Genomic DNA, 117623 nt, shown 5'->3' on the forward strand with positions numbered 1-117623 from the left:
TTAGATATTAACCCCTATCAGATATATGATTTGCAAATATCTTCTCCCAATTGTTGGGTTGCCTTTTCGTTTTGTTGATGGTTTCCTTTGCTGTGCAGAAGCTTTTTACTTTGATGTAGTCAAACTGGGTGGTTTAAAGCAAGTTGGTTATATTATATTAATGAAGTTATAAAGCAGTTCTAGTCAAAAACTATTTTCAAAAAAATTATGTATTTAACTATGTATATATATATACACACAACAACAAATTGTTATATAGATGGAGTTATAAAGTAGTTCTAGTCAAAAATATATTTTAAAAAATATGTCTTTAAATATGTATATACACCTACATATATTAAAGCAAAATAAAACACATTCTTTGTGTTAACTGAACTTTGAAAAGTAACATAAGCAAAATAATTATTCTTGGTACACATCCATGTGCTACAATCAGTTTCTTAGGCTTATACCTGACTCTAATATGTCATTGACATTTTCCTAAGAGTGTATTTTTCTTTCATTGTGGTCTTACTATTTTTCATTATTCCATACAATTGCCTGAAATCTTTTTCTTCAAATTTTACAGTTAAAAAATTTAAATTAGCACCTTCAATTGACTCTTCTCTTAGACGAGAATATATTAAATTAAGAAAATGTTTCCTGTGCAAGTGCTGAGGGACCTGATATGTTCTGAGCAAATTCTGCCAAGCAGAGGCTATTCTCAAATCCCATTCTTTGCATATGGAATTATGTAAATATCTCAGCCCAGATATTTTCACAGGTGCTGTTTTTATGTCTTAGTTCTAGTTCCTTTCTTAAACGAATATTTTTACCAGATTAAACTCTTCATATAAGTTGTCGCTATTTATAATTTTTGAACCCTTTGTCAAAGTTAGATGCTGCGAATCATAGGCTTTCTCAATTTCATCTCATTTCTGCACAGAATATGAATTTATCCAATTGAAAAGATTCTTCCTACAAATTGAGATATTCCAAAGTTCATTATAGAATTTTAAAATTAAAATTAAATTGCCGTTTAAGCTCTCATCTCTTTATTTGATCATTTCTTCCCTTGCTCTTTAGCCATACATTTCAGTTATTTCCTGCATAAAAGCTTTGTTTTCAATAATTATAATCTGCTAAAAGCTTTAAAAGCTGATGTTTTGGCGCTCCGTGTACTGAATACCTTGATTAAAGATTTTCAATTGATTTGGAACAAAATTCAACAAAAATGTAGAGCTCTGCTTTAACAAACAGTTTAATAACATTTTAAGGCACTTGGATTCAATGTCTTCTAAAATTGATTTAACAATGGGTAGCCAAGAAAGACAACACATCTAAAGTTGTTTTTTTTCAATTTATCATCAATTTCATCACAGTTTGTAGTTCAATAACTATGTTTCAAAATTTTGTAAATTTTTTCAACTATAACTTCCATTTCAATTGGTAGAATATTGAAACTTATTTATATGCAATTACAAATTGTGTGTGCACCGTGACCTAAAGTACATTTCTGTTTCAACAGTCTCTTAATTTAGTAAGAACATTGTTGTTACCATGACACCGTGCCCACCAAAATATGTAAGTGTGTTATCATCACAAAAATTCAACAACTGTATTCCCGATGTGAACAATTTAAACTGAACTTAGAATAGCATTCACAAAAAAGTCTATTGTTTCGCTTCTCCAGAATGAACTTCTGAAAGCTTTGCTTTGATTCCGTGACCTGGATGAAAGAATTGAATCATGATCAGAATTGACTGATTTTTCTATTTGAAGAATCTGAGGATACTGATATTAAGCGGCACCATCTCACTGCCTGTGGAGTTTGTGTGGAGCTGACACACAACCAGCCAGCACTTCCGTTGCTGTACACGCACAAGATAAGTTAGAACTAAAAATGAGCTGAATTAACTTAAAGAATAGTTGCTTGATCTAAGTAAAAAATCACGCCTCCCGGAGTGATCTGTAACAGCATCTTCCGCAGCTATAGGGGTGAAGTCGAGGTCTTAGGGCACGAACTTTTAAAATTACTAACTTCTGAAGTGGCAGCTTTGTGTCTTAGGTTTTCTTGTGGTCAGTGAAATCACTAAGGCCCCCACAGTGATGTAAACATCAACAAACGTTTTGCGCAACTTACGCGTTCCTCATCAACTTTCTTGAGAAACAGAAGTTCAAGACTTAAATTTTCATTAAGCATTCATTTTTTGGCTCATCAATGCCAGAAGGGCTTATTGCAAAATTTAAAAGTATTGCCAAATAACAAAATAAAGAGTGAGTTGTGGATTTATACCCTGCAATAAATGACAAAAGTATTCTAACTCCTCCACATGCTCTAGGTTAGAACTCTATATGCCACAGATATTTCACAGCCACCTAACCCATATTTTCCCATGTTTCCCACTGATCTGTGAACTGGCAGCCCAGCAGCGTATTCTCTTCTCTGTCTACACTCTCCCTTGGTTATTTCATCCAGTCTTGCGGCTTTAAATACCATCTATGTGATTACAACCCCCAATTATGTATCATTATCTCAGACCTGGTCTCTGAATACCAGACTTGAACATGTAATTGCCCACTGGACATCCCCACTTGATGTCCAATAGACCTCTCAACCTTCACATGTCCAAAAGTGAACTCCTGATCTCCTCCCCCCAAAAAACCCTCCTCCGTCTTCACTCTGTCATCTCCACTCATTTGATCGCAGCTTTGTATTTCCAGGTGCTCAGGCCAAAAATCTTAGCATCATCCAACTCCTCCTTTCTCACAACCTATATCTATTTGAAAATCATGGTGGTACTACCTTCAGAATAAATCTAGAACCTGACCACATCTCACCATCTCCACTGCTGCTCCTTCCCTGCTAATGTATTTATTCAGTGTGTTTATTGTTATTGACTCTCTCCTCCCGCTAGGCTAGAAGCACCCTGAGGGCAGGGGGTTTGCCTGTTTGATTCACTGCTGTGTCCCAAACACCTAGAACACCTGTGCCTGGCACAGAGTCGGTGCCCAGTAAATACTTGTTCAGTGGATAAATGCCCGGAGGAACTGGTGAATTGCTCCCTGGCGTGAATGGCACAGTGAGTGAGTTACAGACAGTGTCACAGCCAGGAGGTCATCATGTCCTCCTCAGATGAGGAAAGTGGGGCTTGGAGACACGAAGTGACTGCCCAAGGTCGCAGAGCCAAACAGACTCTTCCAAGATTGGTTCTCTCTTACACAGGATCTTGTGCTGGATCCTACGTGGCTTTGCCCAGTTGGCAGAGTCTGGAGCGTCACCGAGTGATAGCAGCAATGATCCTCAGAGCTGACATTCAGCAAGTGCTTGTGAGGAGCCAGGACTCATTTTAAGCACTTTGCACACACGAACTCATCCTGGTCGGGGCAGGAGTTTTAGACGTGAAGCCCCAGAAACCCCACAGTGCAGGCAGCTGCTCACTCTGTGTACGGGACTGCATGGGTCCCCTGAGTTGGCTGTGGCCAGATTTGCTGGCAGGCACCCACAAATCCATGAGTTCAGGACGCGATCCCACCTCTCCGTGGGATTACAGAGGGCTGGGAGACGCTGCCTGCCTCTTTCCCGCCATATCCCTCTCCAGCTGAAACTCAGTGTGGGCACCTGGGGCGCGGGCCAGCCCCGTGGCTGTGAGTGTGGACTTTGGGGTCAGTGCAGACTGAGGTCCACAGTCTGGTGCTGTCGCTCACCAGCTATGTCTCCTCGGACAAGTCGCTCACTTCTGAGCCTGGCTTACCCATCTACCAAGTGGGGCAAAACGTGCAGCAGAATAGAATAGACAGAAGCACAGGCTCTTAAATGGGACTGCCTGGGTTTGCATCCAGGCTCTGCTACCCACCTGCTGTGTGACCGTGGACAAGTGACTCAGCCTCTCAGTGCTCCATTTTCTCATCAGTCAAATGGAGATGACAATGGCCCCTACCTCACAGGGCTGTTGAGAAGATTAAATGAAAAAATACTTAAATGTAAAACTCTTAGAATGATGCCTAGAACATAGAGACCATTTAATAAACGTTGGTTCTTATTATTACTCGTATTTTTCAAGCCCAGCTCGAGAACCTTCTCGGTCTGGACACCTTCCACCATTGCCCTCACCCCATCCACCCTACTGGTCCCAGCCCCAATGGATCAGCAACCCCGCTGGCCGGGCCAACTCCTAGCTCCTGCTTGATCCCATGTTAGGTCATGGACCACTGTCTCCGCGTCTGCATCCCTCTAGACAGTGAGCACCTGCAGGTCGGGGACTGCTCTGTCCTGTTCCCTGTATCTCCAGTGGCTGGCAAAGTACCAGCACAAAGTAGGTGCTCATTAAATGTTTGTTAAGCTGTTAATAATAATATGGTTGTTAATAAGACTAGTCACACCTTACATTGAGCGCTTCCTCTGTGCCAGGTAACCATGCCAAGCTCTCCATAGATACTATCGCCAGTCCTCACCACAATCCCACAAGAGGGATACGATTAGCTCAGATTTTTAGAAAGAAAAATAGAAGTCAGTGGGTCTAAGTGGCCCACACCAAGTGGCTGTGCCAGGATGTGAACTCAGGTTTCAAAGCCCTGGTCTTTTCCTCTCCTTTCCTTTTGAAAGCCCAGGGGTCGGTAAACTTCTCCTCTAAGGGAACAGATGGTAAATATTTTCAGCTTTGCAGGCCATGCAGTCTCTGTCACAACTACTCAACTCTGCCACTGTAACACAAAAGCAGCCATGGACAATATGTAAATGAATGGCTGTGGCCGTGTGCCAATAAAACTTTGTTTTTCAAAACCAGCGGCAGGCTGGATCTGGCCCTCCGGCTGTAGGTGGCGGCCTCTCGTGTTATGCTACGTGCTGTTCATTGCAGGTCACCGTGGATGGCATCCCAGACCCTCCTGGAGTTCCAGCCCTCCAACCAGAGCCAGCTCTCGCCTCCAAATGCCACGTCCTGTGACAATGCTCAGGAAGCCTGGGACCAGCTGCACAAAGTGTTACCGACATTTATCGTCACCATCTGCTTCTGCGGCCTGCTGGGAAACCTCTTCGTGCTGTCCGTCTTCCTCCTGCCCCGGCGCCGTCTGAACGTGGCGGAAATCTACCTGGCTAACCTGGCGGCCTCCGATCTGGTGTTTGTCTTGGGCTTGCCCTTCTGGGCCGAGAACATCCGGAACCAATTCAACTGGCCCTTCGGAGCCCTCCTCTGCCGCTTCGTCAACGGAGTCATCAAGGCCAATTTATTCATCAGCATCTTCCTGGTGGTGGCCATCAGCCAGGACCGCTACAGTGTGCTGGTGAACCCCATGGCCAGCCGGAGGTGGCGGCGGCGGCGGCGGGCCCAGGCCACGTGCGTGCTCATCTGGGTGGTGGGGGGCCTCCTGAGTGTCCCCACATTCCTGCTCCGCTCTGTCAAAACTGTTCCGGAACTGAACATCTCCGCTTGTGTTCTGCTGCTCCCCCACGAGGCCTGGAACTTCGCAAGGATGGTGGAGTTAAACGTGCTGGCTTTCCTCCTGCCGCTGGCCGCCATCGTCTTCTTCAACTACCACATCCTGGCCTCCCTGCGAGGGCGGGCGGAGGTCAGCAGGACGAGGTGCGGGGGTCCCCCGGACGGCAAGACCACAGTGCTGATCCTCCTGCTCGTGGCTACCTTCCTGGTCTGCTGGGCCCCTTACCACTTCTTTGCCTTCCTGGAATTCCTGTTCCAGGTGCAGGCTATCCGAGGCTGCTCCTGGGAGAACTTCACTGACCTGGGCCTGCAGTATGCCAACTTCTTTGCTTTCACCAACAGCTGCCTGAATCCAGTGATTTACGTCTTTGTGGGCCGGCTTTTCAGGACCAAGGTGTGGGAGCTTTATAAACGATGCACCCCTAGGAGTCTTACGCCGATGTCCTTGTGCCATAGGAAAGAAATCCTCCAACTTTTCTGGCGGAATTAAAACAACAGTGAGCCAAGAAGCTTGGCTTCCTCGTCAGTTATTTCTGATGTAATAAATACTACTGTGGTAGGCTGAACAACAGCCCTGAGATAAGGAGGACCTAGTCCCTGGAAACTGTGAATTTATTTATGGTAATGGGGACTTTGCAGACGCAATTAAGCTAAGAATCTTGCAATGGGGATATTATCCTCGATTATCTGGGTGGGCCCAATGTAATCACAAAGACTTTTTTTTTTTTTGTGAGGAGATCAGCGCTGAGCTAACATCAGCCAATCCTCCTCTTTTTTTTGCTGAGGAAGACGGCCCTGGGCTAACATCTGTGCCTATCTTCCTCCACTTTATATGGGACGCCGCCACAGCATGGCTTACCAAGCAGTGCGTCGGTGCGCGCCCGGGATCCGAACCAGCGAACCCCGGGCCGCCGCAGCGGAGCGCGCGCACTTAACCGCTTGCGCCACCGGGCCGGCCCCTAATCACAAAGACTTTTATAAAACGGAAGCAGAAATGTCAGAGTCAGAGAAGGCGATGTGACAACAGAAGCAAGAGGTCAGAGTGACGCCAGGAAGGGGCCAGGAGCCAAGGATGGCAGACGTCCCCTGGAGGCTGGATAAGGCAAGGACATGGATTCTCCCCAGGAGCCTCCAGAAGGAACCAGCCCTGCTGACATCTAGACTTTAGCCCATTGGGACTGATTTTGGATGTCTGGCCTCCAGAACCATAAAATAATAAATTTGTGTTGTTTTATGTCACCAAGTTTGTGGTCATTTGTTATAGCAGCCACAGAAAATTAATACACATTTCCAGTAAGGGTCTCATCACATTTCTACTTGCCCATCCAAAATTTTCTAAGTGAACTGCTAGGAATACAGAGATGATAAAGCTCGAGATCCTACCCACAAGGAACTCACATAGATCTAAATAATTACAGTATAGAAAAAGTAAGTGATAAATCCCACGAACACGCCATAGATCCAGTACCTTGAGCATTCAGAGGGAAAGGGGATGGGTTCCTTCTGGGGTTATCAGAAAAGACGTTGTGAAGGGAGTAAACTGTGAGCTGAGTGTTACAGGAGTGGAATCTGGATACATGGAGAGGGAGGAAGGGCTGGGGGAGGCATAACCGAGACATAAATGTAGAAAAGCGTGGGTACTCGTGGACAAATATTCCTTAAACACTTACTGCATCAGCACTCTTCTTGATACTAGGGACCCAATGGTGAACCTGAAAACGTCTGCCTTCAAGGAGCTCGCAGCAACATAATTAGGAGATTGTCATAGGGCAGGACAACTGCCCCCATCAGGGTGGGGGAAGGTGCTCTGAGAGCACAGAGAACGGGCGTCCAGCCTGGTGTCTGGGAGGCGATGGTTAGAGAGGGTGTCCAGGGGGAAGAGACATATGAACCAAGCAAAATAGGCAAAGGAGCGTTCCAGATAGAGGAAACAAGCCAGACCCAGAGGCAGGTGGGTTCATAGGTTAGGAGGGAGAAGGATGAAGGAAGGTGTACGAGGCAGTCATGGAGGGATCTGAGGTCTGAGGAGAATGGAGATGTTGGGAGGATCTACGATGGTCCAGGGCAGAGAGGAAAGCGTGGAGGTGTCCAGGGGGCTTAGAGGGCCCACTGAAGCTAGAAAGCGTGAATTTCTTGTGTGAATTGCTCTAGAATGCTCAGCAGGCCCCCCAAAAGCAGGCAGTTGGATTGCTCCAGAGTTGGGATTTTGCCGGATGGACGGCCGCAGTTCAAGGGTGTTGGGAATATCGGTCAGACCACAGGGAATGCTGAGTTAGGGAAGGAAGTGAACACAGGAGGGCGAAGCAGAGTGCCGTTGACGTGGTTAAAGAACAGGTGCAGTGAGAACACCCACGTGATGGAGCAAGAAGAATCGGAGGCCGTGGCCGCAGAGTAAGAATGTCTGCCTGGAACATTCCAGAGGTGGAGCCATCCCAGGAAATGACAAGGACAAGTGTGGCCATGGCAGTGGGTGGTTGCACAGAGGGAAGGGGAAGGTCATTGGAGACAAGACAGTCAAGGAATGGAGAGGTGGGGGACGGGCTGTCCCTGCAGGCAGGCAGGACGCTGGAAGGACTGGGGAGGGGAGAGCCGGTGGGCCAGGTGCAAAGGTCAGTCTCTACGGAATGGTGGGGGAGGAGATGTGCAGCCTCCACAGCTGCATGGGAAGGGCCAGTCCTCATGGGACAGCCAGTGTTCCATGAGCCTCTGAGAGGCTGGCAGAGGCTGAGCCACCAGGACCTCACAGGCCATTGGGGAGAACCCTTTGATCAGCACTGCAGCCCCTGTAGATTTCGTGGAGAGCAGATTGTGGTTCAGATGGCCTGGATTTAGGGCAACAAGCAAGATCCAGCCTGCACACGTGGTTCGTTTGGACCACAGGGTGTTTAAAAATGTTTTTGCATTGGTTATCAATATTCAATCCACATTAGAATCCAGATTTTGGGCTCCCTTGAACATCTGGAAGCTCTAGCAACACTGAGTCTGCATTCGTTCGTTCAGCTGACATCTACCCATCATCTGCTTTGCGCGGGGCACTATTGCAGGCAGGGGAACACGGAGGGGAAGCAACACAGAGGAACATCCTGGTCCTTGGGGTTGACCTGCTGCTGTGCCCCAGGGCACTAAATCCCCTGTGGCCAGGACAGCCCCTCCCCAGGGCAGAGTCTGCAGTCACCTGGCTTGCGTGCCTCCAATGCCAATGCAATTTCTGAGCCCCCGGGCAGAGTCTGGTGAGCAGAGGGCCTGCAGTGAAGTGGCAAGAACAGGCAGGGATCTCAGGCAGGAACAGAGTTGGAAAAAGAAAGTAATGCCCAGTCCCTCCTCTGCTGCGAGGGAACTGACCCGAATATGCCCTCTCTCCTTTCTCAGCCCTTGCATTAAACTTATGGCTTATAAAAATCCTTTCTATAGGTTGCAAAAAAAAACTCCCACATTCTAGAAGAGTGCGCTGGCCTGAGAAATCAGAACATTGCTCAGAGCCTGCAGTTCAACGGTAGACTGTCAACAAGATCTCTGATAAGCCAGACGCCTGATTGATGGAATGCACGTGACATTCACCAAAGCCCAGCGCACAGCCCCACAGCTGGACAGAAATCGGCAAACCCCACAGTAAGGACTCTGTTGCCCTTCTATTGGGAAGGTCAATTATTCATTTGCAGAGGAAGGAATTCCCGCCTTGGTTAAAAGGATCAGTGCTGTGGGAGAAATTCATGTCTTTGAGTTCCCATGGATCTGGTTGAGGTGCTCACCTGGAGTATTTCACTCCTGGGTCCAGGCCCAGGCCTCACCTTGTAGGGTTAATGCCTGGGGTGGAGGGATGGCTTAGCAAACGGTCTTCCAACATCCCTGGCTCCAGCACCCACGTGAGCTCCCACCTTCTCTCTGGGAAGGGCCAAGTAGAGACACGGAGCTTCTTCTCCAATCCACTTCCAGCTTCGGGCCTTTCGTGCGAGTCCACGGCTGCCCACCTCCCTCCCCCGCCTCATCCATCACCCATCCATCACAAGCACTGAGCAGGGCTAAGCCCCCCAGATCCCAGCCTGGGAGACTCCTGGGTGTTGCAACGGACACAGGCAGTTTCTCGTTCTCCGGAGATGAGTCACAAGCTTGATGAGGAGCAGGTGAGAAGTTTTCTCCCATGAGCTAGAAGAGGCTTTAAATATCAAAATGAGTGCATGTCAAACTGGTGAAATCTGAATCAAATCTGGAAAACTCTATCAATGTCAATTTCCTGGTTGTGATTTTGTACCATAGCTAGGCAAGATGCTACCATTGGGGGAAACCGAGTAAAGAGTACAAGAGATCTTTCTGTAAATCAAACAAAAAGTTTCAAAAAGAAAATATCATCAAGTCCAACCCTTCCATTTTACAGTTTCTATCAGAAACTGAGGCCCAGAGATGGGCAGAGACTTGTCCAAGGTCACCTGGTGAGCTGGACTCCTGGGAGAGGGCTCTGTCCAGACCCAGGGATGCCCACGAGGCTGCGAGGTCAGAGAAGAGGCCTGAGTGCCAGGGATCCCACCATTTGAGTCACCTTGATGGTGGCAGGGACTCCCGGTGCCTGGGGTTGGATTTAAGGCAGTGAGCAGGAAGCCAGGCCTTCTTTCTCTGAGCTTCAGGGAACTAAAAAGTATCAGAAGGGTCAGTAGGGGCTCAGCGAGTATAAGGGGAAGACACTTCAGTGTTTTAGTGGACAGGGAGCTCAGTGTGCTGTGGCTGCCAACATAGCTGCTGGGCTCTTGGGATACATTAATAGGAGTATTGCATCTACAATGAGGGCGGTGATATCCCATTTAGCTTAACAATCGGCAGGGTACATGAGGAGTATTGTGTCCAGCTCTTGGGTGATTCAGAAGAAAGGGATCCGACTGGTGTAGGGTCTCCATATCATACCCTCTGTGACACAGTGAGGGCCTGAGAGGGCTTCCCTGAAGAAGATAAGACTTGTGGGGAGAGGGGAACAAATAAAACAAATAGTGTGACCCCAGTAGGACCAAAGAGAAAAACTTTGGGCTTAGTCTGAGGAAGAGCTTTCTGATATGCAGAGCTGTCCTATGATAGAACGCTGCCCCATGATAGTTGTTCCATGAATAACAGTGGTTTCCCTGTCCCCAGAAGTGTCCCAGCAAAGCTGCAGGGGACAGGATGTTGCAACAAGGATCTTAGAAGCATCTTCAGCACACTCACTGTTGAGGAGCCCACCGTGTGCTGGGGACAGACAAGAAAAGAGATCACTTCTTGGAATGAGACGTGTGATCACGGGGTCACAGGCTGCCTGGGAGGAGTCTGAGAAGGAAGGGTGTACAGAGGAGGTAACCCCGAGCAGGGTCTTGAAGGTGAGGACGACAACTAGGGTGTTGACCCCCTGCAGCCTCTGTCACCCAAGTTCTCAGCCAATAACATCAAGGCTGGAAGAACTATGCCAAGGCTAAGAGGTCAATGTTCCCTCGAGGCCCTGAGTGTCAACGGAGACTCTGAGCAGGGGAGTCAGTTTAGAGTGATCACTCCACTGGAATACAGATGACGGCTTGCAGAGCAGATCAGTTATCTACTGCTGCCTAACAAATGATTTGAAACAACCACCTTAGCTCACAGTTCTGTAGTCCAGGGCTGGGTTCAGCTGGGTGGTTCTCCAGCTGGTCTGGGCTGAGTTACTTATGCATCTGTGATCAGCAGCCAGTGAGCCAGGGGCTCTGTTTCTGAGGGTTGAGCAGGAGGCTGCAGCGATGCAGAGCCAACCTCAGATGGAGTTAAAAACACTGATGGGTGAGGCATAATGACAGCATGCTGGGAGCACCCCAGCCCTGACTTTCCCAAACCGAGAGAGAATCAGAGCAGCTGAATCATCCGCTGCTTTGACTACACTTACTGAGCGTCCAACACGTGCCAGGGATTGTGCGAGGCACGGGGGTGCAGAGTAAGATGAGACAGTTCCCTGGACGTGGGAGAGATCATCTAGTGCAGCCTGCTCATGTTATGCACGGAAAACCTGGGGCCCAGAATGCTTTGCCCTGTCACACGGTGACACCATCAGTGTGAGGTCTGGACCCAGCACCAGCTCTTCTCCTGCTCTGTCTAGTCCTCAGCCCTGTACAGAGGATCCTGGAAAATGCTTCCTGAGGACATCTTGTCTTCTGATGGGGGGTGGTGGGAGGCGCAGGAAATTCTTCCTCATCCTGTGAGAGACATATTGCTGCTCAGTGATAATTCCAGTTCTCCTGTCCTTCTGGGAAAAGGGAGGATTGAACTGCCTCACACCGTGGAGGCTAAGAGTGCCCTTCTCATTCCTTTGGCCGATGTGAGGGGACTTGTCTGTCACTTCCAGGCAGAAGCATCTAAAAGCATGGTCCCCCATGTTCTCTCTTCCTCTGCTGCAGCAAACCCTAAAACCTTGTGTTAAGATGGTGGTGTCGTCAAGATGTAGGGACCCCATCAGCCTGGACCCTGAGTGAGGAGAAGAGCAGAGCCCCCTACCCACCTGCATCAAACATGCAGTGTGAGGGAAAAACCAACCTTTGTTGGTTAAAGCCACAGAGAGTTTGTTACAGCAGCAGAACGCAGCCCACCCTGGCAGATGCACCAGGGCTCAATGGGGAGGGATTGCTCCCTGAACTCTGGGACTCTTGCTCACCCCTGACTCCTCTCCGTGGAAGAAAAGGACTTATCTGATTGACCAGTTTCACGAAAAGAAGCTACAGAGCTCAGTTCCTTCCTCCATTCTCACCCCTGGAGAAGGGCCTGTGTGCAGACTCTGGTCTTCTCTCGGCCGTGGGGTAAGCTTAGTGTTTGAGGCTCTGCCCCAGAGGGGGAAACTGTCACCATTGCCTGGGCCCGGGTGGGTAGGTCGGCCTGACTTCCAGATTCAGAGTTAAGAGGCTCATTGTTGCCACATGCTTAAGTGATGTTGTCTCACTGAGCCCTTCTCAGTAATCAAGATGAAATAAAGATGCTAAATAAAGATGAAACTGTGGCCCCCATCTGCTGACCCTGTCTGCCTCATTTAGTTAATAACTGAGGCAGGAAAACAGGAGTGTTCTCTAACCCCAGCTCGGGTCATCTTGCCCGCCTTCTACTCCAAAGGACTCAAATTCCAAACATCTTTCACTCTGGGCAAAACCACGAAGGTCTGAAGGTGAAATGCAAATCTGATTCCCAAGAGAGTTTTCACAAAATCCTCAGTCATATCTTAGCAAGTTTTGATTCAGCGTTTCTTGGCACCTTGGACATTTTGGGCCAGATAGTTCTTTGCTGTGGGGCTGTCCCGGGCATTGTAGGATGCTGTGCAGCCTCCTTGGTCTCTCCACTGGACACCGGGAGCAACCGCCCTCCCTCAGTTGTGACGATGAAAAAGGTCTCCCGATATTACCAAATGTCCCCTGGGAGCAACATCACCCCCACCCCCAGCTGAGAACCACATTTTAGCTGATCTGATCCAGTTGTTCAACAACGGCCTCGAGGAAAGGCTGGGGGTCTGGGGAGACTTCTTGGAGGCGGTGGGACTTCAGCCTTTGAAGGACTGAACTAAACAGAGGGAAGGGGGAAGCCATGGTCCTAGGAAAGCATGAGCGAGGGCGGGGCTTGGCGGCTGCGCCCTGGGAGATGGCCGCAGAGCCAGAGGACCACACAAACATCAGTTGGAACAATTAAATAGCCAGACACATAAAGTCACTGAGAACATCTCCGGCATGCGTGGCACATACAATAAACGTCTGCTAACATCGCTACAGCAGAATCTCTCCTCGAGTCCAAATAGTGACATCAGTTTATAGCAACTCGCCATTATTGATTTTTGGCATCGTTTCTGGTGTTTAACAATAATTTCCTCCAGCCAATGCCTGTGGCTTCCCCCAATGTTATCTTGCCTTCCTTGTCCTACTGTCAACCTTGTGACGGGGCGGGGGAGGGTCAGATTGGGAAAGAGTCAGCAAAGGAAGGAAAGAATGAGATTCCTCCACGGTGAACAAAATATCAACATTTTGAGTAAAGACAGGACCCAAGAGGCCCTGGCTGAGAACGAGGCAGTCAAGGTGGGTGTGGAGGAGCAGGGTCCCAGCCCAGCTTTATTTGAAATGTTGATGTTTTGTTCACCATGGATGTTTTTAGATTAATTTTGATTTTTTAAAAACACAGCAGTAAATTATTGTTTCTCTTGGTTATTGACGTGCCCTTAAACTTTGTGCCCAAGGCAAACGCCGCACTCGCCTCACACCAGTCCCAGCCCTGAGTGGCAGGATCAGGGGGCTGGGGGCTTCATTTCCAGTGAGGAATGAATCTAGCAGGGAAGCTTCAACAGGCTTCCTTCAGACTCACCTTCAGATACCCCTGCAGGGAGAACACAACAAAAGATCTTTCTCTGAATATAAAGCACACTTCTATTATCTCATGCTTCAAATATGCCCTTATCAACCTGCTGTGAAATCTCCCCCAGGGACAACTTTCACAGAAGGGCCTGGTATGCCGTTACCACCCAGCTCAGTATTTATTTACAGGGAGAAATTAATCGTGAAACAAACTGACATTTTTATTTCTCACTTAAGCAGCGTTCTCGACAAAGAGGAAGCTAACACAGCCAAGGCTCGTGAAAGAGTTGGGAGAGTTAGGACCTTTCTCACATGCAGGGATCAGAAGCTGCACGGGCTCAGACGTGCTGTCCAGCTCTGCAGGCGGCGAGCGCTGAACCAACGTTCCTCAGGAAGAGAGCGGGCGACCCCTGCTGGCCTCGAAGAGGGTTGCTCTTCCCCAGAAAGGATGCTGTGCCAATTTTCAAAGCAAGCCCTTTAAGTGGGTTACAGCAGATCTGCTGCAAAGCGTGACAGAACATGGAAATGTGAAAAGGCAAGGATTTCTCTTGAACATGTTTTTAAAAGATCTCTTCGAAAGAAATTTTTTTTCATGATGAACCTTGTTGTTGGGTATGTCAGTAGGTACAAATTCTACAAGAGGGCACTGGCAGTGGCCACCCAAATTGTAAATGGGTGTCACATACCATTGACTTCGTGTTTCCCCTTGAGGTAACCTGTCCAACTGAGAAACCAAGGTGCAGCAAAGCTCCATGCCTCACTCTGGATGAATCTTTGGGGTGGAGACTCGGCTAAAACTTCAGTTCAGCAACTGGCCATAAAGGCTAAGAAGATGGCTTTCAAAATGAAATCTGGGGGCCGGCCCTGTGGCTTAGCAGTTAAGTGCGTGTGCTCCGCTGCTGGCGGCCCAGGTTCGGATCCCGGGCGCGCACCGACACACCGCTTGTCCAGCCATGCTGAGGCCGCGTCCCACACACAGCAACTAGAAGGATGTGCAGCTATGACATACAACTATCTACTGGGGCTTTGGGGGAAAAATAAATTTAAAAAAAAAAATGAAATCTGGTACGAAGGATGAAAAAGGGTTTTGATGACAATAGTATGTTCTGAGAGGGGAAAAATGAAAGTAAAACGTTAAACTGAAATGGAGACGAGCGGGAGGTGTTTATTTGACCTTAGAAGAGTTTATTATAAATGAAAGGAGGATTTCTGACTATGGAGCCATGACATTGATACTGATTTTAAAATAACATCATTTGGGGGAAGGGGGTGCACTTAACTTTAACAACTGTTAAACGTATTTTGGAGTTATAGCCTTGAGGTCTCCAGCACTGAAAATAATTAGGCCAAATCTGGGCTGACAAAATGCCCACATTAGGGTTTTGGAAGCAAAGTTAGTATTTTGCACTGAACAGTGATGTTTTCCTTTATATCTCAGTGGTATCTAAATTTAAAAGAATGTTTTGCCCTCTTCTGAAAGCCTTAGAAATTCTTACTGTGAGGATGTGCTAGTGTTCATTTTTCTCAGCTTTTCCAAAACCCAGAAGACTTTGCCTCTCGCACCCTCCTTGACTTTTATTTCCAAATACTACCCAAGATGTACCCTTCAAGTCAAATTTCCCTGTAACCAGGCAATCCTTAACATCAGGCTAAAAAGGGAGCTGGCTCCCCCAGCTAACCCAAGGCTGCCCCCCATCTGTGTTTAATGCCGGGGAAGCAGATGTCCGGATGGCCGTGGGCGAGGAGACCAGGCGGTGTCTTCCAAAGCAGGAATTCCAATTCTAAAACTGCTCTGAGTGGTTTCTGCTCCTTTTCTCAGCTCCGTGAAACACGAGTGGATTTCTTGGGAGCTAACCAAATTGATTTACCTTTATAAAGAACAAATGGGGGAGTGATTAACCTGTCTTATTTAGAGTTTGATGTCTTTCGACTGGGTTCTGAGCTCCCCAAGAGCAAGGACTGTATCTTTCATCTCTAGCCCGGGGCATTGCACACAGTAGGCATTCAGAAAACAGTAACAATAATATCTAACACTTACATGGTACTTACTATGTGTCAGACACTGTTCTAAGTACTTTGCATATATTAACTCATGTAATCCTCATAACAATCCTATTAGCAGCTCTATAAAGGAAACTGAAGCACAGAGAAGTTAAGCAACTTCCCCATGGCCACACAGCTAATAAGTACTGGAGCCTGGGTTCATACCCAGGCAGCCTGACTCTAAAAGTCTATTTTCTTAGCCACTAGTCCAGTGGTTCCCAAACTTGTCTGCACAATGGAGTCACCTGGGGAGCTTCAAAAATACACCCCAGGGATCGTGATTAATTGGTCTTGGGTGTGGCCTGGGTTTTGGAATTTTTAAAAGATCCTCCTGTGATTCCAATATGCAGGCGAGTTTTGAGAACCACTACATTAGACCACCCTGCCTCATTACCCAGCAAATGTTTGCTGCATTTAATTTGTTTGTTCCACGTGGAACTGCTTTCAGGAATATAAACAAACAAGCCCAGGAGAAAAAAAAGAAAACCTACCTCTGTTAGTAGCCAATTATCTCAGAGTGCAACTAACTGTAATTCCAATGGAGTACGTGCTAAGAGCATGGGTCTGGAGTCAGACATTCCTGGATTCAAATTCTAAATTATGAGCTGCGTGTGGCAGAGTCTGGCTAGGTGCTCACCAGCCCCAATTTCCTTCCTTCCTAGGCACACAGCAAGACTACAGTACCCAGGGTCCCTGGAAGGATCACATGACAGAATTCTGACCAAGAGACTGTGGGCAAAAGTGATGCCTCCTAGGCCTGGCCATAAAAGCGGTCCTCTTCTCTCCCCAAGTGCCATGATCCCAGTGGAGGATTCCGAAGTTCTGGGGCAGGAAGAGACACAAGATGGAAGGAGCCTGGGTTCCTCCATCACACTTGGAGGAGAGCGGCCCGATATTCAGGAGCACCAACTGGACTTTATGTGAATGAGAAATATACTTGTTTTTGTTAAGCTGCTGCGATTTAAGGATTTATCTGTCCTAAGTGACTAGTGTTCCTTAACTAGTACATTGTGTGGCTTTGGATAGATCACTTAACCTAAGCCTCAGTTTTGTGAATGCTGGATAATTTCCATTTGCCCCTCCAGATCCACTCCCCACCGTGCTCTCTACCAGGAGGCTGAGCTGCAGACACTGTATGTCCGTTGGGTTCTACCTAGGGGAGGCTCCAGCAGGAGATGGCAGGGTAGAGGACCAAGGATGGGAATTTCTCTGGCCCCCTCTGGCTACTTTGCTCTACCTAAGGCGACAGCTGCTGTCAGGCCCTCTCCTTCAGCTACAGGTTCTGTGCATCACTCTCTGTCCCTCCAGGCCTGCGATGAGGCTTAGCGTTGCTTCGGTCTCACAGTAGACGGGATGGAGAAGGAGGAGCGGCACTGTGTTCCTGTCACCAAGGAGAGCAGTAAAAGAGGAGCAATCACCACTCACTCACGTCTGAGGCCCAGAACAGGCCCAGAGCTGACAGTGCAAGAGGCACCAAGTCTTTCCGTGGCCCAGAGTCAGCCCCGAGGTACCTGTGGGTCTCCCTCGCCCCTGCCCATCTGTGCTAAGTAGTCCCCTCCTTACACCCTCCGCAGTCGCCCGAGTGGCCGTGTGCTTCCTACCAGGACCCCGGCTGATGCCGAGTGTGAATGCCACATTGATGATTGTGGAACAGAGGAGCAGTCACGTAGTGAATACTCAACAAATGTTGAATTTTCATTTCATTTTTTATATATTTATGTATTTTATTGTATTATTACTAAAACCAAGAAAAAGTGAAATTACATTGAATAAAGGACATCTTTAAGCACTAATCATGTGATCTTGGGCAAATAACTTCCCCTCTCTGGGCTTCATTTTCCTCAACTGCTAAGTGACTATGTAGGACTAGATACCACTACGTTCATTCGTTCATTCATTCACTCACCAGTCCCTGATTCTTAATTCTGGGCAAGGCCCTGTGCTTGCCCAGGTACCAGGTATACATGCACCCCGCCAGACAATAGATAGGGAAACAAATTAATATGGATTTATAAAATGAGAGAAGGGCCACAAAGGTTTGTTTTAAGGAGTGTGTGTTATAAAGGAGAAGAAAGAGGTAGGTAGGGTGGCTGGGCCTGTCTGAAAATGGTGACCTTCGAGCTGAGCTAAGGAGGAACCAGGCAGAGCATTCCGGACGAAGAGGAAGCTATGTGGGAGGACTTCTAGGCACAGCTCTGGCTCCAGGCTGCACATTATTCTCACCATGGGAGCTTTTGGCCCAGTGTTTGCACCAGACAGACTTTGCCGCCCAGGGGACATCTGGCCATACCTGGAGACATTTTTGGTTTTTACGGCTGGGGAAGAGGTTGCTAACTTGCATCTACCGGGTAAGGCCAAGGATGCTGCTAAACATCCTACAAGGCACAGGACAGCCCCCACAACAGAGAGTTATCTAGCCCCACATGTCAGAGTGCTAAGGTGGAGAGACCCTGATTTAGCCCCATCCTCAGATTTTGATTTAATTGGTGTTGAGTGGGGCCAGAGCTTCAGCATTAAAAAAAAAAAAATTCTCCAGGTGGCTCTAACCCCTGCTTAGGGGATGTGGCAGAACTGAACCACTCGAGTGGCTGGCACCCAGCCGGGAGAGGGGAGAAGGGCTGGAGATGCAGGCGAAGAGATAGATAAGCAAGTTCATTCTGGCTCATGTATTCTAAGAGCCTTTAATCTCAATCTGTTAGCAAAATCCCTTTCTTAGTTTCCTAATTTGTGAAGAGTTTTTACTAATTTAGACTCTGCTCAAGTTCCTCTTATATAAAAGTCCTAGAATGAGTATGGGGTTTGGGAGTCAAACCATGTGACCTTGGGCAAGTTTCTTGACCTCTCTGAACCTCAGTCTCCTCCTCTGGAAAAGAAAGACTATACTAACTGCCTTTCAGAGGGGCCACAAGGTTATATAAAGAACATACCACAATACCTAGCCCACAATCAGTATCTCACAAAGTTCCCTTACCTCTCTCACAACAGCCATGTGTGAAGTATGACTTGTGATTTTTCCCTGATTGCCCAAGGTGGATGGTTACATAGTGACACCTGTCACATCAAAACCTCTTTTAAAGTATTGTCTTTAAAAATAAGTGTTTCTTGGGGCTGGCCCAGTGGCATAGCAGTTAAGTTCACACACTTGGCTTTGGCGGCCTGGGGTTTGCAGGTTTGGATCCTGGGCGTGGACCTATGTACCACTTATCAAGCCACGTTGTGGCAGCGTCCCATATAAAGTGGAGGAAGATGGGTACGATGTTAGCCCATGGCCAATCTTCCTCAAGCAAAAAGAGGAGGATTGGCAACAGACGTTAGCTCAGGGCTAATCTTCCTCACAAAAAATAAATAAATAAATAAAACTCCCGCTGAGGGTCTGTGGCCACATTAAAAAAAAAAAAAATTCTTTTAAATATCCCTTTTATAAGTAAAAATACTCCTCCAAAGAGAACAGATTTATCAAGTATTTACCTAGGTCCCTAAGCCCAAAACTATAAGATGTGTTTGCCACAAGTCTACGTCGTAGGGATAAGATAACTAATCTAGCGATTAATATCCAAAACAGGGGAGGAGAGGCAAATTTTAACATTATATGCCCTAAATATCTCAGAAACCAGTAGCAGGTAGATACAAGACTTCCCATCAGCAGTACCAGGATCGTAGAACACCATTTTCCAATAACAGCAGCTGACGCAGACCCATGCACCCCCCACCCCAGTACCCCAAAAAGTACTTGATACGGGTTTTGGGAACAGTTCTCGGCGAAAGACAACAGTGTTTAAAACAAACTCCAAAGAGTAAATATTTTAATTTTCTTCAAGAGTATTCTGTATTCTTAATTTCATAATGTTTTAAATAGTCACACTGACAAGTTACAGTTTCACAAAAATACTCATACAGCATCAGTATTCTTCAAGTATTCACATACATCCATAATGACCCTAACTAGGAAAATTAGGAAACTTAGCAACGAGAGTCAACGTACACAACGTATGTTCTTTGACTTGTGGTGAGATCAGTTCAATGTCCAAAATCAGTCAGGATGGACTAACATCAGAGCCGAACTCAGTGCCCCTACCAAACTTTGCAATGAAAAAGCAAATAGTCCTGTGTGACCGACAAGCTATACAAAACATGTAAGACAAACCAACTAGAAATTGGAAGCTGCCATTTCATATACATGAAACACATGTGATACAGCAAAGTAAACATATTTTTTAAAGGAGGGGCTGCTACTCCAACCACCCAGAGCATTAGAGACGTCATTGAGCCCACATCACATTGACAACCTCTTGGAATAGGCAGACAGCACTCTGGTGCTTACTATGAAGCAAGATGCTTGAAACCAAGGGGCCAACAGTTGTTACAGGAGGTGAAACTGTATCTCTAATGCCTGTTTTAAAAAACTGCTGACATCTCAAAATATGAATTGTTGAAACTCACTTAAATTTCTTGTCTCAAAAGAAGCCATTATGGTGGTTAGAACGCCTTTTTTAGCTCTGATTTGCAGGCGCTACGGTGAAAAGAAAATACTTCTGATTTAAACTGGCTGACTTGCAACTGTGCATATAAAGTCTATAAAGGGAGTGTGCCTAGCATGATCCTAAAAAATAAATTGGCGTTAAAGCGCTTGACTATTCTTGTATGAAAAGACTAGCTGTATCTTCCAGTAAACAGAAATAAGATTTCTTGGTAATGAAAGAAATCTTTTTTTTTCTTTCATTATCAATACACTATACCAATAACCTTCCTTTTTAACCTAAGACTCACAAATTTATATTTGACTTATTCTATTTGATACCAACTGGTATGTCCAGTTGATGCATTTGCAGATACGAAAGAATATCTTTGCATTTGCATAGTCCCTTACTTTCAAGGACCTTAAAGAAGTTGATAGACATTCTTTCATGTCTTTAGGTCAAGAGGACGTGAAGGGAAACAGAGAAGACTGCTCACTATAGAACACTAGCCCCGCCACACTCCTCACAATCCTGAGGAATTATACCCAGTGCAGGTGTAAGAAAACTGATGCAATGTTAAATGATTTCTCTTAAGTCACGTAGCTTTTTACAATATACAAAATTTGAATTAATGTTAAGACAATTAATTGTTAATCCTGAAACCATTTAGTGCAAATGTGGATTCCTCATTTTAAATTGCTGAACTTCGGCTCTGCCTGCCATTTGTGCACTCTGCTGAGACTGCACATGGTCAGAGAAGCTGAAACAGAAGACACTCGCGGAGACACGCCGCCTTTGGACGAGCAGCCCCCCGCAGGCGCAGACAGGTGTTTGGGCTGTTTGGAGACTGCACAAAGGCACTAAACCTACCGAACACAGTTTTTAAAGGAGATGGTTAAAAAGTAATTCCCTTAAAAGCTGGAAATATTCTAATAGCATTTAAGAGTGACACATGGCAGGAGGCAGGAAACACTGGTTTTTAGTATTTTTGCCATTCTAGGAGCACTGCTACTTGGGAAGATTTTTTTTCTTAAAGTGAGTTTTGCATTATAAAAATATTGATGTTAAATATATGTGCTTAGGTGGGAATCCAAATTGTATCCAAACTTTATTAAAATGAACGTCTACTGCTACCATGTCTAGAAGAAACATTGTATTACATCAATCCTGAAAGACGAATGTTGAGTGGACGTTTCACTTGTAAGGGCAACATTGGGACAGACAGAAAGGGAAACTGAGGGATCCAAATCAGCCCCCTTCAAGAGAAGACATTGCTAGGGTCTTCACTGCCTTCACATCTGGGATGTAAGGTGGACTTAAAATGCTCCTATAACACTGTGGGGTTCTGAGACTCACTGACGGATCTGGATCAAGCCTGCTCACCTGACTCCTTGGGGTGATACCTATCTCAGGCAACAACTGGACACATGCAGTCTACTCCACTCAGAGGTATCACATCAAAAGTCAACCACACAGGCACTGTGGCCGTTCAGAAATGCATTACTCTAAGAGATCCAAGATCTAAAGGAGCCCGGCTACTCTGTGTGATGTGACCAGAGTGCTCTCATTCAACAGTGCCACCAGTCTGAAGTGTCACAGGTCTGAAGCGCTCTAGTGAGCATTACATCCCATATCATCATTCTCACGCACACACGCATGCATGCACGCCCTAATCATCTGAAAATCTCTGTTGGGACTTGTCGTAAGAAACCCCTTCATTTATAAAGAGGGACACTGAGGCTTAGAGAAATTAAATGTCTTGGCCAAGTCATCTGCTTGATAAGTTACAGATCTAGCAACCCAAGGATCCTGCCTAACACTCTTTTTAGTGTGTTGTCGCAATACAAAAGACTTTAAAAAAGAAAAAATTAGGGATACTTAATAGTGCAGAAGTATTCAAATATATATAGGTCCTCTACATAAACATCTCAAGTAAAGAGCATATTGGTTAAACCTACACTGAATAGAGGTTCAACACTGAACCTTTCTGACACACGAGGTTTCCATTCCCAAACATGGGTTCTAACGATAGCAGGTGCAGGAGGCAGAACACAGAGAGAACCATGGAGATTACATTATAAAGACATATGTTTAGATGGGATTTACAAACCTGATTTATCAAAAGACGGGTCCATTTGCAACTCAGAGTGTAAAGAAGAGGATGATTATCTCTCCCTATATCCAATTGAACTTTAAGTATAACTATGGAAAATATATTTGAAAGTTAAAGAGATTTAAAAATTTTAAGTTTGATTGAGTGTTTTCCAGTTTGATGAACCATCACAGATAACACACATAGCATGTTCCATTGTAAAAGAAAACGGAGAAACCTGGGGCGGAGGAGCGGCGTGGTCGGAACATGCCCCAGAAGCAGGCTTGACCCTTCACGATAATAAACAGCAATAGCTAGTGTTTACTCAGGACCATGGTCTCCATGGCCTCCACTGAATTGGGACCGAGTCACAAATGGTTCTGTGATGTTTAAACAGGTAGTTACTCTGAGCACTTCCCTTTTAAGTTTTTCATCAGTAAAAAGGAAACAAAATAAAATTAGATGCTACTTAACACAATTTTTATAAATTCCAAATGTTCAGATTTTTGGTTTACATTGCTTTCTTGTTGAGAACATTTAAAGAATGAAATCGACTCAACGTCATTTTCCAAACCCCAAACTGAAGTGTAGCTCATTTTCCAAATTCACCTCGACAATATTCCCCCCGCTTTAGAAAATGAGAAGTCATATCACGCAGCTTTAAACAGTGGATGAATACAAAGTTCTACATTCTCTTTCTGCCAGATTAATCTACAGTCAGGGACTGGGTTCTTGAGAACAATCTCCCACTCACTCCTAGGTAATGATTTACTTGATATTAACCAAAATCAATTTTGAGAAAGTGTTCCCAAGCATCTTGGGATAAATCATAGTATTGCATCTATGAATATGCTCTAAGAAAAGCAAAATATTCATGGAATCATAAAACAATTTTACCTTTAAATAAAAATACTTTATTCATTCCTGACAGGTTATCAAAATGTACACTGTTAACCAAGTAAAAACAGTAACTCGAAATAGTTAACTAGGGCATATTCAGACGATTTTTGGTTAATTTTAAAAGAGTGAAAACCACTTCCAATCTCCCTTTCCATACATTCCTAACAAGTTGCACTATACCTGCTTAAAATTGAACATATAAATAATCATATGGGCCCCTGTTCATTACAGAATGCACATTTTCATTTACACTTAAAATAAATGAAAACTATTACATTTGAGTTACCTTCCTTTGCCAAAAACTTCCAGACTTACTCCTTACATAAAGAATATAGCACGAATTGTATTAAACTAAAAACACATACACACACACAGGATAAAGTGCAACACAACAGAACATGTCTGCGACGTCCACCTTCTCAAAGTCCCACAGAAGGATTTTCTGAGTTAATGGAAATAATGTTCTCAAGTGCATGGACACTAAATCCAACAGACTAGGTTATTTTTTCCTCACTGATATTTATATTGAAAACCCTATTTGCTTTGCTTTCCCTGTGGCTTCTCTCTCTCATTCTCAATGAAAGTTTCGAAGCAGTGATTCTTTTTAAACTTGAGAAAAATCAACTCCTCAGAGCAACATATTTAGTGCTTTCAAAGTGTTCAAATGTTTTTGAGCACTCTGTACTGTAAAAGGAGGTTTCCAATGATATCTCATCTGTAACAAGGAGAATTATAGTCATTTTAATAAAAGCAAGCATTCCACTAACTTGGCAGCAAATGCTTTAAGGACTTTTGACACCAGCCACCAAACATTTCTATAGGCAAGTACCAAACTAGCCCTAATATGTCAGAAGTTTTTGGTTGCATGTTGTTTTTGATATTAAATTATTTAACTAAGAAATGCTTTTGTTCCTGAGATGAGCAAAATAAAATTAAGTGAGTTCCCTCTACAGCGGCCAATGGGCCACTATGCTCCTTACTTCTACCCTCATCTTCATCAAGAATCGCGTCTGAAATATCAGTCCTCCCCATGGCGCCATTTCTGTGACTCGTCTTGCCGAACATCTGGTCTAATTTGGTTTCTCATGCCACCTAACACGTTTGACGTTGCTTCTGTGGCAACAATCAGAGGTTTCACCACCGCTGGAGGAATCTGGCGCAGGACTTCGCCCACTGCACCAGTGACCCCTCTGCTCTCGTGTTCTCGAGCTGCTGTTTCATAAATGGTCTGAGCCGTGTCCGTAATTCCCTGAAAGGGGGAAGGGGAGAAGAGGAGTAAATCACTGGTCAGAAAACTCTCTAAATTATCCTATAATACACACTTTAGTACAGTCAATCAACACTATGTTTATAACTAGACCAAAAAAACCTGCTTTTGAGATAACCCAGGATAGTTATTTTTATGACAAAATTCTAATTGTAAGGGAAAGTAAGAGGCAATTATTATGATTTAGTATTTTGTTGTGACATTTGTGTGTGGAAAATGTACCTAAACTACAATTTCACATAGGGAAGCTTACAGAAATATTTAATGATCCAAGAATAGCTTTTCTGGCACTATTAATCACTCTGGTTAAATCAAACATAGCAAACAAAGTTTCTGGAATAAATATAATCACTAAAAATATATGGTGATAGTTCCTTTGATTCAACTGTAACAAGAAAACCTAATTCTACTAAGCTCCAGAAAATTATTTAATTTGTTTTAAATTACTGGCTATGTATAAGAAAAGATAACTGTGGAACATTCAATTAAGATAAAAGGCTAAGTAGAACATTTTATTGGATTAAACAGAGAAAATTCTGAGACCATAAGGCAGGAACATGTTTAATAATCAGAAACAAAGCTTCTGCAGCATTTTTAAACCTTTCTCATAACTGTATGACATTAAAATAATCATGACTGCTAGCTTTAAAGCTGAATATACAAACGTGGAGGTCGAGCCAAAGTAGTAAAACTTTACACATGACTTTTGAATGTCTACCATTTGTCTAACTCAGAAATCCCTTAGGGCACACGAGGGCCGTTCCACTGTGACCGTTTCAGTGAAGGGCACAGCACAAGGAAGTTCGGGCTCCCCAGGGAAATCAAGGAACCTTGTCCTAACCCAGAATCTAGCCATCACTTTGACAAACTAACAAGAGTATCATTTCTACCCAGCACAGAGGTCAAAAACATGTAACACCATAGGGCAAAAAAAAAAAAAGAAATCCAAAAGAACTAAAAAAGAAAAAAGGAAGTGCTATTTTTAAAACTATTTCCAAGATAAAAGCCAATAAGTAAAACCGTGAATACAGTGAAGAAAATGCTTATAATTTATACAGTTGCCCACGTCATCTTCCTGCACCCTCCCCCAGCTCCCCTCTCTAACCCATAAACAATAATCAGGTATTAGTTTATTACAATACAATGATTAACACCACCACGTCTGGAGACAACAGAAGTAAATTTAAATCTCAACTCCATCACTTAGCTGCGTGACCTTACACATCCTTTAAATGGGGAATTAAAATACTGTGGTGATTGTTAGAATTAAATGAAATAACGCATCCAAAGAGCTGGCACAGCTTAGCAGGTACTAGGTGTCTGTTAAATGATTCCTAGTTAACTCCTACTACCCTCACCACAATTCCCTGACTACCACGTAACAGAATTATGTAAAGCAGGGGTGGGCAAACTCTCATGGTAAAGAGCCAGATGGTAAATATTTGTGGGCCACACAATCTCTGTTATATGCGTTTTTTTTCTTTTTACAATCCTTTACAATTGTAAAAATCATTCTTAGCTAGAAGGTCCATACAAAAACAGGCCTGGGCCAGATCTGACCCACAAGCCATAGTTTGCAGACCCCTGATTTAAAGGAGGAGCCTATCTGTGAAACACATGGGATGTTTTCTCCTGATCTTTGAGTTATTAACATCTAAAAGGAAAAAGAAACTTATCACCACTTAGCAACTTCTATTTTAAAAGTTCTTTAATATAGAATTCAGATTGAGTCTAATAAAGCACACCGTACCGCCCAATCCCTGCCTGCTGCTCTCCCCCTCCCTTCCTTCATTCTTCCTGTTGATGGAGTTAGAGAGAGAACTCAAGGGTAGACCCAGATACCCGGCTCCAACCCTGGGTCCACCACTGACGCCATGTACACTGGGGAGGCCATTCCTGGCCCTTTTCCTCATCTGTAAGGCAGGAAGACCACCTATCTTTAAGGATTACTATACACTTGCACACAGTAAGCACACAAATATTTATTTTAAAACGAATATAGATTAAATTAGGCAAGCATTTTGCAAATTGCAAAGTGCTACATATCCAGTGCTATTACATCCTGCTGCCCCTGCTACACCCTGAACCCAGGATCATTTTTACAAATCTGATTTCTAACATGTCTACTGATAACTAGTGCAATCCTGACATCTGCAGGAATAGGTCTGACTGGTAATTCTCTCTCTTTATTCTCCCAACTAAATCTCTTTTTAAGAAAGGCGACCAGCAGTCTTGCCTTTATTTATTCACCAATGCATTTCTTGGGGGCCCTACCTCAGTGGGCTTCCCACCATTTGGGACACAGAGGCTACTTTTGCCAGGTAAAGGCTATCCCAGGCACTTCTGCCTGTCAGAATATGAAGAAGAAAATGTCTTTAATGAAATCCTAATACATGAATCATAAGTAAAACGACCTCAATCTTCATGTCATATTAAAAAGTATGTCAAAAAGACAGGGAATGTCCCTGACAACACTCATAAAGAACCAGGGTTCACTGGCGCAACTAAACTGCAATTTGGCAATGCTTAATAAATGTCGAGATTCAAATAGTTACAAATCACCAAAACCACCCTTAACAGCTTCTTGCACGTATGAACAAAAGGACATTTATATGAAGATTCCTACAGCAGCGTTTTAGGGAAAAAAATGGAAACAGTCTACCACCAGGAAAATAAATAAATTATGCCATATTCACACAATGAAATATTATAAGTTTAAATGAGATCTACATATATCAACACTGATCTCTCTTGAAAGACATGTTACAGAGTGAAACAAATAACGATACCATTTATGTTAACTTTTAAAATATAAACAATAGTATGTTTCGCTTATGAATACATACTTATATAATAAAACTATAAAAACACATACAGAAAAAATATATACCATTTTGAGGATAGTGAAGGTATAGGAATGGGATCAAGGTGAGTGATTTACCTGAAGTTGTATTTCTAAACAAATTTGAGTTAAAAACAGCCAAGTATAAAATGTGTTAAATTCAGTTGGTGAGAACGTGGAGTTTGTTTCTACTCCTTGCTTGCTTCCGCATGTAAAGAGAGTCGGTCTTTCCACTCGATCACTACTCTTGTCGTAAGCCTATCAGTCACAATGTCGCCCTCTTCTCTTACCTCACACAGGTATTTGCACTCGCTATTGATAGCAGTTCCAAATCCACTCCCAGAGGTTTCTTGGGAACAAACTCCAACCACGGAAAGCTCTTTAGATGAAAGCCAGGAAAGCACACAAACTGGTTCTGGCTCGTCCACTCAAGTGTTCACTTACCTCCTTCACAACACTGTAGGCCTTGGCCACACCTTCCCTCAGGTCCACGGGCTGGTGGGCTAACCGGTGATGAGGAAACCTTTTGATCTTCTTGGGCTCAACAGAAAGGGTACCAGGAGACACCATGTCATAAGCAGTCTCTGCTGCTGCCTGGATTATCATAACAGAAAGTAAGCAATGAATCAGAAGGAAGTTAGGAGAGCTACGCTCTAACAGCGCACTTCCTACAGGGAGTGAGGAAACACAGAGGGACTCACACACCCTGATACAGGCACGTCTGCAGTGTCTGAATTCTTTACAAGCATTTATTACTTTTATAAAAAGAACATTAAAGGGTACATTAAAAACTAATATCTGGATTGAGCTTATTTTTTCAGCCCCTCCTCTGTCCTCTGAGAACACTCCCTGTTATCATGTTAGTCAAGAGTGCACAGTCTGTGAACAACTGGATAAGGTCAACCGGCACTTAATCCTTAATATAACAAATTTCCACAGGACTACTGTTTGATCTATAATTTACATTTAGCTATGATCTTTTCACATAAATGTGGTGAAATAAATCCTCAGCTAACTTAATGGTTATAATTTACCTGAAACAGGCAAACAAATTTGACACTGTATTCCACTGCTTTATTCTACTAATTATATAACACTGGACAGCTAAGCAATAAAACAAGCATGATATTAAATCACTACAAATAAACTACCTACTCTCAACATTTTGTATATTTTCACAGTATCATTTTAAAACAAAATAACCCAACCATTTTACAATGGCTCTTCCTCTTTGTATAGATTTAGAAAGTCCGTGGAAAGATACCTGTATGGTTTGAACCATTCTGTTTGTAAGTTCTAGAGCAGCCATCGCTGTTGAGGTGCCAAAGGAGGCCGCGCCTCTCTGAAATCCTCGGACAATGCGCCCATCCTTCCGGTATTGCTCTATTGGTAACCAGACCAAGTCCTTCAGGCCTTGCACTAGAACAACAGTCAACACATAGAAATCAACGGGAGTGTGGAGCTCAGATCTCCGCTGTCATTCTAACCCCTGAAATGCGAGGCAAAGCTTTGTATGTATGACTACACATGTAGATTTTCTGCAAAGATGGTCCTCATGTAGACTCTCAAAGGCATCCATAACCCCAGAAGGGTTAAGAAACACTGATCAGGCAAAATAAATTATCTTTTGATTAAAAAAGAAAACTCACCTAATTGTACTAGTGAATGCATAGGCCCCACACCTCCCAGGATTCCTGGTAGTTGGTTCTTCTTAATGTCAGTAAGCCATTCAGTGATTGCATATGAGAATAATTTGTCAACACCTAGCAAACTAGAGGAAATGACTATTAGTATATGGAAAGGAGAAAGAAATTTACAGGTTTAGACAAGTTTGGGGGATTTTTTTTACTTAAGACAAAAAAAAATTTACAAATTACAAGGACAAAACATTACAATCAATCTGAATATATACATATATATGTGTACACACATATACATAATCCATATGTAATGTTAATTTCTATAATGCTTAGGTAATATGTATAAGTGTGTTTCTCCACTCTTCTTATTTCTTGAACATCTAAAGCTCTGACATAGGATTAACTCAACATCTGTAAATTGCCACATGGTTCTTAGCTATCAAGAATTACTACTTTGTGAATTTCCGGTCTTTTCACTAAATAAGCTAATTTACAACTTTTGGAAATTTAAAAAAATATAACTATGGCTGTTTTTGAAAAATACTACTCTGTTCAAACTACTTCTACTCTTTCAGAATAAAAATAGCCCCTAATCAATAAGAATCCTCTAAACATGAGCTCTCTACAGACAATACTGTAAAATAATTAAACTATATATGCTTGCTAAGAAAACTCAATATTTAATTTGTTGTACACTTTAGTAAGCACACCGTACAGCCTCACAGAATAACCCAACTTACCCATGTCGATAGAAGAGCCTCTTCAGCTTTAGTTCAGAGCAGTTTAACTGCGCCAGACCAATCAAAATCCCAGCTAACGTACCCTTTAAAATTAAAAAAAGGCCAGATTAATCTGTAAATTGAGAGATTCAACATTTAAAATAGTTTTTATCTGGGAAAGTCAAAGCAATATTCACTAAGGAGGCTAAAACACTTAAATTTTTACAGCAAAAAAAATACTTATAATATGTATGACCCAATTTATATCAAATTTTACTCACGGGACCTTAAGTAAATGATATTTAATTTACTTAAAACAGAATTAAATTTTAACATCTTGCACTTCATTTCAAACATATATATAAACTATGGCAGAAAAAAGTTTGAAAAAAATTTAGTCCCTTAGAAAAACAAATGAGAAAATTTTGTAGAGTATATTTGTGCAAAGTTTCCGAACCTGATCCATCGATACATGTTTGCCATGATAATCAAGTCGAATAGGAACTTCTGATGTGAACCTAAATTCTCTGAAGATAAAGAAAGGAGGGAAGTTATTTATATTCAAAATTACTAATAGTTGAAATTAGATATAAATTAATTTGTTCAACTGCAGAATAAAAACAAAACCACAAAATAAATAATGTGAACATCTTAAGGCCTAAATAAAAGAGAATGTCTTTTAGTTCTACCTTTTCTTAAGGTAATATAACAAAAACTGATGTTAGTCATGTTATAAATTGTATTTATTTTATTATGTTTAAATTTTCTCACAAAAACTTTTTACTAGTTTACTAAATAATGTTTATCTTAGAAAAATTTATTCTGGCAGATATTCTCAATTCATAAAGAAAACAAATTAATAAAAGCAACCTTTAAGATTAAACCAAATAATATACTCATTACCAAGAAGTAAAAAAGAGAAGAGGTAAGGTAATTATTTTAGCTCCATGACGAAGCAGAAGGAGCCCGGGAACCCGGACGTGAGTCCCGGTTTTACCAGTTACATGGGATGCAATCATGGGCAAGTAACTTCCACTCTCTGAGGATAAGTGTCTTCAGCGGTAAATTTAGAAAGTACCACCTACATTGGTGAATTTTAGTGAACATTCTTGAAAGTAAAGCTTGTGAATAGGATATGGACACACAAATACTGGGAGTTCTGCAAGAATGGAATTATAACTACACCCTGATGGTACACACCAAACAAACGGAGCTGGTCTCCACAGCTGGACTGTAAAGCGGAACTTGGAACACATTGTTTCTACAGAACTGACGTCACTGGTTACACCCTACACCATCCCAAAAAAGCCCACTCAACTACAGTGACACGGAAATGCTGTATTTACAGCAGTCACTACAAGAAGCCTGGAATCCCAGGTCATCCCTCATCTTCCGAATACTCATCTCCGTTCAGTTCTCTGGGCAACAGCGCCTCGATACCTGCCTATCTGCCTCTTCCTTTCTTGCTCTTTTTTTCTTTATGGCATATACTAGGGCAAATCATATATTTTAATTGTTTGTAAGCTCCATTCAATAGGGATTTTTCTCTACTTTGCTCAGTGTGCCTCAAACAAAACCTGGCATACAAATAGTAAGTACTCAATAAATATCTGTGGAATGAAAACTGCTTGGCGGGTGAAAGGGGAAGGACTATTACGCCGCCTTTCGGAAAATATACTGAATTTGGGATTTAAGACTGTGTTCTAGCCCTGGCTCGGCCACTAACTAACTGTGTGGTCTTGAGCAAGTCAACTCACCTCTCTAGGCACTAACTTCCTCATCTGTAAAGTGAGTAATCTGGACTATATCACTGATCACCACCCCAGGGTCCTGGACCCTCGAGGAGCTTTTGAGAGTAGAAACAGAAATCTATAGGCTATTCTAAATAGTCTAATGAGAAAAATAAACATTAACCTAAGTAAGTTAAGGCTACATAAGCTGACTAAAAAGTGTCAAATTTCTTGGCTTTCAGGCCAGAATTGTAACAATTCAATTTCTTTTATACTTAACCAGTGTTTACAGAAAACAAACTGGTAGTTTATATGTGATGAATATAAAATGAGAATTTAAATTATTACATAGGATACACAATTTTTTGGTAGGAAAAATTTTTTAAAATAAAAATACCAATGTGGAAAATAATAAAAGAGGTTCTTTTGTGGTGAAAAGGTTTGGAAACATTAGAGATCATCTATCCCAGGATCTTTCCAATTCTCATATTCTATTATTTTTTTCTATCTATTTTCCTCAGTATACAAGGTATTTAAAACATGAAAACATTTTAAAATAGTTATACTGCCCACTTTAGGCTATACCTGAAGTCTAACCTCAGAACTTAGAGGGAAAGAGAATTTGGGGATCACTGATGTCAACGGGAGAAGAATACGGAAAACCAGGAAAGGCAGCTAATTGTTCTCACAACACAAGTGGCTTTGATCTTCATCCCTCCTCCTTCCAACAGAGCCAAGACTCCATCCCTACCAGCAAGGGTTGGGAAAGAAAGACGATGGGAAGAATAAATGGGTTTGGAAACGAGGGATAAACTCCAGTGGGTTTAGGAAGAGTCAGGAATGACACAGTGATGAGGAAGGGCAGACAGAGACAACTAGATAGACAATACCCATAGAGGAAAAGGCAGGAATGCCAAAGTTGAGGGGAGAGGGGGACAGAAGGAAGAAAAAGGGAAGAAGCTAAGAGGAAGAGGAAATTCCTACCACAGAATCAACAGAGAGATGAATCCTGAACCTGGGTTACTAAGTGTAAATGAGAGGTGCAAGTTAGGTGGTGATCACACAGAAATAAATACACCAGTTGATTATTTGGCGCTGCAAAGAAAAGCTGGCATGACCTCATGACTACCAGTACACAAATGCATTAAAGAACAATCCTCAAAACTCTAAAATCACTTCATTTGTTATCAAAATTAAATGATTTACCTAAAAAAGACAGGCTGATCACTAAATGACGTTTCTTCAGCTGAGAAGTCCTTCTCTTCCTCCCCATTAGCCACTTCCACGGAACTGGCACTACCATTTTGGGAAGGGTGCTTTGGCCCAGGGAAAGAAAGAACTAGATTTGGCTCCTTTGAGGAGCTTAAATGCCTTGGCAAACTGCAGGTGACATCAGCTCCAGGAGACTTTTTAACTGAAAACATAAGTGCACATTTGAAAAATCAGGTATGTTTCCTTAGAGTAACCATTTTAAATCAATCTAGATTTAACTTGTTTTGCTACATTTCACTTAATAAACACAATTACTACAGAGAAATTTGACTTTCACCTTTTAAATTATTACTTTTACATAAACTATATTTGCATAATTTAAAAATAAACACAGAATACATTTATATAAATGAGAATAAATATTGTAAGTATATTCTCAAAAAGGCCTCATAACAATCAAAATCAACCCAAATACTTGTTATAGACTTTTTCAAACTGTACATATTTAATACCTTCTGGATCTGGAGCCATTAGAAGCTCTACTTCTGTAGTAAGACTAGTGAAGAAATCCTTCAGGAAGAACAAGGCATCCTAAAATTAAGAGACATAATTATAACTAGAAGGGGGGGGGAAGGTACATCTATTTCTAAAATCATGAAACAAAGTACCTTAACGTCTCATATTTTACTCATTATTCACATACAGCTATAATATATTGAGTCCTTACTCTGTGTCAGGCATTGTTCGTATTCTCAATCTCTTCTCTCTCTCCCCCACCACACACACATACACACACACACACACTTCATTGTTAATTCTCACAACTCTATGAGAAAATTAATTTATAGATGTGAACATTAAGACACAGAGAAGTTAAAAATTACAAAGCTAGGAAGGATTTCTAAAAGTACATTTTAGTTTTCTTGGAAATACAGCATTCTTACTCAGCATTAGTTCTCATTCTAAATTGACAGTGGTAACATTACTAACAATAATAGTAGCAGCAATCATGTACTGAATATTCGCCATGTGCCTTAAAAGTTCTTAATGTCTTATTCCTGCTTTACCACTATGTTTTATTGCCTTAATACATTTTCTTCAGTAGACATGATATTCAAAACAAAAATTAACAAGAAAATCACCCATTCAGTGTGGTCTCTTCCGAAATTATATAATTACAAACAAAAATGTATGGATCTGTCTTGATGCTGTACATGCAAGCCATATTTGCCGGTCATTAGCAGCTTCATTTTGCCTACCTCACTCAAACTAACAAATCCATTTTGGAGAACATGAAAATTAAATGCCTGGGCCTGTTCTTTCTTATTCTTCCCTTCTATTTTAAAAATTCTACATTAATATGAAATATTAACATTATACTAAAAACAATGTGAAGGTGAATTACAGGGTCACAATATTTGGTAGCACACCAAGTTTGACCAACAATTCAAAAGCATCTGATCAACTACTGATCACATTTATCAGAAGTATAAATGATGTAAGTTAGAAAGGCATTTTTCTAAGTAACATAACATATGGGAGATTGAGGGATGGGCCTGAAGAGCAAGCAGGTAGTTTCAACAGTATTAGAAATATTCTAGTTCTACAGCAGGGTAGTAGGTTCATGAATTTTTCATTATATTATTATGCTTTACACATATATATTTATATATATTTTATATATTATTTACATGATACACATTTATTATATATTACTATATATGCATGTGTGTGTGTGTATATATATATATATCAAATATTACATGGTAACGAAGTTAACAGTATATAAAATGTTATTCTTTGGCCACTAGATGGTGATATTTTAATGCTATAAATGTTTGACTCCATGACTGACTTCAAAAAACACACAGAAAATTCCAGGTATAAAGTTGCTCTTTAAAAAAAAGGAAGACTCAAGAAACAGTAATTTTTACTACAAACGCACAAAACAGACAAAGGGATACTATTCATCAGCTTTTCAAAATGTTCTCAGAATTTTTAATTTTGGTATTTATGCTAAACTCTTTACAACTCAGTAAGACAAACAACCTAATTTTAAAACTAGCATCAAAAAGACTCTTCACAAAAGAAGATATACAAATAGCGAGTGAGCACATGAAAAGATGCTGAGCATCATTAGTCATCGGGGAAATCCAAATTAAAACCACAATGAACACCAAGTCAAACAGCTAAAATGAAGACGACAACACCAAGTTTGCTCAGAGTATGAGGCAGCTGCAGCTCTCATCTGTCACTGGTAGGAAAGTACAATGGCACAAAACTGTGAAAAACTGTTTGGCAGCTTCTCATGATGGTTAAACACACATCTACCCTATGACTCAGAAATTCTGTTTATATATATATATTTTGTTGTTGCTAGTGCCCAACAATTCCAACTCCTAGCAACCCTGTGGACAGCAGAGTGGAACCCTGCCTAGTGTTTTTGCGCCATCCTCTCACCTTCCGGCACTATATCAGACAATGCTCTGCTGCTATTCATAGTGTTTTTTTCATGGCCAATTTTTCCAGAAGTGGGTGGCCAGGTCCTTCTTCCTAATTTGTCTAGTCTGGAAGCTCCGCTGAAACCTGTCCACCATGGGTGACCCTGCTAGTTTATGAAATACTGGTGGCATAGCTTTCAGCATCACAGCAACACGCAGCCACCACAGTATGACCGACAGACAGGTGGTGTGGGTCCCTGACCAGGAAACAAACCCTGACTATGGGGGTGAGAGCGCTGAATCTTAACCACTAGACCACCAGGGCTGGCCATATATATATATATATATTTACCCAAGAAAAATAAAAACATATGTCCATAAAAAAAAAAGACTTGTATGCAAATTTCATAACAGCTTTATTCATAAGGGCCAAAAACAAGAAAAACACAAATGTAACTCAATAAATAAATGGATAAACAAATTGTGGTATATCCAATGAAGTAACACCCAACAATAAAAATGAATAGTTGATACATGCTACAACATAGATGAACCTCACAAACATAATGTTGAGTACAGGACGCAAGATACAATTTCATTTACATGAAGGTGTGGAACGGGAAGAGCTAATCTACGGTGATGGAAACGACGTAAATGGTTGCTTTGGGGTGGTGGAGACTGACTACAAAGGGACATGATGGGACTTTGCAGGTTACAGAAAATGTTCCACGTTTCAATTGGTGTAGTAGTTACTCAAGTGTATACATCTGTCAAGCTCAAACTGTATACCTAAATCTGTGCATTTTATTATATGCAAATTATACCTCAATACAATTTTTTAAAACTTAAAAAAATATGGTTTATTATTTATGCTATACTTTGACTACAAAATAGTTATTTCTAGCTTTAAAGTCCTATGATAGAGGATATTAATACTGCAATATGACAAAATGTTAAAAGAATTACTTTTAATGTCATTCTCAGGCAATTAAGCAACAATGCTGAAAAACCACAGATGTACAAACTGGTTCTGCTATACATTCATCATTTCCAACCTCAGCTGAGCACTTACTTATCTTACTAGAATGGTCTCACATCTCATCTCACAACCTGAATTAGGCCTTCAATGCCTTTACAAAAATCTTAACATAGCTAACTCCAGTGCATTCCTTAAGACCCAACTCAAGTGTTACTCCTTCCTGAAAGCCTTTCCTGATCACCTCACTCTTCCAAACTCCCAGCCCAGCTTAGGAACCCTCTTCTGTGGGTCATATCTTTACGCCTATCTTACCAGTTGTACTTATCAGAGTGTTAAAATGATCTGTTTTATGTCGGTCCCCCCAGTATTCAGAGCTCTTTGAGGATGGGAATGTTTATTCATCTTTGTATCCCCAGTATCCTAGTACAGAACCTGGGACAAAGCTGGCATTCAGCAAATGATTTGGAATTAATTAACATATCTTCCCTACACACATTTCTGGGCATACAATACTAAAATGAACACTAGACTAAGAGAGTCAGGAAATCTGGCCACTTCATATTTCAGATCTCACACTGCCTAGTTATATGACCCCCATCATCTACTTACCCCTCTACATGGAAGTCACTCCATCTGCCTAGTTTCCTGCCTATCCTACGTGCTGGGCACACTGGGCTTTGGAAGCAATTGCACCGAACTTCAAACAGTAATGCAGCTTTTTAAAAACATGAGAGGGCCGGCCCCGTGGCTTAGCGGTTAAGTGCGCGCGCTCCGCTACCGGCAGCCCGGGTTCGGATCCCGGGCGCGCACCGACACACCGCTTCTCCGGCCATGCTGAGGCCACGTCCCACATACAGCAACTAGAAGGATGTGCAACTATGACATACAACTATCTACTGGGGTTTTGGGGAAAAAATAGGGGAGGATTGGCAATAGATGTTAGGTCAGAGCCAGTCTTCCTCAGCAAAAAGAGGAGGATTGGCATGGATGTTAGCTCAGAGCTGATCTTCCTCACAAAACATAAATAAATAAATAAAATAAAATAAAAACATGAGAAAACAATGTGTTGCTTTCATACTTACTGTCTTTGATCTAGTTAAGATAAAGTCAGAGACATGCTTGGTAAGAAAAATATTACTCAAAGCATTATCATTCATCAACTGATTTGTTTTCAAGAGAAAAAAGGAAGAACACAAATATTTGGTTTTCTATTCAGATGACCATTTGCTATCTCAAAATATGTATGTCAATCTTACAAGAGCCAAACCAGGAAGGAATTTTTGGATGGTAATATATTTGTAGCATGGCTTTGTTTTCCTAGGTTTCATATCTTGGGGAATTATTTCCCATTCCTCCTCAGTTTAATCATAACATTTATTTCCCTGACTGTTTTCTCTAAGATTAATATTTCCCAATTTTAAAATCATAATGCTTTATAGTTCTAAAGAAATTAAGCTCAACATTTAAAAAAAAGGGTCTATTAAAGAAAATTGGGCCTGCTAAGTTGGTCAAGTCATGCCATAAAGATATATCTTGCTCATACTGGTGATTTCCACAGATCAAATTTCCCATAAATACTTCATCATATTCCTACTAGGTCAATGTATGGGTAAATTAAAAAAAAATATGGGTGTAAAAAGATGTTCTTCTCGTAATGAGAAAACAAAAATCTAAAGTACTCATTGGCAAGTCTGAACCAGCTCAGAAGCTACAGATATTAAAGTTTTCTGATATGCCTATATTTTGTCTACAGTATAAATATAATTTAAACTTATTCCTGAAAATATCTGTTACTTAAATAAAAAACCAACATTATTCAATCAATATTACTTAAGCAAACAAATAACCCCAACCACATATACTCTACTTCCAAACCTGAGCTCACGTCAATATAAGGTATAACTGGAGGGTTTTGTTATTTCAAAAGCAGATTATTTTAAAACCTCCATTTATTTTCTTCAGTTGTTATATGCTTCGTTAATAATAATAACAGTTAACATTTTTGATCTTTAACATTGTGTGCCAGGCACCAAGCTAAACGTTTTATATGCACTAGACTCATTTAATCCTCATTTTAAAAAACACGATGCTACGTGTATTACTATTTCTTCCATTTTGTCAATGAAGAAACTGAGGCTTGGAGAAGTTAAGTAACTTACCCGTAGCTACTCAGCTAGTAAAAGAGAACTGAGATTTAAACCCAGATCAGACTCCAAAACTATGTTCTCCACCATTATACTGTACTACTACAAAGCATCATATTTTCAGATACTTGGAATAAAGTTTGTAGAAGAAGCACTAACTATGTTTTAAACAGCTCTCTGGGTCAAAGAAAAACCCAGAATAATCTGACGGGATGCTTGCTAGAATATGGGAAAGTGGATTTCTTTATGCCTTTCCATAAATTTCTGTTGTTTGTGACCTGTTTAGGTGCCAATTTACTGATTTGTCATTCTGCTCAAAGCAGAAGGAATTCTCTGCCAGATGCTGCGATTAAGACACACTCCCTTCTATCTTTCAATTATAGATATCAGGGAGTCCTTTACTACTCTCTGAACATAACTGTATGTCTGCATTAGGAGGATGTGGGTAATGAGGAGAGAGAATAAGAAGCAGGTATTAAGGGCTATGTCACGTAGATAATGAGCAGGAGACTGGAGGTAACATCTAACAAGGTTTACTCACGCATTGCTCCGATTCCAAATGCCTAATGAATATGCCCTGTTCTTCACCAGCAGGAGTCTGCTTTAATTAAGCAACTTTCATACAAGTGAAACAATAATAAACATTATGATCCTACTAAGTTAAATCTCTCATTCTGAATGTGGGATACATATATGTTGAATCCTAACTCCAAGAATCACACCTGCAGTACAAACCTGGTCAATATTGAGGCGAAGTGGCATTAGTGACACTCCTAAGCAGCATTCCTGTGGGGACCTGCCAGACTCCGGGCGCACGTGCAATGCTTTAACTGTCAACTACAAGATAAGAAAGAGAACGGTGTTTTTCCCTCAATGATGTTATGCCCTTGTTTTCACTAAAAACAGGAAAAAAAAGAAAGGAAAAATCCCATTTCTATTCCCTATGTTAGAACAAAAAGTGGAATTGTTAACCCTCTTTCCTTAAAAACCTGAATCAAACTTTTTTGGGTACACATTCCCTCAAGAATCTGATGAAAGATATGGATTCTCTTCAGAGGAAAAAATGCAAACAATCATGCTGTACTAGCAGTCTCAAAGGAGTCTGCTGAGCCCCTGAAGCTAATCCATAGGCCCATATTCCAAAGAGTTTCTGTGAAGTTTTCTTCCAGAAGTCCTGAGCTAATCATTGATGCTCTACTAAAATGTAAAAAGTGTTAGAAATCTGGAACACTTCCAGCAATACTAAATATTTTGTGTAGATCACTATGGACTTCTGTTTTTCCTCAGGTATCAATATATTGGCAATTATAGTTAACAGACCCTAGAAGTGACGTGCAAAATAATTTTTAAAACATAAAACTTTACACAGCACATTTAAAAGGGATTTTCATAGGGGCCGGCCCGGTGGCGCAAGCGGTTAAGTGTGCGCGCTCCCCTGCGGCGGCCCGGGGTTCGCTGCTTCGGATCCCGGGCACGCACCGACGCACTGCTTGGTAAGCCATGCTGTGGCGGCGTCCCATATAAAGTGGAGGAAGATAGGCACAGATGTTAGCCCAGGGCCGTCTTCCTCAGCAAAAAAAAAGAGGAGGATTGGCGAATGTTAGCTCAGGGCTGATCTCCTCACCAAAAAAAAAAAAAAAAAAGGGGATTTTCATATTAAAATGAGAAAAAATATTCAGTAATCTTTCCCAGTCTAAATCTTCTGCAGTTAGATATAAAAACACTTTTCCAAAACAAATATAACAACAAAAAAACATGAAGTTTTAAAGCTTACCATGTTGGAATGAGCTTTTCGAGGCATTTCTTTACTGCAATACAGGTACAAAAACTTATTCATTTGTGACGTTGCCAGACGATCTCGAATCTCAAGATCCTGCACAATGAACACCTGCCGGGAGACTGGGTGTTCTAGGAGGCTGGAACTGCATTCCGGCTTGCATGGGGGGTAGACCTCATGCTGAAACTTCACCTGCACAGACAAGAAGAAGGAACCCGGAGCCATCTTCACATCTGATTTAAATTAGATTTTCTCTTTAAAATGCAAATATCACTCAGCATTTTCTTTGAATTCTCGGATTTCAATTCCACTTTCAGAGAACAACATAACATTCCTTCTTTTGTTCACTTATTTATTGATTGATCTGTGTGTACCCTATCATCCGAAGATAAGCTTGACTGACATTTTTTATTTAATCCTGGTAAAATCCCTATTCTTTTCAAGCAAAACCCTCAACAGGAAGAAGACATAAACTTATCACCTTGCATATCTATGAAATTGCTTGAAAATCAATCAATGGAGGCAGAGTTCAAGTCCCAAAAGAGGGCAAGGATACAATTAAATACAAGGAATTGTCATCACTACATTTCTATGTTAAGCACCCTACTACATGACACTTGCACAATCCCAGACAAGCTGACAGAACTGAATACATATGCTGTCATTGGCGGCCTGGCCCTACTGGTCTCTAGATGTTCACAAAGGACCTGACATGTGCTATTCAATGGCGGGCCTTCCCAGATAGATATTCCAAGGGCAGTGGTTCTCCAGGTGTGGTTCTGGGAAAAGCAGTATCAGAATCACCTGGGAACTCATTAAAAATGCAGATCCACAGGCCAACCTCAGACCTACTGAATCAGAAACTTTGGGGTCCAGCAACCTGTGTTTTAACAAGCTCTCAAGGGGATTCTGATGCCTGCTCAACTCTGAGAGACACTGTTCTAGGGGTAGCCTAGGAAAACAAAAACAAAAACAAAACCTCAGCCTTCTCAGAACGTCTGAGAAGGAAAAAGAGGTAAGAGTTTTATACAAGACCCCTGCACTTTTCCAACCCAAAGGGTTGGGACTGCCGGCTTAAGACCACAAGATGAGCACGAGGGGTAACCAAAGAACCCTACTAATGCCCCTACTTCAGTGGATTTTTGCTTTCAAAATGCCATCTTACCTTGCTTAACTGGATTTCCATTAAAAAGTCATGGTTTCTTCCTTTTCCCCCACATACCATATTACGTCCATGTCTTGTGGGTGTGTGAGAAGGGGAACTGTGGGGACTACTATAAATGGGAGAAAAAAACCTTTTGTGAAAGGAATATTCAAGGGAAGGCAATGAATGACATAAGGAAAAATAACAAGATGAAAAGGGAAAATAAGATCACAGAACTATCAGAACGTTGCCACAAATCCACATTTTTCATACTTTAGAGACTTTGAGAACATGAATTTTATTACTGCCATTAGGGCAATCATCTGCTTACTAAACATTTAAAACTACAGAAAAACCTAAGTATGCTATTGTTGTTCATACCACAGGATAGACTTAGAAATGCAACCTCCATATTAAGTTCCTTATCACTTCAGAAACCCTTCCAGTCAGAGTACAAGTCCTAGAAATCCCAATTAATACAGAAAAGAATTACAGTAAAGTCAGAAGTGTTTAAAAATTACTTCTTAGTTGAAAAAGTTAGTACATTGTTGTGCCAAAGGTTACTACTCCATGAAGCCCTTTCTGACCCTCCCCACCCCAATGAGAATGTTTGCCCCCACTATACCTAGTCCCTCTACCTAGTTCTCTTCTAGCACTAACCGAATAACACTCTTGTTTAACAAGTACTTCAGGAGCATCAAATCTTTGCTTAGTACACTGCTGGACGCTGGAGACTTAGGGGCATGCACGGTCCCTGCCTCCTGAGGCACACACTGCACTTCACTGCCCTCATTTGCTCACATAAATGTCTCTCCTTTTTGAATGGAGGGCAAGGTCTGGGTCTTATTCATTTTAGTGAATGTGCCTCTAACAAAAGCTCTGGTACATGGTAGGTACCTGAAAAATTTCTGAATGGAAATCACGTAAGTCATCATATTTTAGTAAAAACACAAACAATGCAAATAAGTTCACAAATGGAAAACTTTAAGAGTATCATTTAATTACAGTTTTTAATACTACTTTATAGATAATTCTTAAAATGATAAATTCTATGTATTTTTCTATAAAAAGAATATATTGGCCTGCCAAATAAACTTATGTAGAAATTAACTTACTTATAACTTTTAGCTGGAGAAGTAGGAGGGGCTGTTCCAAAATCTTTTCCTCCATAAAGATGCCAAACAAGAGAGACTTCTTTAACAACATACCGAATTACAGGAATAGGAAAGTGTAACGGGGCTTTGCTTGTATCTGTCTTCTTAACAGGCACACTAAAATAATTATCTCTTATCACAATTGCATCATCAACCATTACTTTTACAACCGGTTCTTCTTCCTTCTCCTAGGATCAAGAAACAGATAACACGTACTTTCTTATCTCAGTAGAAACCACTGATTATAGTGCATATCTCAATGGTATTTCTTGATTCTGCATTCTTTTTAATGATTTCAACATATAAAATGGAATAGTAAGTCCTGACATTAATGATCACACAAGATACTCTGCTTTATTAACCATAAAATGGACTCTCTGTTCTAGTTGAATCACTCCACAAGGACTCTTTATAGTCTACAATTTGGCTTTTCTACTTGTTTGACAATAAAAAGGCACAGATTTAGTGTGTGTTGATGTGTGTGCGTGTACGTGTGTAGTTATTTAATTCAAAGTCAATACTGCATTCCAAACATGACATACTTCAACATACTGCCAAATTACCATGTTCCTAAGAATGAGCTTACCCTAATAATGAGATTGCTTTTATTTTAATTTCCCAGAACTTAGTAAAATAAATACACTCACCTACTAAGTTACTACTAAGCAGTTTAATACATATATACTCCAAATGGTGATTCACTGGGTTCAATTTCAGCACCAATGCTTAACCATTTTGGTTAGTGAACTGTGGATTCACTAAATCCAGACCATGCTTTTTATTTTATTTTTTTTAATTTTTGTGAGGAAGACCAGCCCTGAGCTAACATCTGATGCCAATCCTCCTCTTTTTTGCTGAGGAAGACTGGCCCTGGGCTAACATCTGTGCCCATCTTCCTCTACTTTATATGGGATGCCGCCACAGCATGGCTTAACAAGCAGCGCGTCGGTGCACACCCGGGATCCGAACCTGCAAACCCCGGGCTGCCGCAGCAGAGTGCGCGCACTTAACTGCTTGCGCCACTGGGCCGGCCCCCAGGCCATGCTTTTTAAATGTGAGCATGATTCTAAAATGGAAATTATAAATATCAACCAACCATTAGCCTTCACACAAACCCCATCTCATCTCTCCCGATTCTTGGACTAGCAACTCTGTGCAGCACTCCTTCTGCCATTTAATTCCACTACCCTGAAGAGCTATCTTACTACATGCAACATCTGTAGTTCAATCATCTATGTAGGGAATTTTGCAAAGACAGAGCATTCTTCTCTGAGTCTCTGAGAGAGACATCATGGAAATAGTAAAGCATAACAAACATTTAAAAAGCATCAATAGTAAATTACAAAACAAAATAATTCTGAACTGTGAAGTGTTAACAAAATCTAAAGAATCTTTTTCAGATACCCTTTGGCCAATTCAATTTATAACACTATTTTAAGGCCTCGATCCTATTATCAATTTATTACCTGAGTGGTTGCTCTTGGTGCAAAAAGAATGCAAAAGTCGTCATTTTCCGTGGGCACACCTGTCATTGCATCACTAATCAAGTGGTGAGTGAAGGAGGCAAAAGTGGGGCCAGGCTCCTGGGACACATTCCCACTCTCATCTGGAAACAGGAAGAGGTCTGAACAACATGGCTCCTGAATTTGAGATTTTTCATCCAAAACACCTAGGTAAAAAGATTACCACATTCAATTTTGGCAATTTTGAAACATCAACAACAACACCACTTATTAAGCATTTTAACCATGTGTCAGGTACACATTATGTTGAGTACTTTCACTTGTAATATCTCGTTTATTTCTTAGAATAACCTTCTGACTACTAATAAAAAGACTAATAATAAGTTTGAAGTTCTCTAAGAAAACAGTAAACGATGGTCTGATAAAGTGACAGTCTCCTCTTAGTTATTTGGCGTTAGAGAAGCTCAGGAATTCGGCCGCAGCTGGTTAGTGTTGACCGGAGTTTCATTTTACCCAGAATTTCATATTGACAATTCTGTCCTGTGGGTGGAGCTCTGGAAGAAACTTCTTGGACAATATTGCAATGGGAGGGGAACTGGTTGCCTGCAGCAGTGCCTCACCTAAATCTACAGGAAACCTCCGCCTCTGGAGCGGGTGGGGGAATCAGTTGCTGAGCATGTCTCAGGCCAGAGAGTGATTCCAAGCAATAAAACGACTACTTCTTGGGGCGCTGGATACCCAAATGGGACACCCGTTCTCAGGCAGCTCTCTCAACATGAAGTTCACAAAAGACTGTATGTGTGCCAAAATCTATATGTGAACATACATTTTTATACATTCATATTACATATCAGATTTACTAATTCTTTCTCCATTCGTTCAGTCATTCAAACCAAACAGTGTGACATGGACTGAGAACACTGAGATGAGTCAAGTGACATTTCAGCCTCAAGAGGCTCACAGATTAGATTTTAAATTCCTCTGTGGCAGCACCTCAGACCTCCTCCTCCTTAAACTGCCCAGTGCCGAGTACAAAATCTTGTATATTGAAGCCACTCAGTAAATACTTATTAAATATTCTTTCCCACGTAAGTAGGTTAGCCGCTAATATGTATTACAAATGATGTAGTACACAGGAAGCTAAAAGTTCCCATTTTCTTCCTTAATTCTAATTTATTCTAAATTAGAATGAAAGCAACATTTAATGCTAAACTTTTATAACACCATGAAATAAATTTTAAAAATTAAGAATTCACAACATACAGAAATAGCTATGTTCATCCAATTAGAAAAAAATATTTTTTAGATAGATGCTTCAAAATACTCCAATGCTTCCACTTGGCTTTCAAGGCTCTCTAATTCTTTCCAAAAGAAGAGAATTTCTGTTCCAGTAACAGCCTGAGCTGCTAGATAATTAAGGCCACACATGCCCTTGTCTGTGCCTCTGTTGATATTAATGACCTTGTCAAGATGACCTTCTCTCTCCCCTCTACACACCTAAATCCTACCCACTTTTTAAAAGTCAACTCATTTCACTTTCACTCAAGTCTAAGGAAATGATTCCAATCCTTTCCAAACAGTAGTTAGAGTATATACCACACTCTAAAGTGTTTTCTTATATCATTTCTCAATCATTGTAAGTACTAGCATCAGTCTGGTTTAGTGCCAATTTGTTTTACTAAACTATAAGCTACCAGAAAACATAAACTTTGTCTTCTACTTAATTTGTATCCCCTACAACACCTTGGCCAGTGTTATTTATCTACAAGACACTCAATAAACACAAGCTGACAGACTAACAAATATCCACCAGAACTCAGACTTGTCTTTTCTTTAATAAGTTACTTATTGAAGAATTTATAAGAACACAAATAATGTACCCCTCAACTACAACAATAGTGCTTCCAGAGAAAAAGTCTTGTCTGTCTTACCATTAGACTGTGGTTTGACAGATGAAGTGGCTTGTTGCATGTCAATCTCCTCCATAGCATCACTCATCAGATCTCGTAAAATTTGCTGATCTGCTTCAGGAAGTATTGGACCACGTGAGGACGATCGACCACTGGAATCTACCTGCAGCCAAAATATCTAATTAAAAATAACTGAAAATGCTCTAAGAAGCAAGCTACTTAACATTTATTTTGTCCTAGAAATATACTACTTTTTTACAAAAACACTAGAAAGAGGAACATATTCATTTTTCTATATTCTGCCCAGCAGCTGTTACTAAAAACTTAAAGTGAAAATGTATCATCATCACCCCAACAACTACTGGCAAATAGAAACAAATGTGTCATTGCCTCAAAGCCAGCACAGTGAACTGGGATCTTGAAGAGGCAATACATTAGAAGAGAAGGAGGTTGAAAAAAACTACAGTAAAGCTGAGGGAGAGGGGCTCTCTCTCTGTACAGAGTTTGATCTGCTCAAATCTGACAGCTGCCAACAACTTTCACTCCTTTGAGACAAAGCCACTGTAGGTCAGACTCATTCCTTGGAACAAATAGACACACTTGAGGACAGCAGGGGGCATACACAAGAGAGGAAATTTACTAAACGGTGATTCACAGGGTTCAATTCCAGCACTGATGCTTTACCATTCTGGTTAGTGAACAGTGGATTCCTTAAATCCAGATCATGTTTTCTAAAATGTGAGCATGACTCTAAAATGGAAAGATCCAATTTGAAAGGAATAATTTAAAATAACTTTTAATAAACTGAAGAATGTTTTTTAAAAAGAGAATAAACAGTGGAGAGAGTGTGTCATAAATCACTTTATTAATAGGGAAAATAGGACAGGAGCAAAGAACCAAAAACAGAAGTGTAACACACATGAAGTGTAAGATCATCCTGAACGAAAGATAATGCAAGGCCAGTCAGCCCCTTACTAGGGGCTCCACAGCCTAAGGGGATTGAGAATTCTGTTCAAAGAGGCCATAAAGAAGAAAGAAAACACTGAAAAATAAAAAATGCTAAACAAACTGGACATTGCTCCATCTAGACATAAGAGACGGCAGAGAGGTGACACTTGGGGGCATCAGAAAGCATTAAACCAGGGAGGCCAGCCCTGTAGTCTAGTGGTTAAGTTTGGTGTGCCCCACTTCGGTAGCCCAGGTTCACGGGTTCAGCTCCCAGGCGCGGACCTACACCACTCATCAGCCATGCTGTGGCAGCAACCCACATATAAAGTATAGGAAGACTGGCACATATGTTAGCTCAGGGCTAATCTTCCTCAAGCAAAACAAGAGGAAGATTGACAATAGATGTTAGCTCAGGGCGAATCTTCCTCAGCACAAAAAAAAAAAAAAAAAGCAAGCATTAAACCAGGAATCAAAATATCTGGGTTTTGTTGCTGTTTCTGCTACTAATTAGGGCAAATTGCCTAAATTCTCTGGGTTTTAACTTATTCATCTGTAAAACAGAGATGATAACCTTGAACCTCTCTCTATTGCAGTGGGTTAAAGGAATCACACATGAGAAAGTATACTGAAAACTAGGTAGTATTATAGATAACAAACATGGAAGATGATATTACATAAATAAGTCTTCTGGTAATAATACTAATGCCTTCCATCTATCTTCTCATAGAATTTTTACATATAACTTGCATATAAAACGCTCTTATATGATAAATGTTTTCTTTCTTCCCTGAGGAAGTAAGTCTGGAAAAAAGTATTATGTCGCTTGAGATTAATGTTCTGAAACAAAGATATCAAACAGTAGAACAGTTTTCCAAAAAGGCCCATGGAATCAGCTTCCCAGACCCTGCCACTCTGAAATGATGATTTTTCAAAGTTTCTTTTCTACCTTATGACGGTCATGAAGAAGACCTCACTGATGTAAACATGTCACTCACGGGGCTAGAATGGGGTGAGGGGTAAGTGACTTCTAATGAATGATGCTGCAGCTGTACCTTCACCTCTCTTTGAGGGGCTCCAGGCTTCACCTCTGCCTTGTGAGCTGCATGTAAGTCCCCATAGCTTGCAATGTACTGAATGAGATTCATTAATGCAGCACAAGAATCCGAGCACGTTCTGATATGGACAACATCACTGGAACAGTGTAATTCAAAGCGTGGCTCAGTCTGGACAGGACACAGGGAAAAAAGGATGACAATGTCTTCCACACAAGAGACAAAAATTTCATTTTTTGCATAGGTTTATATTAAATAAAATGTGATAATCTGTCTTGCAACAGGAAATATCTATTTATAATAACTCAATTTTGATTTTAAAATATTTTACCTATTTTTGACCAAAATGAGGTAAGTGGAAAAATAATTTTACAGTAAATTTAATATATTTTTAGTCTTTCCTATAAAAAGTAGGAGACAAATAAAATTTTCCATTTATTTTAATAACTTACTTGCTCTCCATCAGAATCAGACTTCACTGCAGTTATGGTTAATTCTAAAAGCCCCATATCCATTACACGAACATAATCTAAAATTTTAAAAAGTAATAAAATGTCTGAGTATAGTTTTCAAAAAATGCTTACCCAATGAACACCTAACAAAGCTAGCATTTCTTTAAAATTCATCGCAGGTAGTAATACAAATGTTTATAATGCAATGGAAATATAGTTTCATCCTACGAAAATCCTACAATTGACTTTAATAACAAAATTTGAAACAAAATTTGTCTTATATTAAATAGAGTATATACAACTTGACGCACTTAACTGATGTTAAAAGGATATTACAACTTCAAACTGATATTTAATAAGACCCTTGGTTCACTGGCATCGTCCCCGAGTTAAAATGCTTTCAAACATTCACACACAAATATAAATGAGCATCCAACCATCCCAGACTTTGTTTTTTAACTCTTACCTCTATTTAAATTTATAGTGACAGTATTACACTTGTCAGACAGATATAAAGCAGCTTCATCCAAAATTATTCTGAGAAAAAAAGATAAAATCAATATCTGAAAAACTAACTTCGAATATATGCCACATGATCACTATATACTTAGTTGTATCATTCTTTCTAATGTAAATATTATGAAAGCCATATGCTGTTTCTTTTTTTGGTTTGTTTTTCGGTTTTTTGTTTTTGTTTTTTTGTGAGGAAGATCAGCCCTGAGCTAACATCTGCCAATCCTCCTCTTTTTGCTGAGGAAGACTGGCCCTGGGCTAACATCTGTGCCCATCTTCCTCCACTTTATATGGGATGCCGCCACAGCATGGCCTGACAAGCGGTGCATCGGTGCGCGCCCAGGATCCGAACCCCGGGCTGCCACAGCAGAGCGCACGCACTTAACCGCTACGCCACCAGGCTAGTCCCGGAAACACTGTTTCTTACTTATAAATGTCATCCAACATTTCTTTAAAACTCACTGTTTATGAGTGCTAGGAATATTTAAATGGTGTAAAGAATGAGATTAAATCATCTGCTCAAATTAATTCTAAATTTTCAGCAGTTTTTTTTTTTTGCTAGACGCCCAAATTCACAGGGTTTAAATTATGAAAATCAAGCATATCAGGTATTATGGGAAGTTTATATATACATTTTCAAAAGTAAACTAACAATCTCAAGAATTAATTTCTTCCCTAAAAATGAAATACAATAATGAACGGAAGAGATGGGATGAATCATCTTAGAAAGAAAAACTGAAAACTTGGATAAAGGGACATGACTATTAGTAAAAGTATGTTGGCTTTAACAAAAGATTGAGATTTTAATCAAATGGTTTAGATAAATATTAACTATTATGTTCTGAACAGCTGCATTCAGTTTACAATGAAGTGCACACAGGTACCTGAGAGTAGAAGATGACTTATCCAAGGCCACGCTACTAGAAACGCTGAATGTTTCCACAGTAAGAAGAGATCGGATTGGCAAATAAAGAGGCCTGATACCAAAAAGAAACAACAGCATATCAGTCCGCTGCAACAACAGACACTCCCTTTAAAGAGCATTTTGAACCTTAACTCTATTGAATTATGTGTTTTTTCCAAAACAGTACATATTTTAAATAATAAAACTTTATTTTGCACCATTTGTGAACTAACCTGTAATCAAGCGCACAGCTCCAGAGATGAACATGAAAAGTTGTAAATGAAGTTGGTGGATTATATCCCAGAACAGGCTCATCAGCAATATTCAAGAAGTATAAAATCTATAATCACAAAAATATAAAATGCCCTGCTTTAGAAGAAAAAAAAAGTTTTGATATGACATCCTTAATACCAATGTAGAATAAAATATGTCACAGAAAAAGCAACCATGTATTGGAAAATCATAACACTAAAAGAAAAAGGTCATAATTTTGAAGAAATTCATTTCAAAAAGTATTTACAAAACTAGAATTTGAAATGAAGAGGCCCATCCAACAATTGCAATGCTAGAGAAATCTTGGAAAAATCATATCTTATGAAACTAACAAAATATGTATAATATACTTTCACATTATTCTGCTTGGAACAATTCTTGAAAAAAATTTTGCTCAAGACTGCTTAAAACTCTCTATCTGGTTTTCTATATAATCCATTGTTGAGAGAAGTTCTTTTTCCTTAATTTATACCCAGCTCAGTCTGAAGACCAGTCCCTCACCAACATCTATATTGCCATATTTCTAATTTAAATATGGAAGTTAGGCCAAATCTCTTCTTTATAGTTCAGTTTCATACTAACCACCTCTCTACCCACCCCCATATCTGTATACAGGATATATATATATCCTTCATGTTTCCTAAATGCTTTTATGAAACAAGCTTTCTGAAAACGTTCAAGTTTAAAGTAATTTATTATTTTCCCAGCACAAAGAAAAAGTTCCTCTTTCTAAAGAAAATGAACGAGAATCACGGTGCACTAGTTTTCATTCTCACATAAAGAAGAGTTAACTTCTTACCCGAAGTTTCCTCTGAAAAACAACCAACTGTGTTTCATTAACCAAATAGTTACTACACTGGAAATTAATTATAGAAACTCTCATAAATGCCTGCAAGCATGTTATTGGCCTGGGAATACTTCTGAAGTTATGGCACTTAAAGAATAGCCACATGTTATAAGTGCAAGTCAACACATCATTTATTGCTTCTCTATGCCAGGCGCTCTACAGGTCCTGGGACATGATATCCCTTCCCTTTAACGACATAAAGATAACTCTGTCCTTGAGATACATAGGGACCAAATTTTAAGGTAAAAAATCAATTACACTCTAGGGAGGTGATAATGTTCTATTTCCTAACCCAAGAGGTAGTTGTACAGGAGGGCTGACTTCATCACAATTCAACGGGCACTGAACATTTATGATTTGTTAACTTTTCAGCATGTGTAATACATGTTAATATAAAGTAACAACTACATCAACACATACGTAACAGCTCTCTTACCTGCTCGTGCCAGCTAAGCCCAGAAGGAAGCATTCTGTGCTGCAGAGTGGCTCCTTTCAGTCCTGCAGCAATGAGAAACTCCTGTACAGGGCAACGTAAAGAAGTGCATTTACCACCTACATCACCCTCTAACTCAGAACTTGAAAAGTTTTCTAGTGTGTTAAAAAAAAAAAAAAAAGAAGTCTGTTGCCTTTTATGCAATCATTTTTAGCTAGAATCAAATCAACAGCAAGTACTTAATGGGAAAAAGTACAAAATACAAACCTTTGTATTAGATTCAGATTTATCAGACAATATTTTAACTGCAACGGAGAGCATATTCATTGTGTCTCCTCCAACACCATCTGAAGAAGCTCTACTGAGGCCGTCTTCTTCAGAGGAATAAATAGTAGGTTCCAACCAATGTGGGCAGGTTGAACTAGGCAGTCGTGTTTCCGTAGGAAGAATCACCCCATCCACTATGCCTACATCCACATCGAGGTGAAAATATAACAAAATGATTACTTGAAATTAGTTCACGGACTTCTATAACTCAAAACAAAAATTCATTTACTTCCATTGACTATAACATAATCCTGGAGGCAAAATAACCCAGAACCAGCTTGGCATTAATAATCCATAACTATCTGCTCACGTTCACATGACTGACAGTACCCAACTTAAAAAAAAATTAAGATCTGAAATGCTAGGAAAATTAAAGTTAATAGGAAAATCTGATAAAACATTAAGAATGTGCAAGTATCTCATGTCTATTCACAAGGTAACAAAGGGAATGGGCTCAAAGAATGGTAAATTCTGTATCTGTTACCAAAAGAAAATACTGCTTAAGAGAGAATAAAGAATGTCAAGTCCCACCAGCTGATCAATGGATAATAAGATATGGTATATCCATAAAATGGAATATTATTTGGCAATAAAAAGGAATGAAATACTGGGACCGGCCCAGTGGCGTAGCGGTTAAGTGTGCGCGCTCTGCTGCGGTGGCCCAGGGTTCGCAGGTTCGGATCCCGGGCGCGCACCGATGCACCGCTTGTCAAGCCATGCTGTGGCGGCGTCCCATATAAAGTAGAGGAAGATGGGGCGGATGTTAGCCCAGGGCCGGTCTTCCTCAGCAAAAAGAGGAGAGTTGGCAGATGTTAGCTCATGGCTGATCTTCCTCACAAAAAAAAAAAAAAAAAAGGAATGAAATACTGATACACTCTAATGAACCTTGAAAACATCATGCCAAATGGAAGGATGGCAGTCACAAAAGACCATATATTGTATGATTCCATTTACATGAAACATCCAGAAGAGACAGATCCATAGATACAGAAAGCAGATTAGTGCTTAGGGCTAGGGGGCATGGAAGGGCTGTGGCAGGGGGTTACAGCTAACGAGCAGAGTTTCTTTGGGTGGTGATGAAAATGTTCTAAAGTTGATTGTGATGACAGTTACATAACTCTGTGAAATATTAAAAACCATCAAAATGTGCATTCTAAATGGGTGAACTGTATAGTATGTGAATTATATCTCAATAAAGTTGTTGCAGAAAAAGAACATGAAGTCAACTCCCAATACACAATAAGTATTACTTTGCCAGTGGAATCAGAACACCCCACAGAAAATAATTTCTAATATGAGAAATTTCTGTTCTCAATAGATTTTCTTTATTAAACTTAAACACATCTAAACAGAAGTGGACAAAACACACATATTTAATATTTGTCCTACCTTTGTGGTATAGACTGAAACTGCTAGAATGAAGGCAGATGTAGTGCTTGTCATCAAAACCTTCATATCTTGTCACGCAAAATAAGGAACCACTATTGAACTCTAACCAGAATTCACCATGCTTGTTTTCCAACAGATCTCCATTATCTTGCTAATAAAAAGATTAGAACAACATAGATGCCATTATTTAAATGCAGAAAAGTAAGAATGACCCTTGGGATGCTCCTCTTGATTCAGTTTAGGAGAATCTCCCGCATTGCGGCAAAGTGGTCTGATTCCTGAACCATCCAACATAGTGGGATTAAAAACTGAGTAATTTAATGCTATGTGGGGTCTCTTCTGCCAAATGAACCCCTGTACTTTCATCCTCCTTTATTACAGATAAATTACTAGCTATCACTTCAGGAGGAGAACTAGCACGTTTTCCAAAAGAAGGTCCAAGTAATTTTGGTCTTTTGATCTGCAATGAAAGCTAAATTCTCAAAGGTGCTGTCATCGTGGCATGCCTCAGAAAACTGATCTTCATCAGTCACTGAAACAACCTCAAACTAGCTCAACTACTGGATGTGTATATCCCGGTAGATTTAAAATAAGACACACTTTGCATTTGTAAATCCTTACCTTTACCTCTGTAAAAACTGCCATTAATCCATGATTAATACTCAGAAGAACTGAGAGAAAACTCTGCGAGTTCTTGTTCTGAGAGTCTAGTTTTTTTTTCCTACGGGAACGATAGTTGGGATCAACAGTAGAAAAATACTGCAAAGTCTCCTCCTCAGACCCACTTTCCTCATCTATGAGAAATAAATGTCACAATTACATGCTTCTGACAGCTTATTAAAATAACAACTTGAACATTATCACAAGAATATTTTACAACCTGTTTATTTCTACAAAAAATCTGGTGTAACAATAAAAATATACTTTCTATGTTTTTCTCTTTACCACTGAATTTCAGACAATGTATATACTATCGCTATAAAAATAAGTCATTTAATTGATAATATACTCAATATACAGATAGAAATGGAGAAATATTCCTGTAAATTACTAAAAGGTATTATAAAATGTAGTTACAAATGGAAAACATCATCAAAGAAACATTTTTAAATCCATCCGTTGAAAAGGCTACTACTTCGTTTATTGATAAACTAGGCATTTTACTTCAGAACAAATTTAAAATATATTACCATAGTGAACTGTAGATTTAAATGGACTGAAACTATCTTTGTTGAAAGTATTAATCAGTTGACTGGCTACTGAAAGCCCAATACCATATGAAATATTTTCGAATGTCTCCACTGGTGAAGGAGCTGTTGGTTCCCATAGCAGCAAGTCATTAAAAATCCTATAAAGACAAAATTTGAAAAGTAAGTACATAACTCCTAGTTCAACTGAAGGCAAACCAAATAATATCCCTTTAAGAGATCACATGAATAATAATTTTTATAAATGGTGAAACAAATTAGATCCTACAAAAAAAGTTTTTAAGGGGCCAGCCTGGTGGCACAAGCTGTTAGGTGCGCACGCTCTGCTGTGGCGGCCCAGGGTTCGCCGGTTCGGATCCCGGGTGCGCACCGACGCACTGCTTGGCAAGCCATGCTGTGGCGGCGTCCCATATAGAGTGGAGGAGGACGGGCACAGATGTTGGCCCAGGGCCAGTCTTCCTTGGCAAAAAAAGAGGAGGACTGGCAGATGTTAGCACAGGGCTGATCAACTCACACACACACAAAAAGTTTTTAAAAAACAATCAATTATGTTGTTTCAATGGAAAAATAACTGATATGGCAATAGTACAGGGCAGTGAGGAAGGAATCTGTACAACCAAACACCTGCCTAGTTTTACCTGTGATACATGCATCAAATTACATATAACCAAATGCATTTTAAAGGAGGAAGTTAAAAGTAAAAATCCATAAAGAACAAAAGGAAGGTTGTTCACATATGCAAGAGCACTCTAAACCATAACAGATCATGCATTGTCTCATATGACCCTCCCATCAGTACTGTGGGGCAGCCAAGAGAGGATCATTATTCTCACTTTACACTTGAAGAAACCGCCTCACAAAAGTTAAGTGACTTGCCGAAGGTCACACAGCTAATTAGTGGGAGAACTGGGACCAGTGCCCCGATCACGTCCAGTTTCCAATTCAGTTCTTTTCCATTCCTCACTTTCTCTAGGGATATCTGCTTTTTCTCTGTTCAACAGAAAGCATGGCTTCACTGGAAAGTTTGCATGAGATAAGAATGCATATGGAACAGGGAATAAGGAGAGGAAACCCTTCTAATTTTCTAACTAGTTAGAATAGCCAAGTCAATACTGGTGACTATTGGGGTAACAGATATCACAGCTAGGCTACCACCATATCCTACTTTTTTAAAGAAATATTTGCCACTACTCAGATGCTCTTCTGTCCCTACCCTCTCCCCATCACCCATGCTCTAAGCTTTCAAGAAAACCTTACAATGTCCTCTACGAAGCCCTTCACTAGATTTGGACCCATAGCACATCCTTCACATACATAATTCAATCACAACACCTATAACACTCTACTGTATTTTCTTGATTCCCATTCCTAGACTGTAGCCTCTCAGAGACAGGAACTTGTGTCTTAGTCATCTTTATGTGTGCCTAGCACAGTGGCAGTCACATAGCAGGCACTGAAGGTTGGATGATGAAAGGACCAGTGGATGACTCAATGGAAGGACTGCCAAAACCACAGACTCATCGTAAAGCCTAGTGTGAATACCAATCAAGGTGCCAAGCAATGATGTAGCCCTGGCCCCTTCCTGTGAGAAGCTGCTTGTCTAGGAACGTCCCAGGCCAATTCCTGAGCTTCCGAAGCCCTAGAAAGTATAATCCAAGACTGAGTACTGTGGCTGTCAGATTATAATCCCCACCCAAAAGGTCTCTTTTTGGAAGCATCACTAGGTAAAGAATACCAGGGGTACAGGGCAGAATTACGTCTATCTCAGACACACTGACAGCCTTGCCCCCAAACTGTGCGGTATTCATTTGGCTTGCTGCTTCTTGGGCATATTACCCACAGGACAAAGAAACAAGAGTCTAAATCCAGATCTTAATCTAAACTCCTATATAAATAAATAATGAAGGTATAAAATGAAGAATTTTCCCAGGAAATTCTCTTCCTTTACCTTATTCCCTACAACCATTCTCTTATCTTCATAGGTTAAAGAGAAACTATTACTTTAAACAAAACCTGAGGTTTGTGGTATGTGATCTGTAAATATAAGTTCCATATGATTTTACTATGTTTTCCTTATTTACTTTTGGTCTAAACACAGTCTTGAAACCACTAATACTACTGGATGATGTTTCTAACAACAAGAAAGAAAACACTGCTTAAGATCTTTAAGGACACATCATGATTTTGTGGCTATGAGCCTGAAACATAAGAGAAGCTCAATAAATATTTGATTAAATAAAACCAGTCAGAAATCTTCTTTATACTCTACTCTAAAGGACTTCTGACATAGAAAAAACTTCTCCTGTAACTGAGACTGTCTTTCTAAAAAGAGCCAGTTGACCAAGGCACTAAAGGAATAAACCAACATTTTAAATGTATGAAGTAAAGGCAGAGTTGGTTATAACTCCTCCTCAGAAGAATACAAAAAAATAAAATTATACATATAAAAGGCATTATTGAGACATTCAGCAAAACTTGAGTGGGGTCTGAACATCAGATGGTAGTAATATATCATATTAATTTCCTCATTTTGATGGGAATGACGGTTATGTAGAAGAATATCCCTGTTTGTGAGAAATACACACTCAAGCGCCCAAGGTTCAGGAGGCATCAGGTCAGCAACTTACTCTCAAATGGTTCAGGAGAAAAAAACTCTGTACTGTACTTGCAACTCTTCTGTAAGTTTGAGAATGCTGGAAAGTTTTTTTAATAATATTAATTTGAAAATAAAAAATATATACACACCAAGCCAAACACGGAGCAAAGAATTCACACCCTGAGGAACTTAGATAAGGGATTTATACACCCCACAGGGTGAGGCAGCACTTCAGTAATTATGTAGTTCTCGGGGCCTGAGAGACGGAGAAGTGGGCAGAGTAAAATAGAACAGAAACTCTCTTAAGCAATCCCCATTTAACCAACTCTCCAGATGAACAGTCTCTAGTTCCCTGATTTAAGCCATCAACTACCCCACCTGCCATACGACTGACGTTCCCCATATGCTAACTGCTTGTTGCTGGTAGACTACTCTGTAGCACACCTGAGAACTTCTGCTCCCATCAGCGGAGCTGTATGTTCTGTATATTGACCAATGGTCAACTGTGTTTGGCCTCCAATCTGCTCATCCCAGCTGTATGTTATTTTAAGTACAATTTAATTCAATATTGTGCTGATGACTTTTAAGTATACAGATTGAGGGGAAAAAAATCTTTAAAAACCTAAGATTCTGCCCTCAGATTGCTTTGAAACTATTTTTTCACTCCACTTTAAAGACACAAATTGAAAAATCGTACACAAAGCCTTCTGAGTACACCTTAGGCAAAAATTCCCACCAGTGGCTCATAGTCAAGGAAAAGGCTTTGTCCTGTATTTAAAAAAGAAGTGGTAAATGAACATATATTTATAAATTGAATGTTTAAGGTATGTATTACTGTTCTATGTCCCAATTTAACCAACAGTCACCTGCTCAACCAATGCAGAAAGAGAAAGAAATGGATTAAGCCCTTCTGACGTCTGGGCTGGACCTTGAACCAGTCGTTTCATTTTGCTCAGTCTCAGCCTGCACGTTCATTAGCTCTTAGTAGTAGACAGTCCTCAATTATAAAATAGTCTAGAGGCCAGTGGTTTCCAAACTTTAGATCATGTGTAAACCCCAAAAGTTACAAAAAAAATTGTGAAAGCCTTCTAATGTGAACTCATAAACTATATGCGACTATTTATAAACTATGTATATTACAAAACATATAAAAATTTTTTTAATGATTTTTTAAAAAGTTAAATAGAAGGACTAACATTTTCTTCCTATACCTCAATGGATTCTCCTGTGAATCTCATCTTCAAGACAACTGAACTATGTGGATCTTTCTGGAACTTAATTTTCTGATTCTAAGACCAACAGTCCTAGCCATTGACAGTCAGTGAGGAGACCCAGAGCTTACTATTAACAGTTAAGGAAAATAAAGGGATAGGGATATTTGATACCAAGTAAATCTACAGCAGAAAAAACAGTTTGGAGTTTCTGAAGATTAAGAGAAATTAGAATAACCTGTGTACACGTGGGAAGCTACTGATGACAGACACTAAGGACATCTTTTTCTAAAATCCCACATGACCATTTTTCAGGTATACTACAGAAGAGGTTTCCTTTAGTGGGTAGGAACAACAATAATAGATGACTACTGAGGGCTTACTGTATGCCAGGCACTATTTTCAGAACTTTCAAGTATTGTACCATTTAATCCTCCAAACAAGCCTTTGAGGCGGGTACAAGTATCAACTCCATTTTACAGATGAGGAAGCTGATCTTAGGGAGGCTAGGTAAATTGTCCAAGGTCTTCAGAGGCTATGATCTTCCAACTCTAGAACGCCATTTATTTCAACGTATTTGCTTGGTATATATGTTCAAGGGTATTTAAATATAATAAATTAAATTTTTATACACAAGTTTATAAGTTAGAGTTTATAATTTTGACAGAATCCTTTTTTGCAGCATGAGAAGGGATGCTCCTAGCACAAAGACTCTTGGATTCTGATTCTACCCCAGTATCTGCTGGCCCTCTATACACGTATCTCCCAACTCCTTTCATGTCATTGCACACATAGAAGAGATATTCGCTCCACACCCTGTGGTAAGCTGACAGAGGGCAACCAGGCAACGTGAGGGTGGAGGGAATAAACATCTCACACATAAGGAACCCAGTTACTAGACTCACTGGCTAGGAAACTCCACCATGACAACAGCCCATCATAATGGTAACAGTTCTATAATCAACACCATCAACACACAGAGATGGTAGAGAATATTAAACAAGGAAAGAAAAGGAGGAAGAAAGGAAATAAGGAGGCAGGAAGGCAGTTAGGCAGAAAAGTCCAATCCCAAAGATTCAACCAAAGGTGTTTAAACTCACCTATTATAAAGCTTCTCATAAAAGCCTTTATTAGGTAGAGTTATATGAATATTGGGTAATGTAAGTTCCAGCACATAGTGCGAGTTGCTGATTGCTTTATCCTGAAACTCTGTCATTTCTACAGGGTCTCCAGGCATCACCATCTAAAATATAATAGTTTAGTGCAAAAAAAGGCATCAAATAACCATTTTTATCTAAAATAGCAGTACCATCTTCTGACCCTATCCATAGGACTTGGTATGTGAGCAAATAAATAAGCATGTAACTTTTAACTTTTAACCAAGAAAATAATATATATTATTCAAACTTGGAGTTAAAAACCTAGCAAAAACAGTACACAAAGTATTTTTGAACAGATAAAGAATTAAAAGCACTGCTGAATGACAGAGGACGATTCCTTCTTTGTGTGCTCACACTTTTATTTTACCTGCTCATTTTCAAACATTACTCTACGGGAAGAGAAGGGAGACGGGGCTGGTCTTCTCAGATCACAAACATCTTTCAGGGAATGAGCACCTCCTTCTTCTTCTTCCTGATAGTGGCCATCACTCTCCTCTTCTTCCTCAGCTGCTATTCTCTCCAAAATGGAGTGCATGGCTGGTGGGTTTATTTTCAGTACAATTCTGACAGCAAAGACAATTTAAAAAATCAAGCTCTCAGTGTAAACTGCAAAACTTGAACTTTAATGTGGTCTAATAAGAAGACCATTGATTAAATGATTGATAGGATTCAGCTTCTCTACCAAGTCTAATTACGTCTAATGTAACCCCCACTTCTGAGCATACTGTAAACTTACAAGTGTGGAACTGATGAAACAAGTAAATAAAAGAAGGGCATTAACATTTCATACTTGGCTAACTGAAATCTGATCTTTTGAGGACAAAAAGGTTATTTTTAAATTTCATTAACAGCCAGCAAATTTTACCTAAGAATTCTACTTATTATCCTTAAACTAAATCCTTCCACATGCAGTCTGTTCTGCTATTATGGAATATTTGCATATCTAAGAAACTTCATGTTATATAAATTGTTCAAATGGAAAAAGGCAAGACTGATTAGGGAACAGTTTCAGAACTGCAACAACAAAGTAATCTTGTCCTTCAGGAATTTCAATAATAAAAGACTTGCTGTTGTTGTTTTGTAGCTACAAACCCGAAATATCAGGGGCTAACAGCCTTTGATGACATTAGCTTTTGCTCCAGAGTAATGTCATTCCTTTCTTAATCCTCTGCGACACATCACTAGCACAAGGCTTTGCAGTCTCCTTTTTACCACCAGGTCAGCCCATTGTCATCAGGAGGCATGGCACCCTCAAACAAAACAGCTGTGTTGCACCTATAACAGCTTTTTTTTTGCCTAAGTCAGTGGTGCCAGTTGGTTCTAGTTATAAACTATCACAATTGTTTCCTAATTTATAGATATCCTAATAAATTGTGCTTCCAAATTACCTAATTGAAATAGACTCGTTTCTTACAACGAAAACTCATGCTCTAAACTCCTGCTGATTAACAGGCATGTACTGATAATGTCTGTCCTAAGAGTCTGACAGGTCTGATATACCGGGGGCGGGGATATAAAAGAAAACAGGCAGAAAATTAACTCAAAAAAGATCACTTGAATTCTTAGAGAAACTTCAGATACTTAGTTTTCAATATAATAATGGATCATTATTTCAAGTAAACTAAGTTCTTTTAAATATAACCCAAGTCTACTACCAGGCTAATTTAAGGAATGACATCTGCTGCCTGAGAAGTCCTAAAGCAGTGGTTCTCTAAGTCCACCTGCGCGTTGCAACCACCTGGTATAATTTTTAAACTATACTGATGTGCAGGCTCTAGCCCAGTATATCTCAGGGAAGGGCCCATGAATCAGTATTTTATAAAAGCTCCCAAGATTTGAAAACCTGTCCTAAAGCAATCACTGACTATAAAATTCATTTGCTGACTAACCAAATAGTACCATATGATATCTCTTCTGCTGTGGCTTTGAACTATTTTTAAAATGGTTAATGATTCTTTTGTCCCTCTAATTAGACTAGGTAACGAGACCAGAGAAAGCATTTTATACTTCCATCTCTCACCATATCTAACATACACCTTTCACAGAGCAGTACTCAATATATATTTTTATTTAAATTATCCATCTTCCTCTGGGTTCTCTCATCAAGGCTGAATATTTGTAGCTTAAATTTAACAGCCAAAACGTCAGCTGAAAAGACTACAGCAATTTATTTTTGAAAGGAAAATTTCATTAAATATATGTATCGTATGCATTTGCTTACTCACCGTGGCCAGTCAAAGTCATCTGATGATGTTGCATCTCCATCTACTCCACTAGACACATGGAAAAACTTAACAGATGGTTCTCCTTTATCTTCCTGGAATGAGCCTAATAAAACAAGACTGATTAACTGAAATGCTTTTCTTCTCAAGTACTATAAGAAAAGATACTTTCCTCCTTAGAAGAGCAAAGATCCTTTGAATCAGGGACACAATGCAACATTAAGTCTACAGCAATTATTTATTTGTTCCTGTTTCATGTGAACGTGTGGGGAGACAGGATGAGCAGATAAAGACACTGTTTTCTGTTCAATGTTTAATGTATAGGTGCATAATCATGATATAGTAAATACAGCAGTTACCACTTACTGAGTACCACTTGGTTATTCCTCATATAGGTTTATGCAATTAATCTAGCAACAGAGATATAATAACTACATTTCTTAAACGTCTATTTTGTACCAAGCACTATAAGAATTACCTCTATTCACAATAACCCTATACACGTTTTTTCATTCCATTTTACAAAGAATGACTTTCCTCCAAAATAATGAGTTTCTTACCACTAGAGATAAGGGAAGATCAGATAACCCCAAAAGGCCCTTTCATGAAGTCATAATCAGCAACAGTTAATTTTAAATATCTCTAAAGATGTGTAAAACCCAGAACAGGGAAGAGAAACTTTGCAGCCTATTCCCAGAGAAGGAGATGAGCAGAGAGGGATGTGGTGGAAGAAGAGGGTGTGGTGGGGACAGGGTGGTGAAGAGGTGCAGTGATGACAGAGGCAGGATGTCTAGGAATCACAGGCTAAAACATCGGGATCTTCCAGAGTTCTTCATAGACTTGGTTCCCTCTAAGTCTACATATCTCATGAGATGACAAAAGCAAAGTAATAGAGAAAAACTTAAAACAGGTTTCACAAAAACAAGTCATCTGAGATTAGAATGATGGTTGAAAGCTCAAGCTCTAGTGTCAGACTTGGTTTGAATCTTGGTTCTGCATTTACTACTATGTGACCTTGGAAGGTACCTCACCTTCAGTCTATAGATTCCTTACTTACAAATGATAAAAATAATTGGAAATAATAAGCCTACTGTAACTATGATGATTAAAAGAAACAAAATAACGTGTGTGAAGTGCTCAGCACAGTAGCTAACACAGAGTAGTACTCATTAAATTCTGGCTACTAGTAGCCCTACAAGTAAGTGGTAGCTGGTAATAAAAATGTAGGCTAAAGCACTCTATTCCCCTGCAGAAAACAAGTATTTTAACAAAGTAAATAAACCATCGTGCTTGATAATTTCTTCTAAAAAACCGACTTACATGACATATTTGTATACAATACTAGAAAAAAGCTGTTACTCTTGTTTTCTAACATAATATTCTTTAATTTTATGATATTGTGGGGCTGTCAGATATTTTTTCATGATTTACATTTCAGTGGCAGTTGTTTGTTTCTAGTCTGGCTCCTTTATAGGCACGTTAAATCTTACCAACTAGTTCTCTAAAGGTAAGTTCCAATTTAATTTGCTCTGGGGTTGATCCTCCTATGAATTCAGTCTTAAATTCTAGATCTGTGAATGCTAAATGAAGGATCTCCTTCTGAAGTGACTTCTTAAACCATGGTCCTCTTTCTTGATCTGATCGAAGATCAGGTATTGGGAAGCGAACAGAAAGGTTTAACGCTGGTGTGGCAACTTGTACTGATATCCGACAATTTGCAGGATTATGTGAATCATCTAGAAATACTTCAGTGAAAGCCTTGTGCTAAAACACAAAACATCAAAAATATGCCAAAATGTTAAGTAAATAAACATAAATGACATTACTATTCAACATTACAATATGTACAATCACCATTTCCTCATTCAGTATAATGCATTAAAATATAATTCAAATTAACTATTACCATAGTAATTTAGTGTAATGAAATTTTATAATACAATAGCTATTGATAAAAGTCACAACTATTGGTAAAAGTTAAACTCTCATATAAAAAAACAAAAATATATCAAAATAGAAACTGAACCAAAGTGAAGACACAGGCACTACAGATGCATATATATCTCACGATAGTCTAAAAAAGAATAATGTGTAAACTAGCTTATCAGCAAATTTAATACAGTCAAAAATCACTGTAGCACCCAACATTCCATTTTAAGGATTTATCTACCAATATGCTGCTCTAAAGATTCAAGATGAAATCAGATGAATTATGCCATATGCAAAAGCCCATCCCTGACTCATTTTTGTATTTCCTGGACTAAGCCCAGAGCTTGGCACATCATCATTTCTAAATAAATATTCACAAAATGACTCACTCTGAGCTCCCATCCAACCCAAGGGTATAATCCCATCTGATGGCTCTTGGAAACCAAAATACACATACACCATTTACTCAAAGCCATGTTATAATAAAAGGGTCAAAGAACATGCCCTTTAGATAAAAGTCTATTCCTATTTTTTCTCTAAAATCGATAAAACTTTAGTCCAGAGTACACTGTAGGTGACAACACGCCTTGATTTTATGAATCAGTCTCTAATGTCCTAGATTAGAAAGTTCCCTTGTATGCTAGACTTGGATTTTTAACAAACCTATTCTTTTTCTCCCCTATTTAACTTTCTAATACTAATCCCCACTCTCAGCAGAAATAACCCAAGAGATTAAACCATCATCCCAATACATCTATGGCTAACAGCAAACATAGACACTAGCCCCAGACAACTTAAAATAACTAGCAATTGGTGACAATAAAAAATACACAACGCTGATTTAAAGTGAATACTCACCACTAATTAAGGGAGAAGGAAGTAAGCAGAAAAATAAAATATCTTTTTCCTTTTCTTTTTAACCAAAGTTGTCTCTGTTTCCGGTCCTACAGCCTCAAAATTCCTAAGACTCCTTGCAACTCTAACTGACTTGATTTGCTTAGAAAAAACACCAAGCACCAGATCTAAGTGATATAATGTGATGTTCAACAACACAATACTATAAAGTATGTTCCCATTTTCAGAAGTATATCCTATATTATATGAGCTACATTTTATAGGTAGCTCAAGTAGTTTGTTAAATGTATGAATAGATAAAACTTTGTGAAGATATTATAATCACAGTTTATAAAATTCAGATAAACAAGAAAGGAAATAAAATCTAATTCTACTACTCTAACAATCAATGCTACCAATTGGTATATTTCTATCCATTTTTTTTCTATACATCAATTTTATTTACACAGTTGTGATAAAATTTATTTATGTGGAATAATATATTCTACTTTTTTGCTTAATACTTCTTCATGAGCTTTCTTCATGTTGCTGCACCATCTTTTATAACCATCATTTAAAACAGCCGCATAAAATTTCATTCAGTATTTTAGCAAAATTTATTTGGCTGCCTACTAGCTAGACATAAAAGATGTTTCCATTTTTTCATTATTAAAAATAATCCTGTTTTAATAATATATGCTATTTATCCTATTAAGAATACTTAAGCTCAGGGGCCAGCCTAGTGGCGTAGCAGTTAAGTTTTCGTGCTCCACTTCCACGGCCCGGGGTTTGCAGGTTCGGATCCTGGGTGCGCACCAACACACTGCTTGTCAAGCCATGCTGTGGCGGCGTCCCATATAAAGCAGAGGAAGATGGGCACAGATGTTGGCCCAGGGCCAATCTTCCTCAGCAAAAAGAGGAGGATTGGCAACGGATATTAGCTCAGGGCTAATCTTCCTCAGAAAAAAAAAAAAAATACTCAAGCTCAGAAATACGCCCATTAGCTAGCTATAATTATGGTTAGCATTTGCAACTTTTTGAATACTCACCAGACTAATATGCTTATTATATGAAGTATACATGTGAGACGCCATCATCTCCACTGTAGTAAGTTTCTGTGGTTGAAGCAAGGAATTTAACCTGTCCACAATACTGATATCCAGCTCACAAAATACTGGATTTAATTTAATTTGTAATTCTGCCTTCTGAGGAACAGAACTAAGTCTTGCTTGATTACCCTTTAAAAAATACAAAAGCATTAATATAATCACTAATAATACTATAAAATTAAGTTAAAACCTTACAATTGTGACAAAATATATATCAAATGAAAATTTACAGGTGGTAATCACAGAAAAAAATCTATTACCTGGGGTCCTTTATGCTCAGAATGCTTATAATGAAGCTGAAGACACATGGGGGGATGGGAATCAGTTCGTTCTTTGGAATGGAACATTAAAAGCTGAAAAACAAAGATAAAGATAGTAAGCTATAATTACTCACATGAATTAACACAGGTGCTAACATAATAGCAGGAAGAGCTTCTGAAGTCAGAAAAGCTGGGTCTAAGTTTCATTTCTGTCCCTCACTACAATGTGAATCTTAGACCAGTTAGTTAACTTATGTGACACTTGGTATCTCATCTGCAAAACGCAGGTGAGGACTCAAGTAAAGTAATGCCCCCGAAAGTGCTCTGAAAATAGCATACAAGGGCAAAGTAACAGCAATAACTGTCATTTTGATAGCTTTGAAAAGCTTCTCTAGAACACGTTATTAGGATAGGAAAAAATCAGATTAATAATAAATGAACACAAGACATTTTGCTTGTCTTGAACAGTGCTTAGCACACAGCAGGCATTCATAAGTATTTGTTGAATAACAGAACTCTTTTGAATGAAGAGTTCTATTGATGAATGAAGTCACTGGTGCCATAACCTGTTTGCCACTCTAAAACAAGTCAACTCTAAATTAAAAATTCTAACAGACTCTTATATGGCCTTGAATGCCATACTTAAAAAATCTGTTTCAACAAAATACAAACGTGCACACACACACAAAAACTCCTTCCTATATGACTTCCTATACCTTTTTTAAGAAAATCATTACTGTTTATACAATTCTTAAAAAGCAAGACAAATCGAAAGAATAATGCAAAAGGAAAAGTATCTAGCATTTACCTCTGTATAGTGAGGAGGAGCAGAATGAAAATCAGTTGGAAACAGGCACTCCAAAAGTTCCATTTGCCCAATGGACATATCGGTACTAAAATATCGGGAAGCTGATCTTTGTCTTTGTTCATAGGATACTTTGATGCCAGTGCCTATAAATCTATTATAAAAAATGCAGCATTTAAGAGTATCCATATATTTCTAGATTAAACAATGTGTCAAAGAATAGCACACAAGTGTTAACAAAGTATAACAATTACCTAGCTATTCTGACAATTTCAAGTTGTTGGTAATAACTAATATTCCTAAGGGTACTAACCAGAAAAACTGTTTTAGATTTCCCATTCCCTGACATAAGATAAAGAAATCAGTTGTTGATAGGAAATTATCCAGGATATATTTATTTCCCAAAACTGCCCTTCCTTCTTCCACATTTTAAAATTTATACGGCAGTGGATAAAATCTCTTAAATTTGTAAAATACACGTAACAGTTTCTTAAAATTATCTAGAAGCATCATGCAACATTTTAAAAACTTCAGTCAGTGGAGCTCAAATGAAGATCTACCTGTAGTTTTTGTAATATTTCCTGCTAGCACACATTTGAAACTTTGTCACACATGGGAAGAAAAAAAAATGTTTTTGCAGTTTGATTATAAATACTATGATCCTGGGCCAGCCCCACGGCCTTAGTTAAGTTCAGCACACTCCACGTCGGGGCCCAGGTTCAGCTCCCAGGTGTGGACCTACACCACTCATCAGCCATGCTGTTGTGGCAGCAACCCACATACAAAATAGAGGGAGACTGGCACAGGTGTTAGCTCAGGGCGAATCTTCCTCAAGCAAAAAGAGGAAAATTGGTAACAGATGTTAGCTCAGGGCGAATCTTCCTCAGCAAAAAAATAAATAAAAATTAAAATAAAAAAAAAATACTACAGTCCTAATCTGCAGAGTTTCCTTTGCCAGGTATAAAAAGTACTTTGCATAATAATATTAATACATTAAAAAAGCTAAGGTAAAATAAAAGCCCAAAGTATTTTCTAAAAAATTAATATATCTCTCTAAACCAGTGTATAAAATAACAGAAGTCGACAATTTATATGTCACTTTCATGTAAAAATAAATAGTATGTCACATTAACAATATTTTACTTACAAATTTAATGATCTCCTCATCTATTAGGACTTAACCCATGAAAAGATCATTGGCTATCTGGCTTGATTTAATTTTTTTAAGCGGAAGTTGAAGATGTAGCACCCTTCTCACTAGTCCACTCTACTCTCCCCACTACTGCCATCTCTGCTAAGCCAGCGACAAGAACTATTTTTACGATTGTAATGGTGTCAGTGGGAATGAGGGCAAAATGTGGTCAAAGAAACTTGACAAGAGCAGGCCAGGGAACTAAAGAAAAACAATTCAGAAAACTCCAGATTATCTAGATCTTATATTTGAATATTCCACATGCCAAATAACCTAAACAAGAGATTCTATGGTAAACATCTTTGCAGCACTGCAAGAAAACCTCACTCATTCCACTCATTTACAAATAAAATATGAATTAGAAAAACAAATGGAGAGAGGTAGATAGATGGATACAAAAGGCCACATTTGGTTCTTTTTCAAGGATTGTGAATAAATACGCAAGAGTTTACCTAAGGTGATCATGTGAGCAAGCTTCTGCAAATATTGCTCGGAAAGACTTAAAATCTTCTGTTGAAAATCTTGCTGGATCAATCTTTTCTATACAAGTAAAGAAAGCTATCGCCATAGGTGTCAATGGATTAAGGTTCAATGACGTTTCAGGTGGAGATAAAGGATCAATGTGAAGCACAGAGATTGAAAAAGTTCCCACAGCTAGTCTAAAAATAAGTTCAGGCCTGGATTCATCCACTGAAACAGATCTAGATGGGAGAGCTGAAATATGTGTTAAAATTATATATATATATATAATTTAATATTTAAACACAATCCATTATATCAAAATTATAAAACATTTACTCATGTATTAGTTTTAAAAACAGATGATCACACAACAGTTTGAATGATACTAAACAAGTAAAATAAACTGTAATCTTTCTGCATTTACATCCAGGATCCTTCATACTTAGAGTACAAAAGAGTATGTTACAATAGGAAACATATGAACAGAGCTTTTGCATTAATAAAACTGTATTGGAAAAGTCAGAGATTAACCAAAAGCTGCTCGCCAAATTTTCCTTTAAGCCTTGTGTCTATTTTAATCAAATTTTGCAAAGAAGAAACCCGGGGTTCTCTTTCAAGGAAAGTGTAAAGAATGAAACGAAAATCAGATGGGTGATTGAGACTCTTTAAACTGCAATAATATGAAACTTAACGATACACTTAAGTATTTAAATACTTAAGTATTAAATATTTAAGTATTTAAATACACAAAGAATACAATCCATGGGCAACTATTCTAAAACATGTCACAGGGAACTGTTCAACAATGTTTCCTGGCCGGCCCTGTGGCTTAGCGGTTAAGTGCGCACGCTCCGCTACTGGTGGCCCGGGGTTCGGATCCCGGGTGTGCACCGACGCACTGCTTCTCAGGTCATGCTCAGGCGGCATCCCACATACAGCAACTAGAAGGATGTGCAACTATGACATACAACTATCTACTGGGGGCTTCAGGGAGAAAACGGGAAAAAAAAGGAGGAGGATTAGCAATAGATGTTAGCACAGGGCCGGTCTTCCTCAGCAAAAAGAGGAGGATTGGCATGGATGTTAGCTAAGGGCTGACCTTCCTCACAAAAAAAAAAGTTTCATTTTGTTTCTAAACTTTGTTAAATGGCCTAGACCAAAAAAACATTTATGAAGGAAAAGAAAAGAAACAGTAGAATGGCATTTTTTAAAAACAAATATTTTTTTAATTTTTTAATTTTTAAAAATTCTAGTGGAAACTATCAAATGTCTTATTTTTACTTACAAGTCTTCTGTAAAGGTGCTGGATGAACTAGGTTGGATGGCAATGTTGACCCTCTTACCGGCTGTTCTTTATGATGCTCAAGGAATTCTCCCCAGGTTGGCTGAAGCTACAGAAGAATTTTTTTTTTTATTGCAGTGACATTGGTTTATAACATTGTATAAATTTCAGGTGTACATCATTATACTTCTATTTCTGCATAGATTACCATCATGTTCACCACCCAAATACTAATCACACTCCATCACCACACACGTGTGCCTAATCATCCCTTACTCCCTCCCCCCTCCCCCCTCCCCCTCTGGTAACCACCAATCCAGAATCTCTGTCTCTATGTGTCTGTTCGTGGTTGTTTTCATATTACAGAAGAATATTTTTAAAACACATGAATAAAGTGCAGAATTTTAGAAGCCAACTTTTCGAGAATAGAACAAAAATTAAATAATACTTTACCACAGTAGCACTTAATGGAGATCCTGCTGGCGTATTTGTGTATGTACTAGTTAGTGATAATTCAAGGTCCATATTTGGGGGGTCTCCAAGGGGTGGAAGAGAAGAGAGACTATGGGACATGTCCATATCAGCCATGGAGAAGAAAACTTCTTCCTCTAGAGAGAATTAAACTTTGTCAATTGTATTTCACGCCTTTAAAGTAAGTTAATACACAATATAATTTTTCCTTCAGATTATCTGACATATTTTATGTCAGATATGATGCCCTAAATTTTATGTTACTTCCAATAGGGTAATTTATTTGGATCCAAGATATTAATGGCATAGTAAAAACTCCACTGAATATAGGTTAACAAAAGGTTAAGCTATCCTACTGGTGAACTTTTTTTTTTTTTAATATATGAATGCATTATTACATGATATATTTTTAAGTGTCATATGACAATTTAGGAGTTAAAATTCAGATTTTAAAATAGTATAAATATCTTGCAATCTCTGGTTTATATGGATACAGCTATTTCTTTTAAAAAAAAGAGCTCAATATATTATTCAGAATTCTATTTGTGTTTTACTGCCCTCTTTCTAGAGATTGTTTTACCCTCATGCAAATGAAGTTTGTTATGGCCAAAATTTATTGAGCAGACTTTAATTTTTTATTTAGTTCAACATTACATACTTAAGTTGATTCTTATTATTTATGGTATTAATGCTTGTACATTCTGAAACACCTGTAAATGCAAAGTAAACTGCATAAAAATATTTACATATAATTAATAGAGAGATTAATAGAGAAGGAATCTTAAAGGAATCTACTGTAAATCATTATACGAGCACATAAGAATTTGATGAAATTAATAATTACCTCCAATTTACCCTTTGTGTAAATCTACATTTTTGTAAATTGACTTTCCTTAGACTAAATCATGATTTACAAAACTACACAATCAAAAAAGGATACTGTAGCATACATGTGCCAGTGCATCACTATAATACTGTGGTTAGATCAACTTATAAATTTAAACCTTCTTACAGTATGGATCTTTTGTTTTTTCATTACTAAACTCCATTTCGAAGCGGCCAAAATTAAGTTTACTTTGCTCTATGACAACAATGTATGAGTTTGTTGTCAACTTTTTGAGTTGCTTACCACGGCTAGAAGGTGTACGAGCCGTTTCTGTCTCATAAAAGCTTTGCTCTGAAGATACAGCCACAGAGAGGGAATCTTTTCTCAAGTAATACCGATTTAATTCCATCTGAATTCGATATTCCTCTTCCTGCTGCATGGGTCGATTTTTTCTATCTTTATTAGCTAACCCTATTTTGCTAGAATTTTCTACAAGTATACAAAAGGAAAGCAAAACAGTAATTAAATTTGGAGTTACTTAATCATTTCTCTCCCAAAACCCACTTATCCAATACCAATGGCAACTTAATACCAGTCTGTGGAAAACCACCACTATTTAATATTAATGAGAGATTTAAGCAATAGCTTTAAGCAGCTAGCTGGGAATCACAAAGTCTTATCTTTGACAGATAAGTCATTAAAAATATTTTAAAATGTGTGCTACTCAGGCTTACTAAGAAAAAAAGAGAAAAGGCTCAAGTAAATAAAATTAGAAATGAAAGAGGAGAAATTACAACGGATACCATGGAAATACAGAGGATTATAAGAGAATACTATGAGAAATTATATGCCAACAAATTGGACAATCTAGAAGAAATGGATAAATTCTTAGACTTATACAACCTCCCAAAATTGAACCAAGAAGAAATGGAGAATCTGAATAGACCAATCACAAGTAAAGAGATTGAAATAGTAATCAAAAACCTCCCAAAAAATAAAAGTCCAGGACCAGATGGCTTCTCCGGTGAATTTTACCAAACATTCAAAGAAGATTTAATACCCATCCTTCTCAAACTATTCCAAAAAATAGAAGAAGATGGAACACTTCCTAAATCATTCTATGAGGCCAACATCACCCTGATACCAAAACCAGACAAAGACAATACAAAGAAAGAAAATTACAGGCCAATATTGCTGATGAACATTGATGCAAAAATCCTCAACAAAATATTGGCAAACCGAATACAACAATACATTAAAAAGATCATACACCATGATCAAGTGGGATTTATACCAGGGACACAGGGATGGTTCAACATCCGCAAATCAATCAACGTGATACATCACATCAACAAAACAAAGAATAAAAACCACATGATCATCTCAATAGACGCAGAGAAGGCATTTGACAAGATACAACATCCATTTATGATAAAAACTGTCAATAAAATGGGAATAGAAGGAAAGTACATCAACATAATAAAGGCCATATATGACAAACCCACAGCCAACATCATACTCAACGGGGAAAGACTGAAAGCCATTCCTCTGAGAACAGGAACGAGGCAGGGCTGCCCACTCTCACCACTCCTGTTCAACATAGTACTGGAGGTTTTGGCCAGAGCAATTAGGCAAGAAAAAGGAATAAAAGGAATCCAAATAGGTAACGAAGAAGAGAAACTCTCGCTATTTGCAGATGACATGATTGTATATATAGAAAACCCTAAAGAATCTGTTGGAAAACTATTAGAAACAATCAACAACTACAGCAAAGTTGCAGGGTACAAAATCAATCTACAAAAATCAGTTGCATTTCTATATGCTAATAATGAACTAACAGAAAGAGAGCTCAAAAAGATAATACCATTTACAATTGCATCAAAAAGAATAAAATACCTAGGAATAAATCTTACCAAGGAGGTGAAGGACCTATACAATGAGAACTACAAGACATTATTGAAAGAAATCCATGATGACATAAAGAAATGGAAAGATATCCCATGCACGTGGATTGGAAGAATAAACATAGTTAAAATGTCTATATTACCTAAAGCAATCTACAGATTCAATGCAATCCCAATCAGAATCCCAATGACATTCTTCACAGAAATAGAAAAAAGAATACTAAAATTTATATGGGGCAACAAAAGACCCCGAATAGCTAAAGAAATCCTAAAGAAAAAGAACAAAGCAGGAGGCATCACAATCCCTGACTTCAAAACATACTACAAAGCAATAGTAATCAAAACAGCATGGTACTGGTACAAAAACAGACGCACAGATCAATGGAACAGAATTGAAAGCCCAGAAATAAAACCACACATATACAGACAGCTAATTTTCGACAAAGGTGCTAAGAACATGCAATGGAGAAAGGAAAGTCTCTTCAATAAATGGTGCTGGGAAAACTGGACAGCCACATGCAAAAGAATGAAAGTGGACCATGTGCTATCGCCATTCACAAAAATTAACTCAAAATGGATCAAAGACCTGAAGGTGAGACCTGAAACTATAAAACTCATAGAAGAAAATATAGGCAACACACTATTTGACATTGGGTTTAAAGGAATCTTTTCGGATGACATGCCTACCCAGACTAGGGAAACTAAAGAAAAAATAAACAAGTGGGACTTTATCAGATTAAAGAGCTTTTATAAGACAAATGAAACCAGAATCAAGATGAACAGACAACCAACCAGCTGGGAGAGAATATTTGCAAAACATACATTTGACAAGGGGTTGATCTCCATAATATATAAAGAACTCACACAATTGAACAACAAAAAAACAAACAACCCGATCAAAAAATGGGCAGAGGAAATGAACAGACACTTCTCCAAGGAAGATATACAGATGGCCAATAGGCACATGAAAAGATGCTCAACATCACTAATCATCAGGGAAATGCAAATCAAAACAACACTAAGATACCACCTCACGCCCGTTAGAATGGCTATAATCACCAAGACAAAAAACAACAAATGTTGGAGAGGATGTGGAGAAACAGGAACCCTCATACACAGCTGGTGGGAATGCAAATTGGTGCAGCCTCTATGGAAAACGGTATGGAGATTCCTCAAAGAATTAAAAATAGAGATGCCCTATGATCCAGCCATCCCACTACTGGGAATCTATCCAACGCACCTGAAATCAACAATCCAAAGAGGCTTATGCACCCCTGTGTTCATTGCAGCATTATTCACCATAGCCAAGAAGTGGAAGCAACCTAAGTGTCCCTCGACTGACGACTGGATTAAGAAAATGTGGTGTATATATACAATGGAATACTACTCAGCCGTAAAAAAAAGACAAAATCGTCCCATTTGCAACAACATGGATGGGCCTGGAGCGTATTATGTTAAGTGAAATAAGCCAGAAAGAGAAAGACAAACACTGTATGATCTCACTCATATGTGGAATATAAACCAACACATGGACAGAGAAAACTGGACTGTGGTTACCAGGGGCAGTGGGGGTGGGGGGTGGGCACAAGGGGTGAAGGGAGTCATATATATGGTGATGGACAAACAAAAATGTACAACCCAAAATTTCACAATGTTAGAAACCATTAAAACATCAATAAAAATGTACAACCCAAAAAAAAAAAAAAAATGTGTGCTACTTACTGTGTTCAAGAATTACACTTTCTCAGTTGTATGAAGTACTATCCCCCACTTAGGAATTTTGAAAAAAGTCAAGAACGTAACACAAATAATGTGAATGCTAATTTGTGCCACGGTAACAAAATTAGAAAGATCCAATCAAATTCAACTATTTAGGATTCTTATTTACAATACATCTTTAATTTCACACAATCCTATATAATAATAGAATTTCCTATATGTATATTATATAACTAGAAAGTTTTAAAGAATTAAAAATAGTAACAACAGAGTTATACTTGCCTGGTCCAGCAATAGCTGCTAACATATCCAAAAGCAAGTGTACCTGTCTTGGCGACAGGAAAAGATGAATAGAGTCTATCTGTCCATCAATATCCAACTTCAAAAAAAAAAAAAAAAACTATTCAGGATGAACACTCTTTATAACTTCACCACCTGAAATCCCAGTATATATATATTTTTTTTTGTGAGGAAGATCAGCCCTGAGCTAACATCCATGCCAATCCTCCTCCTTTTTTTGCTGAGGAAGACTGGCCCTGCGCTAACATCTCTGCCTATCTTCCTCCACTTTATATGGGACACCGTCACAGCATGCCCTGACAAGCGGTGCCTCAGCGTGCACCCGGGATCCGAACCCCGGGCCGCCAGCAGCAGAGCATGTGCGCTTAACCGCTACGCCATGGGGCCGGCCCCTGAAATCCCAGTATATTTTAATGCACTGAGATGAATACTGATTATTTAGTGTTAGATTCCTTCACCTAAATTCTCTCAACTAATTAACGCAATCGAAATGAAAAGAATTAAAGGCCACCAAACTGTTATTCTAAGAGACAAAATCCTTCTGAGAAATTCCCTGTTGGCAAGTCCAATGTCACTTTTTGTCTCTAAGTTCTCTGAGTATTTAAAGTATTTGAGGAGTCTTAAGACATAGTCTCTAAGAAAGAATATTAAAGTAGCAGTGGTACAATATTCACTCCCACTATGATTTCAAAAAGACTCAAATCATAATCCTTAAAGATTCATTCAAACCAAGAGCAAATAACGTTGGCTTTCATAAGTTTGCCCAGGGATCACACTCCTCAGCAGAGCACACGAAGACCTTCTCTACCAAGGGTGCCTCTCTGAATGCCCACTGTGTTCCCCAAAGCCCACTCTCTGCTGGGCACAGGAGTGTAAGCCACAGCAGAAACACCAATGGAAGCGGGGCTCAGGTGGACTTCCTTTCCCTCTTCCAACTCTTTGTCCATTTTTCCTTCTAAAAATAAAAGCCCCATTCCACTCATCCTGATTCCTGTGGAGTATACTCTGACGAAAGCAATTACTCTCTTCTTCACATCACATTCTCATAGGCTGAATATGCCTGTCTTACTTTTCATTCACTTCCTCTCAGTTCTGATGTGAACACTGACTCCTGCTACCTTTACGCCATTTTGCAATTTAAAAATAATTCAATTAATAAAACGCATTTCTGTTTGGAAAATGGCATCTTCCCCAGGAGAAAAACAAATTTCTTCTGATTCTAAAAACAAAAATAAAATAATTTACATAGTGACTTTGAGAAATTTCTATTATCTAATAATATAATATATTCTCCAATAATATTATCACCCTTTGTTGAGTACTGGGGCACCATGCTTTCATTGTATGTTCTTTAGTTGTTAGTACTGTTACTGTTTTACAGATGAGGAAACGGCTTCATGAAGATTAAGTGATATGCAGAAGGCCATCTAACAGATTCAGAGCCAGGATTTTAACGTAGGCTAACCCAGATGGAAAGCCCTCTCCTTCCATGGCATGGCTGCCCATTCTGCCCTTAGAAGACTTGTTTTATGGGACTCCTTACTGACCACTGACATCCCAGGCCATGAATCAGCAAGGAGTTAAGGCTGGGGACAGTGGGAAAATCTCTTTTTGATCATAAGCCAAATTTTAAAATAGTTTTTTTAATTTCTTAGTATTGAAAGCATAATTCTGACCTTTGTTAGAATGAATGATCAAGTTTCATTTGTAATTTTCATAGAAATATTTCATTATTAGTACATTCTGCATTTGGCATACAAAGTACACATTACTTTCCTCTGGAAATAAAGATAGAACTAAAATAACAAATTTCAAACTCAATGTAACATGGTAATTGAAACAAAATGTCTGTAAATTCCATACAGGTGGTCCCCTATTTTCATATACAATGCATTCCTGAAAACATATGCTAGAATTGAATACGTGAAACACCAGACTTACATACTATTTGAGGTGGGTACTAGTCTCAGAGAACTAAAAACAAAAGACATGCAATCTTTCATAACATTTTGAACCCACAGTTGAAAGGCTTCAGTCTAATAAACATTGCAAAGAGACTCAAGATCTGACACTTTGAGCACCCCTAATTAATGCCATCTTTGTCTACACTGTATTAAGTTTATGAGATCTATGTTTCTCAGTGCTAACATCTAGAACTTTTATTTTTCATATAGCACTCATTTTCATAAATAAGAACAAAATGTACTCAAATACTCTAGTTATTACACAAAAATTATCATATAGGTAAGGATAGTAATATCTCCAAATATTAAACACTGGCTGGCAGACAATGCCACCATGCTTTAGTTCCAGACATTCATTTGTCACTTGATATAGAGATGTCCAAAAGTAACATCTGAAAGGTATTTATACAAATCAATGCATAATGTGCAAAAGTTTTGGTTTGCACAAAGATCAAATATACAAATGTTGAGGACTATCTATAATTAATCAAAACAGAACTATAAAAGTTATTGCTATAGTTCTTTCTTCTTAGAGAAATAGCAAATGCATTCCCCAGAGGCCTAAGTGCATTGCTTTCCCAAGGATGTTACCACAGCAGGGGATTCCCTGTAGTGTTTACACATACCTATGGCTTTGTGCTCCATTAATAATCCCATCACGTTATTTTAGGAAGAGGCTTAAGACCTGGTGAAAGGATTTCGTACCATCTGAGGTAGGACAGAGCAGTAAACAAAGAGGAGGGGGATGATCAGTAACAGGAATGTCGTCATTCTAATCACCACCTTCCTCCTCCTCCAACTCTAGTCAGGTGTTCCAGTCCAAGGAAGGATTCCTACGGATTCTTCAATCCTCTGAAAACCTTTTTATGTACATTCACGAGTACTCAGTGGCTCCCTTTTCCATGTTCCCACAGCAATTTCTATACCCCCTATAATATCTTTTATTAAGGCAAAGACTGTTTTCACTCATCTCTACATCTGTCCCAAGAACATGCACAGGGCCTGGCATACAGTAGTCACTCAAGCATCTACAGCTAGGTAGATCAGTAAACAAATAAATGAATAAATCCTGATATCTTCTTAATATAAACTATGTTTTACAGAGATCATAAAGAAAATTAGTTTTCAAAGTCTGAAAATAACACTTGACAAATACATATTTAACTGACTAAATAAATGCAAGTTCCTTGATTCTCCAACTGACTGTTCAATATTGTTCCCTAAGAAACAAGTACAGATGTCTTTACAGTGTCTTCAAAAAGCTATGAGACACCATGAAAGAAATCAATCTCTTTTCATAAATATTATACAGCCATAAAAACAGTCATTCCTTTCAAAATTCACATAGGTGGACATTTTTACACACATGGAATTCAACATCTCCTACAGTCAACTTCTTGCTTTCCAAATCTCTTCTCCTTTAAACTTAATTTTATGATGATAGAAAGATTCTTTAACAAATTCCTAGTTATGTGAACTACTGAATGTTTTTGAACTGCTGGAATGAGGAAAAGCAAGTGTAAGAGGCAGCTCTAAAACCAGAGCTGCAGCAGAAGGGCAAAGGCAGTCCTCCTGTGGATTCTGTGACCTAAGGACAGAGGCACCAGCTGAGAGTAAAACGCTGACTCCGGATAGCCTAGTTACAGGACAATCTATAGTAACCAACCAGCGAGTCACTGCATAAATTAAAGAATACTTGTAGTTTGTTTTTTACTAGAGAAAATAAAACAAATACTGACCTTAGCTCCAGGAAGTACTTCATTCTGTTTCAACGTGAGACTCAACTCCAACCTACCAATTAGCCCTCCAATCTGCACTGGGTCAGAGGGTGCTACCTCTGGCAAATTTCTTGTTAGCTGTGGGTGTGGCTCATAAACAATTTTGGGATTCCAGCTAGGTGACAGCTTTGGCTCAGTTTCCTATAATAATGCCATAAAAATAAAGTAATTCTTTAAAATATTTTAGCGTAAATAAATTGAAATGCAAAGTACAAATGTCAACTTAAGAATGAAATATTTAACATGCAAAACTCTATCATGTGACAATGGATAAACCAGTATCTTATAGCTAGCGTGACACACAGCAGTATGTTAGCAAAGTACATTGGTAATAAAGGCAAACGGTGGAAAAGAAATTTATGAAAAAAGCACAGTATCTGTTCAAATTATAGCAATGAGAAAACTTAACAGACATTCTATAATTAAGAAAACTTGATTTATGAAATAACATAAAAAACAAATTATGGAATAACTGATTTATAAAAGGATTCTCTACTCTTAGAAGAGTTTGACAGAGTTCCTCAGCTTTTTTAAGATAAGATTTGTAAGATAAATTTTCAGCAATACATTCACTATGAAAGGTAAATGTGAATATTGCTTGATTTTACTGTTTTTATCATAAAAGGATATTAGATGTTAATGTACCATTTCCCCCAAGACACAGTATCTAATGTTTCTCTATCAAATTAAGATACAGCACTGGTAGGAAAGGCATTAATTATAAATATGAGTGTTTTAAAATCTCAGAATATATATTCCCATTACTGAATATTTATGTTAACTTTCAGATCAGATGAAAACTCATTAACACATATTATATATCCTAGCAAAATTGAATAGCCCTCATTTAAATCTTTTAAAAATCTGTGATTTAGTTTTTGGCTTTTTTGTTTTGTTTTTCTTACCACTGGTGCAGCTGAACACACTGGGGAAGATTTTGCTGATGCAGAAAACTCATCCCAGAAGAGAGAGACTCCAGAGAGCTGAAGTAACTTGTGAGCAAAAGCTGTGGGTTGATGTACATTAATTCCTGAGGACTCGTCAGCAGTTTCATCACAGTATATGGTTCTGAAAGTTAAAAACAAAAAGAGTATTTGCATAAAATTTCTAGTAAAACCTACTTGCAATTATAAGAAATGCACAGAGCTTTTAAGTTAAAGGGATTTTTCAAGTATTAACATTCCTTAGACTATGCCTATAATGTGGGTTAGCATTACCACACTTTACCACAGTAACTATTTTCATGAAGAGACCTTGACCCCAAAAAGGATAACCTTAAGAGGCTCCTAAATTTGCAGAAAAAATTAATACCTTCCTAAAGTTAGCTTCAAGGAAAACAATTCCTGTACTCTCTCACAAATATCTCTTGGTAATAGTGAGACAGATTCGGCTCCAGGTCACAAGTCTGACGTGAATGACATTTCTTGAATTCTTATGACTGTTCTATGAGTTCTTATGACTGACCATCAGCTTAAACAAAATACAGAATGTAGTTCTAAATGCATGAGGTTTTATATATTTTTTACCATACCATTTAAAGTAATGCAACCTAATTTCAAAGATCTGTTAACAATAACTGTTTCACTACTGGGTATGTTTTGTGAAAGATAGAAACCATAATGCACCTGCTTAAAATTTGGTCAATGCCCCCAACAGATTCATATACAAAGTGTCTTTGGTGCTCAGTGTACACACTTCATTCTGCTTATTTCTGTTGGCAGTTCAAACGTCATTAAGACACAGGTGAGGGGCCAGCCCAGTAGCAGAGTGGTTATGCATGCTCTGCTTCAGTGGCCCAGGTTCACCAGTTCAGATCCTGGGTGCAGACCTACACACTGCTCATCAAGCCATGCTGAGGCAGTGTCCCACATAGAGCAACTAGAAGGACGTACAACTATGACATACAACTATGTACTGGGGCTTTGAGGAGAAAAAGGAAAAAAGGAGGAAGATTGGCAACAATGTTAGCTCAGGGCCAATCTTCCTCAAAAAAAAAGAAAAAAAAGACAGGTGAACAATAACTATCTCAAATCAACACTCAGGAGTGTGTATGTCAATCGATCCCTGTTTTAGAGCTCCAAGTGGGCATACACAGAAAACTAAAAGTGACGTGTTTATATCTTTTTAAGTAAATCACTATTGTACATATTGGCCTTAAAATACTCTCACAGAATCCTCCAATAAAACAGTAGTTATAGCCTTTCTCACTAAAGCAGCCCTTAGATCACAGGAAAGCAAAACAGCCTTTACATTAACGAGACATGCCTAAATAGTCCACTGCTCATATGAAAAAATTCCAACGGGAGTGCCTTAAATTCTGTAGCATTCAAATATTCATTATTTCAATTTGATATTAACTAAAAGAGAATTACTTGCTTTGAATTCAACATAGTACATATATATATTTATATCCAACTGGTACTTTAAGTTTTCAATAATAGGATTAGAACACAACTTGGAGAGCACAGCACTCTACTCTGAAATTATGCAATACATTAATTTAATATCAGCACCTCTAATCTCTAAAAGCATCATGAAATCTAATGAGTTAGATTTTATTATTTATAAAAGAAAAGAATAGGGTCATTTGTTTTCAGATATAAGACGTTTTACCTTTCTATCCGAATTTCAAGTGCAGTTCCAGTTTTGGAATTTTCTGGCACATGTTCAATTCTCAAGACAGTGTCTATAAAAGTGACTTTCACTCTTCTTAGCACTAGAGTAAACAGGTAACCGTCAACATGAGATCACATGTATACTAAATAAAAACTTCTAATGAAAGGAATAAATACTAAATTAGTTTAATAAGAACTTGTGAAATAAAAAAGTTGAATTTCTTTCCTTAAAAATCCGCAAATCTTGAGTTTGTAATAAATATTTGCCTTACTGAGCACTTACCACGTTACATCTCAACAGACACCTGCAGCAATGACTAACACTATCTGTTGAATTCTAACCCCTTCATTATGTAAGTATAATAAAATAAACAAAGGGGAAACTAGGGTACAAAAGAATATGAAATTAAATTGTATACAATATTTAAAATAACCTCAATTCTAAAGTTCTGAAGTGAGACGAGTAATTCTTTTAAAAATCACTCTAATGGATTTTTCCTTATACAAGGCTTACTAAATAAAGGTACTAAATTGCTAAATAAAATCTAAAATTTTTTAAAATAATCAATAATGCCAAACCTGTTTCAATGGTTTCAGCAAACTTTTCAAGTCCTTCAAAAGGCTGCGATCCTTCTCCTTGTTCATCTGTTAGCTTCTGGCTAAGACATTCTTTTGCCAATTGCATACTGCTGGTCATGAAACTTGACCAATACATAGGCTCAGAACCAGTTGCTGCCGAAAATACAGATTAATCCTAAATAATTTCTCATAGTTACAACAAAGCCATTTCTTGAAATAACACATTTGAGATTTAAATATCACCTTATAATAACTGAGAAGAAAAATAAGAACAGATCACAGAAAAAAGTCCAGAGACATGTGCTCTCATTACACGATATATATCTGCCAAATACTAATTCATGTATTCATTCAACATTTAACGGGTATTTTACACACGCAAGTACTGTTCAAAATACTATAACTTTTTCTGTAAAGCGTCAGATAGTAAATATTTTAGGCTTTGTGGGCCATGTGTTCTCTGTCACCACTACTCAATTCTCTCACTCCAGTGCAAAAGCAGCCAGAGAGAATAAATAAATGAATGAGTGTGGTAGTGTTCCAATAAAAATTTATTTACAAAAACAGGTGACAGACCAGATCTGGCTGGCAGGCCATAGTTAGCTGACTCTGATGTAGAGAACAGAAAAATAAAATAACTATTAATTCTGCCCTCAGAGAGCCTACAATATAGTGGAAGAAATGAGAGATGATTAAGAAGAATCAGTAGGCAACTACTGAGTGTCAACTGGAAACATGACAGCTAAGAGAAGAGGTTAATTCTTCTAGCTGAGGGAATTAACAGGAAATCAGTAGAGGTAGCAGGTGACCTAGGTTAGTATAAATGTAGATAGAACAGCATCCGTGGAGGAAGGAATACATGAACTGTGAAAAATCCTTTTCCAGATCTTCCCTCATGAGAGAATTCCACCACATTTTCTTACGTTATTCAAAACAAACTGACAGAGATTACTAAAATTATTGCCTTCCAAAATGGAATTTAAAAGCCCTTCTAAAGGAATATTTTTAAAGTAAAAGGAAAATATTTGACTTTCCATAAGGAAGTATTATTATATCTATTCATCACGGTTAAAAGATAAAATATTCTTGTTAATTAAATACCAGATTATTAAGGGGGATTTCCATGCACAGATTACCAATTTTCAAAATACATGTGCTATAACTCTAGTAAGCATAATTTAAACTTTGTTGTTTCAGACAGTACTTGGGATTATAATTCTTCAAGTACCTCTTTACAAACATCACTTGTCACTCAAAGAATTTAAATTCAGAACTTAAGATGATTTACCATAACTTTATTGGTTTATAAAATACACACACACACAAATACAAATACACACACATTCTCATACTTTTGCTGAACTATCTGAAGGTAAACCACAGACATCATAATACTCACTCCTAAATACTTCAGCATGTAACTCCTAAGAACAAGAACATTCTCCTGCAAAAGCTCAATACCATTAACACTCCCCAGAAACACTGACACAATAATATCATCTTACATAGATTCCATACCCAAATTTCCCCAGATGCCCCAATAACACCCTTCATAGCAAAAAAAAAAACAGGACTATATATTACAGTTAGTTATTCATATCTTTAGACTCCTTTAATGTGGAATGGTTCCTCCATCTTTCCTGTCTTTCATGACACTGGTATTTTAAGGGTACCAAGCAGTTAGTGTACAGAATTTCCCTTATTTTGGATTCGTCTGACTGGTTCCTTATGATGTGATTCAGATTAAGCACTTTTAGCAGGAACAGTACATAAGTGATATTGTGTCCTTCTCAGTCCAGCACATCAGGACACACATGATGTCAGTTTGACCCATTACTGATGAGGTTAAGTTCGATCACTAGATTAAGGTGGAGACTGTCAATTTTCTCCACTGTAAAAGACTTTTTTCCTTTCGTAAATAATATATAATCAGTGGGAGATATTTTGATACCGTCTAAATATCAAACTCCTCATTAATCTTTCACCAAATGTTGTTAGCATTCATTGATGATTCCCATCTATATCAACTGTACTATGGGGCCAAAAACACGGTGAAATTCTATCATTTTTTCTATGTTTATAAGTAGATATTCTACTGCAATGAAGACCTTCCCCTTCTCCCTGCCTCCTTTACATATTTATTTATTTGTATCAATATAGACTTAGGGGGTTTTTTTATTTAGTGTATTATAATTCATCATTGTCATTCTTTTTTCCCAGATTTGGTCAATGGGAACCCCTTCCAGCCCATCCTATGTCCTTTTAACATTTCTCCATCAATCTTTGAGCACTTCTTTGCTGTCTAGCACAACACTTTGAATCTTAAAAACATAAGTCACTGTAGATAACTGGTAACAAATAAACCAAATCATCTATATACGTAAGTTCCTGTGGATAAACAGGAAGAGAGAGAATTCTAAAGGTACAACCAAATACACCTTACATAGACCCAAGTCTTAATATTTTATATACTGAAAATCTCACAAATACAATGCTAAGTAATAAATTAAATACTGAATTTAATGCAATTAGGTTATCTTTCCAATCTCTGAAGAATAAAAACAGAAACAAACAAAACAGAAACACATAACACACCTACCTAGGCGAGGTCTAGGTCGGAAGACCATTTCTAATCCTTTCACTTCCAGTGCACAATTATCCTGTAGCAAAGAGCCCCATGGAACTGACAGAGAAATTGACTGTATGAAGCCTTCAGTGACTTCTAACGGCGCATCTGCTGACTCCAGGATCTCATTGAGACACTAAAGAGAAAAACCAAGTACATTCTGAAATCACAAGAACAAGAACTTAAATTGTTAACTTATTCAAAGATGCTGAACATGCTCATACATGTGCCAGGCACTCAGGCTAAAGTAAGCAGAGACCAAGATCAAGATGATTCCCAGTCCTCACTAAGCTTACAAGATAGCTTACCACAAAAGACACACATAATTAAAGTGTGATGAGTTGCATGACAGAGGAAATACACTGTGCAATTTGAGCATGTAAGAGAAACTAATCTGGAGATTCAAGGCAGGCCACCAGAGGAAGTGTTATTTTAAGCTGAGACCAGAGAAGGACAAGGAGTTAGCTAGGCAAAGTGGTCCAGGTAGAGACAAGAGCACGAGGAAGGAGTCAAAAAAGGAGAGCTCAGAGAGTACAACCACACATATTGGAGATAAAAGAGTATTTGGGGAAACAAAAAAAAAAGCTGTTTTAGGCTTTAGTGTAATGTGCCAGGGTGATGAGCCAGAGATAAAGCTACATTAGATAAGGGAGTGGAATCCAAAGAGCCTTGTAATTCACGTTAAAGAGTCTGAAATTTCTCTCAAGGGCAATGTGAAGCCACTGAAAGATTTTAAGCAAGGGCACCATAATGAGACTGGAAGCGTTAGCAGGCCACTCCTGCTGTCCATAGAGCATGTGTCGGAGGAAAGCAAAATTAAGAGAAGCTAGAGAAATTGGTTTGGCAAAGATAGTGACACTGAGGACAGAAGTGGATGGATTTTTGTAATATATTAGGAAGTAGAATTAATTGGTATCATGAAGTGTAAAGTCAATAAAGAATGACTCCCAGGTTGCTGGCTTGGGCAACTGCTCAGATAGTGGTGCCATTTCCTGAGATAGAGAAACCTGGAAAAGCAGGTTAGGAGGAAGATGAGCAGTTCAGTTCCAAAGAATACATTTGAGCAGACATCTAGGTGAAGACGTCTAGGAGGCAGCTAGATATTCTGTTCTAGAGCTCAGGAGAGCCCTGTGGGCTGGAGATGCAGAAGGGCATTATAAACACAGAGTAAATGAAGCCACGTGAGTGAGGAGAGACAGACAGCCTTTGGGAACTTTTGTGGAGTAAAATGATAAGAGGCCTCGGACAGAATCCTGATAAACACCAACATTTAAGAAGCAGGTTAAGAAAGAGTAACCTGCCAAGTAAACTATGAAAAAAGCAAACAGAGAGGTAGAAGGAAAATCAAGAAAGCCTGTCCCCAAAAATAGTGGAAAGACAATATGAAGAGAAGAGTGGTCAAGTGCAACAAAAGCTAACAAGAAGTCAAAGATTTGTAAATGTCCTCTAGATTTAGTGATATTTTAGGGTATTGGTGATCCTACTGGGGGCAATTTCAGTGGTAAGGCAAATCAGACTACAACAGAAGGAAAACAGAATGGATGTAAATACAGTTAGCAGAATAATTAAACGTGTTTTTTGACAGAAAATATACTTTTTAAATTAAAATAAGTGTCTATTAAATGCCAGTTTACATGGAAGGTACCTCCTGCATGCTTTTGCATAAGGGTAGTGTCGTAATTCTTTGTCTACAAACCTAAGGCTGAACATTGAGACTTGGACTGGCTCATGTTTTATCATTGGAGGTCTCTACTTTAAAAGACTTTCTTCACGCTAGTGTTTGTGTAACCCTACAGACTTTCAAAAGAGCATGTGGGCGTGAATGGTTTTAAGGTATAAACATCCAGATCCTCAATTTCCAAATATATTCTTTCCTAACACTTACCTTCCTGAGAAACGCACTCAGAGCAGTGGCATCACGCTGGGTCTCCTTTCCCGTATTCCCAGTGCAATCTCATTTCTCCCACATAGTCAAAAAGGCATATCTTTTTCCCTTCCTGAATCCTCCCCTAACCACTGCCTAGGGTATAAAGATCTCTAGGCAGGGCCAGAAATAAGTATTCTGGTCTTTCCCTATCTTATACATATCTTTGGCATGATACTCAAGGAAAATCAAAGAACTGATACTGCTATTGCAAAATTCCTTCAATTCTCATCTACTTATTTATGACATCAGCGTCTCTCACTTATAACTGTTTTAAAAATTTAGAATGAAATTTATGCTGAGCCCTATCAAATTCTAGTTGGGAGTATATTCATCTATGGATACCTGAATTAATCAGAGAAAAGGGGGAAACAACCCACCCATATCATTAAGAAATATATTTCCAATAAAAGTTTTTATGTTCAATTATTCAAATGTACATTTATATTGTTTCGATCAACTGCACTTATAAATGTAATAACATAATCCAGAGGAAAAATTTTAACACTTAACGCCTAAAGATTATCTGAAGAAGCTACTGATAAGTTAAGATCAATATGGTAAACCCTAGAGCAACCATTAAGAAAACCACTAAAAAACAAAAAAAAAATTGTGGAGGAATCATTAAAGAAATTAATATGTTACATTAGAAAATATTCACTTGCGAAAGAAAGCTTAAAGGTAACAGGAAAATTTTAAATGTGATCAATTTCAATTTAGTTACATGTTCTTACTGTAGAGAAATGATAGCTTGATCAATAAAAGACAAGCATAAAATATATAAATTACGATAAAACCTTGCAGAGGAAGTAGGATGCATATATGAGTTCAATGGGAAAAAATACGTTAAATTTTCAACTAGTAATAAAGAGCTTGTTCAGCATTTTTTAAATGTATAATGGTGGGTATTTAGATCCTACTGAGTGAAAAAAATTATATTTTTATATCAATATTTACAACACAACAAAAATTATCCTCTACAACTATTTAAACTTACAATGTAAAGTTTTTAAAGTCAATTTTAAAATGAACAAGGAATATGGTAGTTTTCCAAAATTCAAGAGAAAATTGAGCAAACATGACTGAAGAACACTCCTTTAAAACATAGCATGTGTTCAGGTCATAGGCTCAGTCACCTACTAGCTGGGTGGCTTTGGACAAGTTCTTAACTTCTGAGTCTCAATTTCCTCGTCCATAAAATAGGGATAGTACCTATCTCATAGGGTTATTGCGAGCATAAATGACATCATAACATGTAAAGCTACCAACATAGTTCCTGGTACCAAGTAAACACTTTATAAATGTTGACTGTTGTTCTTTATTTTCCACAATGCCTACCCAGTACAATGATGAGCACTATTAGGAATTCAAGGTGTGCTTGAACGTATGAAGAAAAGCAAACATTAATTTATATGTTTCTTTTTAATACATACCAGAAGACTAACCAGGAAAAGAATACATCCTCATTAATCTAAACCAAGGCATCAGAATTCAAATAGAGATAAAATAGAGCAAAAAAATTTGCAAGAACTGATTTAGACCAATTAATATTTAATTAGCATTTACTATATACAGAACACCACATTATACTATTTTATACCTATATTATTGCATTAAATCCTCCAAGTAGCCCTCTGAATTAGGTATTTTTGCATCCATTTTACAGATATGGCAACTGAGGATCAGAAAAATTAAGTAACTTGCAAAAAGTCTTCAATTAATCACTGCAGAAACAGAATAAAAAAGAGAAAGGGGGTCAGCCCGGTGGCGTAGTGGTTAAGTTCACACGCTCCGCTTCCAGAGCCCAGAGTTCACAGGTTCAAATCTGGGGTGCAGACCCACGCACTGCTCATCAAGCCATGCTGTGGAGGCGACCAGCATACAAAATAGAGGAAGATGGGCACAGATGCTAGCTCAGGGCCAATCTGCCTCAGCAAAAAGAGGAAGATTGGCAATAGATGTTAGCCCAGAGCCAGTCTTCCTCACCAAAGACAAAGAAAGAACTATATTGTCACAATGGAAGATTTTGCAGGAGGCTAAGCAAAATCATGTGCTAACAACATAATTCTCAAAAATGTAGTACTTGGGCTTGGGAGGTGGTCTTATAGAACAAGCTTTTAAAACTAAATGGAAAAATTCTCAATCCCTTTAGTACTACCGTTTTTCAAAATGCAGTCAAGGACCACATGCATCAGAATCTCCTAGGATGTTTCTTAAAAATGCAGATTTTCGGGTCTTTAGAACCAGAATCTATAGGAAAGGAGCCTAAGTCTGCATGTTAGCAAACTTCCCAGGGGAACCCAATGCTGCTAATGTTTGAGAAGCTCAGGTCTCTTGAATCTTCTGAAGCACTATGGTGCACAAAAAGAATACAGGAGTCACAAAGATTTAGATTTGAAATCTGGTTGCACCGCAAATACTAAGCCTGAGTAAGTAACTTAAACTCATGGTAAAATGGAAATGATAACACTGAACTTAGAGCAAGAAAATGTATATAAAAGCCCCCAGTACAGTACTTAAGAGATGGAAGGTGCTTAATAAATGGTCACATCAAAAGCAAACTAAAATCCCCTACCTTGACTCCATGTTCCCTCTAATCATCAACTGCATTTCTCTTTCTTTATAGTCTAGGTAGCTATCTGCTCAAACCACAAACTACTATCTGCCTTCTAACCCTTAGCTCCTCTGAAACTACTCTTAACTGCCAATAAACTGACAAATGCAACAAACACTGTTCAGTCCTCATCTTCCTTAAATTCTCATCTCTATCTAATTCCTATGGCCACTTCTCTTTTTGGAGTTCTAACTTTCCTTGGCTTCCATATCACTCTTTATGCTTTCAGTCTTTTTTCCAATCTTTTACCACTTAAAATGTTGGCATTCACCTAAGTTTCATCTTCAGCCTTTTTTGTTTCTCAACCTAATCTACATACTGCCCATGCACTTTGTGCCGTTCCAGTGTTTCAGTTACTACTGATACTCTGATAACCCAAATCTTTATCTCCAGCTCTTCCTCAACGCCAACACTATAGCTCCCACTGCCTTCTGAGCATCTCTATCTGGATGTTCCAAAGCCCCCTCAAAATCATATTAAAACTTATTCTCACCCCAGTCTCAATCTCCTCCTCTCCTCTTCCACTTGCTCCCCACCCACGTGGGGGGTGGAGGGCAAGGGACAACCTTCTCCTTCTCTACTAGTATTTGCTATTTCACCACCAACCTAGTGCCTCAGGCTATGTTCATGCAAGATTCATCCCTCTACTTGTGTTTTTCATTTTTTCATATCAGTTTTAAAAGAAAAATTTAGAATGTTTGACTCTAAAAAGAAGCCCATCATATAAGACAAAAGAAGTAGTTCAGAACTGCTAATTTCATAAATTATTTCCATAATTAAAAGTCTGAAATTTTTGTACCATAATGTTATCTCTGCGAGAGATGGAATTAAAGGCTATTATTTCATACTTGATCTATTTCCTTATACATATATATATCATCTTTATTTCTTTACTGTTTGAGTTTTTTGCAAGGAGCATATATTAGTTATACAATAAAAATAAACAATTAAAAATATACCACAGCATTTTTTTTTTTTTTGGGTGAGGAACATCAGCCCTGAGCTAACATCCACGCCAATCCTCCTCTTTTTGCTGAGGAAGACTGGCCCTGAGCTAACATCTATTGACAATCCTCCTTTTTTTTTTCCCCCTTTTTCTCCCCAAAGCCCCAGCAGACAGCTGTATGTCATAGTTGCACATCCTTCTAGTTGCTGTACGTGGGACGCCGCCTCAGCATGGCCGGACAAGTGGTGCATCAGTGCACGCCTGGGATCCGAAGCCGGGCCGCCAGTAGCAGAGAGCGTTCACTTAACCACTAAGCCATGGGGCCAGACCCTATACCAAAGTATTTTAAAGTGTATATAGGCAATGACAGCCTCTGTAACATGGGGATCTGTCAACATTAGACAACTATCTAGAAAACTGAATTTGATAAAATTCTCTTCTCGATAAACAACAAATTTTCATTTGTCTCAATTTTGTGGCTACCTTAAACTTTAAGTACAATAGTTCAGAAAGTTTTACTACAGCATTGAATAATATTAAAAGAAAAAATATTGTAAATGTTAATAGTTCTGGAGAGAGTCAACAGTTCAAGAATTTAAACTGTGCCATGAAGCTGCAATATAATGTCCCTAAGTATAAGATATTCAAAGAGGTTACACTTATATACAGTCTTACACGCACTTGGGCAAAATCCCCTCTCTCCTATATCATAAGGTACTTAGAAATGCTCTCGTTCCATGAAACTCCAAAGTCTACTACAGTGTATGAATAGGACAAAATTCTCAACCTACCTGGCCAAGCTGATTCCCTGTTATTTACTCAGGCAACACTTTCCTCGTTAGTCCACCAAGCTATATCCACATGATTCGATAATTCTTAAACTAAGCAGAGCCACCTGAACTCCTCAGCAAATAAGTGTGCTATCAGTAGAATACCTTCGAGTTCTGCTTGTTATGTTTAAGGCCATTTTGCTTTCAATTATCATCAATGAGTTTCATGCATACAGATAGAAAAAAACAAGGTAACAATGGTCTCTACTACAGCATTTGGCAAATAACTAGTAATCAATGTTTCTTGAATGTAAAATAATTTTATTATACATACCAGTACAGTATAAATAGCAAAGCAACAGAAAGATTATTAAATTGAAATTTAAAGTCTTCAATGTAATAAACTGTTCACGTCTATCTTCCTGGACATGCTGAACTTCTACGAGAAAAGGGTCTTTATCTAGTTCGCTGCTATATTCCCTGTCCCCTCATAGTGGCACATGCTGCGAGCTCAATAAATGTACTGAACTAAGTAATGAAAAAACTTCAATAAAAAAACAAGAATAAAGTCATAGTCCTAAGGAGCGGAAAGAGAGTCATCAAATCCAACCTCCTATCCAAAGAGAATTTCCTTCTTTCAACATTTTGCATTTTTGACCACTTCAATGGGAAAAAAACTTCTGAACTTATAAGACAGCCCATTCCAATTGCGGAAGAATTCCAAACCCCTTGTCTCTATTCCTCCCTCCCACTTCAAGCCCTTTTAAAGTAGTGATCTCCAAAGGGGGGTATATATATTCCAGAAAGAAAAACAGATGATCTATGTACAGGGATGTGAGAAGAAAATTAGACATTCTATATTAAATTTTTCACATTTTTAGATTTAAAAGTTTTACTAATATTCAACATACAAATAGGCATTGGCACCCTCACTCCAGCCATACATCAGACTAGCAGTTCCACCATGGGGAAGAGTGAAGGCTGGTGCCCTCAGCTGGATGCTCCCCTTCAGCACACTGCAACTTACTTGAGCATACTATATTCTACATAATAAAAGCAGACCTTTGAACAGTAGAATCTTTGTAAAGAGACAGGAAGTGACAATAACTTTCTGATTTCCTGGGTTTTCAACGGCCTAATGTTTACGAGTTAAATTTAAAGATGATAAGCAATTTTCTTCTACACAAAGAGAAGAGTTCTAGATATGCTAACCATTTATGTGATGACAGATGGCTACCAGTAGTATATGCTACCTAGCAGGTACATTCCAAAAAACAAAACACACTTTATCTTGTCAAAGTAAAGATATCACTTCAATAACGAGTGAGAGGGGCCAGCCCGATGGTGCAATGGTTAAGTTCTCAGGCTCCACTTCAGGGAGCCTGGGGTTTGGGAGCCCAGATTCCGGGTGTGGACCTACGCACTGCTCATCAAGCCATGCTGTGGCAGTGTTCCACATACAAAGTAGAGGAAGACTGGCACAGATGTTAGCTCAGGGACCACCTTCCTCAAGCAAAAAGAGGAAGATTGGCAACGGATGTTAGCTCAGGGCCAATCTTCCTCACCAAAGAAAAAAAGTTTAAAAAAAAATAAATAATGAGTGAGAAAGTAACTGCTCTTCAAAGGATACTTGTACTAAGGGGAGAACATTTTGAAAAATTATATTTGGAAATATTTCCAGTGTTACATGATTTTGTTGCTGAAATATATCTATTAAAAATACTATTTTTTCAGTCATTATCTACACAGATTATAAAAGATTTGAAAACATGGAAAGATTATTCCAGTGAATCTAAAAGTTTTCTGAACAGAGTTTTTAAAAATAGGTTTTAAAGTTAATTTTTTACATATATAAAAATCAAATACCTTCCAATTAGCAAGAATAACTGATTGAGATCAAGGAAGAAGGGAACGTCACAGCAATTTCAACACAATCCTGTGCACAACTGATGGTTGAGAACTGAAACATTAGTAATGTTGCCAACGATGCAATTCTTCCATTTGGATCTATGAATCTTTGTGAGGTATCTTTTTTTCAGTCATGACAGTCATTAAAATCAAATGTCAAAAGTAACTGAATTTGGAATCAAAACTTTGAATAGTTTATATCTAAGTGTCACATCAAGATTTATCTTAGTCATCAACACAGCACACTATAATTAATAAATCAATAAATCGGCAACAGCAAATGTATACTGGATGCTTTACTTGACATTATCATTTTTGTTAGGCATATCCCTCACCTTCAAGGAGCAGAATAAAACATAATCTTCAGATTAAATCTAGCCATAAATTATTCTGCCAACGATCCTGAGGTCAAACTGTAAAATTCAAATATCACCACCTCTGGGCCGGCCCCGTGGCTTAGCGGTTAGGTGCGCTAGCTCTGCTGCTGGCGGCCCGGGTTCAGATTGCGGGCGCGCACCGACGCACCGCTTCCCCAGCCATGCTGAGGCCGCGTCCCACATACAGCAACTAGAACGATGTGCAACTATGACATACAATTATCTACTGGGGTTTTGGGGAAAAGAAAAAAGGAGGAGGATTGGCAATAGATGTTAGCTCAGAGCTGGTCTTCCTCAGCAAAAAGAGGAGGATTAGCATGGATGTTAGCTCAGGGCTGATCTTCCTCACAAAAAAAAAAAAATTTATATATATATAAAACCACCTCTGATTTCCCATGAGGATTAAACAAAACCACACTAATTCAGGTGCCTAGCCGAGTGTCTGAAATAAATAAATGCTCAATAAACATTAACTACCCTTTCCTTGGCTTGAAGCCATGTGATTAATGAATTAAGAATTAGATAGGTTTGAATTCTCATTGTACCACTTGCTAGTTGTGTGACTTGGGGCAAATTATTTAACTCCATCTGTAAAATGGAAATAACACCCCACCTTATAGATCATTAAAAGAAAAGTCATTAAAGAATAATGCATAAAGCCATTCAACCCACAAAAGACAATTAATAAATGTCCAACATTCCTCCTTCAAGATAGCCTATTCATAACTGTACCAAAAGTATAGATTTATGGGTGGTTGAATTAAAAAAAAAAATCCATCAGAATCCCTATCTTCTAGTAAGAATTACAGCCATACAGTACCCTAACACCCGTGCCCGGCAAGGAGTGTACACTCCATTAATGTTTATTGAATTCAGGTGAATTATGTGCACTGTCACTTGGCTAACTGTGGCAGCCAGGGCTAGCCTGATGTGGGACTAGGTCTTTCTGCTACTCAAACCAGGGTTCTTTCCACTATCCTGTGTACCCTCTCTCGTTTAAGTCATCTACTTACTGATAAAATTATATGCTTATTCATATTGGTACAAGTTAAAGGTCATAATGAGGTGTTACCATAATTTGAGTTTTTTAGGTTTCTATGGCTAAGGAAGTCACTACTCTGTTAAAAATGCTCTTACATAAAAGGAAAAAAAACACTTAAGCTTCTTCCTTAAATCAGGAAGAAAACAAGGTTTCCTTTCGTTTGGCACAACTATCATAGGAAAGTCACCTATGTTTATGATTTCCTAAATGTAAACTGTGTAGGAATGTTTTTAGGATAGCAAAATTCTAGAAAGGTACAAACCAATTCAAACCGTAAGCAGCAAACGCTAGTGCAATAAATAAAGCCACTCTATTCTTGTCAAACTCAGAGCTGAATATACTTTAAGCAAAACACTATGCATTGAACATACAAATGCAGGTACAACTGTACGCGGCGCGTTGAAATACACATGAAGCACCTGTAAGACACAATGAGTCAACCCACAGCTCTGGAGGATAAATAGATAACAGGTTTTAAAATGTCTGAAAATTGCAGCTTCAGTGCTTTCGCAACACCTGCGTTTACGATCTGTCACGTGAAGCAAACAGGCATAATTAAACGGCACTACTAGGGCCACAACCATTCCCAGGCTGGCCTTGTTAACCTATCGTCAAGTAAAAGCAGGCAAACCGGCAGAGGCCTGCACCTAACTTTCTTCCAGATGGCAAACGCTGTCACGGGACCGCGGCGTTCGAGTAGCCAACCCAAAATAAATAAAGGAGTAACTGGGAATTCTGACATCCCCAAAGGCCCTCCTCATCCTTAATCTTTCCGGAGTGTCATCGCATGAAACGGGGTTTGTATGCCACAGAACCCCGCGACCCCTCCTGCCCCGAGGGGCAGCACTGGTCACCTCCTCCGATGGACCCCTTCCGGCCAGCTTCCAGACCCCAAACCACTGACTCAACCCATTCGCATAGTGCAGACTTCACTACCTCTGTTCAGTTTCCGCAGCACGTGATTTGGGGGCGCAAACTTGCTAGAAACAGATTTAACAAGACTTGAACCCATTTCTCTGAGCCCTGCCACACTTGGATTCAAACAATTCCCAGGGAACGTCACCAGTCTTAGATGACACTCGTTCAAATCGCCCGAGGAGGGGAGCGAGTCCCGCCCGGCTGGCCGCCGGCAGCTCTTACCCATTTGTCCAAGGGGACCTGGGCGAGGGACCCGGTGCCCTGGTACAGGTCCAGGCTGAGCTGCTCCAGGCTCAGCTTCTCCTGCAGGAAGTGGCCCAGGTACCTCTGCAGGAGGTACCGACAGGCCCTCTTCTTGATGGACTCTGAAAACGGCCAAGGCATGATGAGGGCTGGCAGCTGGGCCGGCGGGGGCTGCGGCTCTGGCCTTGGGGGCGCAGGCTCGGCTCCAGGCCGCGGCGGCGGTGCCTCGGGTCCCGGCCGGCGTCCCCAGACCGCGGCGGGGCCTAAGCCCGAGGTGGCCCCTCCATGCCCTCAAGGCGCCAGGCGTCCCTCAGGGCGACCCCATCGCCTGCGCCGCCCGCGCTAGGCCTGGCGGGGACAAGGCGGAGGACTTCCCGTCGCCCCAGGCCCGGGGGCTTCCGCGGGGGTCCTAGTGGGCACAGGCAAAAGGTGCGAGAGAGGGCGCTGAGACGCGGCAGGGGCTGAGGGGGACACCTCCACCACCGCGGCGCAAAGAATTTGTTGTCATCCGCCAGGCGCGCTCCCGGCTCTGGGGACGCTCCCGGCGCGCGACCCCGCGCTGGCGGAAGTGACGCCACACTGGGGGTCGGGGGGGCGGGGAGAAGGGCCCGGAGGGGAGCAGTTCCGGCTCCGAGGGGGCGGGGCGAAGGCGGAGGAGAGGGCGCGGCGCCGGGTCCGCTCCAGACACGTCGGGAGGGCGGAAGAAGAAGACAGCGGTTGCGCACAGGTGAGCGGCCGGGGCGGGGGTGACCGCGGGCTTGCGGGCGGGCGGCCGCTGAGAGGGCTCGGGGGCGGGCCAGGGGCCCTCTGAGCGGGACGCGGCGCAGCGGCCGGGCCGTGAGGGGCGACGGCGGAAGGGGCCCGTGCGGCGGCCGAGAGGAGTCTGGGGGCGGGTCCGGCCTGGGCCGTCCCGGTCACCTTAGACCCCGACCCCGGAAACGGGCGCTCGGAGCGCCGCGGGGAAGCTGCAGCCGCCCTCGAGCATCCCCGCCCGCCCCCCGAGTATTGACCGGTGCCCACTGTCGGCAAGTTATTGGTCCCCTGCCTCGTTCAGGTATTGTCTCCAAAGCTTCGTTTCGTTACTGTGTGTCTAGTGGCTTGCAGTTCAGAGGGCGCTTTCTTCATCCTGGGTGGGCTGCACCAAGACCAGGAAACTTGAGTTTTCGAGGCATTTGTGGGCAGAACTGCCTTCTCTGATCCGTGCCAAAGCCTCCCGACCCCTGAGAAACCTGAGCGAAGTGTTTGTGCTGTTCTGGGAATCTGCGCAATCGTATTTCTGCCTTTTAGGAGACAACAACTGCAGGGGCGGAGCTGGCTCTTCACTCAGTCAACCCGAAAAGGCCTGCGTGCGGGTGCTCAGCGGCCTGGAAGCCTTCTGTCCTGGGTCAGAATCCTGACCCTGGCATTTATTAGCCGAGCCGCCTTGAACCGGCCACTGCCCTCTCTGAGCCTTTGCCAAGTGTGAGCGTGTTAATATCTTATCTCCGAGAATTGTGATGAAGCTTAAATGATAAGAGTAGGGAACGAACCTAAGCAGAGTCCTGATAACGTATAGTTTAATTTAGGATGGTAAATGAAGACGACCTGTTTAAGGAGATTTTGTTTAGATGTTGATAACTTTCATGAATGCCTTAGGATTACTAACACAGAGCAGAAATGTCGACAGAGAAAGCTCTGGTTCCCCTTTCCACAACCACTTTTTCATTTTAGAACCAGTGTGCTCTCCAGTGTATGTAGTTGCTTGGATTGTTGCTGCCCCTCATTCTTCGTAGACTTGTCCCAAGCATTCTCGGTAACTTCAATTCCCTTGCTCTTCATTTATTCAAAAATATTTGTTAAGGATCCGTTAAATAAAAGTCTCCACAACTGGTGATGTGAAAATGTAAAGAATCAGGCAGAACCTTCAAGGAGCTTATGTTCTAGAGTGAAAAGTCGATTCCTTTATTCAATAAATATTTATTGATTGCCTGCATGTGCCACGGACTGTTCTAGGTGTGGGGATACAGCAGTGAACAGATTAAGTTCCTGCCCTCCTGGAGCTTGTATTTTATTGAAGGGAGGAAAAACAAACAATAATCAAATAAATCATATGCCTTGTGCTGGTAAGTGCCATAGGGACAAATAAAGCAATATAAAGGAAATGGAGAGGGGAAGATTTGCCACTTTTATATAGAGGGGTAAGGAAAGACCTCTCTTATTTAATAGGGTGACATTTTAGCAGAGACTTGGAGAAAGCTGGGGAGCAAGGTACATGAGTACCTGGAAGAGTTGTTTTCCAGGCAGGGGGAACAGCAAGTGCAAGGCCCTATGGCAAGAGCATGCTTGGTGAGTTCAAGAAACACCAGGAGGGAGTAAAGGAAAGAGGAGGAGACAGGGGGTGAGGGGTTGTCAAGTCATGCCAGGCCTGTAGACCATTATAAGGACTTCGGCCATTACCCTGGGTGAATGGGGTCGAGGAGACAAGTGACAATCTGACCTCTAACTGCTGTGTTGAGAATAAGACTCGTGTGGGGGTGGGAGGACCAGAAGAAGGATATTGCAGATCAGTTAGAAGGATATTGCCATAATCCAGGCAAAAGATGACAGAAGGATATTGCAATAATCCACGCGAAAGAAGACAGAAGGATATTGCAATAATCCAGGCAAAGGATGACAGTGGCTTGGACTAGAGTAGCAGCAGTGAAGATGGTAAGAAGCAGTTGGTAGGCAGATATATTTTGAAGATGATAAGACATGTTTGTGAATAATAATGATAATACTTGCCATAAAAGGAATATAAACAAAGTGGTATGAAAATGTGAGATCTCTTTTGGCAGGGAATTACAAAAGGCCTTGGGAGGTTTGAACTGGACTTTTGGCGGATGGGTACAGTTGACTTCTTTCAAGTCCATATGTTAAATAAGTGATTTCCCTTGGAATATAGAATTACATTCAGGCTGTCCATTGAATGCCTGAGATTTCAAATATCAGAAAAGGAAAATAAAAATTGGAACATTTTGTAACAAACATACTCCCTTCAAAGTGTTAAGTGTGTTGTCTTATATGTTTTATGCTTTCTAGAAGAAATTCAGCATATATGTTAAGGTTTAGGAGCTGTCATGATTATATCTTTAGCTTAAATAGGGTGCGAACTCACCCTAAATCACAGTGCTATTTTTGTGTTTTATCAAAGACAAAGTATTATCACAAAATGTTAACAGCATTAATTAAGTGAGGAAGGTGAAGATAATTTCCAATCAAACTGTCAACTTTTTCAGAATTTTGTGAAAGGATTTGAAGTGACAGGTTAGAAGCTATATACTAGAGGCTGGATGGGCCATCCTTCAAAGAAATCCATGTTTATATGTGAAATCAAAGCCGATAAGATGATGTTGGCACTTTTTTTTTAAGACTTGCACCTGAGGTAACAGGAATATGATGTTAGGGCTCCCAGACTGCACAGCTCTTGGGGTCGCACAAGGCAGCAGCACAGTCACCCTACGTAACATAAAAACACCGAATTTAGTCAAACTGCTTGAGTTTCAGGATCAGCTCTTTTCTTCTTTAAAGATGTTTTTAAACACTTTATTTTTAATATATAATAATAGATAATATTTCTTGAGCTTACCGTGTGCCCAACACCATACTAAGCCGTACTGACCACTTCTTGTTCATGCTGAGAGAGTTTTCCAGACCATGATGTATGATACGAATAAAAGTAACCATGATTAAGATACTGCTTTCTGGCCCTCAGCTGACTGTCGTATTGTCAACTTAAAAGTCAAACTTCACTTCAAAAGTGAAAATTTGAAATCTGTATACTGCTCTTGAAATCTTTCTGGCTCGGTTCTTTTGTCAGGCTGTTGTATGACTGTCTTTCTACCCCCATTCTTTTCTCATCAAGGACAAAACTGACCTCTACAATCTTCTCCAGCTCTTTGATGCTGTAAATTTGTGATGACACAAAACAAAGTCTACTAAGTTAAGAAGTAGAGAATAAAGGACTTAGTAATCAATATCCTTTTTTTTTTTTTTGTGAGGAAGATTAGCCCTGAGCTAACATCCATGCCAATCCTCCTCTTTTTGCTGAGGAAGACCAGCCCTGAGCTAACATCTATTGCCAATCTTCCTCCTTTGTTTTTTTTTCCCCCCTTTTTCTCCCCAAAGCCCCAGTAGATAGTTGTATGTCATAGTTGCACATCCTTCTAGTTGCTGTATGTGGGACGCGGCCTCAGCATGGCTGGACAAGCGGTGTGTCGGTGTGTGCCCAGGATCCGAACCTGGGCCGCCAGCAGCGGAGTGCACGCACTTAACCACTAAGCCATGGGGCCAGCCCCAGTAATCAATATCTTGATAACCAGTTTCATAAACCCCCCAAAACACTAACACAGCCCAAAAATTATACCAACAGAGTAAGAGCTGGTTCCTAAATTATTTATATATGATGTTATAAGGAGTCATTTTGGAAACTTTATAGGAGGTGATGCAATCTGCCAGAATAACTAATAGCAACTGTAAGGTCTTCCAATTTTTGAAGGTGCTGGCTACAGAATATTGCTCAGAACCTGATAATGAGCCAATTCAGAGTTTAAATGGAAAGCAAAGAGGTTTTCTATTTTATGTTCTTTAGATATTGATTTGTTTTATGTTGGTTAGAATGTACTTTATATTATATAAATATAGTTCCAAATCCTCCAAGTATCCTAAAGGATTATAGAGAAACAAAAAACTAAGTCCTGGAATTTTTTTTTAAGCATTCAATTTTTTAGTCTTTTCCTAGAATCTCATTTACAATTTCTGGTTTTGAAGGAAAAGTTGTTTACAAGGTTGTAGTGTTGCTGTTTATTTACAGTTTAAAAGACTTGTCAAATTAACACTATATATTTCTTCATACTCAGCTCCCTCCTTAATCAACAAAAGCACAATACAATTCTGTTGGCTTGATCTGTTATTACTAAGTTTTGTATCTGTGTCTTTGTCGTTGTTGGAAGTGGGGTGCAGAGTAATTTTATAAATTGGTGTACAAATGGAAAAATAAGTCATTTTTACTTAAATTACAAATACTTTATATTTGTAATACTACAAATGATTCTGATTTAAAATTTTTAATTTCAAAATAAACATAAGTCTCAGAGCTATTGACAACAGATTAAATGTTATGTTACAGAAAATAAAGATTAAACTAGCTTCACCTTTGCTAAATTCTAAATGTTGCTGATTATAATGAATCAACTTTATTCCATCTTTACTTTCAAAACAGTTGTTTGAAATGCAGATAAATCCAAATCTCTCATTTCATTTGAAACTGAAGCTACCAGTTACTTTAACTGTCTTAATAGCCTGGCTTCTCTAAGAAGAAAAATGTTTCCACTTCCTACACCTTGTACTTTCCAACATATCACATTTTTAAAGTTTTTTGTCTTTTTGCAAATATAGTACATTTTCTTTTTGCCATAAAAAAATTAGAATATAGGGGCTGGCCTGGTGGTGTAGTGGTTAAGTTCATGCACTCCACTTCGGTGGTCCGGGGTCCGCGGGTTCGGATCCCAGGTGCAGACCTACATACTGCATATCAAGCCAGGCTGTGGCAGCATTCCACGTACAAAATAGAGGAAGATTGGCAGCAGATGTTAGCTCAGAGCCAATCTTCCTCACCAAAAAGAAAAATAAAATTAGAATATAAAAAATTAAGTAGAGAATAAAGGACTTTTAGTAATGAATATCTTGATAACCAGTTTCATGAATCTTCCAAAAACACTAACACAGCCCAAAAGTCATACCAACGGATGGATTAAGAGCTATCAATAATTACCGTAACTTTTAACAGAGAACAATATTGTAACTGAAGTAGGAAGAGCTATAAAAACTTAGAGGTCTGACTCTACTACTGACCTTCTACCAGCTCCCACCTCTGCCTGTTAACTTTATACCCCTATCCCAATGCCTGGAATTTCCAGCTTTTTGAGTTAATTTCTTGGGTTAGAGCAGTATTTCTCTTACTTTTCGCTCAAATAGGCAAAGGAAACCCTAGGGGTATGGAGGCATAACCTGAAGAGGGCGTGGCTTGAGACTTCCATTTGCTTTAAAATTCTAGGCAATTTTGCATCATACTCTGTAATATTGTTACTATAACAGTGATGTGTATTTTCCAGGAATGTGTAACATGTTTATCCTGTGGCTGTGTGTGCCCCTTGTCACAGGGCTGAGTACTACACAGCTTGAGAAGCAGAGAGTTAGAATTTTTTCTTTGGTTTATTCGTTCAGAAAATATTCAGTGAAGACTCACTTTTTGCCAGATACTGTATTGGTAATATAGACATACAGCCCCCCATTTCCAATGAGGTGTAAGTACAGCAGTACCAGTGCAGAGGTTCTACTAAGGAAGTTGGATAGTAATTAACTCTATCTTGAGATCAGATATGGAATCCTGAAATAAATGTGTCTAAGCTGGATTTTGAAGGATTAGAAGTCTGAAAGCGGGACTGGCCTGGTAGCATAGTGGTTAAGTTCACACTCTCCCCTTCAGCAGCCCAAGATTCGTGGGTTCAGATCCTGGGTGCGGACCTACACACCACTCATCAAACCATGCTGCAGCAGCATCCCACGTACAAAATAGAGGAAGATTGGCACAGATGTTAGCTCGGGGACCATCTTACTCAAGCAAAAAGAGGAAGATCAGCAATGGATGTTAGCTCAGGGCCAGTCTTCCTCACTGAAAAAAAAGAGTCTGAAAGTAATGTCAAAGTACAATTTTCTTAAAGTTAAAAATATGAGTCTTATACAAACATATAGTAAGCATGTGTCAAAAATGTATTTAATTCATTAGTGAAGAAACCAGCAAGATAGTAAAGTTGATTCAAAGTAGTATAGGAGAGACCAAAATCAGTGAAAGAAAAACTGATGTAGTAAGATGGCAAAGTTAGCTTAAAACTGGCTAAGGGATTTCCACTTCTAAGATAGAGTAACAGGGACCAGATTTACCCTTCTACCTGAAACAACAAAAAGTTGGCAGAAATATATGAAACAGTGGGCATCAGGCAATGAAGGACAGTGATCACTGAGAGGCAAGACACAAATGAGGTAAGCTTGTTGCCCCTGTTTATTGCCTGGAGAGAATTTCAAGGCATTGCACTGGGAGGAGAGACCCAGGTAGAACCCAGTGGTCTCCCTGAGTTGAGGATATGAAGCTAGGAGTCCATAGGCAGTTAGGACAGTGCTGGAAAGGAGAGAGCTTCACAGAGGGTGAGGGTTGTAGAGATATACAGAGGGTCTTACTCCAGCCTGCAGCTGAATACTGAGCAACACACAGATATGAGGAAATTACCCAGGGCTGGAAAAAGAACTACCTAAAAGAATTAGAGGAATTTTCGGAGCTCAAACAAGACCAGAGATAGTTGCTGGTCCTATCATCCAGAATGGAAAACTTCATTATTCAAAGGGCATCGGGTAGAGTACTTAGAAAGGCTTTGCCTTCATAGCGGGGCAAAATTAACCAGAGACTAAATACAGCTTTGATACAACCTTAAGTCTAAAGCAAGACCCAAAAGGATCAAGCTATTTCCAGATAACTACATCCAGAACAATGCTCAGTAATATTTAGAGGAATGTAAAAAGATCCAGCACCATACAAGGTAAAATTCACACTGTCTGGCCACCAATCAAAAATTAGCAGGCATGCAAAGCAACAGTATACAACCCATAATGAGGAGAAAAATCTATCAGTTGAAACTAACCCAGAAATAACACAACGAAATTAGTAGATAAAGACATTAAAACACTTATAACTATTTCATATGTTCAAAAGCTAGAGAAAAGATTGAGCAGATTAAGTAGAGACATGGAAAATATGTTTAAAAAAAAAGACCCGGGGCCGGCCCCAGGGCCCAGTAGTTAAGTTCAGCACGCTTTGCTTCAGTGGCCCGGGTTTGGCTCCTGGGTGCAGACCTAACATCACTCGCTGGCAGCCATGCTGTGGTGGCGACCCACGTACAAAATAGAGGAAGATTGGCACCGATGTTAGCTCAGGGTGAATCTTCCTCAAGCAAAAACGGGAAGATTGGCAACAGATGTTAGCTCAGAGTGAATCTTCCTCAGCACACACACCCAAAAAAAGACCCAAGTAGAAGAGATTAGGTACTGCAGAAGAAAAGATGAGTGAACCTGAAGACATAGCAATAGAAACTATTCAAAATGAAACACAAAGGGAAAAGAGACTGAAAAACTGAACAAAGCAGTCAGGAGTAGGACAGCTTTACTTCGACTAATATTCATGAAATCAGAGTCCCCAAAGACAGAAGGACAGATAAATGAAGAAATAATGGCCAAATTTTTTGAAATTTGTTAAAAACTATAAACCCACAGATGCAAGAGGCTTAAGGAACCAAAGGAAAGAAACACGAAGAAAACTGCACCAGGAGGAACGAAGATAACAATGTGTCATATTTCTCATGAGAAACAATGCAAGCAAGATGATAGTAGGGAAACATCTTTAAAATCTTGAAAGATAAAATAACTGTCAACCTAGGATTCTATACCCAGCAAAAATATCTTTCAAAAATGAAGGTGAAAGGAAGACTTGTTCAGATACACAAAAGCTGAAAGAATTCAGCAACAGCACACCTATGCTACAGGAAATGTTAAAGGAAATCCATCAGGCAGAAGGAAAATGGTACAGATCATAGTTAACAGATGTAGATCAACACAAAGGAATGAGGACCACCAGAAATATTATCTACATGGTTAAATATAAAATATTTTTTCTTATTACCTAAATCTCTTTGAAAAATAATTGTTTAAAGCAAAACTAACACATATTATGAAGTTTCTAACATATGTAAAAGTAAAATGTGTGACAAAAATAGCACAAAGACTAGTATGCTCTTGTAAGTTTCTTATACTATACATGAACTGGTCACTTGAAGGTAAACTGTGATAAATTAAGGATGTATACTATAAACTCTAAAGCAACCACCAAAACCACACAACAAAGAGTTAATAAGCCACCAAAGGATGTAAAATAGAATCCTAAAAAGTTGTTAGTCCAAAAGTAGGCAAAAAAATAAAGGGAATAAAGTACAGATGGGACAAATAGAAAACAAATGGCAAGATCACTAGTAACCATATTAATCAATCACAGTAATCATATTAAATGTAAATGATCTAAACACCCCAGTTAAAAGGTGAGAGTACCAAATTGGATAAAAAGGCAGGACCAAATTATATCCTGCCTACAAGAAACCCACTTGAAATATAAAGACATTACTGTTCCCATTCCCAAGAGCTTAAAATGGTGTACTATATCAAAATCAAATTCCCCTGTGTAAGTAGCAGCACCATGTCAAGTTGGGCCATCCCTATCTATTACTCCCTTAACATTTTTTTTGTATTAGACTAGCTAGGCTAGTCTCCTTACAATTCCTGCCACACCCTCTGCAGACTCTTGCTTATGTGTTGTTCCCTATGAAGAATCCTTCATAACTCTCAAGTCCTTTCTGCTTATCCATAACTCTTCATCTGTGCTCCTTCAAGACCAAGTTTGACTGGCCTGTTCCATGAGTCAAGCCCCATCATAATTATCAATTATGTAATAGATCATGGAATGTCAGCGCTCTTCAAGAACGGTAAAGAATTTCCTGTCTATTCCGTTTATATTATAGATGAGAAAACCATGAGGCTAGTGAGGTTACATGGCCAGCCCAAGTTCATACGAGTTTAGTGGTAAGTTTGTAGTAAGGACCAAGACATCATTGTTTTCTGTAATTATCTGCCACTTACAATTAAGTACATTTCTTAGGTTATAATGATGGTGCATGTGTGTGGGGTTAATATTTGTGTGCATATTTCATGTGCCTATCTTTATCTCCCAAATTAGGCTGTAAGCTACCAGTAGACATCTTTAATTAGTATTCTGATACTTAGAAAAATGCTGGATATGTGGATGCACAGTGGATTATGATATCTGATTAATAAATTTAGAATGTAAATTGACAAGATTGAAAAATATAAGAAGTAATTCATTAGTTTTTACCATTTGAAACAATGATCTTCATTCCCGTGCATAGAGTAGCTAAGATTCAAAATAGATTTTCTAACACATGTATTTCCAAATCTTCCTATTCATATATACAATAAGTTTAATTCAGTGCCTTCACGTCTATTGATTTTTTTCAACTGTAATATAAACTCAGTTCATTCTCATTATCCAAAAACATTCACAAAGGTCTAGACCTGTGCTGTGTGACAGAGTAATCACTAGCTATTTAAATTTAAATGAGTGAAAATTAAATCTGAAATTTAGTTCCTCAGTCATTCTAGCCAAACTTCAAGTGCTTAATAGCCACATGTGGCTAGTAGCTACTGTATTGGACAGCACAGATAAAGAACATTTCTATCATTGCAGAAAGTTTCATTGGTCTAGAATTTCTTATGTAATGATAAGTTGTTTTTTCTACAGAAAAGGAAACCAAGGATTTTTACAGGATTCACATTGATGAGTCAGCCATTCTGGTAACCTGACAGCAGCTCTAATGTCTCAATAGTAATTCTAGTAGTTGTCCTTTCACGGACATGGGCATGCGTTTCCTCATCCTCAATGGTACTGGCCTCCGCAGTCAGGTACACAAGATAATCCATTGAGAAGTAAGAAGAAAATAAGTTTATATTTCATATTTTACCATTTCCCATTTAAATTCATGTTTATGTTGTTAATATTTTAATTGTGGTAGAATGTATGTAAATAAATATAAATATAATGAGATGTCTGCTCAAAATATTTTTAGTTATTGGGATCAGAAATGTAGAAACCACTTCTCTAGTGCCTCATTGATAAGGCCACTGAGTTGCTCCCTGCTCTGCTTCTGTAGCTCCTGTCATTACCAACTGACTTCATGTTTTTTGGCTCGGTGTTCAAACTCCTCAAGAGAGGATCTGATTGGATAGGCCAGTCACCATCCAGAATCAAGTACTTGGACACCAGAGCTGTTGATTCAGGACAATTCATAAACCCCTTACTAGCCTCAAGATGGTGCCTTTAATTCAAACAGCCATCCCTGATACATTTTGATGTGATCATGGTGCTGGAGTTACAGAGGACAAAGCATGACACCTATAATTAAGGAACCTTTCCAAAGAAGTCTGTGAACTTGATGAGTACTCTGGGCCTCCTTTTAAGAGAACCATGTAAACTACCTGTTTACATCTCTCATCTGACTGTGTTAATTAAAAGTAAATTATGACTGTTCCAAAAAGGAAGGGCAGGAAATGAAGTCTCTTTGGCTACTCTCATACTCTTTTCCTGATGATAGGATATGGATGGACACTGTGGTAGACAGAATAATGGCCCCTCAAAGATGTCTATATCCTAATCCCCAGAAACTGTGAGTATGTTACCTTATATGACAAAAGGGACTTTGCAGGTTTGATTAAGAACCTTGAATGGGGAAATTATCCTGGATTGTCCGGATGGGTCCAGCATAATCACAGTGGTCCTTATAAAAGGAGTGCAGGTGTCAAGAGTCAGAAAAAGATGTGAGCACAGAACCAGAGGTTGGAGTGATGTGATTTAAGGTGGAGGAAGGGACCACGAGCCAAGGAATGCAGGTTGCCTCTAGAAGCTAGAAAAGGCAAGGAAACAATTCTCCCCTGAAACCTCCAGGAGTGCAGCCCTGCTGACACCATGATTTTAGATTTCTCACCTCTAGAATTATAAGAAAGTAATTTGTGTTCTTTTAAGCCACTAAATTTGTGGTAATTTATTACAGCAGCAGTAGGAAACTAATAGAGACACACATTAATATTCAAATTCTACGAAGCTTTTTTTTTTCTTTTTTTGATGAGGAGGATAAGCCCTGAGCTAACATCTGTTGCCAATCCTCTTTTTGCTGAGGAATATTGGCCCTGGGCTAACATCCATGCCCATCTTCCTCTACTTTATACATGGGATGCCTGCCACAGCGTTGCTTGATGAGTGGTGCACAGGTCTGCACCTGAGAATCTGAACCCGCGGACCCTGGGCTGCCCAAGCAGAGCGCGCAAATTTAACCACTATGCCACGGGGCCAGCCCCTCTACAAAGCTTGTTAAACACTTTCTCCATGACAGGCACAAAAATATCATTAGGGTTCCATTTTTTTAAACCACTTTGCTAAAGCTGTTGAAGATCTAGATCAATCACTGCTTTTCATTTTGAGTAGCTCCTGAATCTTGATGCTAGCTTAAAATGCTATTAACTTTTGTAATGATTCAACAATAAAATCTGTCATTTTCATTCATATATATCATCAAAAGTTCTGAACGTGTCTGCTATTTTATGCGTCATCCAAAGACATTTCAGAAAAAATCTCAGTCTTAGGAAAGGTGTCTTGCTCTTTTTTGCCCCTTGGTGCTAGTTATTACACAACAACAATTTGGTGATGTACTTTGCTGACCTAGGAGGATTTCTTCCATTCTAATATAAGAGTCTTCATCTTTCTCCATCATTAAGGTTCTAATTGCAATGAATTAGACTCTTGCTTTAAAATCTCGACTCTTGTCAAACTTCCCTATGTAAACATCTTTTTCATGTAATGATTATTATTTCTGACATGCATAATTGAGGTACTTGATTACTTGAGGAAAATAAAGATGTTTGGTATTCATGGTAGTAAGCAATTTATAGTAGACAGTCACATTTCAAAATCTTCAAAACTGGGGCCTGCCCAGTGGCATAGTGGTTGAGTTCGTGTGCTCCACTTCGGTGACCCAGGGTTTGCAAGTTTGGATCCTAGGCACGGACCTACACACTGCTTACCAAACGATGCTGTAGCAGGCATGCCACATATAAAGTAGGGAAAGATAGCCCAGGGCCAATCTTCCTTAGCAAAAAGAGGAGGATTGGCAACAGATGTTAGCTCAGGACTAATCTTCCTCACCAAAAAAAGAAAAAAAAATTCTTCACAATTGAGTCTGTACAAAAATAAAATGGGCTCCTTTCTTATACATAAAACCAAGGATAACATTAAGGAGTATAATGATTATTTTTAGAATAAAGTAGAAATTTTTAGGAAATCAAGTATTTTCCCTTTCATATATAGTAAGTCAATATTAGATTTCAGTTATCTGACAAATTGCTTCAACAATAATTGGTAAATTTATAATTAACTTGTTAGTAGTGAGTGACTAATTCTGTAAGGTGCTGTGGCAGACAAGATAAAGGACTCTTAAATCATTTTATTTTATTTATTTATTTATTTTAATTTTATTTATTTATTTGTTTTTTTCCCCCAAAGCCCCAGCAGATAGTTGTATGTCATAGCTGCACAGCCTTCTAGTTGCTGTATGTGGGATGCCGCCTCAGCATGGCCGGAGAAGCGGTGCGTTGGTGCGTGCCTGGGATCCGAACGCGGGCCGCCAGTAGCGGAGCGCCCGCACTTAACCGCTAAGCCACGGGGCCGGCCCAATAAAGGACTCTTAAAACATATCATTAGTTGAAATAGGATTGGAGGAATATATTTGCACATTTGCTATGTAATTTTTTGAAATAGCTTTACATAGTTCATAATAAATTGCCTTTAGCAAATAGTTTTGACTTTTATTATGTGCAAATGACATGCAGCTGTAGGAACTCTAGCTCCTTAAGATTTTTGCTCATAATTTAGAGCAGTGGCTATGCGGTAGAATCACCCAGAAGCTCTGAAAAAATACCCAGAAAAATCTCCCAAAGATCTGATTCGGTTTCTCTGAGGGGTCAGTGGCCAAGGTTGAAAACCACTAACTTAGAGGATTTTGACCCTCACACAAATAGGGCACGAGTTAGTAATTTTAGAAAAAGAGATGGAATTTGTAAGGTAATAGACAAATGGTGTAAATAAATGTTCATAACAAGTTGAGGAGTCCTGCTGCATTCTGGACAGCGGATGCTTAATCCATATCAGAGAAATGAAAACTTACTTTTAAAGCCTGCAGGTAAAAAGAAAACAATATCTTGTTCTGAAAAGCCCTTTTTACATTCCAAAGCAGTCTCACATTTCTTAACTTTTGTCTTTCAGACATTTCGAATTTTAACAATACTCACTGCCACCCCAGTCACAGAAAAGAAGCTAGAACTACACAGCAGCCTGGCAGTAATATTGGATCAAGTTAGCACAAGAAATAATATTTTTCAAATTATAATATTTGGGCCAGTTCAAATAAGTGGTGAAAAGATCAGTCATTCAATAAATGGTGTTGGGACAGTAAGCTATTCATTTGGAAAATAAAGCTATACAAAATAAATTCCAGATGGATCAAAGAGTTAAATATAGAGAGTAAGAATTCAGAAGACAATTTAGAGGGCTTTAGAAATGTAATCATAGGATAGGGAAGGCCTTCTTAAGCAAAACCCCAAATCCAGAAGTCATAAAAAGAAACTGTTGAGAGGTAGTGTACTATGGTAGGTAAAGACTTGAATTGTGATTTCAGATGACCTGAGTTCATTTCCCTTTCTGTTTTTTACAGCTGTATATCTTAGAACCAAAAATACCCTGAAACATCATTGTTTGCCTCTCAAATAGGCAAATATTGAAAAGGATTGGGAAGAATATGGTGAAAAAGAGTACAAGCCCTCATATTCTATTGGTGGGGTATAAATTAGTACAGCCTTTCTTTGAAGGGTGCATCGGCAGCATCTATTGAAAATTCAAATGAGCAAATACTTTGACTCAGCAATTCCAGTTTTAAATATCTATCCTAATTTTCTAATAATTTCTATTTATTCTAATTACAGATAATTTTATATAAATAATTTCTGTTCTAATTATTCTAGTTCTAAATATTTCTAAAATGTACATTTAGAAAGAAGTATATAGTAGGATTTTACTGAGGCATTGTTTGAAATAACTAAAAACTAATATTCTAAATTCTTATCAATATGGGAATTAACCTTTTGGGGAGAAGTGGAGAACAGAGATTCTTTTTTTGAAAATCTATAGGTGTCTGTAATTTTGCTATGAAAATCTATGGAAGATGATTTTAGACAATATTTTCCCTAAAAGTGGTCAGCTGATTAATGTTTTCTATTAAGCAGCAGTTACAGGCGTCGCTACTTTCAATCAAGCAATACTATTTGGAATGTCTTCCTATAAACAAGTTTTATATCTGCTTTTTTGCAGAATGGAAACAGACTGTAATCCCATGGAGCTGAGCGGTGTGGCAGGATTTGAAGAAGATGCAGAGCTTAATGGTTTTGACGGAACTGATATAAAAGACATGAGGCTAGAAGCTGAGGCAGTTGTCAACGATGTTCTCTTTGCTGTTAGCAACATGTTTGTCTCCAAAAACCTGCGCTGTGCAGATGATGTGGCCTATATCAACGTGGAGACAAGAGAAAGGAACAGATACTGCCTGGAGCTCACTGAAGCAGGGCTTAGGGTAAGTCACTTTTCTTTTCAGAAAAAAAATTTATATCTTTACCACTTTATCAAAAAGGCCGGGGGGTGGGGGCGGCATAGGGGAAGAGTGTTTGTTGAATGAGAAAGCACCCAGCAGCTTCCAAGATTTTTTTAAGGAAAACTTTTTTCCTAGGAATTTTTACTAATTCAAGTCTTTCAGTCAACATGTGGAAATCGAATTTTTTGAAAAAGGAAAAACATTTGATTTACAGAATGTTATTTTGTTTTAATCACCCCCGAAATTAATATATTTCTTATCTGTAGATAAATATGTCCACCCAAGTTATGCATTCTCTGCCTTGGATGAGTTTTGCAGTCATTGTGTTGAGAGGATCTTTTTCTCCCTCTTATAAATGTCTCTTCTATTAAAACAACATACTTGACTCTACCGTTCTGTAGCTGTTAGATCAGAATTCAGTCACAGTAGAACACTCCACCTCGACATTTCCAAGAGTGTCATTACATGAGAGCTTTTCTAGGCAGAGTGACCCGCCTACATCCTTTACCAGAACCATGAGTTTAGAAATAGTAGAAAGCACTGCTGAGAGCAACTTTTCTCCTAAAAGGAGAAAAAACTTACTATTATGAAAATTGTTGACCTACTGAACAAAAGAATAGACATGAGAAACCCCAAAATTTAGTTTTAACTTTACTAATTAATTAATCTTCAGTCTTCGAGATATCTGGCTTTTCTGTTTCTGTATCTGTTAAGAGTAGTTCCCCGAAAGTTACACAGTTTCGTAAGGTAGAGGGCAAGACCTAAGCAAGTAAGAATGTCATGTAATATGATGTTAAACAAGTACGTGAGTATCTCGTAATTTCACTTGATGAAATTTGCTTAAAAGTGTATGAATGGTGTGTTCTGTGTGTTCCTTGATGGACAATCACTTAACATTGAAGCAAATTGCAAGGCCAGCATCTTCACTACTCTCAGGTTCCTCACAACTGCCGTGTGCTTAGCTTTGGGAGGAGTGCCTGAATTAACTAACCTTTGTGCTCTTCTTCCTAAATCCCTAAATTTATACTAAAAGCTCATAGTCTTTGGAAGTGGATCTTAAATGGAAACAGGCAAATCAAAAGTAGAGATAAATGACCCCCAGGAAATTAATTCCATCTTACATTGATTAATTTAAGGTGGCTTTGGTGAGGCTGGAAGGGTTCTGATCAGAGTCGGAAGTCTTACATGTGAATTTGAGTGATCTTGGGTGAGTCAGTAAGCCTCTCTGAGTCCCTGCTTCTTTATCTATTACTTGGAGGTTAAAAAAAAACTAAAAAAGATTTGGGGGATGATCATATGACTAAAGTTTGCAGAAAGATCTGGATCAGTTTAAAACCTACCATGTAGGTACTCAAGTATTTGTTTTTTCAGTCTGATTCAGTTCACATTTATTGAACAGCTATTCTGTGTCAAGAGTTGGAAATCAAACCATGAGTAAGACCGGATCCCTGGCCACCAGGAAGACCACAGTCTGGCCAGGCTAAGGGAGGGGCACAGAGCTGGGATGGACAGTAGAAAGTGCTGCAGTAGAGCATGGTTCTGAAGACGTGACTCATCTTCCTTAGGTGTCTGCCTCTGCTTTTCATTAAAAACAACAATGCTGCTTCTATTTCTAACGTAAACTTGCATCTGTTACAGCTTGAGTAGATGTCAAAAAAATATGGGATTTGTGTAGGGAATTCATAAGCTTTAGTCAAGTCAACAAAAACTAAATTGATTTTGTTCTACACTGTGCTGGTGAACCATGAGATATCTTATAATCTTGTAGAAAAAAGCCTTCGCTGTATTCAAAGAAAGAAAACAACACACAGAATAACTTCCCCTTTATCTCTCGGAGTTGAGCATTCGTTTCCCTGTCGGATAAGTAATGTATTGGTAATGTGAATGTGACCTTTCAATTAGAAAGTGGGATTAAAACTATAAACAATTTTTAGAATTCTTTATGACTCCAAACCAAATAAATAATAATAAAAATATAGACTAATAATATATTATCTGTTATAATGCCTTTATATAGTAGACCCTCAATATATGTGGAATTAAATAGAAGCATGTTTTAGACTATAAATGTGAAATACCATTTTTGTGTATTTTTTTAAATTCTCTATTTTACATTCCTTTTAGGATCAGGAGTAGGTAAATCGAACCTTTTAAATTTGGGGGAAAAAATTATAAAGAGAGCATTTTGCTGGTGGTGTTCCTATATGTTATAAATTGTTTATATGTTAAAGGTTGTATTACAAATATGCATTATTCTAACTATTTTTTTTTGTGAGGAGATCAGTCCTGTGCTAACATCTGCCAATCCTCCTCTTTTTTTTTTTTTTTTTTTTTTTGCTGAGGAAGACTGGCCCTGGGCTAACATCCGTGCCCATCTTCCTCCACTTTATATGGGACGCCGCCACAGCATGGCTTGCCAAGCAGTGCCTCAGTGCACACCCGGGATCCGAACCGGCGAACCCTGGGCCGCCACAGCAGAGCGCGTGCACTTAACCACTGGCGCCACCGGGCCGGCCCCTATTCTAACTATTGATTGAGAAATATTGTCATTCGAGACTGTCCCATGTAAACACTTGGTTTTTGCCTTCTGTACCAAGATGAAATCTAATTATTTAATTCACTGTTGCATTTCTCTTGTAGGTGGTAGGTTATGCTTTTGACCAGGTGGATGACCATTTACAGACTCCCTACCATGAAACAGTCTACTCCTTGTTGGATACACTCAGCCCCGCCTACCGGGAAGCATTTGGAAACGCACTTCTTCAAAGACTGGAAGCTTTGAAAAGGGATGGACAGTCGTGACTAAGCTTTTTCCTTTCAGAGGGGGCTGCTGCTGGTCCAAAAGGTTGACATAAAGCTTGAAATTCTTGCATATGGTCGTAGTAGAAAATGCATTCTTTGGTTTTATGTCTTTATCATTTCTTGCTTCAAATTTAGGCTTTTGACTCAGAACGTTATCCATTAACAAACTGTCTTTTTTAGTTTCTGATTCATTAAGAGAATCTTGAGGCCGCTGCTGTGACACCATCATTAAGACCTTCGGATTTCTTCATATAGTATCTCTGCATTTGAAAACCTAATAAGTATTTCATTCTGTTATTACAGGACTTTGATGCTGCCAGCACTCTCTTTTACATAGGAATTTCTAGATTTGCACAGTAATATAGGAATTAAAATGACCTAACTTCAGACTTTGATTCAGCTTGCTAAATCAGGGGTTTACTACTAGCTTGGACTGACTTTGTAGTAATTATTTTACTACTAGCCTTATTGGAAACGAATTATCAACTAGTTTCCCCTGCACAAATTTTGAAATTCAGTGCTTCACTTACTCTATTTGTAATACTAATATGGACTAATAAAGATGAATTATATATTACTTAGCTAGTATTAAATGAGAAACAGGTACTGAAATAGTTCTGTATTCCTTATTTGCAACAGCCAGCCAACTAAGAGGACAAACCTTTAGCAAATGAATGTAATAATTACTTGTTTCCAAGATATTTAAGCACATAAGCAAATACAGGAACAGGCTCCATTCTTTTTCTTAATAAAAAGCATCTTCAATGTGTGATTTAAAAGAAAGAAGAATCTGATTTCCTAGAAAACAATATTTTGGCCTGTGTTGATTCTTATTATGAATGTTTGTTTACATAATGTACAGTATATATTCAGAAAGTATTTTTGCTTCAGCGTTTACTTTCTATAATGTAGTGGTTTGGTATTCCCTCAGCGCCCTCCTTCCCCAACAGATGTACAGTGTTCTGTCTCAATGCTAAATCTGCAATGTAACGTGAGTGCATTGTATGGGTTTGAAACCAAAGGATGAATGAAACATTCAGAGACTAAATATTTGAAAAAAGGAGACTCTGTATTTTATATTTTATTACAGGTACTAATATTTATAAAAATAAACTATACCATACTGCTACATGTTTTCAGTTACATGTTGAATAATAAAAGATTGGGGCGTTGTTTTTTTTAAAAAAAGCAATCTAAAGCAGCAACTGTGGAAGTGTTGAGCTGAAATTCTGCATCTGGTCACACCTTCATAATTTGTCATTTGCAGACTTTTTTTAATCATTATTAAATAATAGGTACTTTTAGACTCTGAAGATGATGTGGACCAGAGCAAATTGAAGTTCGCTTCGGGTCGCTATTCATTGTCAGACTTCACTGGAATGCTTTAATTATGTTTGATAAATGCATGTTCATTCTCAGTTTTATTTTCAGGTGATTAACTGTTTGGGCAATGAAGTCTAACTTCAGGTTGAACTTTCTCATGCTTAATCTCAGGCCGAATGTAAAGGGTATTTTGTAAAGTTTGAATAAAATTCTGTTTACTCATTTTGAGTTAAGTATGATGAAAAGTGATTGTATGTCTAAAAATTGAAGTTTGTTTTGTGATAAATGATTGATTCCAAGAGCTCCCGTTTCCATTTTTGAATTCTGTATTGTTACATTTTGATGTGAAATAATTTGCTCTTTTTATTACTATGAAAGAGGAACAGAGAGAGAAGACATTAATAAAACTACACAGATATGAAAACCACTAGATAATAAAACTTTCATTTTATCTAGATTGTTTAAAGAATTTAACCAGGGCGGGCCCCGTGGCTTAGCGGTTAAGTGCGCGTGCTCTGCTACTGGCGGCCCGGGTTCGGATCCCGGGCGCGCACTGACGCAGCGCTTCTCCGGCCATGCGAGGCCACGTCCCACATACAGCAACTAGAAGGATGTGCAACTGTGACATACAACTATCTACTGGGGCTTTAGGGAGAAAAAGGTGGGAAAAAAAAAAACCCAGAATTTAACCAGATAAATTAAGCCTTGATTTCACTTCCAAAAGAAAAAAAAAAAACTCTAAATAAATAACTCTTACAAATCAATAAGGAAAAAAAGAGAGAGCCAGCCCCAGTGGCCTAGTGGTTAAGTTCGGCACGCTTTTGCTTTGGTGGCTCAAGTTTGATTCCCAGGCATGGACCTACACCACTCGTCTATCAGTAGCCATGCTGTGACAGCAGCTTACATACAAAATAGAGGAAGATTGGCAACAGATGTTAGCTCAGGGCAAATCTTCGTCAGCAAAAAGAAAAAAAAATGAAAACAATGGGTAAATAATATGATCAAACAACTCAGAAAAATATACAAATGTCTAGTAACCACTTGCAAGATATTCAACCCAACCAGTAATTCAAGAAAGGAAAATAAATTTGGCTATGTTGGGCCATTTCACTTAATAATCGAGTAATTTCTCTTATTTAAATATAACACTATCAATAAAGATTTAGTGAGGGGCATTCTGAGGTTCTGTTGGAGGATATATTGGTGAAACCTTTCTGGAAGACCTTAGTAATAAAGCCTTTACAAAGCTTATAGCTCCTGTACTGGTAATATCCTAGCAGTCTAGCATAGGGAAATGATTCAGCAGAAGATACACTACAAGGATATTCATTTTCTCTAATGGAAAATTGGAAAGGCTCTAAAAAGTGGTAAGGTTATGACATCCTTTTGATGGAAAAATATGCAGCCATTAAAAATTGTGAAAAGAAATAATGGGGAAAAATTATGCTATGTGAAAAAAGATAAACTATGTTTTGAAAAATTGTATGCAATAGAAGGAAAAATGAAATAAAATATTGTACAATGTTAATAGTCATCACTAGGTGGTAAGATAGGTAATTTTCATTTTCTTTATATACTTTTTCACATTTTCTACCTTAGCTTTATGTACTAATTGGAGGGGAAATGCAGTCGATGTGGGGTTTCAGGTAGTTGAAGAATGTTTCTACCAAAAGCACCAAGCTGTGCTGAGTTGTGTCTGCTCCCAGGATCCTTGAAGAGGCAGTATGATTACAAAGAAAAAAGAGGGCACACCTCGTTTCCCACAATGACACTCTTCTCACCTTTCCTCCAGGTCCAGAATCAATCGTCCCACTTGCCACACAGCTAAACAGCGGCAGCTAATGGTGTACTGATCATTATTAGCTTCTTCCGTCACAACACTGCACTATTCTCTCTCTAGTGTTCAAAAACACAAAATGTGCTGTTTGCTTGCTAAGGGGGAACAGAGTAGGAAAACATAGATTCTGCTATGTGCCATGTTGACTTGAGAACTCGGCCTTCAACCCCTTTATTTTGTGGATGACACAGCTGAGACTTGGACAGATTGAGGGACTTGCTCAGCAGCCCACCTCTGAGTGGTCGAGTTAGGCAGAACCCAGGTCTTCTGACTCCCCAGCTGTCTCCATACAGTACATGTTAATAAAAGCATCGCCTGAACTTTGTGGTTATATGAAACCTCATTTTGAAAGAGGAAAGGAATAACAGTAAAAGAAAGGTTAGTTGGTATAATAGAATTAATCAATAGAATCTCCTTTCCTAGCCTACCAATATAATAGATATAAAATTCTGTGGAAGCCATCTCCTACCTATGGCACTAGCTCATTTATGTTATCAGTAGTGCAAACAATAGAAATGAAACAAAGGTGAGATGTTTTATGAGAGCATGACTAGCTGAATAACTTTCAAAGTACTTACCTGCTTAACTGCCTATCAGTAGGGACAAACTAAAAATCTGGAAATGAGGCATCTGGTGAATTCCAGAATATTTGATCTTAGAAGTCACTTGAAAGAATGCTGAAGAATATTTATTCCATCAAGTTTTGCGCTGGTCTTGCCGCGAGTATTTTTACATTTAAATCGACATGCTTTCTTGTTGATAATCTTAAGAATGTTGCTATGAGCAACCTGTTCCCAAATTGAGTTTGCAGAATTTCAGTGTTAATTATTTTATCAAAACAAAGAAGTTTTAATGAGACATATGGATAAAAAAGAAAAAGGAGATGGGGACCAAAAAAAAATTGAATGAAAAGGCTCCCCATTTGTAGAAGTGTGCCTTAGAAACAATTTCAGCTTTGAAGACCACTTCCTAAATGCTTTCGTATATGTCTTATTTAATCCTAACAGCCCTGTAAGGCTGGTAGTTTCACTCCTGTTTTACAGCCGACTTAACAGCTTAGGGAAGGTTCAAAGATTGGTCCCAGTCTCCCACAAATGGCTGCAGAGCTGAGACTCAAAGCCCAATCTCGCTAGCGCCCAGAGCCTCCAGGCTGTCTGGAGCTCCTGGCCACCTCCATTTTTTGAGGCAATCAGTATTTTAACAGTACAAAAAAAAATTGTTGCATGTGTTAAATACTTACATAATGTTTAAAGCACACAAATATTTCAATAGAACCAGGCTATTCAAGAAAATGGCAAGATGTATTCCCAGTCCACCACGACCTTTGTGGTCCTGTGATAAGACAAATTGAATATCTTTTAATTTGTCGGTTTATCTCGGCAACTGCACGTATAATCTCATTTGGAAAGGTCAAAAGTCTAAATTCCATCCGTTTGTGAATGTGGGTGAATGCCCGGCCCCGTGGCCTCTAGCCGCCCCAGCCCACCCCACCCCCAGAGGTCTTTCCGGAACTGCTTCCAAAGGACCCCTAAGCCAGTTGAGCCCCGTGGACCAAACAGCAACCGGCTGCACAGTGGGCACCACACACGCTGTCGTTCGGTTGTGCTGGCCCCGAAACTCCATGGCAACAGCTCCTCTGCAGTAGACGATTATGTCCTGTCCTCCTGGTGAGACCATCCCACAGGGGACCGGTTAATTAACTCCAACATTAGAGGAGA

At 39.1% G+C, this 117623-nt stretch overlaps 3 protein-coding genes across 5 annotated transcripts; 2 read left to right on the plus strand and 1 right to left on the minus strand.

The window, feature by feature from the left end:
• The first annotated feature begins 4714 nt into the window (after window positions 1–4714).
• Window positions 4715–6109, plus strand: BDKRB1 (bradykinin receptor B1). The gene has a single exon (XM_058567961.1). It carries the CDS (start codon window positions 4816–4818, stop codon window positions 5905–5907), a length of 1092 nt encoding a protein of 363 aa, XP_058423944.1. The 5' UTR covers window positions 4715–4815; the 3' UTR covers window positions 5908–6109.
• A 13444-nt stretch (window positions 6110–19553) lies between these two features.
• ATG2B (autophagy related 2B) lies at window positions 19554–95065 on the minus strand. 3 transcript variants are annotated; one of them, XM_058567649.1, is made up of 42 exons: window positions 94543–95065; window positions 83795–83957; window positions 81196–81348; window positions 80615–80717; window positions 78907–79069; window positions 77963–78142; window positions 74242–74338; window positions 70640–70825; window positions 69493–69647; window positions 69043–69148; window positions 67748–68009; window positions 66107–66257; window positions 65299–65391; window positions 64979–65167; window positions 62657–62930; window positions 61170–61272; window positions 59312–59507; window positions 58885–59027; window positions 53960–54117; window positions 53391–53563; window positions 52770–52920; window positions 51321–51520; window positions 51057–51137; window positions 49734–49840; window positions 49481–49573; window positions 48550–48620; window positions 48084–48160; window positions 47638–47802; window positions 45653–45794; window positions 43725–43927; window positions 42220–42446; window positions 41126–41234; window positions 39958–40152; window positions 38919–39020; window positions 33132–33210; window positions 32614–32821; window positions 30135–30204; window positions 29699–29781; window positions 28968–29089; window positions 28583–28737; window positions 27763–27912; window positions 19554–24458 (listed from the first exon to the last, which is right to left on the minus strand). In XM_058567649.1, the coding sequence occupies exons 1-42, from the start codon at window positions 94702–94704 to the stop codon at window positions 24228–24230; spliced, it is 6231 nt and encodes a 2076-aa protein (XP_058423632.1). In that variant the 5' UTR covers window positions 94705–95065; the 3' UTR covers window positions 19554–24227. The 3 variants fall into 3 exon arrangements, with proteins under 3 accessions (XP_058423632.1, XP_058423633.1, XP_058423634.1); XM_058567650.1 differs by lacking the exon at window positions 64979–65167; XM_058567651.1 differs by lacking the exons at window positions 77963–78142; window positions 78907–79069; window positions 80615–80717; ... (1 more) ...; window positions 83795–83957; window positions 94543–95065 and adding an exon at window positions 76850–76909.
• A 156-nt stretch (window positions 95066–95221) lies between these two features.
• Window positions 95222–114495, plus strand: GSKIP (GSK3B interacting protein). The gene is made up of 3 exons (XM_058567653.1): window positions 95222–95290; window positions 109667–109925; window positions 112584–114495. The coding sequence occupies exons 2-3, from the start codon at window positions 109668–109670 to the stop codon at window positions 112743–112745; spliced, it is 420 nt and encodes a 139-aa protein (XP_058423636.1). The 5' UTR covers window positions 95222–95290; window position 109667; the 3' UTR covers window positions 112746–114495.
• The last annotated feature ends 3128 nt before the right edge of the window (window positions 114496–117623 follow it).

This window comes from Diceros bicornis, chromosome 24 (assembly GCF_020826845.1).
Source record: "Diceros bicornis minor isolate mBicDic1 chromosome 24, mDicBic1.mat.cur, whole genome shotgun sequence".
NCBI lineage: Eukaryota > Metazoa > Chordata > Mammalia > Perissodactyla > Rhinocerotidae > Diceros > Diceros bicornis.

What these genes read in the sequence shown, in the direction of transcription:
- BDKRB1 (XM_058567961.1), top strand. Translation starts at nt 4,816, where the DNA reads ATGCTACGTGCTGTTCATTGCAGGTCACCGTGGATGGCATCCCAGACC.
- ATG2B (XM_058567649.1), bottom strand. Translation starts at nt 94,704, where the DNA reads ATGCCTTGGCCGTTTTCAGAGTCCATCAAGAAGAGGGCCTGTCGGTAC. An exon ending in TGGAAATCCAGTTAAGCAAG is followed by an intron (nt 40,153 to 41,125) that starts GTAAGATGGCAT and finishes TTGTCTGTGCAG; the next exon opens with GTGAAGTTTCAGCATGAGGT. An exon ending in GCATTCACTAGTACAATTAG is followed by an intron (nt 28,738 to 28,967) that starts GTGAGTTTTCTT and finishes CTGTTGTTCTAG; the next exon opens with TGCAAGGCCTGAAGGACTTG.
- GSKIP (XM_058567653.1), top strand. Translation starts at nt 109,668, where the DNA reads ATGGAAACAGACTGTAATCCCATGGAGCTGAGCGGTGTGGCAGGATTT. An exon ending in TCACTGAAGCAGGGCTTAGG is followed by an intron (nt 109,926 to 112,583) that starts GTAAGTCACTTT and finishes TTTCTCTTGTAG; the next exon opens with GTGGTAGGTTATGCTTTTGA.